Consider the following 141,683-nt stretch of genomic DNA (forward strand, 5'->3'; position numbering starts at 1 on the left):
CCATAGTATAAGAAGAAATAGTAGTAGGAACGGGTTAGAAACCCCGCAGGGCTCGTTTTGTTCCACCTTGACCCCAATGATAATACAGCAGCATACATTTTCTTAGTTAATAACACAGTGGGTTTGAAACGCTGTCAGAGTATGCTCTACTGCCATCTCACCTCATATCGCATCAATCTGCGAACACAAACAGTACACAATTCAACTTATTAATCACCCTACAGTAATGACCTTTCTAACACTTTTTAATCTCATTATCACATTTAGTCTGATTCTGTTAATTTCTTCTTAAATTTCGTATTTCGGGGCCGCCATTTGCGGCAGTTAGCCATCTCCTAAAGAAATCGTAGACTTGTTCCGAAGAACTTAAACTACGAAGGGATATAGAACGCGGGGACAGAAAACGTAGCCTGCGGGACTCTAAACCACCTTCACTCACTGACGCTCACTCGGCAAAACTGTCTGAATTAAATGTTATCAACCTAACCTAACCGAATGTGAATAGGATATCGGGAAAAAAGTCGAGTAAAAACCTGCCCCCCCCCCCCAAGCTAAACAGTATGGTAGCCGTTTCTAATCCTAGATACTCATTACATTACTCTGTTTTTATTTTTATTTTATTTTCAAACTCTAATATAATACTTTTAACAATCATATTTTGTAAGAGGGTTTCATTCCTTGATGGAAGTTTAATTTAGGAAGACAGTGATTCCATTTCAAATCATCCAGGGTGGTCCACACGACTGTCTCAGATTTAGTTTATTTTTTAAAATAAGAAACTACATACAAAATTATTACTTTTGTATTTTTGCTGAAAAAATAAAATTTCTTCGATATACAGCCTTCCAAAATGGCTGCCTTCCTCTCGGATTGATCGAAAAACTGAAAAACATGTCAAATTAAAAGTTCTGTTGTAGAGAAACGAGTGTACTTAGTAACATAATCGCACTAGCAGGAAGAGTATAAAGTTGTATGTTTCGGTGGAGTGCCAAAATTCGTCTATTGGTCCAATAGGAATCGCGCAATTCACTCGCAATGTTGCCAATTTTGGTGAAATTTTTGCTAACTTCAAACATTTTTTTTCTGTCCTCACGAGCAATATCAACCATCTGGTTGTAGCATCGAAATCTACTCCATAAGGTCCCTTGATAATATAAAGGACTTACGTTTCTGATTATTACATCCCACGTTATAGTATGATGAAAAGCTGAAATTTTCAGTAAGACGCCATGTTTGGACGCCATTTTCTCAAAAACCCCACCTTTTAAAAATCTTTTTTTTTTTTTTTTTTTTTTTTTTTTTTTTTTTTTTTTTTTTTTTACAACTATTGGAGAAGTACCTAAGTATTTAATATTTGTTAACCGTTCATGCGGCTACAGCCCCTAATATTCGCAATTAATTCTTGAAATTTCGATTTTTGTACTTGAAATGTAAATATTTCCTAAGAGCATTTGTGTCATATACACAAGGCGAATTGAAAGGGAATATGAAAATTTTGAGATATGAATCCTGACATCAAATCCAGTAGAAAAGTTCCTACAAACATGATTCGAATTCCGCTTACAGTTTTCGAGTTACAGGGTTTCCAACTCGGGACAAAATCGGCTCGCGACTAAGTTAGACATCTAAGGGACCCAGGAAAATATAAATTCGACACTGATAATGGCCATTTTCGATCATTTTTATATATCCCTTTCATCCCCTCCCCCAAGTAGCAGGGCTGATTTTGGATTTAAACCGGATCGGAAATGTCACTGTTCATCTGAATGATCCCGAAAACTATGAATTAGACACTAATATTGGTCATTTTCGATCATTATTATATATACACTTCCCCCTCCCTTTCCTCCGTGCTGCGGCATAAGGCATCAGAATTGTCACTGTTAATCTCTGCTGCCCCTAAAACTATGGATTCGACACTAATATTAGTCATTTTCGATCATTTTTAAAATTTTTATCCCCCTCCCCTTCGTTGTACCCTCCCCCTCCCCAACTATCAAGGCTGAACTTGGATTGAAACAACATCAGAAGTATCACTGTTTCTCTCATTGACCCCGAAAACTATGGATTCAACACTGATACCGATCATTTTTAAACTCTCCCTTACGTTGCATCGTCAAAGTAAATAGCCTAAAGTAATCCTTGCCCCTGAACTCATGTACGTTGAAATTTTGATTGAGATCGCTCGGGTGGTTCAAGAATGATGAAGTCACAAAAGCAGTCATTTTTATTTATTTATTTATTTATTTATTTTTTTACATATATCTCCCTCTTCCCCCTCCCAAAGGTTGACTTGTCAAAGTGAAACGATAAAAAACACCCAAGGCCCGACCCTCATATATGTTGAAAATTTAATCGAGATTGGTTGGATGGTTCAAAAGTTACTAGGTTTTGTTAGTTTTTATTTATACATCCCCCTCCCCTAGGATATACCGTTAAAGTGAAATTACAAAAATGTTTCCAGATCCGAACCTCATGTATCTTGAAAATTTGATTGAGATCGGGGGGCCGCGGTGGCTCAGTGGTAGAGCGTTCACCTCTGGTGCTAGGGGTCCCGGGTTCGATCCCAGCCTCCGCCAAGTGAACTTTGTGGTGAACAAACACCGTATGCGTGGGTTTTCTCGGGGTTCTCCCGTTTCCTCCCACTTTCTTCATTCCACCATTTCATTCTTCACTACACCAGATATATAGATTAGTAGGATGAATGGCATGTTGAAATTGCAACATTAAAATTATAATGTGCAAATGGACAAAACTAAGTTAGATATTTATTGCATGTGATATTTTACTATGCACTTACCAGCTGGAGCTGCAGCCCGGAGTGACTCTTAACCTTTTTTTTACAACTCGCCTCACGATTTTTTGAGGTATGTTTCCTTTCATTTCCTTGTTCTTCATAGGCTGTGTTCGTTTAGTGGTAAAGCGTTCACCTCTGGTACGATCCCAGCTCGTGCCAAGTGAGCTTTGTGGTGGACAAACACCGTATTCGTGGAATTTCACGTGGTTCTCCCGTTTTCTATCCTTTCTTCATTCCACCATTTCATACATTTCTCTCCTCATCGTCTCCTTTAGCGTAGCCGGGATAACCATTGGAGGTAAAACTGAAAGATTTCATTTCATTTTATTTTTTCCATGTACTTCAGATCTTCCATTATGTTATTTAACCATCTGTCTCAAGGCGTGCATCTCGTCCTGGTTCATCTTCCATATAAAATTATTTTCGGTATTTCATTGTCCTCCAATCTTTCCACGTACCCCAACCATCTGAGTCGCTTCATTTTGATGTATTTTACTGTGTTTTCCGTTTTATCATTTCATCTAATTCGTTGTTGTGCCTTTATTTTCCTTTCGAACTTCCTTTACTTCTTTTATTTTATGTAATAATGGGAAGAAATAAAATCATTCGACTTAAATCACTTTGATTTAAACCAAACAACCATGCTTGCTCGTAATATTCTTTTGGTGGTGAAAAGTTCTATTTGTATAATAATTATGCTGCTTTGCCTCTTTTTTTGGTCCTCCAATCTTTGCCTCTTTGTATGAGTTGAGTGTTTGTTAGGTTATGTATATATATATATATATCAGGGTTCCTACTAACTAACTAACTAACTCTATGGCCTATGGAACCCGGAGGTTCAGTGCCGCGTTCACAAAAGCTCTCCACTGACTTCTATCCTTAGCTAATTGGATCCAGTTTCTACTTTGTATTCCTATCTCTGCGAGATCCATCTTAATATTATCCTCCCATCTGCGCCTAGGTCTTCCTAATGGTCGTTTTCCAATGGGTCTACCAGTCAAGACTTTGAAAGCGTTTCTACTTTCTTCCATTCTAGCTACATGACCTGCCCACCTAAGCCTCCTAGACTTGACGACCCTAACAATGTTGGGTAAACCGTATAAACTATGTAGTTCCTCGTTATGAAGCTTTCGCCATTCCCCATTCTCGTTCCTCTTGGGTCCGAATATTCGTCTGAGGATTTTGTTCTCAAATACTTTCAGTCTATGTTCTTCCCTCAGAGTAAGCAGGGTTCCTACTGGTCAGGGAAATAAGTGAAACCAGGGAAAATGGTGCAGGTCAGAGTAATTCAGGAGAAAAGACTGGAAATCAGGGTAAGTCAGGGAAATTTTATAAAATATATTTTTCCTAACATCATAATTTCATGTTAGCCAACCATTAATATTCACAGTATGGAACATTGCTCTGATTTTTATTGGTGGTAAGTGGAATGTACGTATAAGCACTTGATTATTTGTCTCTATGGAATAAATGTTCTCATTTATAAATATTCACCGTTGTTAATTTCTATTTATGTGTTAGCGTCATCCGACACCTGTCATGAAAGTCAGGAAATTTCCTGCCAAAGGTCATGGAGAAGCCAGGGAAATAATTTCTCCAGATCAATAGGAACCCTATATATATATATATATATATATATTAGTACGCAAGTAATGATTAGTAACTATTATGAAAATGCATTTATTATAGTCCGTAATACTTTTTGGTTCAAAATACTTCGTTTTCTGTAAACAGGTTACTTTTCAGTGGAACCGATGATGGCCAAGATAGAAAAGTTACAGTATTTTAAAATTTTGTAGAAAGTATAAGATGCTTACACGTTCAGTCTTTTGTAAAGCGTTAAAAACGATAAATCGGGCTTAACATTCATTTTTCCTTCTGTTTTCTCATTTAAATGGTTAGGTTTTTTTTCTGTACCAGCAGACTTCGTTTTTTCGTTTTATATATTTGTTTAGTGAGTTTGCAGTTCTTGTGTATTTAAGTTTCATAATCCTTTCTTTTCAGTGTATTTCGACGACTGCGTAAGGTCACAGAGCCTAGGCCTAGTGGAACGACCACTAGGAATGGTACTAGTGCCGGCAGAAGGCCTGGAACTCGAAGCAGGACCCGTGCAGCCGCCGCCTCGTCATCTACTCGAGGCTCTGGTCACCCCAAAAGGAGGAGAGGTTCTTCGTCTCGTGGTGCCTCTACCAGTAGTACTCCTCGCAGATCTCGTAGGACAACTGCAGCCAATAGGGAAGAACCGGTTGTTGCTTCTGTGAATCAGTCGGACTCCATTATTGACCTTACTTGTGATTTGGACGATGAAGTGGTGGTTATAAACAGTCCAATCGCAGCTGAACCGGTGATGAACGTTGCTCCTGTGATGTTGGTCGAGCGTTCAGTACTGTTGGATGAGTTGAGTGATAGCAGTGACAACGAAATGCCCTCCACTAGCCGTGCGTATGGTCAAAATCGAGAACTTGAGAACATTCGCTCGCCACGGCGAAGTGTTGAGGATGATGTGATATTTGTGTCGTCTACACCAGGTAGTGCATCATCCGAAGATGAACGAGCTTCTGGTCAGGGACAGTGTGCAATCTGTTTAGATTCCCTTAAGACAATTTCTAAACAGAAAAAACTCATGGCAACTATTTGTGGTCACGTGTTTTGTGAGCCATGTATAACGAAATGTGTAAGCAAAGCGAGTCAATGTCCAATTTGTCGCAAGAAAGTGACTCGAAAACAAATTCATCCTTTGTTTCTGTCGTTGTAAAACATCAAATCGTTTGTCACTAAAATGTCGGTCAGATAGACCGCCAAGGGAGAAAAAACCGCTTCAGCGACATCTAAACTAAGTGGATTCGATAAAATTTAATGTATTAGTATGTATTATCGGGTCATGTAATATTAATGATTTTTAGCGTTGAAACTGCTTTATTTTGCAATTTCACAAAATTTATTTTATTAGAAACTGGCAAACCAGTAATTTCATTCGTAGTTACATTCTTATAAGTTTGTGATATATCTGTATGTAGTGCTCTTAAAAGTTATGTTAATATATTCATTATAATAAAAATTAATAATACATTTATATTTTATTAAAAAAAGACAAAGTTTACGGTTTGACTTACTGGAAATAAGTAATAGTATAACAGCGTGATTGATGATATATGCAATGTTACATATTGTTGCACCTCATGAAATATCCTGCACCAGCTGTGTAACAGTGGTAAAATTCATCATAATGCAAAGTCAGATAAACATATACTGATCTGATACGGAATTTAAAATATTTATTTTTAGTTCATTTGATGTAGGACATAAGAAATTTACAAAAATATAACAAATTTGTGTTAAGAAACAAAAGCAAAAGATGTACCATTGTCACAATGTATGAAATATCCAAAATTCTAGGATTTTAACTTTTTTGCTTTTTCACTTTAATTTAGATTGCATAGGAAGCATTTAGTAAGTTCGTATCGTAATCCGGACCATGGCGATAATAATGAACATGGTCTGGCATAATCTTTCTTCAATACATGTAATCTATCTTTTCTTTGATGTAGTTTCACTTCTAAAGTATTTTGCTTCTTAAGATTTTCTTGTTCTAGTTTTTCCGTAGTCAGATACAACTTAATTCCATGACTTAAAGACGGAAATTATAATTGGAAGTAGATCTGGCAACTAACTGTGATGTTTTAGGAAATTTAAAATCTTTTATTATGAAATGGTGAGGTTCTCTGTATTAAAGGAGAACCATGGTACAATATATCTCTTCAAGACATCTTTTGTTTGTTACATTTAGAAGAGTGCGAGTTAAAAATGGATCATAATATATCAAATATATTGTTCTATTTACTAGAAAATTCAACTTCATGCCCCATGTTAATTATACAGTTTAATACATTATTGCTTTACTGTTGATATGTTTGTATGTTTGTTATATATTATCTTAAAACTGATCAGCAAAAGTTCTGCTGCTACTAGGAAAAACTAGTGTGCTCCTTGGGTGCTATGTTTTCAAACGTTTCTGATAAATTGGTTAGATTATTTTTAGAAATTATAGTGATAAGAGAAGTCCTGTTTTTGCAGTTTGTTCTATAAATTGTATTTCTTAAATATATTGTCTTTTAAGTAGCAATCACTAATCTGGTGACAAAATTATTCATACCAAGATTAGTAAATCAGTGTTTATGTACGTGGGTCGTTCAATATGTTTCCCCTGAGCTGTAAAACAAAATATTTTTAAGATACATTTGTAGACTACACGTACATGTGTAGGTGGATGGATCCTCCTTCACCTCCCCCCATAATCCCCTTTGAGATTCAGGCACTTGTCTCACCGTTGCACCAATTTGTCCAAATCCTTTGGAGAAGCCTCTGACTATTTAGCACTCCTCTTACATTCCGCTTTACTTCTTCAGGGAAACGCAATTCGACATAAGTGACCTGGTCTCCTCTTCTTGACGATAACGCCCACCCGCACTCAGCACGCAAACAACACACAGAATTGAAGAATTAGGGTGTGGGAACAAGTACCCCACTCTCCATACAACCTTAAGTTAGCCCCGAGTTACTTCTTTTTCCGGTGTTAAAATCTGTATTGCAAGCTGAAACTTTCACAAGGTAAAGCGGAATGTGAGAAGAGTACTAAATAGCTAGAGCTTTTTTTTTTTTTTCAAAGGGTTTGAACAAATCGGTGCAACGGTGAGACAAATGCTTGAATCTCAATAGGGATTACATGGAGAGGTGAGGAAGGACCCAGCTAGACATATATGTGTAGTTTACAAATATATCCTTAAAATAATTTTGTGATATACAGCTTAACGACCCACGTAAATTTAGGATGATTGTATTCTTTAGTTGCTTTATGTTCTACGATTTTGCAGCTTATATTTTTTTGCGTTTAATGTCTCAGATAGCCATTAGCTGTTAGTGTACCTTCCTAGATTGGGAAATAACGAGATGAGGCGGTGTCGTGCTTCGGCTATCACAAATGAGGTGCATTTGAAATTCATATATATTCGTATGTCGTTAAGTATATTTCTTTGGTAGAAAGTATGGGCCGCGAAGTCAGATTTTAATGTATGTAACAACATATTAAAACTATTTCTATACTCATACTTTTCCCACAACTACTTACAAATTCTCCTAAATTCAGAGGAGAAAAAATATGAATTTTAGAATTATGGTAGAACTCGGATCATTTTGTAGAAGGTTCCCTTTGGTTATTATCTTCAAGTATTCTAAGAAACATTATTTCGTAGTAGCTTTTCGGTTACCTCAAAGCAAAGCTTATAATAATAAACTTCTATGGATGATATTTCTAGTTGATATAAACAACTTTCACTTTACATTTAGTTATATAAGTGATTCATTTATTGATAGTTTGTTCCATGTATTTTTGTGGAAGTGTTATACTTAATTAACAATGCCAGCTCGATTGTCACTGCTCATATACGCAAATTTAGTGATGTACTTAACTGATAATGACAAATAGGTGTGCGCAACTCCCCATACTGTACTCCATTTTCTCTGTACATATTGTCCAGTTTAACAGTTGAGGGCCCAGTGCTGATATCAACTGATTACTTTTGCAAATTTGGATTGCTTAATAATTGAATATCCAGGGTTTCGCGCACACATATTACTCCTGTAAAGTTTTGTTGCTGGCTTGAATATCGACTTTCACGCAGACAGTACCTTTGCAAAGTTTGGTTGCTTAATTGGGTATCTAGGATTTCGCTCACATATATTACTTTTATAAAGTTTGGTTGCTTAATTGAATACCTAGGATTCCATGCACACGTATTACTTTTACAAAGTTTGGTTGCTTAGTTGAATATCTAGAGATTCGCAGACATTACCTTTGCAAAGTTTGATTGCTTAATTGAGTAAGTTTCGCGCATACATTACCTTTGGAAAGTTTGGTTACTTAATTGAATATCTAGGGTTTTGCGCTCACATTACTTTTACAAAGTTGGTTGCTTAATTGAATATCTAGGGTTCCATGCACACGTATTTTACAAAGTTTGGTTGCTTAGTTCAATATCTAGAGATTCGCAGACCTTACCTTTGCAGAGTTTGGTTGTTTAATTGAATATCTAGGGTTTCGCGCACACCACATATTACTTTTACAAAGTTTGGTCGCTTAATTGAATTTCTAGGGACTGTTTCATGTAACCAACTCGTTGCGTAATGAAAATATCAGCACCGAGACACATATGAGTATCTTTTATTTGCAAATACACGTGTCCAATGTATTTTATCATGGTTCTAAAAATATTCAAAGAAGGGATCATGTCTATTTGAATACTTGAATGGAAGTGATTGCAAGAACAAAAATTTTAATTGAGGACATTTGCATTTTAACGACAAATAAAATTTTGGCATCCATCTTTCGGGAACTGCCTGTCTGTTGTCAAGATTTCTTCTTTTAAGTCTTTTGAGAAAAATTATCACCTAAAGCTTGGCGATTTTCAAATACGACTGAAATCTTACGAAGCTTATATATATAATGCTGTAAGATTAGTGTCTTTTTTTCTGTCATTAAAAAACTTTGTTTCCAGAGCAGGTAATTTTGGTGCTAAATAATAATAATAACCTAGCTTTGATCATGGATGGTATTATGCCAAATAGATTTTTCTGCTTACAAAGCTTGGGTATATAAATACTCTTATACATATAGAACATGAAATTCAATTTTATTCAAGTGAAGAAAATAGAAAAACGAATCGTTATATTGACGCATTGTTTTGTTGATGTCAAATTGATACAAAGGAATATTAGAAATTTAAACTTTATATTTTAAATGTATGCGCTCCATTCAATGGTAATAAAACGTTTTCAAGCAAAAAGTATTATATCTTCCTTTCTTTCCGCAGAATATTCACTATTGTACGTCAGTAAAGTTACCTCGAATTATTTTGTATTTTTTAGTAATTCTGTATTCACTTCATGTTTTTCAGAAGACAAACATTCTGTCACACTTGTACTTAGACAATTGCGTTAAGATGTGTAAGATTATTCTTTGAACTGTGCAACATTTTGAAAGAAGAAAAAAAAATGGAGAATGGTGAACAGTTCGGAACAGTGATAAACCTAATTTCCTAACAGTGAGGAAATTTGCTACGAAGTATAGAGAAGTGCTAAACTAACTTCCCAGAGCTAGGTTCCATGACGGACTGTGCCTAATTAATGGCGCAATACAATCATCAGCTACGCACTGAAAATATTCGAGATAGGAAGATCTCGGCTTTTAAACTGTTGATATTTCTTTACGCAGTGCTCGAAGTGGAAGATGTAAAGAAGTATATCATGCATACTCTCCCTCTTCTATTTAAAGCATTTCCTTTACGTCACTTATGGAGAAAACCTAATGCAAAGGCTTTGATCGGGAGTAGAGAAGTTTTGCTCTATTCGATAATATTTACATACTTCCTGACATAATTTGCATCAAAGTAATTTGTGTTTTAAGCTGAACAAAGTTGAATAAAATAGCTTTCATATATTGTCACATGACATGGGCTGATTGCAAAGCCTAGCTACCGAAATATACGTTCTTCAATCACGCTAATACTAGCCTATATTAGTGTAAAAACTACGGATGCCAGACGAAACAAACGCTGTACGTCGCTACTAAGATAACCGTAATGGGGTTAGTCATACTGTCAGCTGAAAACAGTTCTATTTGAGTTCGAGCGGCAACGCTGGATTCTAGTTACAAAGAAGGATTTATGTAGGGACAAGTGAACCCTTAGATCTTGGCCTTCGGGGGAAAAAGTTGATTATGTTCTGTCGCGTACTATATAATTTCTACAAGTTTATTTATTTTCCTTTCAAAACTAACCTACGGCAAAAACACTACAACTGATCATTAGTGCATGTGAAAATTCAGCTTTTACGAGTGTTTTTCTCTATGTGAACTTTGCATTCAAATGGTGTGAACGAAGATGTAAAATTGACATGGTCGTAATATTTATCAACAGCAATGTTTTTCAATTCTGTCTGCTGTTTCCCGTATGCATTCGCTGTACACTAGAATAGCAAAAATTTCTGCTCAACCAGGCAGTTTAGTACATGTATCTTGTAACTCAACATATTAATTTCTAATGGATATGAAGACTAGGGAACTATAGCAAATTATATACCACATATTGTAAATTTACTGAAGAATTGTACAAGATTTGACAAAGTGCCAGCACTGATGCTGGTACTCAGTAACTAATGTCAGAAAATCGTTTACCATATGAGATTAATAATGCTTGATGATATTGCAGGCCATGTGCAGAATTGGTAAAGAGATCTGTGCCCTTCTAAACATTGATAATCGAAGATACCCTGGTGCTCATTTTTATGGTTCTAACACAACAAAGAGCGAAAATTAAGTTTTGCTGCAAGTTAGGAAAATCAGTAACACTTTGATGATCATAACTTCACAGTATCTGAGAAGTCCCTAAGCATTTTTAGAAAGGAGCACTTGAATTAAAAATGAAGTGTTTATAATAGCAAAGAAGTTAATGAAATCACAGCAGTCCGACATGACCACCCTCCGTATCCAAGTCGAGTTGCTATCTCTCCGCGGCGCACTTGAGCACACACAGCAACATTGCTGGGGTAACTCTACTTCATCTGCGTCAACGCATTCCAGAATCGGTTACTTAATTTGAATTCAAGTATTCCTTTCCAGAAATGAGTAGGGACTTCTCGGGCATGGATATACCGTGAGAATGCTTTCTCATGTTCATGTGTTTGAGTAGTGGGCCTGATTTCGTGATGGGTGTGAAGATGTTTCTGATTACCCTAGCTAGGGGTAGACGTCCGTCAGCCAGTTATTCAGAGGATAATGTGAAGCATGTTCGCGACCTGCTGTAGTCAGACCGTCTCAGAACTTCGCATGACGCCGGATATGCTGTACATCAACTGCAATACGAGCCGACAGATTCTGAAAGGTCTAGAGAGAAAGAAAGATTTCTGCAACGTTTGTGGCTAACTCTTTGAACAGTAAAAAGGCTCGGAGAGTCGAATGCTGTACAGAGTTGATTAAGTCCGTGAAATCTCACCCTTCATTGGTTGATCACGTCGTCAGAGGCGACGAAGCTTGTGCTATCAATAGGATTAATCACGAAAAAGCATAGCATAGTGTGTATGTGGGAGGTAAAAAATTCACCTCCATAAATCAAGGATCAAGACGATGCTAATCATATTTTTGATAGCCCCAAGACAACATTCATAAAGGAATGGGTTCATTAGGGTGCAACAGTCCCTTCCATCACGACATTCTTGATTGATTGCTTAAGCTAGTTCATCATGTGGGGCCACACCTGCAAAAACAGCAACTGATTCCTCCTTTATAATAATGTTGTCGCACAGCAGCCATTATGACACGTTTAGCCTAGTGTGGGGTCCTCAGGATAATGTGGAGCATGTTTACCCACCCTCCTTATTCACCGGATTTGATCTCCACAGACTTATATTCCCCAAACTCTCACTGCCACTGAAGAGGTAGCATTCGGTATCCCGACATCCGTGATGGTACACTTCTGGTCATAGAAACCTAGACGCCGAAAACGAAGTTCGAAAAAAATACCCTAGATCTGTGCTTACAGGGAAATCTATTTTCCCTCCATTCTGCTACAGAGTGACAAAGACAAAAGAAATAAAAATCGCTTATTGAGTGTAGATCAGCAAGGTAATAATATACACAGATGGACAACTTCTAGGGTGCAGTCTTCTTGATGTAGTGGTTAGCATGACGGAGTTGCGTGGAGAACTTCATTTTAACATAGGTTCGAATCCTGTTTAAGGTTTTTAAAAAATTTTTTTAAAACAGAATCTCCGTTTTATTGCAAAGAGTATGGATGTAAGAAAATTATAAATATGTCACAGCTAAGTAATATAGTACATTACATCATATATATTAAACCAAATCATAAAGCATTTTCCTTTTGTCTCTAATGTATATTCTTGAGCCGAAAGTAACATAGAAAGTGTTCATCTAGTTCTTCAGTATTTCGCGCAAAGGGAATCATCTGGTTGGCCTGTAGAAAATACATGCTCTGGTTCTAACGCAAAAACACATTTATCTTGGAACAATATTTCAAATGGAATAGTTTCTAAAATTACAGGTTTGTCGTATCGAAATATTTGAATAATTCGTACCTCTATGATGAAATCTATAATTTTAGGTCAGTATCAAAAGAGGCTTTCTGTGACAGATAAATGTATTAAAAACAAACAGAGAAGCTTGAAATAGTGCACGGCTAAGCCTTAAAAGTCCAAAATTAATTCAGGTTTAATTACACCAATCTACATCTATTACTTTTTGAACTATAGCAAAATGGCGCGTAGTTTTGATACGCACCTCGTATACTTATTGAAATAATAAAAACATTACATGCGTGATATCGATTTACTTCCGGTTCTGCGAGTGTTGCGGTGGAACAAAAATTAGGGAATGCTTTACGTACTAATGAAATGATCTTGTGCTAAATGAATAATCATTGATTACTTAGGAATTGTTTTCCTAAGTTTTCTGCTGCATCATCCGGGCTCATTGAAGAGCACGTGATCAATTTGTTCCTTCTGGAAGTGTGCGAGTGAAACATTCACTAACAAATAAGGTTTTTGAGTAGCAGAAGATATGAGTAGCCTTGTATCGTGCTGCTTAGAAGTAAGAAGGAACAGATAATAAAGTTAAGCAACGTGCCACTGATCCTAATTAAAATTAATACAATTAGTGGAAACTTTATTATACAAACGATTGATCTAATTAGTATGGTAAATTTATCTAGAACAATTGGAAAGAAACTTTTTTGTGTATCTTGAATAAGCTGTTTTCTACTATAAAGGTAACCAAGAAAGTTCTGTCGCTTTTTCACCCACCACCTTCGAACACCCATACCTGGAACATCAAAAATAGTCCCTATCAGCATCGATAACCTTCTGCCAACTTTCTAGAAGGCCATGGATTCCACCGTGGTAGAACTTGGTGGGCCGTGAAGCGAAGAAGATATCAAGTGCATTTTGCACCTCTACTAAGGATTTGAATGGCGTCCTCTAAGGTGATTGTCCAAAGAATGGAACAGGTGATAATCGGACGGTGCAATGTGCGGGGAGTATGGCGGATGCAAGTGTTTCCCATCCAAGGAGTAGAATGGTGTCCCGGGTCATCCTATCCACGTGGGGCTTAGCGTTGTCCTGTAACTGCTATTCAGAAGTGTTTTGAGTTTTTCTTGAACACTGCTCAACTGCTGACAGTACACAGTTGCATTAATGCTCTGACCAGCTGGTAGCAGTTCCCGATGCACGATGTCGCGAGCAGTCCACCAAAAACACAGGACCTTCTTCTGGTGCAGTGCTGGTTTCGATTGTTTTGGAGCCGGTTCATGGGATGCTAACCAATGATGATAGCGCCGTGGAGCTTCGTACAAGACCCACTTCTCATCACATGTCAACATCCTATCCAGAATTGGCTCATTCCTCACAGGTGTCTGCTCTCGTTGCCTTCTCGCCCGGAGTCAAATCATGTGGAACCAATCGACTCAACTTGTAGTGCTTCCCAAATTGATGGAGGTGCTGCCGAATGGTTTCTCCACTCACACTGAATTGTAATCCCAGTTCCTCACATGTCTGGCCACTGTTCGCCTCAGTTGCTGCCTGAAGATGTTCATTTTGTACATGTGTTGGTCTTCCGGCACGTGGTGCGTCATCGAGTGTTTCGTCACCGTCCTTAAACTTGTTAAACCACCGCTGCACTGTCCACGTAGTCACACCACCTTCACCAAAGGCCTGGCATATTTTCCGTCCCACTGATACGGCGTTTGACCCCAGTTCGAACTCGTACAGCATACACGCCCTTGTGACGCTCTGTGGAGGTCCCATGTTCACTTCCTCCTTATACAAGTTCACGATGTAACTGAACTGCCACAACCAGGTAGTATGTTGGCTATACCCACACCAACAACTGACCTTCGCCTCATCTGCATTCGCATTCAACTCACGGTATGAGGGCCAATTGAACACAGACCTCCACAAAAAGCGACAGAACTTTCTTGGTTCCCACATAACTGCAGTTCCTGAAAAGTCAGGGAATTTTAGGTACGGATTTTACTTCTCAGAACTTTTTTTTTCTTTCTTTACCCGGCTATTGGGTAGGAGATAAAATAAATTAGTGTTTGGTAAAACTTCTCTACCTACGCACTACAAGTATATACATTTACATGCATAGTAGATCAGGAATTCCCTGGTCGGGAAGAGTGTAGTTTTATTTTCGCATTATGCATAGACCTTGAAATTTGTAAATCTTGACCTTGAAAAATCAGAGAATTCGTGTTCACCAAATAAGTGGGAACCTTGACGTCCTTCTTCGACGTAGTTTTATCATCATACGTATCTCACATCAGAGAAAGCAGCAATGGTTCGTCTACTCTTCCTGCAACGACAGCTGTATAGCCACAATTTTAAGGTATCTTTCCGTTCCATCCACATTCTGTTCATTGACTTAGTTGATACCCGAGAGGACGAAGCTTGACCATCGTATCCAGGCCCGTATTTAGGTAAGTGCTATTCTGTGCTCGAGAACTGGGCGGCAGAATTTAAGGAAGGAAAAATTTTGGAATTTTTTTGAAGATTCACAATAAAGTAATATTTAAAACTAGCAACCTGCAGAGTTCCGCACAAGCGCGAGAAAATATGTTAATGTGTTTAATTCGCTCTAATTACAGTAGTTATTAATTAGCTAGCTTTTCTGATTATTTTTAAAAAGTCATCCTCTCCCAACCTCACCCCAAGGTGTGAGGATGAACTTGAACATCATGAAAACTGATACTGTTGAACTCAGCGACCTCGAAAACTATGAATTCAACACTAATACCTGTAGTTTTCGATTACTTTTAAAATCTCGCCCCCCTCCCTGGGAAATGGAGTATGACCTTGAAGCTGAATTGGATTAAAACTGTCACTATTCATCTCAGCCACCCCAAAAACTATGAATTCAACTCTAATATTGGTAATTATTGTTTATTTTTAAAATGCCCCAGGTTACTCTTTAGCTGGTATGTTTGCAAAATCACGGCTTGTTTCCTTGTTTGAGACATGAATTTGTGTGTGTGTTGGAGGGGGAGGAGTGATTATTTACAGCACAGGGGTGCACAATATATAAATACGGGCCTGATCGTATCGTTAAGTTCTTTCACGTCTACGGCACGTACCAAGGTATTAGACAGACATTTATTCGCATTGTACTGTAGTATTGCTTCCAAATAAACAGAATCCACGAACATACATATCTAAAGTGAAGTTGGTATGATGTCTTCATACAATCTGTTACAGCCCTGCTCTGCGATTTTGGTGTGAATTTTGCATAAACAAAACAAAATATCGTATGTTTCAATTGTTTATACAACTACGGGATCGAGATATCGACATTGTTAGCACTACATAAACTATCACTGTATTCAATGCACAACAGTTAAGCCCTGTAACTTACACTATTAACAAAGACTGATATTAATAGTTGACAATACCTAGCACGCGTATGAAGTTTTCAACTCTCCAACACTGTTTTAATCGAATAGCAAAACCAAACGTAAAAAGAAGTAGAGAAGATAAGATTCCAACCCTCCTCTCCCGCTTGCCAACTCGGTATGCTAAGCAATTGATTATGCCGCAAAGTAGTAAACGTAATTCATATTAGTAAGTTTCCCGTTACTTTCTCTTCCTTGCCTGATTCTTTGATGAGCATTATTTTAATTCACTATGATAACCTTTGGTGTCTGTAATTCAAATACTTCAGTAAAGATTTTGTCTATACGTGAAAAAGATACCAGTATTCATCCCAATTTAAGGATGTTTGTAATGACTACAGCCCGGATTTATATGCAAAATGCATATTTATATTAACATGCAGGAATGTATGGAAAGTATTTTTTTTTTTTTTTCTTTCCGACGGAGTTGTAAGGATTGGTTAGAGATGCAAATGTTAACGCATGTAAGTGCATATTTTGAGTGAATTTCGATATTTCGTAAACTTTTCAGGATATTGCATATTTCCGAATTTTATTGCTGTATACTAGCATATTTCAGAGCATATAATAAGAAAGTAAGTTATATTTAAAGTGAACTGAATCAATTTGTATACGCAGATGTAGAATAAAATTTGGATTTTTGGAAAAAATAGCGTTGAGATTGTTGCTCACAATCCTTAGTAGTAAATTCACTTACGATTGCTTTCAAATTCAATTTTTCACATGCACCAGTACCTTCTGATGTAGAAAGGAACTTTTCGATCTACAAAACGTTTCTCACTTATAAACGCAGAGGATTTACAGAAGAAAACCTAAGGAAGACTTTCATAGTTCATTGCAACAAAAGTCATTAAGGCATTAAAAGAAATCGAAATTTTACTTTCTTAGTATATATTTCAGTGTATATGTTAAATTTTAAATGCATATTTTAGTGCATTTTTTTTTTTTTTAAATATTTTTCGTGCATATTTCGGGGTTGATTTGTGCATGGAAATCCGGGCTCTAGTAATGACAATGCCCTTGAACTGTACTGTGCAGAAGTAGATATGGTAATTTACAGGGGAGCGAGGGTTAACTGAAAATCTTCCAAGGCCTAAAAGAAAACCCAATTTGTAAAAAAAAAAAAAAAAAAAAAAAAAAAAAAAAAAAAAAAAAAAAAAAAAAACCTCCTATTGAGACCTTGCTCATGGAGGATAGAAGGCTAACCGTTGAGGATATCAGTTAACTTACTGAATTCTATCATTACATCACAGAAAGAATTTTGACAGACCTTCTAAAGCTGTCAAGGTCGGTTCACGTTAGGTCCTCGACAGCTGGATGAAGAGAAGTTGGTCCCCCGGATAAGAACATTGACATGGTCGTCCCTCATTCACTCTGTTTTCAAGAACTATGCCCCTGTGAACTATGTCCGTTTTCAAAACTGAAGAATTAATTGCAAGGCAGACGTTTTCAACCCAGAAGTGCCCTGGGAAGTGACAGTTTTCAGTGCCTAAAACGTATCAGACAACAAAAAACATCATCAGATGCTTTTGATAATGAGATACAAAGATTATAATGGTATGTGGAAGTGGACGGAAATTACGTAGAAAAATGATGTACAAATATTGAACATGACTGAGCTCTATGTAGTTTCGGTACACACCTCGTACTGGATTGCAGTAATAAGTAAATTTTCTCTTATTATTTTCCTCGTTATACTTAAGTTTTATATGCTTCTTTTAGTAAAATTAAACTTCTGGCAATAAATTATTTTACGCAAGAGTCACGACTTAGCGACAAATCTATATGCTTTAGTTACAAGTGGATTTGTTTATGGTTTGTTCGAAGACGAACAGATAATGGCATGAGGACTCGCTTCAGAGGTTGATTCACTTATATTGAGCCGAATTTGAATGTGTCACTTACCTAGGAAATGCCGTGTTTTCACCACCGGATGTGTTCAATATGCAGGCCACTTCTACTGAACGGCATTGGAGTTTCCAATGTAGGAGACTACGTTACAGTTGGACCATGGGTGTTGCATCCCGCTTCTCTTTACAGGTTTTCCTCACGACGGTGCGGACTGGAAGATGGGACAGACGCCGTTTGAGGAGTTCGAAAGTACGAAGTTCACTGAACTGGCATCTTGGCTCTTGACACAGGTGTCAGAGAACGGAACTGCCAAAATTCCAGTTTCCTGTTTCATACGGCGATAGAATTCCTACAGCTTCTTTTACGCTCAACTACATGATACGCTTTCAGACCGTGCACACTGCTCTTAAGAACGACCGTGAGACGTAAATCTCTGTGAATGGCGTAATTGATTGTCGTGTGCGATGTGCGGCATTTGCTAGCCATTGCACGCTGTATGGGGGATTTTCGGAGGTTGCCACACCGAATCACACGCAACAGCGGAGGGGTCCTCCTCACGAGAAGGTGGTTTCTAGCTGTTCGTATCGGTGTGGTGGGTGTTTCATACTTCCGCATAATAGGATTCACAGTGACACGACCTACACGAAAAATTAAGCACTTAACGCATTTCTATAATGCGCGACGCCGGCCATGAAGTTATCGTTGAACATTACCACAATGAACAACTCCCAGAATCTGTTCAGTTTCAGCGGCATCAGACTATACTCGACCACACTATTCTACTGCGTGGCTAGCGAGATACTGTTGCTTGCCTCGTGGCAATCCCATGGCAACGGGTTGCGCATGCACGGTACAGTTGCACATTGACTTTGGCTCAATATAAATGAGTGAATATCTGTATTTCAATTCCAGGCCATATGAGCTTATGAACAACACTGTCCACTACCATTAAGAGTAAGATCTGACACCTATAAACATCATCGGTTGAAAACCTATTAACTTGACAACGCTGATGGTAGCAAGAAAGTTCTGCCACATAATAAATGTATGTCTTCCAAGTACCCCCCCCCCCCCTCCTTCCAATGAAATTCTGAACTACTCTGATGGTATTTATTTATTTATTTTTCAAATTTCCCTAATAAGGATTCTTTTTTCCACCAATTTCTTCATTTTTAGACAAAGCACGCTCCAAACCTTTTGATAGACACGGCCTTCTTCGTGAAGTGGAGGAAAGAAAACTTCAAATGAAAACAACATATTTCACTCTAGTTTTTTATTGTGTATGTATAGAGTTTCTTAATTTAAATTCTATTTTCATGTTCTCTTTCTACCAAAGAAATTATGTACACATACATACATACATACATCTAAAACATTCATTCAATGAATAAGTTCATTTTTTCGCCGAGTATTTACATTTATATTAAAAGTTTATCACACTTTCGATAAAAATAAAGATATTCAATATATATATACTATGCCGTCTTTACAGTATTTTCTTTAAAAAAAAGTACACTTTCACAAGAGAACAAAACACAAGCTCGACGTAAAAAAATACACACACAAATGATCCGGCAAAATCTTCACTTCTGCTTAATAATTGATTGATGTCTCGAGAATCTTCAGTGTTTAATCATCATCATCATCGTCGTCGTCCTGCAAAATAATAATTATATTAAGAAAATGAAAATACGACTCTACTTAAAATCTTATTCAAAAAATCCTAATTACGTCTTATCTTTAAGAAGGTACCGTTCTTGTTCTTAAGCAGATGATCAAACAAATCGACAGCTTAGTGTCATAGGAACGTATCTACAAAAAGTTAGCTTTTCATGATCGCGAAAAGAATTTTTTTCGTATTTGATTTTAGTTTTGATAATCCAAAATACTTTTTTTATTTTATGAACTATTTTTTACAAGGAAGTTTGACATAATCATTTCACAGAAACATTCGACCTCTGATATATCAGAAATGTTCGTATCTCATAAAAACAATTTTTGTAGATACGTTTCTTTGACACTAAGTCGTCGAAATGTGAAATTCCCTCGGATGATAACGATTATCTCAAGTCAAAACACTAAATTGTCCTACTTGGTTGTGGGAATTGGAATTTTGAAGACAAATTGATAACGAGGTTTTTCTTTTTAGTGTGACTAGTACATTTCTAACACAATACACATAATGAAACATCGAACAGCAGAAAATTTTAAAGTATGTAATAAACTTAATTGTGCATTATTTTTGGTATGCTCAGCTCAGATAATTTAATCATTTCATTTTAAAATCTGCTATTTTAAACAAATAGTGTAACTAATCGTTGTACATTCTTGCAACGGATATATCAGCAACGAGGCAGACGAAGCAGCCGACGGCCTTGGCCATCGACAGTAGCCAATCACAATCCTACCTGTACTTACGTCACTTTGGTAGGTGGGACTCACGTGAGCAGCGGGACAAAGAGGAAGCTGCATGACATAGCCGGCATTCGGCGCCAACACTTTATGAGAAGAGAAGCATTTTCCACTCACTGCTGCAAACAATTCATATAAAAATGTAAAGTTTTGCATATCCATTTATATTTTTGTAATTAGGAGACATCCACATTTTCTATTGATATAATTTGTCCAAGTCACTTGTGGAGATGTAAGTATAACACTCAAGATAAAATATAACCTCTATTTTATGCGTATCATTGGCGTTATTCTAACCCGAAAATTGCCACCTCGTGCTCGTCCATTGTGTTATGCATGATGCAGAATATATTAATCCCAGCGAATTTTTGTTTTATGTTCTTTTTCAGTTCAAACGATGCTGAAGTTCATTCTGTTCACAAGTTTAAGGTTGTTGTTTGAATTTTTGCCTATGTGTAGTTAGCGGTGAGAGGAGCTATTACTTTAGCTTGTTTCGTCGTTAATGTTCGGGCGAAATATTCGATCAATGACTGCCTAATGTAATGCTTACTCTATTTGGATTACCATCCTATGGGGTAAACATCACAAGTACAGTCAGTCACACACACACACACACACAAAAATAGTACCACTGAGAACAATTTTAGGTGTTTCCTGATATACATTGCTTTGAATTTGTGGATTGCAAAGCTAGTGCTAATATTAAAAATGTAACAGTTTTCTAACGGTGGTGCTATTTTTCGTGACGGACTGCATGTACAGTCATATGTTAAGTTACCAAAAGAAACTTTAAACATGCTATAACTACTTTTTCAAGTGTTCTCAGGGTTGATCTCAATAAGCTTTCAGCAAATAAGTAGACTGACTGAAATTTCGCAGAGGAGGCGAAGTTCGTAAGCAAAAATTTAGGTTATAAAGACACTTCAAAAAAATAAATACAAATAACTTATTGTCTAACTGGAAAATCAATCAAAATATCTAAAATTTGCTTAGTTCAAAACACACTCAAGATTTCTTGTAATAGCTCTTTATCAGTGCGGTTCAATCTTTTTTTTTTTCTTTCTCATAAGAGACCTTCTTTTCTTATATTTTATTTGATCTACACATAGTAGTAGTAGTAGCATAAAAAGAGAGAACATATGAAAAAGATTTAATTATACGTAAACAACCTTTTCTGAAAACTTCCTTTAACACACACAAAACAAACTACCGATGTTTCAAGTACTCTGCTCATGCACAAATGTTAAACGGAACTGAATAAATGAGATGAATTTTTCACCTACTTCTTATGCCTACGATCGAACATGATCATGGTTCATTGGAGCACATAGTTCTGTGCATAAGTGGGCACTTTCTCCAAACCACACTCAACCTCAAATCATAGACTTACATTCAACCTCAGGGACTCCTACATCACAACTTCACTTGCTCTCAACCTCACGCTATCTCAAAGTCCCAACTTCCCTCAACTTTACGCATTGACTTTGACTCTGAACATTCTGTATGTCCTCCAAGAGAGATCACCGCATACAGGAATGTATGTACCTCTAATCTAGGTCTTTCTCCGATACTGGATGGTAACGTGTCTTTAGGACATTCAGTGAATACTGTTACCTGTAATTGCTCACAAGTATTCTCCTTTTTGTGATGTTACGTACACACACCGTCACTGTTCTGTTGAAAAACAGCCAATCATCATATAGTGATATGCGAAACATACTTGTTAATACAAATCGTTCGGCGGTAGCGACAATCTCTACAAGCAATTCAGTTGACGTAAAGAGACCAGAACCATACAAGCTGGTATTTCTTCGTAATCAACATCAATGTTATATGTGGTCACTTCCATTGTAGCTGCACAGACACTGTGTGTTGTTTCGAACTTATTCCACAGTTGGATCACCACTTGAAAGGTGAATATTAATCCAGCCCAGCTACGCTTGCCTGCTTTCACTCTGATTCTAAACTTGCGGTTGAGCGCTACTTCAACTCGTAGGATAAGTATTATAATTAAACAAACTTGCCGCTAGATATGTCCTCTTAACACACGGTCTACACCGGTAATTATTTAACATGTGTCAATGCATTTCGTTAGAGTATAGGATAAGTGTTTTTTGTTGCCAAATTCGATCACGACCATTCGTCATTTATACATTTTAATGCAGCACTGGCGCAATTATTGCCTGCGGAATTAATTTGTTACTCATGTTCTTGTAAGGAAAACTGAATAACGTACATAATTCTTGAAAACAAGTTTTAGTAAATTTTAATATACTAACATTTTAATTTGCTGTATCTCAAATAAGTTCGTTTTGCTCCGAAAGTATGTCGTCGTATTTTATAAATGGAATAATTTTAAATTTAAGGGGCTGAAATTATAATGTGGGAACATTGGTCAAAAATCCAATTTCAATCAAGATCACCAGTATCAGTGTTTAGCGTCAGTTTTGTGCGTTTTACTTCCACAGTTTCAAATATCAATCCTTCTTTTTAGACGAGAAGATTTTGTTTAGAAAAATTTAGTAGAACACAGGCATTTCTTTCATGTTCTTTGGTGACACCGTCCCAACATAAGACTGTAAATAACCGTAAGAGACCTGGCAGATTCCCACTGAATTTAACTGATTCCATTCCTATACAACATGATGAGACATCCTTTCAAAACTTGAGGAATTTTAGAAAACAATGCACAAGAAATGAACTCATATACGGTATACCTATCATACAAAAAGATCTTGTTTGTGATCGCATCACGGGAACACAGCTGGATCGTTTTAAATGTATTTTTAGATGTAGTTAGTATCTACCTCAAACAGTGTTTCTATATACTTTAATTAAACTGTGTATTCTAAAGGGGGGGAGGGGTCAAAATTTATGCAAAAAAATCGAGTTTCCCACAATCTTGTCAAGTTATAAAAATGGAATTTGGTATATAAACTTCTCATTAAAAATAAATGGAACCTGTTCCAAAGCTATGTTACTTGTTGTTTGTGATGCATCACACGGAAACGGTTCAAAGGTCTGGAATGAATTTTGAAACGTAATTAGTAACTATCTTTAACTAGGTTTTTATCACGTTACAAGGATGAGTTACAAATCTTGCAATATTTCCTCAACCCGAAAAGCAGGTGCGTAGATACGCCGTGATTGACCGTAAGTACAAGGTCAAACTGGCTCAAGAGATAATGTGGCAAGCGAACTATTTAACACCGAGGCTGCCACTCCATTAGTATCTTCAGTCAATTTTTAGAGGCAGTGACGGTGAATGCTCAACAACGTCTGATACGTGAACTGTTTTATATCAGTTCTAATTCGGGAATTACGTTACAGAAGAAAGCCAAAATATTTGTCATGCGAAAGAGAACAGCGCAGAGAGCCACAGCACAGCAATTCATTGGTTCCAGAAATTTCTTGTAGGCTGTAAAAATGTGGAAGATCAGCTATGGTACGGCCACCACAGGGTTACAGATTCCAAGATCATACGACACGTCATTGAGGAAAATCCACTCACCAGTACATGACAACTGGGACAGGGACACATGTTTCAGTATACGGAGACACATGTTTCACCGTTTATGAAATTTTCAGTTTTAAGCGTGGAAGGGAAGCATTTTCTATCACTTCTTTCTCCACCCTGAAACCAACGCTCTTACGAAAATAGAATATCTAGTACGTTTTTATCATTTCACATTTTATTAAAACGCGTATCCTAAAGGGGCTTTAAGTGTTTTCCACAAACCTATTCCCCCGTGCGAAGAACAGGCATTTAAGCTAGTATTGCATAATATAAACAGGAAACTGATTCGTTTTCCTACTTTTCCTCATCCAGAATATATTGTTGATGATTAAGCTTCTCTCTGTGTGTATCTGATCTGTTTAAACAATTTATATTATTAAGCTTTAAGAAACTTACGAAAAACGCTACGGAATTATGCACCAACCCAATACACATATGTAACATTTAATGCTTGAACTTTATATTCATACAATATATTGGTTTCTATCAATATTATTTTACTCTTTATTACTATGAGAGGCACAAAGAGTACAATCTTTACCCACCCCCTTTATTATTACTTAAATTAAGAGTAAGAGAACGAGATTGTGTCTTGATGCGTTAGACTGCAAAAGTCTTTTTGCACACGCCAATGTCAAAAAATCAATAACAAATCTGCCATGAATGAAAAATGTAAGACAGAAAACAGGCAAATACAGTGTTAGAAAGTACTTCGATAAAATTAGTAACACAGTAAGGTATTCATCTCTTCTGCCGAGGTTACGCTAAAGAAAGGTCCAAGTTACTATAAAAAATAAAAGAAGTCAAATACTTGTCGGCATTGCCAATTGAACTGGAAACGAGAATTGCGTTTAGTGACAATGGACAGGAAACAAGAAATGAGTTAAGTACAAACATTAGGAAAATCACAATACGGGTAGGATATGAAGATGATGAAGCACAAAAGCTTGACAGATCGTTCGGTAGTTATTTCCGAGCAGTGTTGGTAAGTCTGATGGCAAGGCAAAGTCAGCTCGAAGCTAACCATGATAAGGACAATCCACAAACAGGTATTGGATATTCTGTCTAGCTCCGCAGGTCGCATACAATAATGAGTATTCGGCACGAAGTAGAAAATTATGTGTTAAGTGTAAATATCCAATACGAAGTCGAGTTCAGAATTCGTTCCTTCTATCGCGAAGATCTTAAGCTAGTGATTCGACCACCAAAAGCAGGTTTGAGTACATGTAATTTATTGCCGATAGCCAAGTTTCATTAAAACTGCCGCCGCTGATGCAACTGTGCAGTGAACAGCGAATGGGGATCCGTGCTGGGTATGAGGAGATGAGGCTCTCTTCCTTCATGGTAAGCAAACTTTCTCTGCACGGTTTGCTTCTTCACTAGCAGCGGTGCCAATATGGCTCTGAACCCAGCAGAGTTGTACGTCATATCCCTATGCTAATAATCTATGACATGATAGGAGGATTTGCTGCACGAAAGAATGTTTGCACTGCACATCAAGAAGGCTATTCAAAGCACTTTGAGAGTCACAACAGGTTAAGATTCTGCGTATATAACATGCCGAGACATAACGTATAGTTTGTAAAATTTCAACCTGTTTAGAAGTGAATATATATATGTACCAGGGCAGTCCAGAATGTTGCAGTTTTGGCATTTATGATACAATCACAATGAATCTTGTACAGTGCAGTCCTAAGTTGTCTAATTATGAATTTGACAAGTGTGAACAGGTCACAACAGGCAATGTACGAGAAGTGAAGTTGGACGGAGGAGCATGTGGTGATTAGTTGGCGCAATGTCGCAGTTCAAGCAACGCTAAAACATCAAGTACATATGTAAATTGGAGAAAAATAATTCAAAGAATTCGATAGCCTTAAAACAGTTTAAGGTATCAAATATTTTAGGGAAAAACTGGTCTCAAAGATACCCTTTAAGTTAAGTCACCGTAGAGGAGATCAAAACCAAACATGACGGCTGAACTTCGGAAAACACCAAAAGAGGATTTTGTCAGTGTTTCCAGCAATGGCAGGAGCAGATACCTATTTTGAAGGCGATTAAGAAAATGCGTACTTATATTGTGGCAATAAAGAGCTCCATCAACATTTCGGTAAAAATGAATAACTAAGCCAATGGAGAATATCTACTAAAATGTATAGAAAGTGAGCCACGTAATTTCAACAAAACGCGACCAAATAAACTAATAACAGTTTAGAAACCATTTCGTATCAATCAGAAGTTCGAGTGCGCAGGTTATGACATCATAATGGCTGGTTCACAAATGTATACATTGTATGAAAGAACTTGAAAACAATGCAAGTTCTTGTAACAGCATTTTACAGATACTATCCGGCTCACTTTTTGAAATATTTGACCTTGTCTTTAAGTTATTCTATAAAATACAGAGAAAGTGAGAAAGAGCTTAGCGAACTGCCTTAACGTTATCATCTCAGCCAGAGGTAGGCAAGAAGAGCTCCAACATGGCTATATAATTAGCAATGCGCCTTCGGCATGGGAGATCCGGGTTCGATTTCCGGTAGGGGCCAATGTGATTCGGATCTCACGTTAAACTGTAGTCTACGTCTCATATAGCCTCGCCGCTGAAAGGAGGTTGATCTACAATTCAACCAGAATTGGAAAATACTCTGCAACGATATTCCATTTGATCGGAATATCAATGTTTCTGTTTAATGTTTTCAATCGGCATATTTAACAACCATGTTAAGTATCTATTTTGATTTTCTTTTCCCAAAAAGAATGATGTTACTATAGGTTTGCATTAACTTACATCTTCCTCCTCATCATCATCGTCATCATCATCATCATCATCCTCTTCCTCATCGTCATCATCATCGTCGTCGTCATCGTCTTCCCCATCTTCCTCATCGTCGTCGTCATCGTCATCATCATCTTCGTCGTCATCATCATCATCATCGTCATCGTCTTCTTCTTCTTCAGCGTCCTCCTGTTCCTCTTCTAACTTTTCAGTCTCTTTCTTCACATCTTCCACCTGAAATACGTAACACAAAGTTCTGTTTAGTTTCTTTTACAACAAATAATTATACGTTTTATTGGCTGCTCTAAGATTACTCTGATACTCAGCTCTTTTTTTCTCCAAGACTTACAAACCTTCAAATTCATGGGCAGTTCTTCCAACTGGTCTAGTGGTAAGCGCGTGCGCCTTTGGTACAAGTATTCCCGGGTGCGATTCCCGGTGGGAGAATACAAAAATTTTAATGTCACAATCATGTGTCCCTTTTAGCATAAATGGCTTAACCTTGAGGTATTAAACTAAAATTTCATTTCATTTTTAAAATTCTTGGACTAACAAAAGACCATTACTACTACTAATAAAATAATGGAAATGAAAATTAATTTTAATTTAAACAAACTCATGAAAGTCGCTCGAGAAAAATCTGTAAAAAAATCGTAAGCTTTGATTCTGATACTTTTTCTTTTTTTTTTAAAAAAAAAAAAGAAAAGAAAACTGACTTAAGAGCTTTCAATTTTTTTCCATTTACATCTTTCTCTCTGAATTTTTTTTTTAAATCTTTGTGCACCAAAAATGTAAATAATAATAAGGACGAAAACTGTTTGTTAAACTGACGACAAATCGAACTCTGGTTTCCTAGTTGCTGGGTGAACACTACTCACTGTGCTGCTCATGTACAACAGAAAAACTGCCATTTAAAATATCTACAGAATATTGGATTATCGACACAAATTGTTTGAGCCCACCTAGTTTGTTGAAGCTTGACAAGTAAGTGCCAAATGCTCAGTAATAAAACACTCCCCAATCCTTTCCAGAAAAGTAACGTCTAACTTTATTCCCAACTAGTCTAGTGATCAGTTGACTCTCTCTACTTTTACCAGTATTGTTCCAGTTACAATAGTATCGTGTGAAAACAAAGATGATTATTCCTAAACGACTTAAACAGGGTTCCTACTGATCTGAAGAAATCTATTTCCCTGCCTTCTCCCTGACCTTTGGCAGGAAATTTCCTGACTTTCATGACAGGTGTCGATTGACATTGACATATAAATAGGAATAAATAACGATGAACATTTATATATACGAATATTTATTCCACAGAGACAAATAATAATCAATTGCTCATACGTACATTTCACTTAACACCGGGCCGCGGTGGCTCAGTGGTAGAGCGTTCACCTCTGGTGTTTGGGGTCCGGGGTTCGATCCCAGCCCCCGCCAAATGAACTTTGTGGTGGACAAACACCGTGTGCGTGGGTTTCCTCGGGGTACTCCCGTCTCCTCCCACTTTCTTCATTCCACCATTTCATTCATTACTCATCATCACCGTCTCCTTTAGCCTAACCGGCATAACGTTGGACGTAAAACTCAAAGATTTCATTTCATTTCATTTCATTTCACTTACCACCCATAAAAATCTGAGCAACGTTTCATACTGTGATCATTAATGGTTGGCTAAGCTGAAATTGGTGTACAATTAATGTTGGAAAAAATATATTTTATAAAATTTCCTTGACTTTCCCTGATTTCCAGTTATTTTCCCTGAGTTTCCCTGACCTGCACCCTTTTCCCTGAGTTTTCATTGATTTCCCTGACCAGTAGGAACCCTGTTAATGTTATACTTCAATAGCAGATGGAAATTATATTTAATTTATATTAAAAATATATCTAACATTATTTGATAATCAAGTAATAAATTTAATGAAGTAAATGCATTAAAAAGAGAAAAATATTCATACTTAATTCAAATGCTACGTTACTGTCACTTACATTGGCCACATTTTAACAGCAGTGACAGTTACATAACTACTTTTACATGCCAATCTGTTCAGCAATCTATTGACACACACACACTAATATTTTGACAAAAAAGAAAAAAGTTCAATGTATAGACCCAAAGGAGACGGATGATTAATCAAAAATAATTGGTGGAATAAGAATATGGCTCCAGACAACAGAAACCCGGGAAAACTCACGCACATGAAGTTGTCTCACGAACTTACATGGCTTGGGATCGAACCAGGAACTCACTGCACCAGAGATAAACGCTCTACCAATGAGCCACGTGCCCTCCACGAGTTATTTTGAGTTCAAAGGAAAACAGTTTTATCGAATTTTGATGCTAACAAGATTTATTCTTTCTGTACAACAGCGTTAGCTTTTAAGTATTAAATACAGACATGCCTTCGAATTTTATATAATTTCTCGAACTTTTCGTTGATAAAATTTACACGTCGTTAACAATGAAGATAGCTAAATTCTTTTACTAGATTTCACAACATTTCAGTATTACCTTCACAACGGTTTCTTGTTTTATTTGTGGTTGTTCTTTTTCTTTCTTGTTTTTCGCAGGCTTCTCCTTTTTCACCTTCTTCACTTTCTCCTCCTTCACAGGACTCTTTACATTGGGCTGCAAATATACAAACAAGAAGTTAGTACAAATATTCATAATTACTAAGTTCTAAGATCATAAAGATTTCACATAGTAGTAGTAGTAGTAATAATATCAGGTAGTCTAAAAAGAAGTGAAACTTTTGCACACGAAATGACATAGTGTCTCAAATCTCAGGGTATGTAGGTGTCGCAGTGGGTCAGGCCCAACGTCACTTGACAGCTGACAGTTGAAGCAGTAAGATTTGCAAAAAAGTCTTGGAATTCTTGTAATCAGAGATAATGCATTGCTCCAAGAGGATAAGTGACCTTTCCGCAGAAGAAGCTTGACGTTTGGGTACCACGTGATTTGACTCAAAACATTTACTCGGTCCAATTTCTATCTGCGAATCCCTACTGAAACGTAACGATCTTCAGCCATTTCTGAAGTAGTTGATCACAAGTGATGACAAGTGGATAACCTACAACATGCGAAAAACATTGAGGTCGAAATGAGATGAGAAGCAGCTCCACAATCTATGGCTAAGTTCACACTGACACCCAGGAAGGTTATGTTGTGCATTTGGTGGGATTCTAAGGGCATAATGCATCACGAGCTGCTGCCGCCAGGACGAACGATACACTTGGATCTGTACTGTTGCCAATTAGCGCGAGTGCGCCTCGTAATTCAAAAGAAACAGCCAGAATTGGTCAACAGAAAGGATGTCGTATACCATGCTGACAACGCCAGACATCTTTCCGTCTAAAAACTGACAGAACTTGGCTGTGAGTTTTAATACATCCACCATATAGACTGGATCTGGCATTGTTAGATTATTATTTGTTTCGGTCTTTAAAGTAGTGTTAAAAGTTAGTTTTCAAAAGAGGCTTATGAAAACCATGTACAGTAAAACCTGTGAACTTGGCCACCTGCTTATCTTGGCCTGGTTCGTGTTGAACCTGCATTTTCCCGTAAGACATTCGTTACTTATTACTCTGTAAATTGGCCACCTGTCTATCTTGGAAGTTGGCCACATTGAAGCAATGTTTACCCTATGATTATAATGATAAATTTACCTGCGTATCTTGGCCACGCAAAATACCGTTTTGTTATTTTTCTTATCTCTTTCTTATTTCCATATGAGAAGCAGATGTTCTGTATTTGTGACTGGACACAACGAAGCATAGATTCGCACGATTTGTTCTTGGAGGTCAATGGCTCATAAAGGGGTGGTGAAGGAAAATGTGAATATGAAAAAGGAATTGAGGAAATGGTTATGCGTATTTGTTTACCCTGTCTGTTTTGGAAAAACCATTAGCTATATCAGCTCCTTTCACCAGTAAGGAGCTTTAGTAATTCCGGAAAATTCTCAAGGTTAAAGCTAACCATGTCAATTGTCAAGTATTGACACCTGACGGCTTGTCAAAAGGTAGCGGTGGTTTGGAGATATGATTTCCCATAAGATTTTCTTAAATCATATTTTGCTCCGAGGAAACACATGTAGCTCATTAACAAGAAGTAGTTAACTACAAAATTAGAACATGTATATGTGCTAAAAGGAATAAAAGAAGTATGTTTAGAATGAACCACGATGAATAAATTTGTATAATAACTGATTTGCTATTTTTTCGAAAGATATCTACAGAAAATATTTGTCACTGTCGAAAAAAAGACATATAAACTGCACATAAATGTTCAATTTATAACTTTGCTTTTCTTGTTTTCAATCTGAAATGAAATCTTTATGTCCCACGTTTATGGCGGGTATTCTAAAGGAGACGGTGATAAAGAGAAATGAGTAAAATGGTGGAATGAAGAAAGTGGGAGGAAACGGAACAGCCCCGAGGAAACCCATGCACACGGTATTTGTCCACAAGATAGTTCACTTGACGCGAGCTGGGATCGAACCAGAGACCCCGTGTACTAGAAGTGAACGTTCTACCACTGAACCACTGCGTCCCCTGTTTTCAATCTAAACAACTTAGTATGCTACAATATCAATTTCAATGAACTGCGTGAATATGTTTCAATTATATGATTGTTTGTATTATTGCGCTTTCAATCTGAATAACTAAGTGTACCACACTAGTTTTCAAGGTGATAAAGGTACACTTATTTTCACACTTATTTTCTGTAAGTTGGCCACCTGTCTAAGATGGCCACTTTGCAAGGAACCCTTAGTGGTCAACATAGACAGGTTTCACTGTACATCACTTTTTTCACCAGGAACCACGGAAATTCTACAGCGACGGAGTTTGATGTTATCGGAAAAATGACAAAGACATCAAACAAAATGATGGATGTACAGATGGTGATCAGAAAAATGGAAACACCTGAACGAAAGGAAACTTACCAGATTAATATGGTGTCGGGCCACCTTTCTCCTTCAGAACAGCCTTGATGCGACGTGGGATGGAGGCATAGAGGTCGTGAATGGTAGCAAGTGGAATTTTACACCATTTCTCGTGCAGGGCATCGGCCAGTTCTGTGAGAGAGGATGGAGGTGGAAATCGTCGCCGGAGTCAGTTCGAAGATGAACATAAGGGAAATTATGTTCGAGTAAATTAAGTCCAGGGCCCCCAACTGCTAAAACCTCACCTAACGATATGCTCTAGTTTTTATGCTATCATTGTATTTGCCTGTATTGAATGATTTATCAGCAATTAATTTAACTATTATGTAATTTACTAGAACGTGAGTATGATGACGTCGAGATTATATTGTATTATACTAAATACCATATATGAGCTAAGTACAGGAATTGTTTATAAATTAGCATCTGGAACTAACCAGGTGGAAGTATAGTTTACATCGTCACGGTGATTTTATGGAAGGAAGCCGCCTTGTTGATTAATAGTTCGAGCGAGATATATGCCGAACCTTTTATATGTGAATCTGGCGTTTGGAATCCTTTTCATTAATCATGTCTGTGGCCCAAAGTATAAATGTCCCCTGTGTTGTCAGTGTTGCCTTTCAGATGCCTTCATACACGTGTGTACTTCTCATATGATTGGAGCTATATTACTGTATATCCGTCATCCACAGTTTTGTGTATGCTCACTAATGTGTTGAAGCTATGTTATATTGAATTTACGCAATCTACAGTCTGCTTATCCAGGCAATAGAATATTATTTTACAGGATACCTTCTACATTCAGGAAACCACATCAGAAGGATCTGGAAAGCGACATCCTGAACTCCAAAATAAAATAGTCTACAGTTTCCATCATCGTTTGAAGAAGAGGAAGATGGCGATGTGTGTGAGGCTATGACAACTTTAATGTATATTACATGAATTTTTGAATTTATGCATTAGCCTCCCTTTGTAAAATGACACTCTTTCACAAAAATTCTTCCCTCAGATACGTCTTGTTCTGACCTCTATATGTGATTGGTTAATATTGCTTTACGTGTTTACGCAACTAATGTAACGAAGGACACTATTTCCTACTTAAGTAAGGTGCGAACCACACAACCACTTGAATCCTGTGCAATAGTGGATTTACAGACCAATGTGCAAGATCATGTCGTACACAACAGACCAAGAACTGACAAAATATATATAAGCTATAGGTCTGAATTTCTGATTGTTGAATTCTTCAAACTGCAATTTATAGCCATCTATTGCATATGATATTCTTACAAAGAAAAATTAAACTTTTTGTTAGGCAGATTACCTGACGTGAATTTTCAAATTATCACTGGTACTCATACATTAAGCCCAAACCAGCAAGCGACTGAAAAGTAGCAGGGATTTGTATAAATCACGTGACCGACAAACCTATTATTATTACTGCTTTATAGATCCCTCCTCTTCACAATTTCAAATTATTTGAAGGTATAAAAAAATAATATTATATAATTTATTTTACATTTTAACATAAAATGTCAGTAAAGGGTTAATTATGTAATTTTAAACAATTTTACTTTATGTGAAAAATATGCTAATAATCGTGAAAAATATTTGAGAAAGAAAACCGATCTAGGGAAAGAGCATGTGACGCATCCATCTGAAATTGCTCTCTTAACAAATATTGAAAGATGGACTTACCACGTTCTTTTCCTGGGCTCATCATTTACCAAAACTTTAAAAGTGCAAGAACAGCGTTGAAGGATTTTGAAAATTGTGATAAATTCAAATGAATGAGCAAACATGAGCCCTTCCCTTCCTTTAAATTTCTCTTGAAAGTTTTACATCATTAGAAAGAGGAACTGGATTAAGAACCTCAGTGGTCCTAAGCACTTTCGAAGTTTTCCATATTTTTATTTAGGCTATTAGGGGATTTCTCCTCCTTGGCGGAGGTCTACACTCTTTGAGTACTTTTGTTACGCCCAAGAGGAACGGGAATGGGGAATGGCAGAAACTTCATAACGAGGAACTGCATAACTTATATCGTTTATCAAACATTGCTAGGAACATGAAGTCTGAGCCTCAGATGGGCAGGTCATGTAGCCAGAATGGAAGAAAGTAGGAATGCGTTCAAAGTTTAAACTGGAAATCCAATCGGAAAACGTCTATTAGGAAAATCTAGGCACAGATGGGAGGACAATATTAAGATGGATCTCGCAAAAATAAGAGTACAAAGTAGAAACTTGTTCCAGATGGCTAAGGACAGAAGTCAATGGAGAACTTTTGTAAACGTGGCATTGAACCTCTGGGTTCTATAGGCCATGGAGTTAGTTAATTGATTAGTTAATCCACGCCTGTTGAAAACGTATGTGGTGGAAACAATGTCGCAAAATACATAAGAGAACAAACAGTAACATCATTTTTCCTTTGAACCTAGTATCTTTATTTAAATTAGTGATTCAACTATCGTACCAAATTTTCAGAGAACTGAAAGAGTGGAGACGATATGTTTCATATGCTAGCAAATCATGATCTTAATTTGAATTAGCCAACACTTTCAAATTCTTAAGTTATACAGATTGAGACCCGAAAAAATAAAACCAGCCTCTGAATGCAGTATTATTTGTACACGCATTCATTTCACTACTATAGTCTCGAAGCAAGGAATACTTATTTAATTGTATAGTGCCAAATACAGTACACGTTAACTATTTTACACTGAAACATTTAATAGGAATGCCAATTACTCACAAAGCCAATGTTTTTCATTTTACTATCATGTGATCATTCTTATTGGATCGACGACATTCACACAATAGTCAAATAGAACTGAGCAGAGTACAATCAGTTAAGTTGCCCACCTGCTTAATCTAGCCACATATCTGTAGAATCATTTTAATACAAAAATAATAAACTAGAAAACAAAAAAGTATTAAACGTACCTTCATCTTTTGGTCTTGCTTCTTGTCTATATTTTTATCATTTCGTCTGACGAACCTAACAATTATGCTCCTCGAGTCCAACTCTAAATTTTGTGTATTTATAAATGCTTCGATTGCATCATCAACAGAAGAAAAACGAATAAACGCATACCTAAAACGACAATGAACAACAGAGATATAACTAGGTTATATATGAATCATAAACTCATTTTCGCGACTACCTTATCTGTCCTTATGACACTGGATTGTCGAATTTTCGCTTTCTGTCTGCATTCCAAGATGTAAAAGATCCAAAATTAAAACTTTTATTCAGTATCCCTAAATACTTCTAACGTTTTGCTTTTTTGAAAGTGCTGACAAAAAGCGAAAATTCGACAATTCCACATGTCTCATGTCGCAATTGACATCTATAATAACCTAAACAACTACAAAAGCAATGCAAGAATATTATTTCATCATGGTTTTTATACAACTTACTGAAAGTTCTCTAAAGCTAGGTTACCATGCACCAAGAATCTTGTAACTGTCATTAAAAAATCTTGCAACCCCATCTTTCTATTTACTGTTTACACAGTACAACCTTCTGAAAGCAAGAGAGATATCCACCGATGCAACACCGCACTCTAATGGAAAAATAGTGAACCTCCTCATTAAAAACGTGTATTTTGGCGCGCTTCCCCTCCCCGTCCAAAAGAATCCATCGTTTCGGAAGCGGCGCAACTGTTTGTTTCTTTATGTCAGTGGGAGGGCGATAGCAGGTAGCAAACAAGACTACCCAGAAAGTTGCACATGGTTTGGCTCCTTGCAAGATGAAAAAATGGTTGCATGTTCCTTTCAAGACTATGTTATATGGAGAAATACAGGGTGGCCCAAAAGTAGGTATACACCTCCTCACAGATCAAGTATTACATTCTAGTTTATGGGTTTATTTGGTTCGGCTCTTCCGAGCTTAATGTATAAGTAAAAAACATTAAGAACAATTAATAAAGAAACTAATGGATAACAGTAAGAAATGATATAAAATGAGCCGGTTTCTGATGGTTTTTCCCCAGAAATTATTTTATCATTATGATATATATTTTCCTCCAATAAAACTAGCCCCACGGAACACTTGACCCGATTTCGCTCTGGCAGTCAACGTCTTAAAGATAATAAATGATCTCACTTTTCTTAATGCAAATGAAAAACGACCACTTTATACAACATAATAAAATATTTTATTTATATCTGACGATAAATACGTAGCGTTCTTACCTCGTGTACCTCATTTTTTGTGCATAACCTATATCTATCCTGTCAGCAGTTGGATACTTCTCTTTGACAGTCTGTATGCTGACATTCTGGGGCAAGTTTCCAATATATAACCTACAAAAACACAAAACAACAGTTACTTAATAATTTTGTAAAAATATTTCTACACAACATTTAACTACAATTATACAACAGTCCTTTTGGTAGTTTATAGCGCAACATTATATATATATACTAAAATTGTGACTAACATATATATATGTAAAAAGTCGTATATATATGTAAGAAAAATAAAAAAAAAAAATTATATCAGCTTATCCCATGAGTAGTGTAGTTTTTCTCGATGACCGCTGCAATGACGCCATCTGATGAGCAAATAGTGAACGAGACGGCATGTGCCATAGCTGTGTTATATAGGGCACATCATTATGTAGTAGTGTGTAGAACGGGCTACTTCATGTTTTGGAATCGTGACTTGTGTCTGATCATGGCAGTGTCAGAGGAGCACATACAGTATATCATGCTGTATGAATTTCCCCTGAGACATTCAGCCAGCGCAGCGGCATGAAATATCAATGCCGTAAATGATTAGGGTGCAGTGGATTTGAGTTTTGGTTTAGCATCCCTTTCAGCAGCGAGGCTATATCAGACGTGAACCTACAATTTAACGTAGAATCCTAACCACATGAGCTCCCGGCGGGAATCGAACTTGGGTCTCCCACGCTAAAGACGTGTACGCTAACCGCTTAGCCACGAGGGGGCTCCCATGGTGCTGTGGATATGCAGAAGTGTCAGTGGTAGTTCCAGAGGTTTCAGCCTGGAGACACCAAACACATCGATAGGGCACGAGAAGAGAGATCTTTGTGTTGGACAAGGATGCTCTGTGAACAGCGGTGGAGCCTAATCCAATGCAAACTCTTGAAGAATAATCAGCGAACTCCATGTCAATCATTCGTTCTTTCATCATCATCTACAGAACCCTGCTCACAAGACTCAAAGGTGAGCCATTTTTGGACAGAATGGTGACAGGAGATGAAAAGTAGGTTCTTTACCATAACATTACACGTAAATGTCTGTTGGTACCTAAAAGGAGGCCGCATGATATGTGCCCAAATAGGACCCCAACCTCCTTTTACAGGAAGAGAAATTTCGAGATTTAATTCTAGGATTCAACTGGGAGAGTGGAAATGCTTTCATGGTATTTCTTAAAGAAAGAAACGCAGAACTCGCAAAAATTTCGTGGTCCGAAAAGGAACTGTTTCACATGAACAGAAGGTGACAGGCTAGACCTCTGTTAATGATCACAGATTCACTTCCACTGAAATTATCCTACTAGATAACAGGGATCAACATTAATTACTGCCTGATGACGATATGTGAAAGAATTTATACAACTAGAAGCGTTTCCGCCTGCTAATGGCAAGCTACATGTGTAATTGACTGCATTGGCATAGTTGAACTATGAGTAACTACATACTTATTCATTAAGTTAATGTTATAAGACATTGAGTGTACATAAAAGTTCGTTGATAAATCAGTAGACGAAGCTCAGTGGATTGAGCTCCACGCTCCCTTCGTCTTGATCCCTTAGAACTCGTGATCTCGGTGGGTTATCTGCGTATTACTTGATGCAAAAACTAGGCATAACATTTTTTGTCGAATCACCACTTGTTCGCATTCGAACGCTATTCTTTACGAACATCTTTATATAGCTCCAAACACACTTACGTGTAGGGGTCTATCGTTTCTGCTGATGGTGTATCTTCTTCTTTTGAAACCTTCTTCTCCACTGATAATTTGCCGGTCCCGAATTTAATTTCTTCTAGATCTTTTATTACTTTCTCCGGAACAGCATCTTCAGACAGCTGTACAAAACAAAACCTATAAAACAAAATTGAATTATATTAGGAAACCAGACGCTTTAGATTTACATTAAACAATCAGTGTCCACTCATTAGTTCTCACATGGACTTCGTATCACGCTACTATTGGCAACATTGTATATTAGCTCAGAGATAGCTGTTGTGCTATTTTTTTACATTTTGGTTTGTTAACAGTAAGAAAATCATGACCATCTGCTACATATAGAATACAGATCATAAATTAATTCTGATAAATTCACTCATGTCTTTATTTCTGGCTTTTTTATTAAATGAATAACTAATCACGACTAATGCACCTAGCCAGCAGAAATAGGCTAGAATAACTGATAAATGAAATAATTAGTGGAATAATAAATACAAGGACGCAAAAGAACATCGATGGAACACGCATGTAGTATGATATCTTCATACTATGAAGTGCAGATTAGACCATCTACAATGAAGATAGTGGTTTGGATTCCAGGACTGAGTGCTCTACTTCCACGCTATTATGCGTTTTCTGATGCACATTACGAGGGTATCAAATTCAGTTAGAGATATAATGCAACGAAAGTCTAACCCAGATTTCTTAAAAACTAACAAAGTATATTTTACAAGTTACAGAGAACCTTTCTTATTTGTTAACGAAAAATGTTATCGTGTTTATTTATGCACTCTAACAGTTCATAGTAAAGATGTTTACGTATGAAAATTAGTTAGCCAACTACTTTACTCACGTTTCCAACTATATATGGTGTAAAGGACGAATTTCGAAACAATTTTATATCAAATGCAACAAAATTATAACGTTTAAATCGAGAAATACCGAGAGTCGTTGAAACTTAAAAGAGTGGGTATTCTAAATACGTGCAATTTTGAAAGCAAAGAATATATGCCATATGCAGTTTAATAACAGTCCTACACATTTCATCACTCACGGAATATACATATAGCACTTCTAAAGAAAACCAACAAACTTTGTTCACATTCTAGTTGCAACAAAAACGCAAGAAAATGTATCTCTCATTTCGCAGAGGCACTCTCAGTTATTCTATGGGCGTGCAAAAGTTGTCGAAAACATCTTTGGCTTTCTCCCAGTCCTCTTCACTGAAAATCTGTTAACTAGTTTCTTCTGTAACTTCGAACTGTTTTTGCACAACTTCCGACTCCCCGTTAAGGTATGTATTATTATATTCCTTTAAATTAACCACCTTGCCTATCCTAAGCTGCATCCTATGCTCCTAATTTTAATTCACCTACGTATTTTGGTCACATTAAATCATATCGGGTGTTTTAAAAAAAGGTGCCCACAGACCATATACAATTATTCTAAGGTCAAAGTAAAGTGAAAATGCTATATAATGGTATAACCTCCAGGGCCTTCCTTCAGACCAAATATTTGCGAATGTGGCAACGTTGTACAGAAATGTTGGGTCATAGCATTGACTTGCAAATCCATCAAACAGTTATTAACTATTCTCTCTAAATGTCAGTTAAAGCAGGTAGACGTTGAGACTAACCTAATTTATTAGCATCAGTACAAATTGTATAAATGAATAGAAAAAAACAAAAAAAAAAAAACAAAAAAAAACAGTGTGATTGGTTAACAGAGAACAAAACACATATACAAAAAATTGCTAAAGATGAGACTTTTCTTGAAGTACTGTATAACTTGTACCGTGTTAATAGATGGAGTTAGCAGTAATATCTACCCGATTTAACTGCCATCTACCGAGAATTGATGAACTAGTACAACTATGCGGCTAATTGTTCAAAGTTTATCTACGATGATGTCATATCATCAAATTTGATTGGCTCTACCGCCTATTGGATGTCCCGGAGTGTGCCTAGGTATACTATTACATATTTTCTTTTTACCTTGACCTGTAGAATAGTAGTATGTAGTCCATAGGCGCCACTCTTAGAACACCCCTTACATTGAAAATAGTCCATACTACATTCTGAAAAATTTCCGTACAAAAAAACTGGAGTGTGTTTTTGTCTTCTAAAATAATTCTATTTTCTTCAAGCAGGTACGCATCTTGTCAATCGAAAGGTGAAGCAACTTATCCAAAAGTACGAAAGACAGAGTACTTTATTCTGGTCATGAAAAGCAATAACAACGAAAATGGACATGTAATGTGTTAACTACACATATTTTCAAATTCTTGCAAAGATTCGCACCCGAAACTACTAAATTCTTTTACCTCTATCGACGGTGAATGTACAAGTAGAATGATTCTCAATTGATTTTGTGCAATTCTCGAGATAGGTGCCCAGAATAGGTTTAAAGGCTTTACTAGACTAATTAATTTCCTTCTTTCCCACATGCTGACTTCAAAAACGTTTTGTGTCTCGGAAACTGTTACTACCAACTGACAAATTTGAAGTTAGAAATATGCATCGATTTGTCTCGGCAGAAAGAACAAATAATCTAGCTTAGTGTTTTCTAGGTACGAGAGTTCCGAATTTATGAATAGCTTGAGCTAGATAAACTAAGTTAAATGCTAAACTTATATGCTCTATATTTTACCAACTAATTTTACTATTAAGTATTCGTTATAAATTTTCTAGTTAATACGGTCACTATAAACACTACCAGTTAATAGTTTTCAGTTTCAAAATACGCTTATTATGCTGCATTTTAATGCCAGCGAGCCATCAAAGTTGGCCAGTTTCACGAAGATCCAATGGTAGCCAATACAGACAGGTTCCATTATCGACACACATTTGTAGGCTGCGAAAAACCAGCACCACTAATCTTCTGAGGGTTTGTTTTCCATAAACAAACAAACAAATAAATAAATAAACAAATAAATAAAAAGTCTAATATACAGGGTAAGAACAAAATAATTTTAAAAATCCTCCAGAATAACAAGTTAATTAAAATACAAAATACAGTTTTTGAAGTGCCGCAGTCCGAAAACTACCACGCAATTTAATCTGTTCCACACATTATAGATTATATGGAAAGCAGAACATGTTCTATCAAGATATCCGCGTTCACGAACCCTTATCGTACTTACACAATACATTTTAAAGATAGGACAGGATATCAGAATATTTTTAGCACATAGATCGTATGTTTGCATAATAGCTGAAGATGTTAAATCAAACAAAGTATGAGACACTATATATTTTAAACATCAGTTGGAGGGCCGCAATGAGGCATATTAAGAGCTCATGCCATGTGAGTTTGACAATCCCTAGGATATTTTGTTTAGCGAAGTTTTTATCCATAATAATTTTGTCATTTCTCAAATTATAATTCCACAGGTATGTTCTATTTTTTTTTTTTTTCCCTTTGATGAGTAACAATTAAATATCATCTTCACAATTTTTATTTTATTTATGACAACTTTAGTCTATTTTCAATCTTATGCAAAGAAAAGCTTTCCGATGTTATATAAAGACACTCTTGCCTAACATTCTAGAACCATCTTCTGCCTTACACTTCACAAATCACAAAACATATTCCAAGAAACACGTAAGTTTGTCTTACCTGTGGAACCTCACAAGCTCAGGTAACAAGCCTATGTACAAAGTATGGTAAATTAGAATGATCACTGATAAAGATAAGTTACATCTTAAACTGATAATTACTGTACTACATGATTGATTCATTACAAATTTAACACTTCAAACGCTTTAACATATCGGTTTCTTTAGTCATTAATTTAGTCACATCTTTCTGTAAAATTCTGAGTTTTCAAAAATACCTGCTCTACTCAATTATATAATTAAATTGATCATTAACAGAGTCAAAAGCTATGATCAACTCAAGAATATTGGAAAAATGAAATGAAATCTTTAAGTTTTACGTCCCACGGTTATGCCGATTAGGCTAAAGGAGACGGTGATGATGAGAGATGAGTGCAATGGTTGAATGAAGAAAGTGGGAGGAAACGAAAGAACCCCGAGAAAACCCACAAGCACGGTGTTTGTCCACCACAAAGTCCACACGGTGCGAGCTGGGATCGAACCAGGGACCCCAAGCACCGGAGGTGAACGCTCTACCACTGAGCCACCGCGCCCCCTCAAGAATACTGGAGTGAACGCCATAAATTTTAAAGCCGTACCCTAAGGGGGGATTACTGCTTCAATATTTTCATATTTCATTGCTTTAAACTGTAAGTTGCCATTTACTGCAATTAGAATTTATTGTTCTTCTCAAAGTTCTGTTGAAAAGCTATTAGCACTAGAAGACAAAATTTCGGGAATTTCTGGTGGTCTTAGGTGTACTACTACTAAGATTATTTTTCATTCTCTAGGTCTTGCGCTACCTGAATTTGAAACCAGAATTTGTCTTCAGCGGTTTAGTTATTTGTGAATTTCTGACAATGCTGAATAATAATAAAAAATAAAGATATATACTCTGGACCTCGGACTACTCAATCTGACACCAGAATTTGCCCATTTCTAACCGTTCTGAAGTTTATATAAGGTTACAATTATGACAGACACCAAAAACTAATGACATCGTAATCACACAAACTTAAAAACTGTAAATGTGCGTTTTCGTAAAAACACTTCATCGAACAGGGGAAGGGGAAGGAAAAGTGAAAAAAAAAAAAAAAAAAAAAACAACTAATCAACATTAAAAAAATTGAAGCACTGTGATATGTGCTATGTTAAAAATTCCGAGATTTCTAGCTCGATTTCAAGAACTATCATCTATTCAATGTTCGGAAAGTTTCTTAAAAAATATTTCCTGTAATTTTTTATTTAAAGCTATACTCTTACTCGGGGACCTAGTATTACCAGGCATGAGTATAAAAAATACCCTATTTCCCTACTTTATATATCAAAAGGTATGAATTGTGTATTACAACTTTCAAACCTTCAAAATACTAGATACAAATTTACACAGAGTATTCATATTTGAGTTATTCTGTAAACGAATAAAACTACAGTTTACAATTTTGCATTGTATAAACTATGCTACATTATGGAGGACAGATTGAGATATGTTACTTCTATCCCTGAAAGTATGCAACTTCGGTCAAGCGGCACACATCTACACGGTGATCGATCTTCTTCCATATTTAACAAAACATATCTACAGTTGTTGTTTACAATGCATGCTATCCGCTCATGAAGATCATGCCGTGGTGCGGGTAACAGAGTGCATAAACTGGATTTTCAATAACCCCTAAAAAGAAAGAAATCGCATGGCCTTATCCAATGAACGGAATATAGCCCTGGGGAAGAAAACTATTGAATAGATTGATGCATTCCTACGAAAACGAGGGGTGGGAATGCTCCGAATTATCGGTAACTCTTAATCGTATCAGTAACCGGAACTATTTTAATAATATAGAAAGTACTTAAAACATATTATCGCATCACCATGGACCGATTATGTTTAATTTCTTATTTCAATTCTCCACGATTAATACCGATAATCAAAATAATTACATTTCAAAAAATAGTATTGATGTCAGTCCGCTGTATGAAGTAAATCTGGAAAATTCATTACGACGAAAGGGAATACTAGTCATTGTGGCACACCACGTGCCGCCCCACACGGACATGAGGAATTAGATACTTAACAATCTTATAAATCTGCTGGTGAAAGCGGGCAACAGATCATTCCATCTCATCTCACTGTTTCGTCAACTAGTTTGAACTAAAGAATTGCAGTATTTTCAAATCTTTCTACGTAAGTTTTGTGCCTGATAATATATAGCTAATTGAAAAGGGTCATCACCTTATCAAAACATTTAAGTTAATCATGGGACGAAAATCTGGAATATTTAGTTTCATTTTTGATAAGTAATGATTAGTACGAGAATCAAGAGATTATACGGAACGAGCTTCGATAACGGATTTAAGGGAACATAAATATACATGCGTAACTTCTACAACCTTGACAGTAACTATCTCAGGGTTCTCCCTTATTTGGCGAGCACAAATTTCCTCTTTTCTAGATTATTCAGATCATGATTTACAAATTTCCAGTCAATATATATATATATTTGGTAGGCGTTTGTGAAGTTAGAGGGGAAAGTAATGGAGTGTTGAACAGCGAAGGATATAGAATGTTTTACTCAGGTAATGAAAGGGCGGTCGTAATGGCGTAGGAATAATTCTTGGAAAGACGCTTAAAGGAGAAGGAAGTGAAAGTAGAATTTATTGATGATAGAGTTATGATGTTAAGACAGAAAGGGAAAATGAAGGATCTAGTGGTGATACAGACATATGCACCGACGACTTCGCATGCAACTGAAGAAGTAGAGGAAAATTATGAGAAAATAGAAGAAATTATAGATGGGGAGAAGAGGGGTGCAAGCGTAATTCTAATGAGAGATTTCAATGCAGTTGTGGGAGAAAAACAGGAAGGTAGTTTCGTAGGCAAATATGGTTTAGGCAAAAGAAATAAAAGGGGAGAGGGACTGGTGAATTTCTGTAGACAGAATTCACTAGTAATTGAGAACACTTGGTTCAATCAGCACAAGAGAAGAAGATATACATGGAAATCACCAATACACGGCGGAAGATATCAGATAGACTATGTTATGATTCAGAACAGGTATCGGAATAGCTTAAAGAACGCGAAGACCCTTCCCGGGGTTGATATTTTCTCTGATCATAATCTTGTGCTGACCGAAGTAGATATTCAACTGAAAAATGTAGGCAGAAGCAAAGTAGGCAAAAAAGTGCTGAATATTGAAAAGTTGAAAAACGAGGAAATAAGAAATCTTTTCGTTGAAAAATTCGAAGAAATATGTTCAAACGAGGAAACGATAGGCGCAGGTAGTAACGCACGGTGGGAACATATTAAACGTTGCTTACAGCAGGCTGCAGAAGAAGCAGTAGGTTACCGCGAACACTAAACGGCTAAGAAACCATGGGTTACAGAGCAGATGTTGCAGAAAATGAGGGAAAGGAAGACGTTTAAACAAGTTGATACAGAAGAGGGTAGGAAGATGTACAGAAAGTTAAATAATGAATTACGAAGAGAAACAGACAGAGCGAGGGAAGAGTTTTACAAAAGAAAATGCGAGGACATAGAAGAATTAGAAAGAGTTGGGAAATACGAGGAAAAGTACAAGGAGGTGAAATCTATGGAATTTAGGAGGAAACAAGGGGGTATTACGATGGCAGTAGAAAATAAGAATGAGAAGATAATCAGCGAGAGAAATGAGGTCATAGGAAGGTGGAAAGAATACGTTGAAGACTTATATGAGAGTAGGGATAGACCGTGTAGCCTAAATGTTGAAGTAGGAAATGAAGTAGGCGAGGATGATAAAGGGTTTAGTATTCTTTGGGATGAGTTTGAAAAAAGCTATATCCGAGATTAGGAATGGAAAGGCAACCGGAATAGATAACATACCAATCGAATTCATTAAAAATATAGGAGACAAGGAAAAGAAAGAATTGTTCCGACTATGCAATAAAATATATGAAACAGGAGGTGGCCAAAAGACTTTCTGAAGACGATCATGATACCGATGGCTAAGAAATCGAACCCAGAAAGATGTGAGGATTATAGAACTATTAATCTCATATCTCATGTAGCTAAAATTCTGCTCTGAATACTGAACAGAAGGTTATATGGAAGAACAAATGAAGAAGATGAGGAGGAGCAGTTCGTGTTCAGAAGAGGTAAGGGCACAAGAGATGCAATTGGATTATTAAGGGCGATCAGTGAAAGATTTATAGAAAGAGGGAAAAAGGTGTATGTTGTATTTATTAATTTAGAAAAGACTTTTGACCGCGTGATCTGGGAACTGTTGTTGGGAGTTCTAACGAAAATAGGGTTGGAATGGAAAAATAGAAGACTCATAAGAAACTTATACATGAACCAACAGGTAAGTGTTAGGATAGGGAAAGAACTGACGGAAGAGAATGCAACTGGAAGGGGAGTACGACAAGAATGCTGCCTCTCGCTAACACTAATGTCTATCTAGAAGAGATAGTGAAAAAGAACCTATATGATGATGACGGCATTTCGGTAGGGGGTAGAATGATTAGATGCATAAGATTTGCAGACGATATGGCGCTTGTTGCAGAATCTGAAAAGAAAATCAATAAAATGTTAGAAAAAATGAGGAAGAGCTTTGAAGAATATGGGATGAAAATAAATGTTAGAAAGACAAAAGCCATGGTGATTAGAACGAAGGGTTCTGTGTCAAATACAAAAGTGGGAGGGAAGCAAATAGAACAAGTGAATAGTTTTCGATATCTGGGTAATACTCTTAGTAATAACATGAAGTGCGAACGTGAAATAAAAGCAAGGATAGGAATGGCGAAAGAAGCCTTTAGGAGGAAGAAAAGTCTGTTTTGTGGGACCTTGAATAAAGAGTTGAGAAAAAGACTCATAAAATGCTTCGTGTGGAGTGTTGTACTGTATGGGGCGGAAACGTGGACATTAGGTAAAAGTGATGAAAAACGACTGGAAGCATTCGAAATGTGGGTGTGGAGAAGGATGGAAAGAATTAGTTGGGTCGAGCGGAAAACAAACGAGTGGGTGTTAGAAATGGTGGGGGAGAAAAGAACACTTTTAGATATTATTAAGAGGAAGAGAAACTGGTTGGGACATTGCCTAAGAAGAAATTGTATTATGAGGGACGTCCTAGAGGGTATGGTGGCGGGAAAGAGTGGGAGGGGGCCAAGAAGAGTACAATTAATGGATGATATTAAAACAGAAAGATCATATGCGAAGACGAAGAAGATAGCGGAGGACCGTGGAGCATGGAAGCTTCTCAGCTGCGGTAAGTGACCTGCCAATATATATATATATATATAACTCTAACTAACTCTATGGCCTATGGAACCCGGAGGTTCAGTGCCGCGTTCACAAAAGCTCTCCACTGACTTCTATCCTTAGCTAATTGCACCCAGTTTCTACTTTGTATTCCTATCTCTGCGAGATCCATATATATGAAGCAACTATATTTTCCCGACAAGGAGGTTTGTCATCTACTATGCATGTACATGTATATAGTGTGTGTGTAAGTAGAGAAGTTTTGCAAAATATACTAATTTATTTTATAAATTATGCCCTACCAAATAAACGGTAAGGCAAAAAGAGAGATGGGTTCTGAGAAGTAAGGATATGTACTTTATATTTCGTGGCTTTTCCAGTCGTGAGAACTCTGTATCTGGACGCTTCATAGCTACGTACCACTCCTTTCCTTTTTAAAACTTTTTCCCGCCTTACTTCTTTCCTTCTCTATTTTATGAAATGTTTGGCGAGAAACTTTTCGCATGAGTGACTATGTTTTCACTATTTTCTGGTAAATAAAATTCATATTATAAAAGAAAATAATGTATTTTATGAGCTCTTTCGCTAAATGCTTTATCTGGAAGGGAAGTGAGATCATTTGATTTCGAGGTTAACGTCCCGTTTCAGCATAGCTACATGAAACACGGACCTATAGTTTAACGTTGTATATGAACCATATGAGGTGCACCAAGCACCAAACCTAGCTATAAAATGCCGAAAGCACGTATAAAAAAGAAAGAAAGATTCAATGACAGAAAAGTAGCTGCGAAACATGAAAGTGGGCAACGCAATGTTGAATTGCAGGGTCACGTGACATTGTACCCAAGCTGAAAGGAGAGAGAAGTTTGGTAGCGAAAGATAAAAGTAACGGGACGGGTAGGTCGATAAGAGCATAGAAGGGGAAGGGAATAGATTATGAGAAATATATAAATGAATGAAGAACTTAATAATACTTTATTATTATTAAGTTATTTAATAATACGAAGTTATAATATTATTAAGAAGAAGTTATTTAATAATACTTTGTATATATCATCTGCCTCTCTTTGTACTTTTTTTAATATTCTTCGTTGTTTTAAAATTTACTAAAATTCAAAAAAATTGGGATGCGCTTAGCGAAGAGACTTAACCGTGAGAAGAAAAATTGGTTGAGATTTAAATGTACTAGCTATCAATGTTCAATACTGTAACACCCTACATGGTTTTGTTTACAAACATCAACCACGTGCGTCTTACTACGGATTACTATAGCTGCAGACGGCGGGTACAATAGCGATATCACTGGTCATATGACAACGAAGGAACACTAGCGCCACCGGTTCACATGAAGCACCTATATAACCGAGAGGATTTCAGTAACAAGCATCAGTCTCCGACTGGTCAAATCCCCTACCTTAGCTTGCAGTGGAGCTTCGAAAGTACCCTACCTAAACCCAAGCCTCTAGCTTGCAGTGGAGCATTAAGTGTCCTACCCGTCCTCACGCAGCTCGCTTTCCGAGACCGTCAGGTCGAAGGGACACAAACATTAGAGAATCTGTTCTTATTTGTAACATACTGTTTTATATTGGAATTTTGTAACAAAATATGGTACTGGGAGAAAATGATTCCGGACTATAATTTGCTCTCTATCTATACCTATACACAAGCAGAACTTTACATGGTAGATGCTTCTGTCTCGGTTTTGAACTGATTACTCCCGTACCGGATGCTATTTTTATTAGCCGGACAGTGAACTTATGAAGATTTTTTTTAAGCACGTGGCTTTATTATGACAGTCTTTTATTATTTTTTTAAAACTATGTATATCTCAAACCACATTCGGCAAAAATGCCTTTCCAGACAATATAACTGCTATGATTGAACAGGGTGATCTTCCTTTAACATCTCACATTTAACCAAATATTCGGGACACACTACTGACGACCGCAATCATTTTTTCTTGTTTTTCGATCGTTTAGCAATACTTTAATCTTGTTCGGCGGAGGAAAAAAAAAAAAAAAAAAACGAGATTACTCCCCATGTATAGTAAAATTGCTCAAACCGTCCCCAGACGGCTACTACAAAGGAAGCGGAACGCCATTGAAGGAAACTGCGTGTTTCTTTGATACATGGGAGGGATAATTCAACATGTCCTTCCAGTTGAGGGTGGCCTGCCAGTTGACCTGCTGAAAAAGAAAGCGATGTTGCAATTTTCACCCTCTTGCTTACTGATTCTTCAGTAGTCTTCACAGAAAGACAGATTTATCTAGTTTTTTCGTTACTTTTGTTTTCATTGAGTCCTCCTCCTTCCGTCTCCTTTAGCTTGAAGGACATAATTGTGGGACGTTAAACTGAAATATTTCATTTAATTTGAATTCAATTGGATATGTTGTAATGAAGAAAAAAAAATCAATCATTAGTTTAATGATATGTGCTTATATTACTCTTAAATATAGCATATTGTTACTATTATGTAACTTCCATAACGATAACACTTGTACGAACCAAACATGTTAAGTAGTTCGCCCCTGTCCCCCCCCTTCCGCAAGGCAGTGCCGCAAAAGCCCGATGAGAAAAAAAAATATAATCTTCCTTTGACACTCCCAGAAATCCGTCCTTGACCGCACCTGTCCATACTATTATACTGAATTCCTTTTCTGATTGTTGTGTTTTATTATTATTATTATTATTATATAATGTATCCATCGATAATAAAAGTTTAGCGATGGCAACAACGTATTACGTTGACACCGAACACGTACCGTTTATGGCTTATTTGGAGTGTTATTTATGAGGGTGGTTAGGGTAGCCGGTTGGGGACCAATTAAACGTCTCGACTATACCTGTAGTATGTCACTTTGGGTTTAGTGCTTCAATTAGAAGTCCAGAATCAGTTAGACTCTCATAATTATAAACAGCTGAAATCTAAATTAGTAGACCTTAGTCGTCTTACATTACCTACCTACAGGGCAGAATTTTAGATATTTCAAATTCAGCAAGGTAAAAATGAATCTATAGATGCATATTTTTAGCATTATTAGCAGCGGTACTAGTTTAGAAGTTTCAGTGGTCATCTTATTCTTATGCTATGTATGAATAACGCACTTATGTTACAGATGTAAGTTATCCCGACGGTTCACTAATTTTGTGGCCACTAACACTGTTAAGCGTTATTTAAGTACCATTAGGATGAATTTCCACACTTCTTCTGGCCCGCCCAATGCCTCTACTTGCACAATATTGCAATTCCATGATCAGTTTTAGAGCAGCGAATCCGGTACATATATTTCCTCCTTCATCATCGCTCACACCATTGAGTGTTCCATTGCAAGAAGAATGGTTTATGACATCTGGGGACGATTAATGGGTTACGAGCCTTATTTCCACAACGAGTAGAAATCGCACCATAAGCTAAAGGTGTATAATAAGATAATCTGAATTTTATTAAGGTGTTTCCATTATTTTGGGATAAAGATGTGGGCCAAACTTGATTCTACAAAGAGCCTGGACAACACCAATTATGCTGAGAACAACGCACTTAATAATTGTATAAATTGCGCTTGGACGCTCATTTAACTCGATAACAAAATTTCCTTGCGTAAAATCCTTCGAACATCCCTTACAACATACATATATATACAGGGGATGGACAAAAATATGGCAACACCTGAAAAATTGCAGATTACCTTTAATGTTAGCGAGTAGGACCACCTTTGGCATGCAAAACGGTCTGCAGTCGACTGGAAATGGAGTAATACAGATTGCGTATGGTTGTTAAACGGATGTTGTACCATTCTTCCGCCAAAACAGTTGCAAGTTGTTGTAGAGACGACGGTGGTGGGTAGCGGGCTCGCACCTTGGTCTCCAAAACTGACCTCAAGGACTCAATGATATTGAGATTTGGAGATAGTAGAGGCCATGGCAAATGTGACACTTCATCTTCGTGCTCATCAAACTAGTCCTGGACGATGTGAGCTGTATGAACAGGGCTCTGTCATCTTGAAATACGGCATTGCCATTTGGGAACAAAGTTTGCACCATGGGATGCAGCTGGTCACTGAAAACGGTTACGTAATCCTTGGCAGTGACATATCCATGCAGGGTGACGATGGATCCGGAAGAATACCAGGATATGGCTGATCAAACCATCACTGAACCACCGCCATGCTTCACTCTTGGTAACAGACAGTCTGTACCGTACGTTTGTGATGGCGTTTTCCACACATAAACTCGGTCAGCAGTAGGAAACAATGCAAAAGAAGACTCATCCGACCAGATAACAGTCTTCCACTGTCCAGTTTTTATGGGCATTGCACCATTGTCTCCGTATAGCAGCATGATCAACAGCCACGAGTGGTTTAGGAATTGCAGATCTGCCATAAATATCCTGCTTGTGGAGTTCCTTTCTGATTATTTTGACACTAACAGGGTTTGTAAGCACTATATTCAGTCCAGCTGTAACTTTTGACGCCGTGGTGATCTTCTGTTTGGTCACAATCCTACCCAATGTGTGTCTGTCTCTGTCACGCAGCACACACTTGCGTCCACACTGGTGCTTCATTAATGCGGGTTTTCTGGAACACTCGTAGGCAGTCACGATCTTCGAGACTGTGCCTCTTGATACAACAAACATTTCGGCTACTTTCGTCACGGAAGCTCCCACCATACGCGCACTCGCAATTTCCCCTTTTTGAAACCGTCGACTCAGACATGATTCACGATAATCTCCACGTACTGGTCGCTGAATTTTAACTGGCCCATCTGTTCGATTGGCCAGTTTGTATATCTTACAGAATGTGCCGGTGACCACACCAGCTCCTACCATTTAGACGTAAATAGTGTTGAAATGGCTACCTCTTTTATACTACATGTTTCCATATTTCTGTCCATCTCTTGTATATACACAAAATACGAAAATCGATTATATGCAAATCTGCTAGTTTTCTTAGTAGACAGCTGTTCGCATAGAATACAGAGTTTTATGAAGCTTTTCGATAAACCAAAAAGGATGGACGAAAAATTACGCATAACCTAATTGTACTTTACCTCTGACTACCGAACACGGAAGGGAATTGCTTTTGCAGATACCGTTAAGTCCACAGATCGCCAAACAGCAAAATGATCAAGGGAGAATATTGAATTCGTACAAAATACGAGTTTCAAGTCATTTTGTTCAGAATATAATATTTAAAATGATTAAATTTTAAGATAATTGATTAAAACTGTTTGAAGCTTTATATTTTACAAAAAAGAATAAGCAATAATAACTGTCGTAAAAAGTTATTTACTGCTCCTAAGAGACTACCACTATAGTAGGAGTTTTATTTGCCAGACCCTTCGCCCCTTGTAGTACTGCATATGTTAAACAAATAAGTGAAAATTTTGAGTTCCTCTTTCAAGTTAATTGCTAACCTTAACTATCTAATGCACGATTTCTCAGGAATTACTGCACAAATTTTCAAGAAATTAACAGTTTCTAGAAGATGAGAATCATATGTTCTAAACGGTTTCCATATTATAACTTTTATTTATTTATTTATTTATTTATTGAAGTCAAATATTACCAGAATTAGAAAGGTGAATATACAGGGTGATTCTTTATAGGGTTTACAAATTCAATCAGTTATAATTCTTTATTGTAACCACATACAGACTTGGTTTATACGTCATTATACTGCAATCCATTAAGGCTCAATGTGTGCACCTGCGGTCATCCTGGACACATCCCAACGAAAGTCATTTCCTGCCAAACAGTAGTCAGCATTTCGGGGGTAACGTCTGCGATGGCAGTTGTGATGCGATGTTTCAGTTCATTAACATTATCAGGTAGGAGGGGTGTACACCTTATCTTTCACAAACCCCACACAAAGCAGTCATGTGGTGTGTAATCTGGAGACCGTAGCGGCCAGACAATTGTTCCACTACGGCCTATCTACTTATCTGGGAAACGCTGATCAAGAAATTCCCTTACGTCTATCAGGTAGTGCGGCGGGGTGCCATCTTGTTGCCACCATAAGCGGCCATCGTAGTCATCTTCATCTAACTGTGGAACAAGGCAGTTTTGGAGCATATCAAGATAGGCGATGCCAGTGATGGTGCTCTCACCAAAAAAGAATGGTCCATACACCTTTGCTCTGGAAACAACGCAAAACATGTTCAATTTGGGGCTGTCACGAACAGCTCCCCGTGTGCATGTGGATTTTCCGTGCTCCAAATACGACAACTGTATATGTTGACTCGGCCAGAAAGGTGAAAAGTTGATTCGCCACTGAATACTACATTGTTCAAGAATGACTCATCACCACTAATGCGATCCAACATGTCGGGTATGTTTATCCGCTTCACTCAGTGCTTGAACCAAGGACAGTCTGTATGGCTTCATGTACAAACGTCTACGGAATACACGCCAAACAATGGTCTGAGGGATACCAGTTTCTTGTTATGCACGTCGTGTAGATTTTCGAGGACTGGGTACAAAACTCTCCCTAACTGCTTCCACCACATCGTCAGTCACGGGTGAGCGCCCTGGAGCCTTTGTGTCGCACAGAACAACCTGTTTCAACAAATGTCTGGTGCCATTTGTATACTGTTGGTCCCCTGGGTGGTTCCTTGCCATATTGTGTGCGAAACTTACGCTTTACACTCCTTGCTAACTTTGTTTCTTCAAACCGAACACGCACTTAGCTCTTTTCGCACCAGTGAAAGTCTCCATTTTCAACGACTGATCGGTAGCGGCGCGTGTGGTCAACTCCGCAACTACTCACTACGTGAGTCAAACTTGAAGTGTTTTGCAATATAATGACATACAAACCAAGTCTGTATGTGGTTCTAATAAAAAATTATAACTAACTGAAGTTGTAAACCCTATAAAGAATCACCCTGTATAGAGTTGAGTTTAATTGGCTGATGAGTAAATCAGAGGGCATTTGTCACCGTCATATAATTATTGAATTTAATACATTTTTACGTCTTCTCCAATTTGAAGTCTCGGAATTACCCACCAATATTATCATCATCTGAATTTAATTTTTAGTTTTATGTTCCACGTTTAGACTACAGGAGACGGATGACTAATGAATGATAATGAATTAGTGGAATGAGAATAAAGGAAAGAACGGTGGCCACTACAAACTCTAGTTGCCAGGGATTGAACCAGGGACTTCTCGCACCAGAGGAGAGCGCTCTACCAGTGAGCCTCCACCCATATGAGTATCAGTTAGTTCAGAAATAAATTAGAATGGAAGTTTTTATGAGAAACTTATTTTATTTATGCGTGCATTAATGTCACATGAAGAAGAAGGAAAAAAAAAACTCCTAAGAGAGGGTTCATTTAAAATTCAATATCCAGATAAAGTTTTGAAGTGCTGAATAATCCTCCGATGTTTATTTTGTTGGAAAATGAGTGAAAGACGGAAATAGACAATGTCAAAACGTCAAAGTGCAAGTGAAAATTTTTATACGAAAAATTTGCATTTCACCATATTTTCAGCATCGGGAATACTAACATTTAAGACAATGATTTGTAGATCGTTAAAATTACGTAGTAACAGTAAAAAGAATCTGGTCTCTGGACTGAAGAGGCTTTGGACTTCTTTCTTGTGCGGTTGCTCTACAAATTGAGCTACCAACGATATGACCAGTTTTTCTGTTTTGGTGCCTTACTTTTTCAAATCTCTAACAACCAGTTATTGGGCAATTTAGCTGAGGAAGTTTCAGCGTAGCATATTATTAGTACCTCAAATAGTAAAATGTCCCTTAGCAAGCGGGAAATTGTTGCTGGACTCCCCCGCCACTCAAAGGACGTATTTTTCCATTGTCTCATTGTTGCCCTGTGCCTTACAGGATGTACGAGATTTAAATATTTTACAACTATTTTGGATGAAGTTTCAAGTACCTTCATCTACATATTTGGAACACACAATACACATACAATAGTTTGGACCTTGTTCAATGACTGAAATTTCAACTCACATCCAGTAAAAATTGACTCACAAATACTTACTACTGAATACTGCATATTGAACGATATGATTACCACTATATTAAAAAAATCACTTTTTTTTTTTTTTTTTTTTTACCACAGCAAAATAATAACTTGCATGAAAGATATTCTGATTATTTTATCACTGAATTTCAACGTCTTCTGAATTTCACTTTCTTTTTCGTATTCATCCTCTTACACACATTTTACTAGGTGTTGCTTATTAGAAAACAAGCCAGCATTATTTAACGCACTCATATTAACGGAGAAAAACAATCACCTTGACGTCGTAGGTATTTGAAAATGAACATTCTTTATCGCTGGGTGGAGATTTTTCACAATATCCCTATTCAATTCAGTGTCTGGAAACCTAATAATTAAGCTCTGGTTCTCAAATATTTTGTAATACTGATTTTGCACTTCTAACGCCTTTTCTGCTGCCTGTCTATTCCAGGGTCGTGATGTATATGATTGCGACATAGGTTTCTTTCGACCCCGCTTCGCTACAGTCTCTTGAGTAGATTCACTATACATTTGATTTTGAACGTCCACATGATTTGTACAGCTACTGTTATTCCACGGCTGCGGACACGGATAGTTTTGCTGCATCTGCATATTATTTTGATGAGGCATGCTCTGGAAAAACACCAAAAAGTAAGTTAAAACAAGTCGCTTTTGTAAATGGTTGCATCATGTAAAAAAAAATAAATAAATAAAATAAAATTTAAAAAAATACATAAATACATTTTATAACGAATTATTCTTACTTAAGAAAAGCATTTCTGACAATGTCATTTAAGGGAAAGTAAAATGTCAAAAATGTTTAAATCACAACACATTTTGCTTAATAAAACATTTACACACACACATTTCACAATTATGTAATACTCACGAAACAGTTGCATAGTTCATTTTGCATTTCAATATGGAGTCAACTTCTAATCACAATTTATGTTCTACTTATATAAAATTTCTTCACACATGTTTCATTCAGAATATTACTCTTTTCATCTTCTTTATTTCGAATATGTATTCCGTCCTCTTGTATAAAGACTCCCAAATAATGAAAATAAAATTTCCTTATAGTGAAAATTTCTCTTGTGCATGTTTCATTACGACAGAATATACTTTTACCTTTTAATTTTGAACCAATTAACAGCTGAACACTACATTGGTAAATAGAGAACATTTTATTTTTCCTGTATTTATCATTATGTGCCGTATTTATACATTATACGAGTATACACCTTGTATTATGTGCGTGTATTTTATATACTTATCTATATATTATAGTATTGGCGGAAATTAGTACAGCCACGTTTCATTATATATTGTAATACTGGAATTTTCTTATAGTCCTAAAAAAATTTTCATATTATTTCACCAAGAATCCAATCTTGCTGATCATGTCTCTTCAAATATAGTGAAAAGATTATTTTACACATTAATACTTGTATTACAGTTTACAAGTGCATAACATACACATGCTGTTCGCAATTACATTATTTTCTTTTCCTAATATTTCCGCATCATTTTGTAATTGTGTGCATCTAATGAAACAGTAATGAACACTGTTATGTATGGAAGGAACATAGATTTTTGTTTAGAGCTCATCTTCTCATGATTTCATTCTACTGACATAAATGATATCTATCCATGAATAATAATAATAATAATAATAATAATAATAATAAATAATCCAATATGTTCAATCGTATTTGACCAGTGAAGATATTTTGCTTTTTCTACTTACTGTATTGTTAATAGCTCACAACTTGTAAAGAAATATATACACTTATGCAATGTAATTAGCATGCAGAGATTTCTTTTTATTTATTATTTTTCTGTTATTTGTTTGAATCCGCGGAAAGCTTTCGAAACTCATGGGTATTTTCCTCCGCTGGATTTGAAGATGCGGGAGAAATCATTAGTTACTGATGGTACTTTTAAAAATAAGTAGCTGAATGCACCTAATAATATACACCTTGGATAAGTTTTACGTGCGGAAGAAACTCTTCCTATCGCGTCTTTGTTTGTTCTTGCCAAGTAAGCCAATGCTGTCAGAATATGTTTTGCTTTCTGTGATCAATTTCACCCTTAATTAGTGATTTTTCTTTTTTTTTTCCGAAATATGAATAACTGGTTCTAAATATTAGAGAAGAATTCTCTATGATATCCGATTATACCAGACCAATTCTTGTTTAGATTCTCCTGGTCGAACTTTAGAGCAGATTTCTTTGTAAGAACGTGATATGCTTCAAAAACAATTATATCATTTTTATTTCAACAGTATGCAAAACTGCACTTTTCAGTATCATGTTCGTATCCCATAAAGGTTTCGCCAATCCTGATAATTTTTCCCGTGAAAACTACATGTTAAAAATCCTCAGTTTAGGCCTTCATGCATATTATCCACTTCGTTTCTATTCACTCCAGCGTACACCAAAATCCCATTAATCCCATTTTTAATTGTATGTCTTCTGTTAACTCCAAAAATAATGAATATACAGGGTTTCAAAACAACACCGACAACGTTTGGGAGGTGATTCCTGACACCAACATAAGACGGAAAGTATAGACCAACCTGGGTGCACAAATGCTTCCTTTCGGAGATATAGGCTGCCGAAAACATGAAAAAAATGAACTTCAAAGCTCCATAGCTCTAAAACTATGGGACCTATCGCAGTTGGGTCAAGACTTCACTTAGGAACTAGTATGTGCCCTAACCAAATATCCAAGTTTCAGAATCCTGTGGTACTTAAATAATTTTTCCAGGGGTAGTTGGGGAGTACTTCAGATTATATGCCGCAGCGCAACTGCCTCTATAAAAATTGTTACAGAAGTACGGCAGGATTCGGAAACATGTATTTTTGGATAGCGCACATATTAGTTCCTAAGTGAAGTCTTGACCCGACTACGATAGATCTCATAGTTTTGGAGTTATGGAGCTTTGAAGCTCATTTTTTCATGTTTCCGGCAGCCTATAACTCCGAAAGGAAGCATTTGTGCACCCAAATTGGTCTATACTTTTCGTCTCATCTTGGTGTCAGGAATCACCTACCAAACGTTGTCGGTGTTGTTTTGAAACACCCTGTATATGTATACACACTTTCTGGCTTCAAATATTCAGCTATTATTATTATTATTAGCCACACTATGAGCAAAAAGAAGATAGTTTAACATTGTATTCCAACGCAAAACTAAATTTCTATTACATTTCAAGGCCTGACGAAACATCTATCTTATAACCATAGTTCGATACAACAGTATTGTTACTTGTACTATGAAACATGAACTAATGAGAACTTGAAATATCAGGCAAGCATTTACTTTATCAACTGATTCTGACTATCTATTGCCTCAACATTTTAAATAATTACTTTTCTTGTACAAATGAAGTTAAATTATTCGAGTTATTGAATCTCTCACTTGGTATATTGCTTTTATATAAATTTTATTTATTTATTTATTTATTTTTAAATCTTCTAATTAAGATAATAAATGCAATCCTTCTCTAATTTTAGAAAATTTATTTATTTATTTAGATTCAGGTAATATTGATGTACATTATACATTGGTTCGAAAGGAAGAAAGAAAAACAAAACTTTGGTTTCTTCTTTATCAGCTTTCGTTCTATGGAAAAGTTTCACTGTTTTATCAACTGTTGAAGCAATTCTGAAGATTGATGATTACTTCGAGTTTATCTTGTTAGTCTTTTCAATACTAGGAATAAGTAAATATTCTCTGGAGAGTAGCTTTTTTTAAAAAAAATGTTCTATGGATAACGCTTATATGGATTATACTGTAAATACTTAATTCTCTTTTGCAATCATGGCTGAATATTTTCATCGAAATCACAAAGAATTACATTTATTCACATACATATATAGCGAAGACTGTTTTATTGCTTTTGCATTCTCCATGCGTATTAAGATGATATTATACATGCTGATGCTTTGATTGGTGTATTTTTCAACTTACTGTGTAAACGTAATGCTAACTTCGTCGTTCCAAATGTACTACTTTCATATAATTTCGGATTATTCTCTATATACGTATCTATTCACTGAGATTCTGATCTGTACCATTTCTATTACTTTCCGATTATTCTCTGTATACGTATCTATTCACTGAGATTCTGATCTGTACCATTTCTATTAATTTCCGATTATTCTCTGTATACATATCTATTCACTGAGATTCTGATCTGTACCATTTCTATTACTTTCCGATTATTCTCTGTATACATATCTATTCACTGAGATTCTGATCTGTACCATTTCTATTAATTTCCGTTTATTCTCTGTATAAGTATCTATTCACTGAGATTCTGATCTATACCATTTCTATTAATTTCCGATTATTCTCTGTATACATATCTACTTACTGAGATTCTGATCTGTACCATTTCTATTAATTTCCGATTATTCTCTGTATACATATCTATTCACTGAGATTCTGATCTGTACCATTTCTATTAATTTCCGTTTATACTCTGTATACATATCTATTCACTGAGATTCTGATCTGCACCATTTCTATTAATTTCCGATTATTCTCTGTATACGTATTTATTTACTGAGATTCTGATCTGTACCATTTCTATTAATTTCCGATTATTCTCTGTATACGTATCTATTCACTGAGATTCTGATTTATAAGATTTTTATTAATTTCGGATTATTCTCTGTATACGTATCTATTCACTGAGATTCTGATCTGTACCATTTCTATTAATTTCCGATTATTCTCTGCATACGTATCTATTCACTGAGATTCTGATCTGTACCATTTCTATTAATTTCTGATTATTCTCTATATACGTATCTATTCACTGAGATTCTGATCTGTACCATTTCTATTAATTTCGGATTATTCTCTATATACATATCTATTCACTGAGATTCTGATCTGCACTATTTCTATCAACTGGATTTCGATTATCTATTTCAACATTATTATTCTTGCATTATATATAAATACAATATAACGATTGTAATATATCAACTGTTTGTTTTTGAAACTTTTAATGATCTGAATTCAGTTATATACTTTAAACACATAAATTCCAATGTAAGCAAGGTTTAAAAAAATCTAGTTACCCATCTATGTTAATACTTTACTCTTCTATCAACTCAATTTCTTTACCCATATCATTAGAATACGAATTTTCTTTCTTTTTTTTTTTTTAACTATATTTCAATTATCACTAAAATACACATTCAATCTGTTAATAGAGCATATAAATTTCTTGTACTATGAACTATTATTTCCAACATTTGAGCTAATTTTATGCTGAATGTATTTTTAACCAGCAATGATTATTTTTATATTGAAGTTTTCTAAGATAATTTTTATTAAACAGTTTTCATATACTTACTAAATAAATAATAATATTTACCATTTATCGTGAACTCCACTTTACTACGACACGCCTTAATATGTTATTTTTGTAAAGTTTGTTCTTTTCCAACCATATTAGGTCACATTTCGTTCCATCAAATTATCATTCTCTTGAACATTTAAAAAAAGCTTAATTCTTTGTTTTCTCTTTTACATCTTTAGCAATTTCCATAATTTTCTCTTTTCTTATTACTTTCAGTTCCTCATGTCCTTCCCGATTTCTATATAAATGATTATGGGCTCAATATACAACAGAATGTATTACATTATTATCTGTTTTATAATTCTGTACTCCTTTTATTTTGCATTCCGTTTCTGTAAAGGAAATTAGATTTTTTTCCCTCTGTTTTAAGACTTCGGATTTTTCTATTAATTTGAACAGTTTACATCATACATGTATATACGGATAAGGAAGACGATTTGCTACAGAATATTTTCAATTTTTAGCTGAGCTGACAATTATTTTCGAGGTAGATGACTATTGTTCACACGTACCATATATACAAAACATCATTTTTTCTTTAAAGTTTTTTTTCTACGTACATGAAGTATTAGTCCAGTTGATATCCACTGTCGGTAGAAAAAAATTTTTTTTTTTTACTTGTTTATTCTTTTGGTAGTCATTCCAAGCGCAGAATGAAGAGGTAAATATCGCTTATCACACTCGGAAGTAAGCCATAGATTTTCTAAATACATTCAGTTTATTTTTGGTCTGGAGAAAAATAGCCTTGTACACAACAAAAGTAGTCTTCATTGTAATAATTCTTCTGTCTGTAACCTGAGCATGGGTTCACCAATGAAAAAAAATGAAGTTTCTGTTTCCGTTTGTATTCATTCAGAAAATATCAAAAGACCTAATCTCCTTCCGAAATTTTCTACCTTCATTTTGTGTAGCAAAGTAGTAGTTCCACTTACTCCCTTATAACAATTTATGTTAAGAGCATAAACCAAAACAGCTTCCACCGTATAAGATGTGGTAGTTGGCAAGAATTATTTTCTATAGATCAAAGATGACATACTAAAAAAGGACTCTTCAGTTTAATTATTTATTTTTCAAATTACGAATTCTATTACACTTAAGAAAGGAGGACGATTTCAAATTAGAACATACTATTTCAATGCGAAAAAACTGTTGCATGGAAGCAAAACGGTTCTATATCACAGTTTCGACATAATAATAGTAAGAGCTTGAGCACATACCAATTTGTATTAGAAATTATTATTTTTAAATACTTTTTTCATTAGTTACAAGCTAATATTGTAATGTAAGTGCCAAATTAGTCACTCGCTTTCCGATGAGTCAAACAAACCTGAAGTGGTATTGCGGGCAGAGGCGGTTGTGTCCAAATAGGAGGAGGCGGAACATTTGGAACAGAAACCGATACTCCATTTACTCCGACAGCAGTACAGGCCTTAGAAAAATAAAAATAAACAACTGTTTACAAATAATTTGGCTCGTCAAAGAAAAAAAGCACAGAAAAAGAATCAATCGCTCAGAGCAAGGAGATGAAGAATGAATGATGATAGGTAACCTACCAATAAAGTATGACTATTTCATTACCTCGTCGCTAATGATGTTTGGAAAATTGGTTTTCGTTCATTTTTCCTTCCTTAAAATAAACATCTATAGTTCAATTTTTATTTGGATTTTTTAAAATGTCTTCTTAAAATGAAATGAATTCATTCCACGTTTGTTCGTTGTTACTTGCTAATTAATATATTTACGAAGTTGATTTACATCATACGTGTATTCATATCAATGCGTGTTTCATGCTTCGTTCCTTTAAGATAAACAAATTTCAAGAAACGCACATTTTTTCATCATTAATCGGTACAAATGATCTTCACCTCCTACAATCAGCGACTGTTTTTCCTGTACATTTTTACGCTTTATTTGTTTTATTTTTCACTCACAGAAACTTATCCTATAAGCCCTTCTCCTAAAGTTTTATGTATACGAACGAATTACACAAACTTCCTAACATATCCCTACATATGAATAGTGGCACCTTCTTCGATGATAAAGAATATAAAAAGAAGCACGCCTGGTTATTGTTATAACACAAACATCCATTTGATGGGGCTACATGGCACATTTAGGAGTAACGTAAAGAAGAATTACTAACAAGACACACAACTTTCTTACAAGGACAACTTTTGAAAACTGTTCGTTATGCAACAGTACACAGACGATCAGGAAGCTTTTAGTCACTTACAAGACATGCAAGGCAAAGTTAGTTTACTGGGCAAAGGTACAGTAACAAAAGCATCAGGTACTTCATAACTACAGGATGACACCAAACTGGCATTTGAATAAGAATGATTTATTATAAAATGAATTAAAATCATATTGGCTCATTACAATCATACACTCAACATTTTGAATGAAATTTTATAAAAGGTAGTCCATCGTGAAATCTAAAATTAAAACGATCGATATCAACAAAATACCTAAGGCAGAAATTGTACCCACTTATTTTCTTTACCGTCACTAACGATTACTACGAGGAGTTTAAAGACGGCACATGAAAGAAAATTCTCCATTACATTACGTAATTTTTTCGTGATCTATATGTAAACGAAATGCAACAACGAAAATACAAAATTACATTTCAGTAATCCCATGCATAACCCACAATTCGTGAACTTTCTAGTCCAAGTATGGTTAACAAATAAAGCGTATTCTAAAATATAACGTTGCGAAACCAGTCCCACCTGCAATTTTCCAGTTCAAACAGAAAATTCCCAATCCTCGTTTGTGATTCGATGCTGTGAATCTGAATCAAATCACAAGAAACGAGAACTGACACTTTCTGCTGGAGTTCCGAAATGAAGTGATAACAGGTCCTGAGGTATTCTACATACTTAAAAAGTTAGTTTGAGATACGCAATATGAGAAGTAGTCATAATCCGATTTATTTCAATACATTTCAAACACCTTGTGAGCTTTTTCAACAAGTAGTAACTCATTGGCAGATGCCAGTTTTTTTTTTTTTTTTTTTTTTTTTTTTTTTTTTTTTTTTTTTTTTTTTTTGAGTTTATCATATTATTGGCGCATCTAACATTAAAATGCTTGGAAGTTTATTAAAGAGGCTACGGAGATATACAGAGTTCGCCAGAAAAATGTACACACTGGTTAAGGAAAAAATCATATTTCTTAATTACATTTAATTATTGATCAAACTTGTGTTACAAACCTTCAAGTAAGCATATGATTACATTAGATGTTCAAAATGTTGGCCGTTGGCGCCCAACACCTAATAGAACGACGAACAGTCGCTGCAGCTACAATGGTCAATGTATGAATGGAGACCATTGCACATGCCTCTGTAATCTTCTGGCGAAGGTTCTCGTGTGTAAACTTGTCAACAATGCGTTTGATTGTTAGCGGGTTGGTGGTTCAGTACCAAACTCTCCTCTCTACTGACGCTGTACTTCGATGGCATTCCCAAACCTGATAAAACACTTCAAAACGTACTTAACGCTGCTCGAACATCAAGCATACTCCTGCCATTTTCTTATCTCACTAACTCTGCTGACAGTACCGACATCTGTTGACCGAAAAACCGTACTACACATACTTAAATTTCAGAACAATTCTCAATACTAGTATTCTGATACAGGATGACAAAGAGTGTATACGTTTTTCTGGCGGACTCTGTATAGGAACCTAGACAGTAAACCACAAAAGACACGACATGACACGGATACAATTCTACAAAGAAAATGTGGACGCAGAAGAAGTGAAATCTTTCAGTTTAACATCCCACGATTATGCTCTTAAGGCTAAGGGGGACGATGATTAATGCAAACGAATAATGATGGAAGAATGAGAAAGTGGGAGGAAAGGGAAGTACCCCCAAAAAACCCACGGACACGAATTGTCCATCACATATTTGGCCGGAGATCGAACCAGGGACTCCTCGAATCAGAGGTAAGCGCTCTACCACTGAGCCACCGTGCCCCTATGGAAAAAGAAGAATTAGACATAATATTATAACAGAGGAAATCATATAGGAAAGTGAAATCATTGGAAATTCATAGATGGCACAGCAATGATTAAAAAAATAACAGCGGAAAAATTTCGAAGATAACATATAAATTGTACTGAGAGCTTGAAAGCACAATCGAGATGTCGAAATAATTAAAACGAAATAGAAGATTTCGGATTTATTGATACGAGTTTGAGAAAAAATCCATACGAAATACAAGAAATGGAAAGGCAGCTTTAATATGAATATACATCTTTGTGAGTTAGTAACACTGAAGATTCGCCCACTGCGACTGTCTTTTATTACCAATGTGTTACGTGTGTAGTATGTGGTTCTCATTTTCAAAAAAGGCAAACTGTGTGTCCTCTTCTCGACCACAACTGGAGTACCATATCTAAAAATATCATTATTTAACAGAAGCAACAGTTCAAGGTGATGACAACATACAGAACTCTGATATCGGCAGAAAAAAGGAAATAGCTGACAGAAATGAAACATAGTAAAAGGGACTTAGCACAACTGACTACAGCACTTCACCAGAATTTGGAACCACCTGTTTCCACAATCTCAGTCCGACAGGAGCTGGATAACCTCAATAAACTCGGGCAGAGATAGTAAACAGGATCACGCCTAGAAGTTTCAATTTCGTCCGCTAGATGTTGTATGCTGCTATCTAACGGCTAGATGTACAATTTCTACCATCTTTGTTTCAGTAGTACAAAATGAGATATGGATAGCCACATTACTCGTCAAGATGTTAACAGATTGATTCCATTAACGAAAATTGCCGAGATATTCGCTCTAGCTATCGGTTGCGAAAGACAGAATTCAAGAATTTGCTTTCGTTCAAGGGTTATCGTGTGGAGTAACGGATGGACGTACTAACATTACCATCCTGTAAGGCCCATTAGCGTGATTCTAATAACAATGGTCAATTTGTGACTTCGAAGATTCTTATTACTGACAACGGGTAGCGCGAAGATGACGGTGCTAAAAATATACGTGGATAGTCGGTAACCGGACAATACCGACGGTTCATGTATGTTTCGTCCACAAAGTCATCTTCCTCCTAGTTTCCATTAACAGGCAGAGTTTATGTATCGTGGATGTCCAAAGAAGCGTATCCTCCGAACTGTCTACTTCCTATTGCTAAATATGGCGACGGCTCTCTAGTAGTGTGACCTGCAATTTCATTGTATTTTATTGGTCATATCACTATTCTCAAAGGATGAGTTACTATAGAAATTTCAGGCCACAAGATGCATGCTACAATACAAATGTCATTACCGACGACGACGCAATCTTCCAGCACGATAGTGCACCAACACACGCAAGCAGACCTATTTAATTGTTTTTCGAGGGACATTAGGATGAACTTCAACACTTCCCCTTGCCCTGCTCAATCCCCAACGTAAACATTACTAAACATCTGCAGTTAGTTTAGTGCAGTGAGCCCAGCGCTGATTTTCTCCTCCGAAGACAGGTCCATTTTGCGTACGTCACTGATCATGAGTTGCTCTGTGAGCTTAAACGAGGTTTTAGTTCCGGTAATTGTAACATGCACAATTCTCTTGCTTCTCTATTCCATTCTGTGCTGTTCTTTTTTCTCTTTTCTGATTCTCTCTTTATGAATTGTATTTACTTGATTCTGTCTACATCAGTTGTATCTCCTATCACATTAAAGGTTTCTTTCAAAGTTTGTAGTGGCAGAATAAAGAACGATTTCTCTCTCTCTTGAAACTGCCCAAACAGATTTCCATAAGTGACAATACTTTGTTAAAGAAAGATTCGTAATTAGGAAAGCATATTATTAGTTCATGTAACAGGGTGCAGTCTGATTTAAATCAAGATTAAAATCATTTGATTATTTAAATAAAAATCGTTGATTTACATCAAATTTCGAAATAAATTAATTTAAAGTGAAACTAAGTAAAATTCCATTTCTGTTCTGTTATTGCAATTATTGTAGATACAATCAATACAATGAGACTCAAATACAGGGTGATTCTTTATAGAGTTTACAACTTCAATCAGTTATAATTCTTTATTGGAACCACATACATATTTGGTTTATATGTCATTATACTGCAAAACGCTTCACGTTTGACTCACGTAGTGAGTAGATACGGAGTTGACCACAGGCGGCGCCACCGGTCAGTCGTTGAAAATGAAGACTTTTACTGGTGCGGAAAGAGCTAAATGCATGTTTTGGTTTGAAGAAACGAAGTCAGCAAGGAGTGTAAAGCGTAAGTTTCGCACACAATACGGCAAGAAACCACTCAGCAGACCAACAATGAACAATTTGTTGAAACAGGTTGTTCTGTGAAAATGAAATGAAAATGAAATTTTTGAGTTTTACGTCCCACGGTTATGCCGGTTAGGCTAAAGGAGACGGTGATGATGAGTAATGAATGGAATGGTGGAATGAAGAAAGTGGGAGGAAACGGGAGAAAACCCACGCACATGGTGTTTGTCCACCACAAAGTTCACTTGGCGGGAGCACGGTTTGAACCCAAGACCCAAGCACCAGAGGTGAACGCTCTACCATTGAGCCACCGCGGCACAGGTTGTTCTGTGCAACGCACAAAGGCTCCAGGGCGCTCACCCGTGAATGATGATGTGGTGGAAGCAGTTAGGGAGAGTTTTGTCCCCAGTCCTCGAAAATCTACACGACGTGCATCGTACGAAACTGGTATCCCTCAGACCACTGTTCTGCGTAGACGTTTGTGCATGAAGCCATACAAACTGTCCTTGGTTCAGGCACTGAGTGAAGCGGATAAACATACCCGACATGAATTCTGTTACCATGTTGGATCGCATTAGTGGTAATGAGTCATTCTTGAACAATACGGTATTAAGTGACGACTCAACCTTTCACATTTCCAGCCGAGTCAACACACACAATTGTCGTATTTGGAGCACGGAAAATCCACATGCGCACGTAGAGCTGGTTTGTGACAGCCCGAAAGTAAACGTGTTTTGCACTGTTTGCAGAGCAAAGGTGTATCGACCAATCTTCTTTGCTGAGAGCACCATCACTGGCATCGTCTATCTCGATGTGCTCCAGAACTTCCTTGTTCCACAGTTAGATGAAGATGACCACGATAGCTGCTTATGGTGGCAACAAGATGGCGCCCCGCCGCACTACCTGAAAGACGTAAGGGAATTTCTTGATCATCGTTTCCCAGATAAGTGGATAGGTTGTGGTGGACCAATTGCCTGGCTGCCACAGTCTCTAGATCGCACGCCACTTGCCTTCTTTTTGTGGGGCTTTGTGAAAGATAAGGTGTGCATCCCTCCCCTACCTGATAATGTTAATGAGCTAAAACATCGCATCACAACACCCACCGAGGATGACCGCAGGTGCACATATTGAGCCATAATGGATTTGTCACAAAATACTTGAAGTGTTTTGCAGTATAATGACATATAAACCAAGTTTGTATGTGGTTCCAATAAAGAATTATAACTAATTGCAGTTGTAAACCCTATAAAGAATCACCTTGTATATGTACAGCACAGTATGAAAGCGAGTGTTTTGTGCAGACGATTAGGGAAAATTCCGTTTTGAACGGTTAACCGGGCAATTCTGCTTTCTTCTCTTCGTAAAACAGGGTTTGTATATCTATGTTACCGGGGAAACCACCATCGACATTTAAGACGAAAATTCTTTTGTGTCCGCGTCTGTTTGTTAGTTCCTAGATAATAGGGGCGTATTTTAGAGGAATCCGACCCCCTGTCCGAATTTTTTTTTTTTTCTTTTTCGGTTTTATAACTAGGCAAATACGTATTTTATATGTATTTCGAGCCGCAAGCTAGTTCTGGATGATCGATTTTTTAAATATTTTTTTTAATTTTTTTTAATATGTCCCTGCCAAATATCAATAACTTTCATGAACAAAACAATACTATGTTGATAAACGTTGCTGTACTTTTTCCTTAATGCTTAAGAAACATTGTTTGGGATTGAAACAGATTACGACTGGGGATTAATTCAAAATTGAACCCCAATACTTCCACTTAAATTGCATATTTAACATTTAATTCTAATTCCTAATGTTGCTCTTTAATTAGCGACTTCTATTATACTAGGAGAAAGATTTAAATAAAAAAAATCAACAAAAATTATTTTTAAAAAATCACGATTTTTTCTATCCTGCCTGTAATATATTTATAAATACTGGCTTCTTAATACTCGGCTTTCCAATGACTATAGAAGAAGCTTATACTATCTATATAATGAGCTTATTTTTATTTGTTTTCTAGACTACTATGTATTTTTCTTCTTGTTTTGACAACTGTGATTTGATTTTTAAAAATTGTCATCATCATAATGGTTAGGCTTCAGCACAGACATATGATTATCATTGTTCTCTTGTAAAAACATGAATACAATAAGCGAATTTCATTTGCTGACTTCTAGTACTATACATTTCAAAAAAAAAAAAAAAAAAAAAAAAAAAAAATGTAGTGTGAAAGATTCTTGTTCACTGTAACCCCTGCCGCATTGCTCGAATATTGTAATGACCAAAGTTTCAAGCTTCTAGGATAGGAGAAAGCAGACTTAAGATTCGCCCCGTTACTTCGTGCTGCAGAATCTAATCGTTGTAAGCTCGTTGGAACGTAACAGAAATTACTCTGTAATGGATTCTTTTCTCGTTTTTGAACAGTTTAATGAATTTTATAAATGAGGGCTCGGATTAAATTGAGTTATTGATGGAATGTGTTGTGATCGAACGACAGAAAAGTATGTAGGTAGTTTAATTTCAGAAATGTGCTCGCAGATAGCAAGGGAAGCTTGTTTGGTGTGTGCATTCCATTGAATTGCATGGGTATAATAAACCTTCGTTTCAGTTTACTCGAAAGTTAGAAAATGTGACATACCATAATGTTCGTCCGAGCCGCTTAAATATAAAATACAAAAGTATGTTACTTAAACTATATATGAGAACAACAGAAAGCAACATTCTTCACTTTGCTACTACTACTGCTAATAATTTTATTTCACAAATTTCGGTCGCTGCGCATCACTGTAACACTAACATAAATGGCCATTGTGTTTATCACGTTAGTAGAACTGCCTCTCACACTGTTTAACCCTAGCAGATATATGGAGCCATGACTACTACGATGACGTCATTCAGCAGTTGGTACCAAAGACAACAAGTGGTCTAGAGACACTGACAATATGTCGGACGATATGTTTAAAGTATAGAAGTTACTGTAATAATATAATTATGGTGAGTACCAGCAAATTCCCTTTTTTTATCATTGCGAGTACTAGCAAATTTCCCTTTAAAAAATGATTACACACAATAAAAGGGCACACTCCAAATGCTTCATCACAAGAGAGGGAAAAAAGTATAGAGAAAAAATTAAAGAACAAGAAAATAGTTGTGAAGTCAATAGGTAGGCGCAATGTATGAATGGAAGGTCCACTACTATATTCAGCATATATATTGCAATATCCCCTATTTGTAAACATCAACATGTGCTTCCGTACGGGAATCGTAAAGCAGCCGAAAGAAGTCACCTACAAAGAAGTACAAAGAAAGACACGGAGAGCCACAAAAGACACCTACAACCTTTTTACTGCTCCGCTTTTAAAAGACGGCTATAAAAGAGCATGTCAAGACCAAGAAAACATCAGTTTCAGATAATCATTTTTACCCCTCTCTTTGCGCTGCTCTGGGTAGGAAAGATTCCTTAACCTTACCTCCGTGCTGCTCTGGACAAAAGGTTCTTATTCTATCTCTGCGCTGCACTGAGCAGGAGCTTCCTTTTGTTTCCGCGCTGCACTGGGCAGGAAACACCAATTCACCTCTGCGCTGCACTGAGCAAGAGGTTCTTTTTGTCTCCGCTCTGCACTACACTGAGCAACAGGTTCTTTTTGTCTCCGAGCTGCACTGGGCAGGAGACACCAATCCACCTCTGCGCTGAACTGAGCAACAGGTTCTTTTTGTCTCCGCGCTGCACTGGGCAGGAGACACCAATCCAACTCTGCGCTGCACTGAGCAAGAGGTTCTTTTTGTCTCTGTGCTGCACTGGGCAGGAGATCATCAACCAACCTCCGCGCTCCTACGGGCAAGAGGTTCTTTTCATCTTAGCGCTGCACTGGGCAGGAGACACCATCCTACCTCCGCGCTGCTACGGACAGGAGGTTCCTAACCGTCAACCTCAAAGACCTCTGTATAAAACAACTTGTATAAAACTTGTGTCATAAAAAATGAGTTAAAAAATAACCCGTGTACAGTATCTACTATAGATTACAATATGTACAAAATTGAGTTAATTAACAATAGGAAGGGAAAGGAAGAAAGAAATGTTGCGACGTCGATTGAATTTTGTAGAGACAATCGTGGGGATAAGAAATCGATCCAGAAAAATACAGACCCGTTAGCCTACTATCATATAGCAGGAAACTGTATCTCGAATGTAAAACAGACGGATGTCGGAAGAACGAATGTGAAAGTTTGAGTGAAAAAGTCGGGGTAAGGGCTCAGGAGATATTGGCTTAATAAGAGTAATACATGAAAGTTTTATGGAAAAAACGAAAAAAGTGCGTAACGTGTTTACTGATCAAGAAAAGCTCTTAACCGGGTGAACTACGTAATTTAGACGGGATTCCTAAAGAAGTTTGATATAACAGAAGGATTGGAGAATAATCAAAAATGTTTATATGAATGAATAAGCAAGTTTCCAAGGGGCAAAATGACAACGAGATAGTGTAACCGAACGGAGACGTCCAACCGAGATACTGCGTCTTCATTCAATATATTTAAAATAAATAGTGACGAAGTTGTTTACACAAAGAAGACTAAATTTTGGCACAGAAGCATGGTGGATCAGTTGTAGAGTGCTCACCTCTGGTGCGAGGGGCCCCTGATTCGATTTCAGGCCATGTGACTTTCTGATGAGAGACATTTTGTCTGTGGGCTTTCTTCGAGTACTCCCGTTTCCTCCCAACTTTTCATTCCACCAATTATTTTATTAACACTTACTTTCATCAATCATTCGTCTCCTTGGCCTAAAGGGCACAACCGTGGGGTGTTGAATTAGAAATTTAATTTTATTTGTGTTTCAGTGGAAGGTAAAAAGGTTACGTATCTATCAGTACGGTTTGTAGATGATGCGGTTCTCGCTGTAAAACCTGAACTGTCAGAATAACATCAGATATCATTTTATGCGCATGATATAGGAGACATGTCCCCTGAGACATACACTATCGCTCAAAAGTTTTCAAACACTCCGGATTTTTATAAATATCTACTGTGATCCTATTTTGGCACGAGAACTTTACCACCTTGCATCAGATTTACTCCTGCCTAAAGCATAGAGTTTGATGACAGTTGAATCGAGGTCTGAGAGGTACTGCAGATGATATGTCAACTTCTTAATTCTTAAAATTGAAACCAAAAAAGACAATTTGATATAGATATTGCATAGTATAAACAAAAGTGTGGAAAGATTATCTGTTTTGATCGGAAAGTATAGACACAGAGGGTCAATGTAGTGACAAAAATCTGAAAGGGAAAGTAACTTTCCAAATTTTGCAGTTCTTTATAGCTTGTTGATACGCTAACATTTAAAACACCAAAAATACCATAATTTGAAAAATGTTTACGATGGTTTCGTACTCTCCATTGTTCCTCGTTAAAATACTAACGACGAGCATTACACATACGCTTCCACTGAGCGACAATTGAGCAGAGAACGATATATATTGACCGTCCTAAACATTTTTCAAAGCATGGTGTTTTCAGGTTTTTTAAAGCCAGCATATCTATAAGGTAACTGCAAAATTTGGAAAACTACTTTCTCTTTCTGATTTCTGTCACTGCATTGACCTTCTATGTCTATACTTTCCAATAAAACTAATATCATGCCTCACCTTCCACACTCTTGTTTTATACTGTGCAATATCTATATCAAATTGTCTTTTTTGGTTTCAATTTTAATAATAATACTTTGACATATCATCTGTAGTACCTCTCAGATCTCGATTCAACTGTCGTCAAATTTGATGCTATCGGCAGGAGTACCTGTGATGCAGAGCGGTAAAGTTCTCGTGCCAAAATAATAGAATTACAGTAGTTGCTTACAGAAACCCGGGGTGTTCGAAAACTTTTGAGCGATAGTGTACAAGTACGTATTTTTCATCCATGAATATCGAGCTTACAAGGCCTTCAGCGCCACACATATAATACAAGAGAAATAACTTGAAAAACTATTAATGGATAAATTTACAATTTAAATTTCAACAATCCATTAAGTGAACCATTTTTAATGATGTCCCTTCATCAACCATATGAATCAAGAAGAGATGAACAACACCACAAAAGAAATAGAAGTTAAGCAAGTATTTCCAGAATCTACATACTGAACAACGGAAAAACCTCGCAAAAGAGCAGATGGGACTAATACAGAAGCGATTCAAAATTGGTAGAGCCTAACTCAGAACGGTTCACTTCACCAACCTGTTGAGTCGACGTTACAGATCCTGACTGACTCCACTGTTGTGCTACCGCATTCCCTGATGAAACCGTAACATTTGAAACTGCTGCTCCTGATGTCACCTATGAAAATTTACGTATCATTGGGATAGTACAAAATATAAGAAAAACAAACTTTACAAACTGGAATGAGAGATTTTTAGTCAAATCATATAATATCACAAATTACCGAAGTTATAGACATGCTCTGTTACAACTGGTATTTTAATAGTACTATGTTGCTCCGTTTCACTTAAGTGTCTTTGTGCTATGATGGATTACTATTATTATTATTTTGATTCAATCCATAAAATTCTCTTTTTCACTATTCCCAGGTAACCTTCTTCTCTTTCTGGAATTCTGATATTTAACTCTGGTTTCAATTACATTTTTTAAATGCTTAAGTTGGCTTTTTAAACAAAATCTGGCTTTACTATTGCTCCCAGCACTGGAGCATCTAATCATTAACAACTTCCAATTTTCTTGCATCTGCGATAATATGGTATCAATTAGGTGCTTAAATTTTGTTTTAGCTCCCAACACTCAAGCCATTACTCTGTGAATTGCCACTTTCTTGAACACATGTTTCGTCTTTATTTGTCTGCGTATATCAAACGACAAACTACACAGTCTCAGTAATAGGTATCCATTATCCAACCGTGTTCCATATTTTAAATTGAAGTGTATGAACTGCTGCAGCAATTTTGTCACTAAAAATATATTAGAGGACTGGGTTATAATTGTAGACATTGCTCACTGTTCTTGCCCACCTTTGGAACATTAACAAAATTAGCAAGTTACGATTCTTTCTGCATCGTTTTTTCTTCTTTTTCTTTTCAATCATTATGCTTCTTTGGTTAGTTTAGCGTTCTATACCCTTTAAAGCTGATGGATACTGCATCACCATCGAGAATCGAAATCCGAACTAACCACAGGAGTAATTAAGCATTTTGGTATTATTATTTTATTTATTTAAGACAGCACTGCTTACTTTCATTCATTTACTAAATATTTATGAAATACGAACATTTGCTTATATTTATCAAAAAAAGGAAGTGAAGGCTATTTTGAACTGTTGTTACTGCATGTAACCGCCTCCACAAGCTCCTGAGTATAATCCACAAATCAATCTTACATCCACAATTCAATTCTGTATTTGCATTTGAATCACAGAATAAGAAGATATACATTATATAATGAAAAATGATACGTATGTTTTTTCTTGATGCTAACTGTCAGTTCTATTTCTTCCCTCTCTTATAACTGCAGCGATTATGATTTCTCTCTTTTTCTTTTTCTTTTTTTAATAGCGTGTAGTATCTTTCAGTGTCCGCAAATTAATGCTGGAGAAAAATGCTCAATGTAGGAAACAAAATATTTTACAGGTATTATTATAATTAATTTGTTATTATTATTATTAAGTATTCTGTCTATTGGTAAGTCCTGGGTCTAATAATATTTCTTTAAAATTTAATTTAATTTAAGGTTTGAGCCTCGAAATATTTCTTCTACATTTTTCAATCTTAGCTTCCCAACATTTTTCTCTACATTTCAAATTTACTTGAAAGAAAAATTGACGAGATATTACACATAGTTCACCTGGAAAACGATTTTGATACATTAAACCACTTGTTCGTCATATACAAATTTTCGATTTGATAGATAAATTAGTAACGCAAAAGAATCAAGTACATATTTTGCTATGTTTTCTGCTTCTGTACTCACGGACTCTTTACTTACAGGCATTTCTTGGCCTGTTACACGTTTTAGTTCCTTGTATACCATATGTACACTGAAACGAACAGCACACTCAAGTTATATATATATATATATATATATATATATATATATATATATATATAAAGTTTTCAGAAAAATAATGTTGAATAATGATATGTAGCTTACCTTTTCATTCCAAATTAATATATTTGCTGCTGTAGGTAAAAATAATTTTAAATATTTAATCATGAATGTCACGATACCTGGACATTTGGAAATTCTGATTTTAGAATCATTCTTTTTAAGTCTCCTTATTTGTACACACACATGTGCCTTGCTAGAGAATTATGAACTAAAAAAAATGACATAACATCCCAATACCACGAAAACACAACTATGCGAAAGGAGTTAACCAACATTAACAGAAAATTTAAAAAGAAATGTAACAAATATCAATCAACATCCAAACAAAAATTAAACGATTACCACTTAAAAAATATATATATATCAATACAAAGCTTACATTTATGGGTTAGTCATTAAAACTATTACTGAACAATGTCGTATTGTAAGATTTAAAAAGCTTTTTGGACTGCAACGTGATAAAATTCATGCCAAGAAATCAACACAATTGTTTCCATATTTCGATAATCGTTTTGTGTGCGTTATATGTTATTCATAAAAACAGATTCCACCACTAAATAAGAAATATTTAGGAATATTTCAGGAATATATTGTTTACATATTCGCCTTAATATTCTTGGAGCAAAGGCATTCAGAGTCAACACAATCTGTCGAACAAATGACTGTCAATAAGTAAAGCCAATTATGGTTATAGTTCTTATTCTTTTGTTTATTAACAAGATTGCTCGAGTAACAAATGTTTGTCAGTAGAATCCAAGAAGTATAATATAAGTGTTGTTGACACGGAAGTAGCACCAGAAGCTGTTCTTCGATAAACTCTTGCTAAAAGATTTAGTTTTCTACTTCAAGAACAATATCCAGGCTTTAACACAAAATGTGGTTTATTTCTTCAGAATATTACATTCGGCGTTAAGTGATATATTCCATATGCAATACATTCAATGTCCGTCCATATTTTATTAAGGCGTTAAGTTGCAGGAACACAGCAAGATTATTCATGTTAAAACATTGCTATATTTAATGAAGAAATTTAGTAAATCATAACGAATTCTTAGTGGATATGAACTGAATTTATATATATAATATTTCAAAGAAATACTTCGACTAGATTGTCAATTATCTATTTATATTCAAATATAGTTCTTTTCAAATACTAATTCTTTCCATATATTGTACGGTGGCCCATATTTCGTGCAGCGTTTGGATGTGGTTTCACTCTCAAATATTTTACATTGAAAATACCTTCAAGTTAGAATATTACAGATGTTTACACCATGGAGAACTTTGTAAACATGAGCTTTCAAAAAAAATCTTGATTATGCATACAGAATAATTGACTGGTTACTATAAAATTACGACCAACTGTCTAAAACAGAAAATAAAATATCAAGTATACAATTCCACATTTCTTCCCTTGTATATGATTTTCAAACGTATATCTATCCTTTTTCTCCACTACAATCAATAACAAGCAAACGTATATCTGAAAACCAATTCATCAAATGTAAACAGTTGAACATATTTTTAACTGAGTTTTTTTCATATCCTTAATGAACTATAATACATAAAAAAAGCTACATAACTAAATAAAGAAATAAAAAAGACGTCAAACGAAGATGAGAGTGGGAAAAATATGAGTAAATTCATCTCATTTTTTGCAGAGTTAAAGGTCAGCCAAGAAATTCCCACCCACCTGCCTTGATACAGCTGTCGATGAATTCCAGGAAGTCTGACTATTATTTTCCGACGAAACTGTAACATTTTTACTTTCCTCAGATGATATCTGCGAAAATTTAAATGTTCATGTTTGTCAATCGATGTATCGGATGGTGTGCAAAAGGTTTGGTGCAAATATTTCATATGACATCATCTTTCCATAGAAGCAATACAGCAATACAAATAAACTAAAAATTCTAAACTAACATCGGTGAGATATCAAAAAATGTTCATGTTACAAATAATTGTAGAAGTAACAGCAGTATGACATATGTTATGTATTTGTTCGGAATATTAAATAGGACATTGTACATGTTTCACATACATTGTATAAAACTGTCATTATTTTATTAACTCAGATGCACTTCAGAATTTGTTACCGAACATGAGGAATTCATACTTATATTCATTTCTTTGATTTTCAGACAGTATTTTTATTTTACTTAAGCTAAAAATAAAAATATCTTCATGAAATTAATGTAACAAGTGAATAATTAACCCCACACAATATATCTGGGATCTATTAAGACTCCAGCAAAGAGTTCTACAGATGGCGCATGCGTTCCCGTGGAAAAGCGTTATGCAGACGAGAGAAATGAAAAGTCACGAGTGCATAAGATCTTATTTTCATGGAAGTGGATGCGCTGTCCGTGTAAATCTTTGCTGGGGTCTTATAGACCCCGAATAAACTACCTCGGATTAAGTTATGAACTCAAAAGTTACTTATTTTTGCTCCTTCCGACTTTTATGGTTGTTTGACAAGTAACAGTGTCACGTGCACATTACGTGAAGGAGTGTGGTTAGTATAGCGTAATATTTTCTCAATATTGAAACTGGAAGTGGCAATATATATCTACCATTTCCGGTTTTAGTAGAGAGATTTGAGTGGAAATGAAATATGTTCTTCACACGCTTAACTGATTGCACAAAACCGCTTTCGATATCTGTTACTATTTTTACTCTTCGACAACAACACATAAAACCGGAAGTAGATTATTTACATCACTTCCGGTTTTAGTAGAGAGACTGAATAGAAGAATTAAACAACAAACGGTATTTGGTTGGGATATGGTATATGGAAACTAAAAATTTACACTTTTAAATAAAACATCTAGCTACTCCACAGAGTACACCTTAAATCTTCTTTCTTCAATAGTTGATGACAATGGTGAAAGTGTCAATGATTAAGTTATTCCAACATTTGCTCGAAGTGCCCATGTTCAAATTTAATTTTCGAATGAAAAAAGTCTGTGTACCTGTCTTTCTATGAATGATTTTTTTTTTTTAAATCAATTTCCTTCATCAATGTTGTTTATGCTTTGTATCTTTCAGGTATTTTGAAAGGGGCATCGTTGTATCTGGCATCCCTAATATGTTCTTTCTGAAATGTGTATTCTGTGAAGCAATTTATGAGTGTAAACATGCAATTTCCATATACAGTGTCTTTACCAAATACAGTTTCTTACCTAAGTCTTGACGCTGCTGAAAGTCAGCAAAAAGTCGATGTTACATATTTTTTGAACAACACGAGAAATTGGGTGAGAAATATATATAGTTTATAGCTATGATTGCTACTGATGTGTGTATATTACAATGTAACTAATTTACATTTGTCGAGCATAGAAATGCTAAGTTACAGTTGTCAGAGCTAGGTCAATAAGAAAAGTCCATTGTATAGCTACAGTGCAGTAAATTTTAGCAATAAAATTAACTGATATTCGGATGAAGTACGAATTCTACGCACGCACTGGTTTCAGCATCCAAAAACCACAATGTAGATGCTGTCTTTTTGGATTTACTTAAAGAAGCTAAGCTTACTGATTACCTTGTCGAAAACGATCAGACGTATCTACGTTAAATATTTTTACAAATACTTATTACTGATCATATCAGATCAGATAAACTTTCGTGTGGTAACTCACTTTTCAGGCCAAAACAATATTTTTTTCTTACTATTTTACGAGGAAAAGTTTGCTGACGTAATCTTGCACCCAGTTAATTTGTGTAACAAGCACTCTCTCAAAGAAAACATATTTGTGGACGACCATACTTTGATGAGGGTAACTACTTAATATTCAGTGTTGATAACTATGTGATCTTTTTATTATTATTTGTATGTATATGCGCACACTCATGTAAATTGTAATTATCCAACAAAGGTATCCGCGTTTTACCTGAATTTCCACGTAAACGATTAATTTTGGACTATAGATTTAAAAACTTCCTTTTCATTGTTATTTGTTCGAAGGAAAACGCCGAGCAGTCTGATCCGTTCAAGGTAATGTTGCTGTTACAGAGATTTGATATACTTTTTTTTCAGCGTCCCTGATATGTTCATTAACCCTTTCGGACCCAGGTGACCAAAGTGGCACACACGGGTGTCACTTTTTTAATCCGCTGCTGTGTGGACAGTAATTAAGATATCGGGATAATTCTTTTTAGCCCAAATATGGTTGGACCATAGTTTATCATATTAGTTTCTTTTTCTTTTGGGTGTCGAATTTCCTTCTCAAATTTCAACCCAAAGTCAACAATTCGAGAATTTTCGAATTTTTTTTTTCTTTTTTTCCTGTAGCTTCCTTCGTTGTAGAGAGATCTCCGTAAGACTTGTCAGGTAGATACCTCGGATGGACACCTAATTGTTGACATCAATTGGACCAGCCCGTGTGCAGCGTTGCCAACTAGGGAAATTAAAATTTCCCTAAATTTGGGGGAAAATCGAAATTTTCGTTTGTAAATCCGAACTTATACGTCCGAGCGCAAGTCAACTTATTCCAGTCGAACATTGGTCCTTATTGAACAAAAGCGGGTACAGATCGTTACAATGGAGTAATTAGGGGACGCACAAAAAATTCGTTTTTAGGTTCTAACCCTTGATTTTTCTAGTTTTTCCCTACTATTCTGCTTACCATAATCTACCTTTTGTAATTAGAAGCTTTGCTTCTTAAATATCGCCATGATACTTGTAGGACATATTAGTGGTGTACCAATGCTTATTTTAGGACAGTTTGTGTCTATGTGGTAGTAGTGTTGCCAGCTACAGAAAATTCCCGATTTTAGGGGGAAATTTTGGAAAATTCCCTTTTTGTCTATTATTTCCCTCTTGTTGCTTACATTCGAACAAACGTACCACTGTCTGAGAGCCTCGTCCTTACCCTACACAACGCACCATAAAAATTTCAGTAGGATAATTAGGGGAAATACAGATGAGGTTTATTAAATACCGCCATGTTCTGTAAATGGTAAGAAAATGGTGAATTTCTGAGGCACAATGAGATATTTTTTTTCATTTTATGCTTACTTTGTTAGATATCGCCATGATACTTGTACGATATATTAGTGGGGTACCAAGGTTTATTTTCAGATAGTTTGCGTGTGTTTGTTGGCGGTGTTTCCAGCCCAAAAAATAATTCCCGATTTTAGGTAAAAAATTCGGAAATTTTTTTCCCTCTTGCAGGCTACATTGGAACAAACGCACCACTATCTGAAGGTCTGCCTTTTGGCCTACAGAACTCACCGTAAAAAGTTTCAATAGGATAATTAGGGAAGCTGTAGCCCCGGAATACCTGCTGATTTTTGCTTCTGAGGCACAAAAAGTGTCAAAACTTCATGTGTATGATGACAGAGAATTTTTTCTTTCCCTCTTAGTATGGCAGCCAGCGACTTCAGGTTTTCACTGTATCTTGTCAACACACCATTTTTTTTAAGTAACTTGGACCCATGTGGCAACAGTGGTGCCAGCTACAAAAAAAAATCTTGAAATTCGGTTAGGGATTTTTTTGTAAATTTTCACACCTACATTTCCCTCTCGTTGGCAACACTGCAGTGTAACTTACACTAAAAAATAGCCACATCCCTCTTCTTAAAAACAAGGCCTTAACAATATCAATCGGGTAAATAGTTTTTGAGCAATAAGTCACTAACTGAAAATGTAGGGAAACGCCAAAAATGACCTGAAAAAAAAAATGAAATCTTTCAGTTTTACGTCCCACGGTTATGCCGGTTAGGCTAAAGGAGACGGTGATTATGAGAGATGAGTGAAATGGTGGAATGAAGAAAGTGGGAGGAAACGGGAGAACCCCGAGAAAACCCACGAGCACGGTGTTTGTCCACCACAAAGTTCACTTGGCGGGGGCTGGGATCGAACCCGGGACCCCAAGCACCAGAGGTGAACGCTCTACCACTGAGCCACCGCGCCCCCAAAAAAATGACCTGAGTCCGAAAAGGTTAATTATGTTTTAATGTTACATTTCCATGCCCCTTTACGGATTTTACATTCGTGGAGTGCTTTATATTATATATACATATATATTAAAAGGAAATATCGGTGTAATAGCTTTTGTAACAAGTGAAGAGAATTTTTTTATGTTGTTTGAGAGGGATTATACCATCTTGATGTTGTACCTGAGGAATGCAGATTCTAAATTCGTACTTCCCTTTCGGTACACTACATCACCAATCCAAATTTCTGTTTATTTCTAATGGTAATGATTGTAATTACACGTTGGTTGTTAGTAGTTTGAGCGTGAACTTATTACTATTATTATTATATTAAACATCTTTTTCGTAGCATTCTTTTAGGCCAAATAACGCAAATATTCAATTTCTGATTTCGAATCGTCTTGACTAGAGAGACCTACGAAAAAAGAAACGAAATAACACTACACAACACTGGGCGTAGTTATCGTAGAATGTGCCGAGGTACTGTGGATGTATCTAACTAAGAATTATACTCAATCGTATAGAGCAGAAAATAATAATAATAATAATAATAATAATAATAATAATGATGATGATGATGATGATGATTCACAATAAACTTACATATACTACGTATCTTTATGCCGAAGATATTTTGTTCCTACTCACTGACAAAGAATTACGTATTTCGTTTAACAAACTCGACACAGTTAAATCTACATTCAAATTTCTCGTTGCGGATGAAAATAATTATTTTGTTACAATTTTGGAATTTAAACATCTACAGGATAAATAACAAATTCGTTACAAGAACCTGCAGCAAATCCACTGAAAGAAAGAAATACATCTATGTTACCCAGCATATTCTCTGATAACTAAGTGGCTATAATTTAGCGTACGTATGTTTACCGCAGAAGACTATGGTTCGATTCCCGGTGAGAGCTCAAGTAATTCGGATCCCACGTCAAGGTGTAGGTCGTCTCATGTAACCTCGCTGCTAAAAGGAACGTTAAACTCAAATCAAACAGGCTGATGCGCGATTTTTTTTTCCTGGATGACTATCAAACGTCAATCGATCAGAATGATTCGGAATCAGAAACTGAATATAAAAGGTTGGTTGATTTATATCCGACCAATTTGGAAATGCCACTGTCACCAGTGTGTCAGTATTTATCTCTGCTTGAACGCGACAGGATCGTGTTGGTGCTAGTGAAATGGTGCCAAAAGTGGAAAGTTATTGGGAATGGTAAATTATGATGGCTCTTTCCCACACACATCTTCCGTACAATCGAACTGTGACACGGGAAAATGGTTTCACCAACGGAGTGGTCCCAGCTAAAGACATCGTGACCAAGTAAGCATAAATGGAGCCAATCCAGATACATATCTCAATAAACGGGCCCCATTCGAGGTTACCGAGAGAAGTGTCACCTGAGATGTCTTCGTGGAATTTGTTGACTAGCAGGCCAAACAAATCCACTATTCTAACGTGACATGGCACAGAGATTTCAAATCTGGCGCACTCCGCTATCAGCCACGTCATTCATCGCAGTCTTGGTCTATGGTGCTTACCTAACCGTCAGGTTTACAAGTTTCTTCCGGGCCAAATGGCTGAACATAAGACAAACTGCTACAAACTGTAAGAAAGACACTTGGGGGAGTCAAAACAGAAGACTGTTATTACATTGGATGAGGTCTATATTTATTTCATGCGTAATGGTAAAATTCGGGAAGTTATATACCGTGACACCTCTGGAAAGAGACGTAACAAGTTTCACCGTCAGTAGCGAGAAAGTTTTCCGCAGGAAATCATAACTGTCGCCGGATACGGTTGCGAGGGGAAGCTGGATGTACGTAAGGTGGACAAAACCGTGAAAGTAAATGTTGCCTACTTCCAGAACCCATCATGATGCCAATCTGCCGGAAAGACATCCTTCATTTGTTCGCAGCGAACGAAAGCCAAGTGCGAATCCACAAATACACGCGTACAGCCATACACTCAGATTATCTGTCCAGTTTTATCGTAACATGGAGCAGAAACGGAATACGTGCTATTCTTTTTGATGACATTCCTACCCTGATACAAGTTCAATGAGTTTCTGCAACGTGGACTGTTAGAAGAACGTCTACTATTAACGCCATCCCTATACGCTCACTGACATCCAAAACCTGCAGGAACGAATGGGATGAAATTCCTAAGCTTGTGTTTCAACGTAGTTTGTTGCAATGGAAAGAAATTGATTCGGGGATAGTTCATGATATTGGTCCGATACAACACAATCGGTGGCGGGTACACAGCTTTTCATAGAGTAAATATACTTTGAATATCGGTTGGATAAAACCCATCAGCCTTCTGTATTTGTACAAATTAGCTTAATGGGTGCTGCTAAGACTAAATATCGGGCAATTAAACTAACAGATCTAGATGACTGCTTATAGAAATATAATCTAATCATCCGGTTATGCCACTACGCTGACTTTTCTCTCCACTCCACTGTTTAACGTAATGTATTTTAGAACTTAGGTGGACATTTTTTCAAATACGATAAACATACTGTGGGATTAACACACTACGTAAAAATATACTGCATGTCAAATTTTCCCGACCACATGATCATCTGCAATTTCCTGTACATGACAGTAAATAGTAGCTGTAGCCAGTTGATGGTATCAGTAATGAGCCTTCATATCACGCGTAACATGCTGTTCAACTAGATGTAAAGGCATTTCCACATATAATTAGCACCTTATTTATATATATAAATTAAATTTGATTCTATAGAATGTAAACTGAACTACGTAGCAAGAGCATTATTAAAAAGACATTAATGCTAAATGGAATTACACAAACGCGGTGATACTCCAAAAGCTTGTAACAAGAATTCAATACTCAATTTCCCATTATTACCACAAACTTACTCTGCACAAAAATTTAAAAAAGACCAGAAAAAATACAACAGAAAGCGTCATTATATGCTGAATGTAACTACAGAAATCAAGGTAATTTTTCCCATAACCATATAATTTATATACATACAGTACGAGGCATGTTCAATTAAAACTCGTTCATGAAATATAAAGCAACTATGCGTAAAGCAATTCTGTAATCATAAACTCAAAATATACTCACTTTTGTTCTGAGCAAAATTTTTAAGTAGAAGTGAATACGTTTTGAGTTTATTGATAAAATTTCTCTTCAAGTAGTTGATATTATATTGGCAATCTATGGAATGTTCTAGTACTATGTTGTATAAAGACTAGAATGATAACGAATAGCAATCGTTTGCATACGATTTGATTCTGTTCACGGATAAGCACTGAATCACGAATGTACCCATCAAAAATACTAATACAATAAGCGTTACTTTAATCTTGAGTGCGGAAGGCTGAAACTCGCGGTGTTCAGAAAATGAAGAGAGTATATAGTGAAATATGTCAGTCTTAGATAAGTGTCCTGAATTAGGTTCAATTTTTTTACTTAAGGGTGTCATGAAACAACAGCCACACTCCGTCCAGGATAAAGCCCATATGGTTTAAAGAGTGTATGCCCATTTGACAGTGAAGGAAAAAGTATTATGGTGGAATTGAATACAAGCATTAGCAATGTTACATAATAGTGAAGAAACCTAGATATCTATCACAAGGCGTGAGTTCTTCTGTGGGTTCTTCACATGTTTACAAACAAGAACAAATTGCAATCCAGTGGATTTTCCCTTGATAATTTGACTAGTTACCAGTTCATGAAGAATGACCCTCTGATGCGGATCGTTGCTGCAGATGAAATCTTGAGTAATTACTTTGACCCAAGTGTGATATAGTCCATCCTGCAGTCGAAATACTCTTCATCATTACGTCCGAAGAATTTCAAGCACCAAACATTTTCCGGAGAAATCATGCTTATCGCGCTCTTAGGTAGTCGTGAATTAAAGTTCAAAGACCAAGACAAAAATCATCGAAGTAGACGATTATTGTAACATACAGTGCATTAGAAGTAAATACCATGGCATGCTCACGTCAAAGATCATTCTATTGTATGATAATGCTCGTTCAAAATTATGCCCATAAGATTAGAAACTTGTTGGCAGAATCAAGTGGGACCCACCCTGTCCCTTGCAACTGTCACGCCTTAGAGAGAGAAAACAAAGTTCAAGAATCAGGTGCTTCACAATCATAACGTCAAGACCACTGTGCTAGAGTGGTTTAAAAAAGTTCTTCATGGAGGGAATTTAACTTCCTATCTCATAATGGAACAAGGATCTCAAGTGCTTTCAACATATCCCATACAATTAGTCAATCTAAGTGGTTATATATACTGTAAGAACCTCATGTACAGTAAATACACATAGTTTTTCAGAAAATGCTACGAAACGAGTTTCATTTGAACACCCTCATAAATATTTTCAATACATTTATAAGCATTCAAATTAACCAACAGAATATTTACAAACTCCTAATAAAGCTATACAATCAATATTTCATAAACTATTACACTAACAAAGAAAATTACGTACTTTTCACGTACCTGTGTGACAAGTAAACAAATATTTTAACCGAATAGAGTACAGGTACATCATAACGTGAAATACAAAATAAAAAAGATATCAAAACTTTTTGGCACAACCCACCTGCGAGGGAACGGATGAAGGTGGCGCAGACTGGTTCCACGATTGTTGTCCAGTTTCCGCCGATGAAACCGCTGGGACACTTTTAACTCCTACAGCAGGGGACACCTGGCGGCGGCGATAAATTGCATGATAAATACTACGTATCCTGTGTAAATTATGTGACCATTTGCTGCACAGCAACTGATATATACTTTTGTTTTACCATCTAAAATAATACGTTTCTATTTCCTGAACAGGCTGATGTGTGCGAGAATATAATTAATGTGACACGTCGAACTGGTCATCACATATTCATTGTTATATTGATTGGAAGTATTTTAAAGTCGTAATTACCGTTTACGTCATATGCTCTCCAACTTCCAATAGAATACCTAACATCGAGATTCCACATTTTCGCGGGAAAGGTTCAGATTTATAAGCAGACTAAAAAGTAAACTAAAAGATCCAAAATAATAAGCTAGATGAGATCGTTAAAAAAGAAGAAGATTCTCATACATAGTGTAGTACTCTATTCTTTTAAGCCTTTTCGTCCTTTATAATGCTGGTTTTTTACACGAAAATTTGGAACATTGATATCAAGTATACTAACAGGAGTTGGAAAATATGCCAACCAAATATGCAGTTATAAAAATTCAATTGCTCTCTTGAGCGACCTCAATTACGATTATTATTTAAGTCAAATTTGGCAATGATGTTTTATACATAATCTTGTAGTAAGATGCAATTGTCCCTGCGATTTCTTATTCTCGACAACAGAAACATCTGAAAATGTCTCTTCTACTGAATGTATTTTATTATTTCCAAAATAAAGAAAAATAAAGGCTGCTTGTACACAAAATGAGTAACAGTCAACCTTTGTATCAGTACATATTTTTTTTATCTTCGTTTATTATTTGGTTACCTAGACTTGAAACTATTATGAATGTTTGCATATACAGCCTTGTGAAATAATTATTCACAGATTTCTTTTCTGACATATATCTATATCAATCCAATCATGAACAAGAAATATAGCCATTCTTGATCCTATATATTTTCCAAATAAAAGTTTATATAACTTCGCTGCTAGAAAGTTGAATATATAGGCTACGTCATCTACAAGAATATTAACAATACAATGCGAGAATCTTAAGCAGCCAAAGTGTTCGTAGAATTCTTTGTTCTTTGGTAAATTGATACATTTATGAATTATGCAATTTATATTCTGCAACTGTTTACTTCATATGTTATGTTTTTATTCGTAATTTCTGTTTTCGTCTCTCTTTAATGATTTGCATTCACTATTTCATTTTTAAGATGAAAATTCACCTAGCGGTTATTGTTGCAATTCCATTTTTAAGATGTCTATTCACCTAACGGTTATTGTTGCATTTCCATTTTTAAGATGTCAATTCACCTAATGGTTATTGTTGCATTTCCATTTTTAAGATGTCAATTCACCTAACGGTTATTGTTGCAATTCCATTTTTAAGATGTCAATTCACCTAACGGTTATTATTGCATTTCCATTTTTAAGATGTAAATTCACCTAGCGGTTATTGTTGCAATTCCATTTTTAAGATGTCTATTCACCTAACGGTTATTGTTGCATTTCCATTTTTAAGATGTCAATTCACCTAATGGTTATTGTTGCATTTCCATTTTTAAGATGTCAATTCACCTAACGGTTATTGTTGCAATTCCATTTTTAAGATGTCAATTCACCTAACGGTTATTGTTGCATTTCCATTTTTAAGATGTCTATTCACCTAACGGTTATTGTTGCATTTCCATTTTTAAGATGTCAATTCACCTAACGGTTATTGTTGCAATTCCATTTTTAAGATGTCAATTCACCTAACGGTTATTGTTGCATTTCCATTTTTAAGATGTCTATTCACCTAACGGTTATTGTTGCATTTCCATTTTTAAGATGTCAATTCACCTAACGGTTATTGTTGCAATTCCATTTTTAAGATGTCAATTCACCTAACGGTTATTATTGCATTTCCATTTTTAAGATGTAAATTCACCTAGCGGTTATTGTTGCAATTCCATTTTTAAGATGTCTATTCACCTAACGGTTATTGTTGTATTTCCATTTTTAAGATGCCAATTCACCTAACGGTTATTGTTGCATTAAATGTTAAGATATGGCATCAAACTGTTTACGCTACACAAAAATAACGACTTCAATTTACTATAAAGAATACCTATTATTTACGTTCTTAATAATATTATGAACTTGCACTTAGGATCATCAACAATTAACACTATCATTTAAAAATGCTTTTCTAATTGTGATAATGTAATACTCCTTCTTAAAATAACAATGCAATACAACATGTGAAATGTTATTTACTATGCACACAAGTTGTAAGTAAGCTATTAGAAGTAATTAATAAAAACAACGAACCAGAGTGTAGTCACAGCGGCACACACAAACACACAATCACATAAAAACTACAAGACAATGTTAAGAAAGTATCTAAATTAGTAAGGTAGAATTACACCCCACATACAGTTTGAAAGACAGAATAAGTATGATACAATAAGACAAAACACTGACTGATACGAGATGGCAGAAAGGTATTCTACATTACTTGTAAACTGTGTTTATTTGAAGATAACGCCCGAAATCTCGAAGATTTGGGTCATGATTATAATCGGAGCATTTCAAACTATAAGTAGTCTAAATTTAACTTTCATTTATCCAATAATTTAGTTTACTTCCTACGTTTTTGGTCTCAGGTTAAGATTATGAACAAAAATGTAAACGATGGCACTGACGTCATTGATAGAATAATATAATGGAGAAAAAAAGGGGAAAAAAAATGGCAAAACTCTCTTGAAAGTATCCAGTACCATCTACATTCAAGAGAAGAATACATTCAGCCAACCCTAGTTCACTTTTTATACAATGCACACGTTTTCCTGATATATAACACTAACATTTATGATTACTTAAAAAATGAAACCGAAATTCTCACATACATTCTATTAAGTTAGAACATGTAAGGTTACACTGCACTAAAGTGCAAAATACGTACAGGCTCCGATTACCCGAATCTGAGATATAGACTAAAGATTGCGTATATATAAATGCATCCATCTATATCTATATATACAGGGTATTTCAAAACAAAACCGACAACGTTTGAGAGGTGATTTCTGACACAAAGATAACACAAAAAGTATACACCAATCTGGGTGCACAAATGCTTCCGTTCGGAGTTATAAGCTGCCGAAAATATGAACTTTAAAGGTATACAGCTCCAAAACTATGGGACCTACCGTAATCGGGTCAAGATTTCACTTAGGAACTAATATGTACGCTATCCGAAAATCCATGTATCAGAATCCTAAGGTACTCACGCAACAAGTTTTATAGAGGGAGTTTGGTTATAGGCATATCATTTGAAGTACTCACAAATTACCTCTATAAAAATTGTTGAGGAGTACCGTAGGATTCTGAAACATGGATATTTGAATAGGACACGTACTAGTTCCTAAGTAAAGTTTTGATTCGACTCCGGTAGGTCCCATAGTTTTGGAGCTATATACCTTTAAAGTTCATATTTTCGGCAGCTTATAACTCCGAACGGAAGCATTTGTGCACCCAGGTTGGTGTATACTTTTTGTGTTATCTTTGTGTCAGGAATCACCTCTCAAACGTTGTCGGTGTTGTTTTGAAATACCCTGTATATATAGATATAGATGGATGCATTTATATTTACGCAATCTCTAGTCTATATCTCAGATTCGGGTAATCGGAGCCTGTACGTATTTTGCACTTTAGTGCAGAGTAACCTTACATGTTCTAACTTAATAGAATGTATGTGAGAATTTCGGTTTCGTTTTTTAAGTAATCATAAATGTTAGGTTATATACCAGGAAAACGTGTGCATTGTATAAAAAGTGAACTAGGGTTGGCTGAATGTATTCTTCTCTTGAATGTAGATGGTACTGGATACTTTCAAGAGAGTTTTGAATTTTTTTCCCTTTTTTCTCCATTATATTATTCTATCAATGACATCAGTGCCATCGTTTACATTTTTGTTCATAATCTTAACCTGAGACCAAAAACGTGGGAAGTAAACTAAATTATTGGATAAATGAAAGTTAAATTTAGACTACTTATAGTTTGAAATGCTCCGATTATAATCATGACCCAAATCTACAACAGCAACATAATTTATAAGATATAAACTTATAGAATAATGGAAAGAAATATTATTGACTTAAAAAAAATTAAAGCATTTGATGGATATCTATAACTATTACAAATTATGACACTATTTTACTCTCTAAAATTTCAAGAAGTATTAGTAGCTATTTCAGCTAACTAGGCGTACGAAACATAAAAATAAATAAAGTTCATGCTTCAGAAAGTCAAATGAATCCTCTACATTAGATTTTTTTTTCTTCTTTCAATGGATATCTGACTTCCAATTTTCATAGAGTAATTTATTTGTAGTCCGCGGCTCTCCGCTGGAACTTTAGTCATGTTGAATAAGAATCAGAGGAAAAAGTAAATAAAAAGATGTAGGAAATAAAAAGGAACGAACTCAACGACTAAAAATAGAGTAGAAACATCTCTCACAATCACTTAACAAGTGGAACTTTAGCAACTACAAAGGACAAGATGCTTCTGTATTTTTTATCCCCGGTGAGTCAGTTTCTTTTTACTTTCTGTTTCTACTGTTTCTTATTGTTGTTTTTCCCATTTGTAACTGCGATGATTAAGCTCCACACAAGAGCATATAATTATGCAGTAAAAGTGAGTGAAATTGCTAGCACAATTTCTAAACGTGTCGCTATACACTGACCGAATATAATGTGCGTACTGAATTATCGATTTTTTAAAATGATTTTCGTGTTTAAGGGAAAAAAAAGTGGCATGAATTAACTTTAATCCTAGTGCTTATATCATATGAATATTTCTTTTCTCTTTACATAGATTGTTATATTTACTCCTGTCATGATAATATATTTATTTGTTTTCCCATCAACAAATCAAGTTACCACTATATACATATTGAGATCTTATCAAATAATAATAGGATATATTGAAAATGAAAGGACGATTTTGAGTAGTGATTCCTTCACTCAGTTAAAAAATAAAATAAAATAAAAAAGTTTTATGTTCAACGAATATGCTTCACAGGCTGAAGGCGGCGGATGATTAATGAAGTGAATTATTATGAAAAAACTGGTGGAATGAGATTGTGGGAGGAAAAGGAGAACACCGAGAAAACCCACGGAAACGATGTTACCCACCATAATTACATGGCCTGGGATCGAACCAAGGACTCCTCACTTGAGGTGAACGCTCTACCACTTTGCCACTGTCCCTTTTCTTGGTTGAAATGAGTTCAGTTGATTTTGAGTTTAACGTCCCTTTCAGCAGTGAGACTATATGAGACGAGGCCTACGATTAACGTGGAATCCGAACCACATGAGCTCCCGCAGGGAATCGAACCCGGGTCTCCCACGCCAAAGGCGCGTAAGCTAACCGCTTAATCATGAAAGAGCTCTCTCCCTTTCTCAGTTGAATATGGGTTATTGAAGATAGGACACAACATCAATAAGATTAACTTAAACCCACATATTAAGATGTATACACGACAATTAAACGTCAAAGGAAGGAAATTCTTACCTATTCTCGTAGCAGTCTATCCGCACAACCTATTATAGCAAATGAGCACTGACAAGAACAACGAGCTCTTCTCGCCATCTGTGCATCGTAACGTGATAAAATTCTACAGTTACTACTTTTTCCAATAGAGTGGAAACGCAGTTAGCATATTCATTTTTCTCCAACCTATAACTTTCAGAAGCCTTCAACGATGTTTTCCACGATTTTTCTTCTAAACAAAATCCTTTTCGATCCTAGCTTTTGGTCTCTCTTGGTATAATAAATCACCACATGGAGGAAGCTCACTTTCATTTTCATTATATCCAGTACATATACACCTTTATTTACGTTCTACGAAATTTTAACCTCAAACAGAAATTGCCAAGTTATAATTTCTAATTCTACTTTGTGAAGATTATAATACATATTTAAATAACAACACATTCCAATTACCTGCGTGGACGCCTGGCTTGACCATGGCATATTTCCTGAACCTGCAGTACTTCCAGGGCAAGGAGGTGGTATCTAAGAAGATTCAAAAGATAACAGAAGATAGTGTTTAGAGTTATTGTAACATACACAACATGTGTATATTACATATATACACAATAGCAGCATCATATAGAGAAAAAAAGCATTAAAAAGCACGAAAAATTACCATACAAGCTACAAATACAGAATATAAGGACAGAAACAGAAGAAGCCCCAATTAACTACAATTATATTAATAGAAAGTATCAGTTAGTTTTAGTACCATTTTGGTGGGGTGAATCATGAATTGCCAGCAATATGATGGTAATATTGATTTCATCAAATCAGATATTGAGATCTGTATGGGATGTTTTTGGTTTATACAGGGTAGTACAAGAATACACAGGGAAACTAAACGAGGTGATAATGGACATGAAATTAAGCACAAAAAAGAAAAAGTCTAGAACATGGGTCGAAAGTGGCACCATTTACAAGGATCGATTTTTGTGTAATTTTTTGACCCGAGAGCGATATCTTTTCGAGTTCACGAGATATTCAGCATTACATCAGCGCTTTCGCCAGTTTTTGAACGGCTTTCAGGATAGGCAAAACGGTGCCGCTTACGACCAAAGTTCATTAGGCTTCCTACCCCCCCCCCCTTTTTTTTTTTTTTTTGTCTAATCTCATGTCTATTATCACCTCTTTTAGTTTACCACTGTATTATTGTACCACCTGTATTAACCAAAAACATCCCATATAGATGTCAGCATCTGATTTGATGAAAGCAGTGTTACCATCATATTGCTGGAATTTGTGATTCAGCCCAGCAAAATGGTCTATATCACGTACTACATTTATCTTGATTCGCATCTGCAACTTTTAAACTCGTAGACAAAACACTGAAGTCTTTTGTACAATACAAATATTAGTATGGGAACATTGTTGACCAGGTTAATAGTGTGCCAACGCAACATGTTTTTTTCTTCTTCTTCTTAAATGGCACAACAAGTGATCACGTATTTCGAATCTACATATAAAACAAAAACTTACAATTTCAGATTTGTAATTCAGTGTTGCAAACTGAGGACGCTACATAGCCCCGTCATGGTAGACAAAATTTGGGCCGAATCTTGCACAAGATAGTTTTGAGCTGAAAATTGGTACTTTTGTTCTATTTGATGCTTTGAATAACATATCAAAATCCCGAACTCGCCCGTGTCCGCGTCATTGATTTCCAGGCGATTCACTGCCTGGAGCGCTGAAGAAATGCAAGTTATCACTGGAATGATACTTCTTTTACATTAAAAAAAAAAAAAAAAAACAAATAAAAACCGGAGTACGATGTTATGATCGACCTAGAGTGCACAAAACACTATAAACTAAAGTGATCCTGCTTACAAAGTCAGTTTACATCTGAGAAATTTGTACCCAAACATTGAACAATCAGACATGATATTTTATGAATTTTCCTGCTATTAAGTTATTATTATTTATATTTATTTCGAATATGGAAACGGAACGGAAAAATATCTTCTCTTGGGAAAGAGGGTGGAGAGGAGGAAGTCACTAATTATTTTCTAAATAACTGGGGAATTCTTAAGCCTGGCACCATTCGTACTCGAATTCTTTTGTGAAAATGAATAATCACATGGAAACATGCCTCAATTCTGCGAGGGAAAACAATAATTAGATCTAGAGCCTAATTTATTTAGGAACGCAAAGTAAATAATTAAATAAAACCTTACGTATCATCAACAATATATTTTAATTATTCCTTCCACCATTATCAACGCAACGTACCTTGCACCGCCCCCTCCTCTTCTCCCAAATCAAATATATAAATATCCTCTCCAAGCTTCTTTTCACAACTCTCAGTTTCTATGAGTATTTCTTTATTGGAACAAACTGCTTCTATTTCTCGCTCCACTTCAAAAAAAAACATCTGTCCCGACTTCGAATTCTGCTCAAGGAATGTATGTTATGTACTAGTTAAACTCTATACCTAGTTAAACTCTATACCTTATCTTATTCTCGAACTACTTTCTCTTCCTTTGACCTGCACTAGATTAATGCAGTTTTTTTCTTTTCCTCTGAATGAAATTTTGTCTCGGCTATTTCAACTTCTCTCGCTTGTTTCAATCACAGATAAAATAAATAAGTTTTCTGCTGGAGTGTTTCTTCTACTGCCGTATTTTCCCTTATTGTTTCAAGTATGTTTAGTAAAGACAATTTATCAACAATACTGACCATGCCGATAAGACAGATACAAGTACTGCAATATTCAATGTCGTCTATGGTCTACAACTTAATTAATGATAAGGAAGGATAAGAAATTAGATTTCTGGGCTTTCGGCATCTATGGCCATGTTAGCCCTTCACATATGAGGGATGACGTCCCTCGGCGATCACACTATCAGAGGAAAGGGAAGAAAGGAAGCGGCCTGGGACCTATATGTTAGGTACCATCACGACATTTGCTTGGTGTGAATAAGGAAAACCTCACTCAGCATGGCTGGCCTGTCAAAGTCGTTTATATATTTTTTGACCGAGTGTCTCCACCGGGAATCTACAACTTAGTTGCTAACACATACAGTAGACATCATCACTTAGTATTTATCATCTTCGCATATTACACAATGCCTGCAAATACTTAATTAATGACGCTGCAACAAAATTCCAACATAACAAAACAAGTAAACATGCGTTCAATATCAATCATACATGAATTTATCACTAAATCAACACAGTAGCGAAATGATCGTATACTGAACTGTCATATAACATGATTATCTTTTATGTTTTGGCATCATTACTGCTTGGACACTTCTGTTTTCCAATCGACATACCTCCTATACCCCTTTTTATCTTTTTGAACGCAAGCAGCTTTAAATTTTTGTTTTAGTATTACGATATGGGTAGCAGCATTACTTTTTTTTATGGTAATGTCTTGTGGCCACAAGTTTCCGAGTACTGACCGTTTCTTCTAATACTAGCCAGGGTGCAAAATTTCAAAGTCAGGCGCACTCGCCAATCCAAAAATGTTGGTCGCCAGTACCTCTCATGTACAAATTATGAGAGGTCCCCCCCCTCCACGGCCTTTGGTTTGACAAAGAAAGAGATTACATCAAGGCATGAAATTTCAAAATCAGACATTAGATTCAGGATAATCAATTTTGAATCGGACAATTCATATACATGTTGAGTTCTGCGAATTACAAAGTTGTGGAAACTTCACCTTCCATGTCCGGTGTGAAGACTTCACATTTCGTGTTTTCTCTCACTCAGTGACAATTATTTTCGTGTGAAACAGAAACTGCGCAGCCCTGTCAGTTTAGGCAGAAACCATTCCTACTGAGCACGGGTTCCAATTCTAAATTTCTAGTCGCCAATGGCGACCGCAAATTTTGTGTCCTGCTAGCTGAAAAAAAAAAATCTTTTCGTTATCTACATGAGCAACATCACATTCTAATTTATTCATGGTAGTTTTAATCTAGTGCAAAATGTCCTGGTGAAAGCAGTTGTTGCATTTGTCGAACCAAACCACTTGCATCCGTTCACATCCTAACAATATAATTGTACACTTATTCCTCTTCATGCACTTGTAAACCTCTTTTCTGAGTAACAGGATTTTATCTTCAAACTTGCGAATTCTACGTCACTAAAGCTTGCATTTGTACAGCCTATGTTCTCGTAAGATTGCGAATAAACAGAAATGTGACAGTTGGACTGTATATAGTGAAGATGAACATAGGCTAAATCACTCATGTAAAGGCAAGGGCGTTTGAACGAAATATAATAATAGTTAGTGCCAGACAAATGGGACGTATCATTTCAGACGTCGTGGAGACACTAAACTGTCCGTGGTCTACGGCAGCACGAGTACATCGAAATACTACGTGGAACGCATAAAGCATTACTGTCCACTGCGAACATCTACAGCTCAGTGGGCATCATGACTTCTTACTAATAGTGACCAAGCACCGACGAAGCATACGCTCAAATGACATTGGAAATCAGTACTGATCTACCAGACGTGTATCCAACAGGATAGAAGCGTTCATTAGGCTTCATGAGATATTGGAGTTGACTGTCCTCAATGTCTGCTACTGCCATGTCACAAGAGACGGAGCCTTGCTTGAGATCTTAACGTCATTACTTGCATCATAGGGAAATGTAAATATCTGGTATTGTTTCGTGAGTCATGGTGATAGTTATAGATCCCAGCTAGCAACAGATTATCGTAGAATTTGGTGGTGCTTCTGTGGATGTGTGGGTTATGTTCTGGATGTGTGGCCTGGACTGGATCCACTGATCTACTTAAAACGGTCAGCGATCAGTAACCGTTATGTTCAGTTTTGGATCACTGCATCGGCTTTACGCACTTTCAACAAAATGGAATACTCCAATACGATAATGCATCTGCTAATTGAGTAAATGATCTACAATTGGTGCAGGATCATTCCGAAGATTTCCAGATACAGGCGTAGTCCCATGTTAGCTCAACATAAATCCTATCAAGTATTTATGGATGTCATGGTGGGGTCTGTTCTCGCCAAAGATCCTTCATTACAAATAGGAGGGAGCCCTGTTGCATCGATGCCACGCTGAGATGAGGCATTTCACAGAAACTGGAGGTTGTCTTTTGACATATTAGGTAACCATTTGTTGATTTGGTCAGAATATTTACCCTATACAACCAAACTATAGAAATTGTATATACAGTCTGTTCAAAAAATCTTGGCTACCCATCTTGCTTTAAGAGACCACATTATAGCAATCGCAAGTAAGGAACTCAAATACTTTGGCTCTAAATAAATATCTCAATTGACTAAAGAAAATCCACACTTGTTTGATATAATTCCTTGTACATTAGGGTATGGAAATTTTCAAAGCGATGTGAGTGGTCAGATTTTTTTGAACAAGACTGTACATAATCTTATTACATCCAGTTAAGCAGTTTGAAAGTTAGATCATATGTAATAATGACGCTTATCGTTGTTATTCTAGTTTAGTTCACTAGGAGCACCAAAATTACTTCAAACAGGATGCTACATAAACGCACCAAGGAAATAGGTTCCTCCCACAGAAAATCTAATTCATGCCTACAAGCACCCAATTAATTAATGTTCGGCCTAAATTTGATGAGGATTGAAAATAATAATAATATTGCATTTTACACATTTCTTGCGATACCCGAATGACCAAATTTTGCTGCAAATAGAAGTGTTGTAATTGTGAATATTGTAATATAGGAAGGCTCCAAATGTTGGTGAAACTCTCCAGGAGGTAACTAGTATCCCTAAATGGCATAAAGATAAGTTTTTATAAAGCAGATTGATGAATTAACGTTATATAGCGACATACAGGAGAGAAAAAAATATCTATCACTTCATCCTTGATGAAAGAAATGCTTGGGAATTGTTTTCACTGTGCAAATTGAATTTCGACTGCGGTTCACTTTCACCATTTCACCGCCACTAGCATACGTAGTCTGTCCAATTATTATGCGAACTGATGCCATGAACACCATTTTACAAAATTAGGTTACATCAATCTTATCCTCTTCAAAATACTCCCCATTTGCAGCAATACACTTATCCCACCGTGTCCAATACTGAAAACATCTCAGGTCTTAAGAAGTCAGGATCTTCAGGTGCCTTGTCGTTTCATCGTCTCCATGTCGTCCCAGTGTCGCTCCCGCATGACCATTTTACATTCCGAAAAAAAAAGCAGAGCCTAAGTCTGGTGAGCGTTATGATCGAATTACGGGTCAGAAACTCGCGGACAATCGCTGATCCTGGCCTTGCCTCAACCTTGCAGTTTTCATGGCCCTCACGGAAACATCTGATCCACTTGAGAATAGTTGTTTTATTAGTGCGTTATTTCCATAATCAGCCCTCAATATTTCATGAGTTTTCTGAGAGCTTCTTCCCAGTTTCACCAAAAATTTGATGTTGATTCGTTGTTCCATCTGTTCATTAATACCCGTCGTCGACACGAACAAAAACAGGATACCACAAAACCAATGCCACCTCCAGCTGTACGCTCGCCTCGACGGCCTGGCGGTTACTGCCGCTCCAGTGGGTCCTATGCCAACAGAGCACCAAGTGCGCGTGGCCAAACTTCCACTCAAGGTCACCGTACTAGCTCAGCTCGCATATTTATTGGACAGACCACGTACCTATTCGTCACGAATTTAACTACTTTGAAAAAAAAAACTGATATCTTATTGTAACGTTTCATAGTTACGTCTTGAAGATCTAACGATATAGGCAAAAATGAAAGGAATGATAATGGAAAACTTTCTAGAAACAAAAACATCTGAGGAAACGGGTGAGCCTCCTCCTACAAAAAAGAAAGAAAACTACCATGATATATCCATCATAAGTTCATTAGAATTGGATCAAACGGAGAGCCTTACACCACGGGTGAGCAATCTAGAACCAAATCAATGTGTTCCCATTTTTTAGAAATAGCTGTATATATTTCTAGGAAAAAGGAAGTGTTTTCGATTTATGAAGATTACATGTTTGGGGGGAAGGTATCACAGCAAAGTGACGAAACCTAGTTTCTGGAGCGAAGGGTTCATGGTAATTTTCTCGGAGTTATCCCGTTTCCTCCCACATTATCTTTCAACCAATCATTCACTTTCATTATTCACTCGTCTTCTTTAGTCTTCAGAACATAATCATGGGACGTAAAACTACATATTTCATTTTATTTATTATTATTTATGGTTCCGTTTATTGGAATCCCATTTTGAAGTTTTTCACCTCCATTTTGAATAGTTCTATATCATCCCAAAGTGACAGAAGAACAAGAACTGTTAAAGTGTTTAGGTTTACGAGACATAAAAAATTGTGCACACGAAAGAGAATTCTGCTAAATAGGATTGCCTCCCAATAGGATTGTTGGTGTTATTATGGTAAAGCGTGAATACCCGAAATATATTAGTTAATGGAAATGGTACTGGTAACAACAGATACTGATTCCAGAGAAGGCTCCAAACCACCATATACCTTCGAGAAATAGGGGCATGGCCCACAGTGGAAAACCGGAAACGGATATGGCACGAACTGTGAAAATAAAAAGTAAAATAAATACAAGAAAATAACTAGCAACTATGAATTAGTAACTATCACAAAAGCGAACCATGACAAGGAGACAAACACCGTAAATTTTCTTTCCATTTACTCTTAAATATAATATTTTTATACAGCGATACATACTCAAGTATTACGTTGGGAACACAAAAGCAACACTGATAAATAATTTTGATGCTCTACTATATCGTAAAATATTGTAAAAAATTACTTCCCTCACCACTCTAAAAAAAGGTTAAAAAAACTACTATGAGGCATAATAAGCATATAATACAGACAAAAAAGCACATATCTATTACTTGGATAATGTAAAAAGCTCTAAAACGTTAAGTTCGGGATCAAATCAAATGTTCTACTTGCTTGTCTTTTAGGTAAAATAATAATTACTTTGAGGAATAGTTAAGCTTCATATAACAAGTATAAAATACTTTGATACCTTCCGGGTTAGCGGTTATGCTAAAGGTAAAAAAGAGGACGAAAACGTAATATAACCTTTAACCTCAGGAACCTTGTTTCGGCGGTAAGGTTCGCTACACCGCACATGATTAAATCTAACAGAAAAATGTTATTGTTTGGCGTGAAGTAGGGGTAACGTATGTGACTGGCAACCAAGCGATCTGTATTCAAATCCCATCATTTGGGTTACAATGAAACAAGGTAAGAATAGTGTGCAGAAACAGAAATAAGCACACTCACGTACCACTAAAAGTCTGAATGTGTTTAATTATGCTACAAAATGGACATACAGTTCTACATGTTCTCACAAATACACATAAGTTACACACATATGTATGATATGCGCATTCCTTGAAAGTCAATCGGTTAGAAGGTTCACCTGCAGTGAACCTGAGCTTGGTTCGAGTCCATTGTTGAAAAATCTTTGAAATTTTTGAGTTTAACGTCCCATGATTGTGTCCTTTAAGTTAAGGGAAACGATGATTAAAGTGAATGATGATGGAAGAATAGGTGGAATAAGAAAGTGGGAGGAAACGGAAGTACCACGATAAATCCCATGGGCACGATGTTGTCCACCACAAACTGACTTGATCGAGGTTCGAAACAGGGACCCCATGCACCAGAGGTAAACGCTGTACCTCTGAGTCACCGTGCCCCTTCCCAATGTTGAAGTTCAGGCACTTAAAGGTATGTGAATGTGCTTACTTCTGTTTCTGCACACTACTCCTAGTTTGTTTCAGTTATAATAATAATAATATAGAATTGGTGGTGGGATTTAAATATGGATCACATAGTTCCTTGTTCCACATGTTACGCCTACTCCACGCCAAATAATAATGTTTTTCTGTTAGACACTTTTGCCACGAGCTGTGCGGTATGGTCACACCAAGAAAACCGTGGATAACTGGAGCGATGCTTGAGAAGGTGGAACAACGCAGAAGGGCGAAGGGCACGGACATGAAAGAATACAGAAGGCTGAATAATGAATTGAGAAGAGAGACGGACAAAGCCAAAGAAAAGTACATGGAACAGATATGTGAAGAAATAATGGAACTTTGATGTATCAAAAAGCACAAGAATTAGAAGGAAAAGCTAACAAATGCATATGCACATTTGGAATCGAAGATCAACAAGGCCATGTAGTCACTGACCATCAAAGAATTCTTAAAGTTTAGGAAGAGTACACACAGGATCTGTATGACCAGAAGAACCGCCCCAAAGATATTGCGATCGAAGCAGAGGAAGTGGTAGATGATGATGAAAAAGGACCTAGTATATTGAAAAGTGAAGTAGTACAAGCTATCAAGGATATGCGAAGAAGGAAGGCCACTGGGGACGACGACATACCAGTAGATTTACTCAAGGGATTAGGAGACAATGCATTGAAAGTACTGACTTCCCTTATTAACAAGATATACCTGAGTGGAGAATGGCTAAAGGATTTTCTTGATGTTACAATGATAGCATTACGCAAGAAAAAGGAAGCAAAGAGGTGCAACAATCACAGAACCATTCGCCTTATTTCCCACACTGGAAAGATAATTGCGCGCATACTGAACAGACAGCTGGAAAACAAGATAGAAGAGTTGAGTTGACTTTGAGTTTTACGTCCCGTTCAGCAGCGAGGCTATATGAGACGTGGACCTACTGATTAACGTGGAATCCGAACCACATGAGCTCCCGCCGGGAATCGAACCCGGGTCTCCCACACCAAAGGCGCGTACGCTAACCACTTAGCCACGAAGGAGCTCACAAGATAGAAGAGATGTTGGACGAAGATCAATTCGGATTCCGGAAAGGAAAAGGCACCAGAGATGCCATTGGGTTGATGAGAAAGAATTATCTCAGAACGAGTTCTGGACGTAAAGGAAGAATTGTGTTTGTGCTTCATAGACTAGCAAAAAGCTTTCGACAAGATGAATTGGACGAAAATTTTGCAAATACTTAAAGAAATTGGGTTCAACTGGAGAGACCGACGGCTATTCGCAACCTGTATAATAGAACAACGAGTCAAGATGTGCTCGAATGAAGGATAAACCAATAGTGTGGAGACTGGAAGAGGAGTCAGACAAGGATGTAGTATGTCGCCCCAATTATTCAACATTTACAGTGGTTAATAAAGGAAGCATTAATGGGAATTGAAAATTTCAAGATTGGAGGGCAGATCATTAACAAGATCAGGTATGCAGATGATACGGTTATTATAACTAGAACCGTAGAGGGACTACAGGAGATGATTAACAAAATGGCTAACACTAGGAAACTATATGGAATGGGAATCAACATCGAAAAATCGAAAGTCATGAGAATATCACGTAGAAATTCGCCCTTACAGGTCAGAGTAGAACAAAGAATACTTGAAGAGGTCGGCCATTTCAAATATCTGGGAAGTATTTTGACAAAAGACCAGAGAGATCAGGTCGAGAACTGTCATCGCCAAAGAAGCATTCAACAAAAAAGGTCACTCTTAACTAGCAGCCTTAATATTGAACTAAGGAAGAAATTGGTCAAAAGTGCTATATATGGAGCATTGGACTTTATGATTCAGAGACTTGGGCATTATGAAAAATGGATAAGAAATATTTAGAGAGCTTCGAAATGTAGTGTTGGAGGAAGATGGAGAAGATAAAATGGACAGAAAGAGTAACAAACGAGGATGTTTTAAAATAGATAGGAGAGAGGAGGACGCTTCTAGCCACCATCCTTCGTTGAAAAGCCAATTGGATTGGACACATCTTAGGAAGAAGTTGTCTTCTTTATACAGCCATAGAAGGAAAGATAGAAAGAAAGTGAGGAGTAGGAAGAAGAACACAGGTGATCAATGATTTGATAAATAGAAGAAAATATTTGGAGTTAAATGAGGAAGCTGAAAAACGAAAAACATGGAAGAAACATTTCCAGGTCCAAACTAAAAATTGAAAAGAAAAGAAATAAGAAAAAAAGAAGAAAAAACCTCGCTAGTCCCAGGACCTGCCAAAAGACAGAATACTTACGCCAAAACAAGACCAAAAGTTAAGGTCATATTATGTTTCCGTCTTCTTTTCAGCTCTAGTAGTTTCACCTCACGCTGAACCCAGGCGCGAGTTTTAGAACGCCCGATATAAACACAGAGTAGCTTATAATTTATTCTTAACATTCCCACATGAAGTCACGAATACTGAAACTTGTCTCTAGCCTAACATTTATATTATTCTACGGCAAGAATAACGATTATGCTTTCTAACAATTAACTACTTATATATGCCGGACATGTAGAATAGTACTCTACTGGAGGCGAGATATTACGGTTCGAAAGAGTAGGTGCAAGATGATTTTTACACAATTGCCTGTGCATTTACAACTGCATCGAGTTCAACTTCTGTTCATCCATAAATACGAGGGTCAATTCAAAAGTCTTGCAAACAGCGCATGCGCGATCATTTGAGTGGTATGATCAATTTTATGTCAGCTGTGAGTCAGAGTTTAGGCTTGACGGTTGTGTCTGTGTTGTAAGAAATTCTGTGTTAAAATGGAAGGTGAATCTGACTCAGGTCGGATTACACATAGTGACCAGCGTTCCTACATCAAAATCGAGACTCTACCTGGAAAGAATCCAACTGAAATTTACAATGCTTTGCGAGAGGGTTGTGGAAATAGTGTAGTGGATCGTAGCACTGTATCACGGTGGTCAGCTCGTTTCCATGAAGATCTTGTAAGCACTGCGGACAACTCATGAAGTGGAAGAGCATCAACTGCAATAGACCACACATCTGAGATTATTGTCAATGACATTTTGAGAGAGGATCGACGAAAAACATGTGAGGAAATTGCATATGAGGCCAGAATGTGTCACTTCAGTTTACAGAAATGTTTTGCGTCTGAAAATTCGTCACAGAAGGCCTGACATTCTTGCAGCTGGTGTCCTCATTTTGCACGATAATGCAAGACCGCATACTGCCCTACAAGTGAGGGAAATACTCGACAAATATGGATGGGAAATACTTCTCCACCCACCATATAGTCCTGATTTGAGCCCACTAGACTTTGATTTGTTTCCCAAATTGAAGGAACCAAGTCGTCGAAAACGTCTCGATATAATTAACGAAGCTTCCAGTGAGGTGACCCGAGTGATCAGACAGCTCAACAATGTAAGTGCCCTATCCGGAACATAGAATTTACCAAAACGTTGGAAAGCTGTCATATGCAAGAATGGAGATTATATTGAAGGCCTGTAAAGAAATGTTTTGTACAATAAATTATTTTCTTTCATAATATTTTTCAGTATGCAGGAGTTTTGAAATGACCCTCGTAGTAAGACTTGTAATTAAACACAAATCAATTTGAAGAAATAACACTGTACATTCTTGAAAACACCATTACGCAAATTCATTGATATCAAGCGGTAATTAAAAAAGAAGTTTTAAAACCTGCCAATTTTCTGTGGTTAGCGAAATAGCATTCGGTTATATGATTTTCCTTTGTTTAAGTTAAAAGGTACAACACAAGCATTTGTCTCAGACGACGGATAATTATATATATATATATATATATATATATATATATATATATATATATATATATATATATATATATATATATATATATATATATATATATATATAGATGGTGATCAGAAAAATGGAAACACCTGTAGTTTGCAACACGTCAGATGTATGGGTTGGCAGTGGTGTCGTGGCGCCCGCAGCGCCGGACCGCTGGTAGTGGTATGTTAGGTCGGTCTCCATACTACGTCAGGCGCAGTGGAACAGCAGTGTCCAGTGGCTGCAGCAGACGGAGGTAGTGTAAAATGGGAGACCTCTCAGATTTTCAAAGAGGGCAAATTGTTGGTGCGCGGTTATGTGGAGTGAGTGTGACGGCAGTGGCTACTGTGTTAGGTGTGTCGCGCGGGACAGTGTCGAAGGTGATGACGGCCTACACAACACACGGGAAAACCACATCGGGGAAACGGAACAGTGGGCGGAAGAAAATCATGAGTGACAGGTCACGCCGGGTATTAAAGCGCATTGTCACGCAGAACCGCCGTGCCACTGCGGAGCAAGTGACGGAGGAACTCAATCAGCACCTCCCCCACCCTGTTTCGACAATCATAGTCCGCCGTGAATTACATGACAAACTTACGGGGTCGTGTTACACGGGCCAAACCGCTCATCAGGGACCATAACGCTTTCGCACGCCGCAAATGGTGCCGCGACCATGCAACTTGGACCGTTGAGGACTGGAAACTTGTGATATGGTCGGATGAGTCATCCTTCACCCTATTCCCAACCACGGGCCGTGTTTATGTGTGGAGAACGCCCAAAGAAGCTTACGATCTGCAGTGTCTTCACCCAACTGTGAAACATGGCGGCGGCTCGGTGATGTTGTGGGCCGCCATATCATGGTTTTCATTGGGTCCTGTGGTCACACTTAACGGACGAATCACTGCCAACGATTATGTCGCAATTTTAGGAGACCACTTGCATCCTATGGTCCGGATGTTGTTCCCGGACAATGACGCCATCTTCCAGGATGATAATGCACCCATTCACACAGCTGGCGTTGTTGCAGCGTGGTTTGAGGAACATCGGGATGAAGTTCAACACCTCCCCTGGCCCACCCAATCCCCAGATCTCAACATAATTGAACATCTGTGGTCCGTCTTGGAAACACGACTCCGGCGACGATTTCCACCTCCATCCTCTCTCACAGAACTGGCCGATGCCCTGCACGAGGAATGGTGTAAAATTCCACTTGCTACCACTCACGACCTCTATGCCTCCATCCCACGTCACATCAAGGCTGTTTTGAAGGCGAAAGGTGGCCCGATACCATATTAATCTGGCAAGTTGCAATTTCGTTCAGGTGTTTCCATTTTTCTGGTCACCATCTATCTATCTATCTATCTATCTATCTATGTATATATATATATATATATATATATATATATATATATATATATATATATATATATATATATATATATATATATATATATATATATATATATATATATATATAGTGTGTAAAATAGGATAAGAGTCCTGGAATCAAAGTTGATATCTCCGCCACTTCCTTGAAATTACGTAGGTTGCGTTCTCCGGGATTCATGTTAAACTGTAGGTCAGTGTTGCCAATTTGAGAAAAAATTGCTAAATCTAGGGCAGTGGTTCTCAAAGTGGGGTGAGGGGGTCCGCGACGCCTAAAATTTGAAATGTGGTGTAATAAAATGGAACTCACAGTTGTTATGCAAGACGTATTTTTCAGATTAAGAAACTGCAGCTGTGATCAGTACGAGTACAAAACAATAACTATTCATCATTTCCAGTGCTCGAGGATTTCAGTGATTCTTCAGATGAAAAACTCTCACCTGAAATGCACAAAACACTTGTAGGACACTTGGAAGCATTAGCTGCAAGTTTTCGAGAATATTTCCCTGTCCCACAACCTGGTAATGGTTGGATTGAAATCGTTTCATTAATGTAGAAATCCATGATATACAAGATATGAATCTCTCTAACACAGAACAAGAACAGCTGTTGGAACTATCCTGCGATAATTCATGGAAAATCGTTTTGAAAGAAAATGAACTTTGTAGCTTTTGGTTGCGTGTGAAATGTGAGTATGAAGAATCGTCCAAAAAGGCATTGCAACATTTGATGCCTTTCCCTAGCACTTATTTATGAGAGAAGACCTTTTCTGCTCTTTGCAGTATTCAAACCTTAAAGCAAAATCGTCTTAATAAGGAATCGGACCTAAAATTGATGGTAACAAAATTTCTTTCAACGCAATTATGAAGAAAGAAAAAAAATCATTCCTTACATTAGTGATCCCACATTTGAGAACATTGTTTATCATGTGAATTTCCTTTTTGTTAAAAATGATTTTCAGTCTTAAAGGTTACTGTATTTTCAATTGAAATTTCGTTCACTAGAAAACGATCATGTATCTTTAGAATACATTACTTATTTCATTATTTCAGTGGTAATTCTAATTAGTATATATTTTTTTAATACCATGTGAAGTTCAGATAACATTGCAAAGAGCACTTTCCGAATGAACAGGGGGTCCGCATTGTCGGAAAGTTTGAGAACCATTGATCTAGGGAATTCCACCTCCACGATAGCGACAAAAAATAATGTTTCCGATTGGCGATTTTTTAGTGAATTTTAAATGACGATTTAGCGACTTACACATCTAGGGACTTTTGTGCAGCGTACAACCAGTCCATCTGTAGAGAAGCATTTTTAGTTCAAAGCAGTTGTTTTTATGTTCTTTTCTTTCTTTGTTTTAATCAGCGCAAGTGATGACGAGTTTGGAAATATAGTGTAACCATTCCTCTACAATCCTACACTGTTATCTGTTACCCTTGCCCTCTAACGGAGTACGATTCCAACCTTTATGTCCTTTAATTTGCAGAGCTTCCGTTGAGAGGCACAAGTAATACAGCATTACCGATAGCAACAAGATTAGCTATAGATGCATGAATAAAAGTGAAGTAGGTGTTTGTTATATTTGTCCTTTGGGATCTTTTAATTATTCTACATTTTTTCTCTTTTAAAAAAAGAAAAAAATCGTATAACGTAAGTACTGTAGTGTTAATTATTTTAAAACTATTATGACACAAAAGCATGAACAAAACTACCGGAAACAATGTGAAATGATCCCTGAATTCAAGGACTGTTTACGTAGTAGAACAGTTTGTTTATTTTACATCTACAACTTTTAAACACTGTTTATAGCAAGTTTCACCTTTTTTTTTTTTTTTTTTTTTTTTAAGCGCCTTTTCACGCAAAATTGGGAGTCATTTCACCTCTCGTTTAGCGATTTTTTTGTGCCAACATTTTGGCAACACTGCTATAGGTTCAAGTCTGATTTAGCCTTAGTAATAAAAAGCCGTTAAACGTAAAATAAACAAACAGATTTAAATTGAAATCTCTGATCTCTTACTATCACTTGATTCCCTTCGGTTAACAATATATTTTACTCATACAAACAAAAGGGGTTCTTTCTTCCTTGCTACATATTAACATTATTTTCCTAGATCACACTTAAAAAGAATTTACAACGTTTAAACATTTTTAAAATTCTAATTGGATATCAAGTTCTTAATTTCTAGATATTAAGAAAGAAAGAAAACAAAATGCTATACAGAAATATTCTTTTCAATTACCTGCGTAGGCGGCTGAGTTGACCATGGCATATTTCCTGTACTTGCAGTGTTTCCGGGACAAGGAGGCGGTATCTGAGTACGCAACAAAAGAAACGAAAACATAAATTAACATTTATTATACAAGACACATAGTAGATTAATGACAAGTCATCCAGCTGACACAAAATGACAAAAACGACACGTAAATAGTCTATTAGTAAATATTTATTTATTAAAGCGGTTCCCAACAAAAGCTTATTGTAAGTATTTCTCCAGTATTAACAAGTTTCAGAAACACAAGACTTTATAATGAACAGCAAGAGTAAATTGAAACAATTAAAATTGAAAGATCACAAAAGTCTTATTTGGAAGTAAGTTGGTCAGTATATTGTTGTAGCGCTTACAAGTATTTTATTATTATAATATTTTTTTAAGATCAAGGTTTGAACTTGCTCCGAATTTTGCTATGGAACTTAATAATCGGACTCTCATTATTTCCTATTAATGACCTGCAATCATCCTTCTCTCACCAGCTAGAACCTCTGTAGTTAGATTTAATCGAAAAGGGTCAGAAGTAGTAAGAAGCAGGGCAGTTGGATTTGGAAGGCAGTTGGCCAGGGCATGCATAGTAGCGCTTATTAGTATTTGATAGAAAAGCCTAAGGTCTGACGTTTCTGAACATATCGCTCCGAATTTCGCTTTCAAAATTAGTCATCGCACTCAGATACTTCTACAGGAACCGCATTTAATCCAAAGAGTACTACACTAGTCGATTACTTAGTTGAACCTCCCTCTTCAGCATCCAGGCTCTACGAGACGGCACTTATTGCTGAAAGTGGTCCCTGAATGAAAACTGTTTTTTTATCTTAGGCCATACTTCATCAGAAATTAAATCCGAGACTATAGCCATGAAGAAGTCAGGAATAGTAAGCAAAAATCAATATATTATAAAACTGTCTTGATTACATTTACGTCATGGTGAATATGTCTTTTGATTTCGACATGAGAAGAGAAAAGGAACTACAAGGTGATATTAAAAAATTTTGAGGTTAGTTCTGTAACACGCCAACAGATGACAGTGCAACGCTGCACGCAAAGGCACCGTCCCACTATTATATCCCTTTGGGTAAAGGAGACGGATGATGATTGTGAAATTAATTTCTTGTGTTCTTCTACCGGAAATCGAACCCAGGATCCGTAGAACAGAAGCGCACGTACAAGCCACTAGACCCGCGAGGAGAACTAACGGAAAGGGAAGTAAGTTCTTAAACCATAAGTTCTCGATCGTAGACTATTTGCAACTAGCAGTGTGTGACAGAGAGATTGTTATAGAGATAAAGCACACCATTGGATAACAGACCACGTCGTCTCTGTAGAAAACCTGTTTCTCGCGCCGAATGTTGAAGTAAGTCATCCTGTTAACATTATAATCTCTGGGCATGTGATGTTCAAAAACTGACCCCTACGGTCCCAAAATAAATTAACGTGGGTTTCTCAGAACTCCGTTGGGCACGTATCTTCTTTAGAAGACGAAGGGTATAATCATTCCATTGCTGTCCACCTTTGTTCTGGTTCATAGAAATGAGCCCAACTTTCATCTCCAGTGAGGATACAATGACAAAATGTTAACCGTCAGCTCCATACCGGCTGAAAAACTGACTGTATACATTAACACGACTCTCTTTCATTTTCGGTGTCAAACATTCCGGAACTCACCTGGCACACACTTTGCTGAACCTCTATATTTAATGAATGATATGGTGAGTGGATCCTGCACTTATCTCCAAACAATTTCACATACAGTAATATACACGTTTTCTCGTATCAGGTATTCCAGTTAAACCTCCGTAACTCCAGTGAACGAACGACCTGGATACGGAAAATCTTCAATACTGGTTAGGCCTTACTTGGACTTCTCAGCGCACTCGTAAACTTGTGTTTGAATTGCTAATCCGTAGAGACACGATTTTTTGGTGACACGCGAAAACGCGAAACGTATCAGTTTAGTATGAAAATGTTGTGTACCTAAAATATATAATCAGTGTTCATACAAAAATATTGAACTCAATTTCCCTGAATTTTCAAGGTATTAATTTTGCAATTTCCAGGTCTAGTGGAAGAAACTAACAGTAAGAGAACACATAAATTTTAGGAATAATATGTTTATATATTTAAGAATGGCCACCCTTCTCCCCAATGAACGATTGCAATATTGTCACAAAAAATAAAAAATAAATAAATAAACTATTCAAAATAAATAAAATTTAAAATATCCAAAATTTTACATATATAATCATCACGGTATACATTTGCCACTCCCCTCTCCACGCAGTTCAATTTTAACAAAATTCACAATTCTACTGTTTTATTGTCAATAACAATTTTTAGTTTTAGAATAAACAGCGTAATATATAATGTTCTTACACTAAAATAGTTTTATTCTACAAGTTCTGCATAACCTTACTGATTTCTTTATCTATTTCTTCACCTTTCAAGCGTTTCTTTTTTTCCCTCGTCATTTAATTCTTTTACCTTCCGCTTTTCCATTTGAATTTTCTGATCGTTTTCCTTTACCACACGGCGTTTTCTTTCCAATGCCATTTCATATTTTGTCTGAGATCCTTTAACTGCTTTAACTAACTCCTGTGAGATCTGAATATTGCTAATGCCACCCGCATATTGAATGCCATCATGTACTTAGTGCTACAATTGAATCCACCTACAAATTTTCAACCAAGAGGCTCTTGTTGATTGAAAAACCGGATTCAACTGTTGCGTTTCCATATGATAATATAATAACAATTTTGAATACAGCCTACAAGTCAGCAAATTTCTTGTCTTTCTTAAGCAGACGTGCCCAGAATTTGTCCAGGTCATCTTTAGTTTCACAAAAGTTTTCAGAGTCCCCGGTATTCCTCTTTTGTCAACCTACACAAAGTCATATACTGAGCAACTGCTCTCACTGCAACACTTTCTGACAACCGATCGCTGGAATGAAGGATCTGAATACATGTTTTCAATTCGCTCCTGAGCCAAAGATGGCGTCTTCAAAATAACTTCTGGATCAAGAGATGACACGGCACGAACAAGGGGATACTTTAAAGGGCTGCACTCCAAGATCTTTTTGATTGTTGCCACTAGAAACCGTTGACATTGCAAAGAAAATTTTGCTTTCTGCCGACCAGAATCTCCATATTTAGCAAACGCTTCTCTTGCCCCAAATCCCACATCAACATCTTTGTATCTCAACAAAATGTCTTTTATTTTCCAAATCCAATGAGATCAAATTCTTGACTGATTCACACTTTTCAATAACATATGCTTTAACACATCGCCTCATCAAGCTTTTAACAAGGTTGGTGTGTTGTACAAGAACCGTACCATAGGTCTGGAGGACTGAAATGTTTTTAAAAATTCCTTTAGTTCTGTTGCCAAGGTCTTGAAGAACGCCAATTTTGCTCTCATTAACAAATCGACAACTCCTTCCTTGACATGTTTCACTGATACACTGCTGGGAATGTTAGCTAAATTCAAATACTTCATTACGTGAGGAAATGCTTCCAATGCCCTTTCTGCACACTGCACATTTTTTATCCAGCGTACCTGATACAAATTTTGGGGAAATGTGGAAGTCCGAGAGGATACAACGCAGTCTCCTCGTCGTGCTGGACTATCTTTAAACAAATAGTAAAGTCCCTTTAAAAAAACTATTAACATTCCATTTTGCAGCTCCATGACCTGTTTGGAATGCCCCATGAAGATGAACCGCACGAGGACTACATGATTCTAAAAATAATAACTGCGAATCTGTAGAATCAGTCTGAATTTCTTCTTTTAGATTTGACAGAAATTTCATCAACAAAGGTTCATTTATGAATATTGTACCGGATCGGTTAAAGGGAAAAATATGAAGTTGATATGCCTATTAAAAGAATTAATAAGTAAATACTTTTGTCCCATACTTGAATACATTCAAAATATACAAAAATATTGAACTCAATTTCCCTGATTTTTCCAGATTTTTACTAGATATGATCGATTTCCCTGAATTATCCAGGATTTTTTCTTCCAAAATCAATTTCTCTGAGATTTCCAGGTTTTCTAGGTAGTGTATGAACCCTGATAATTTTTCACTATTTGTTAGGCCATATAACGCTCGCGATTAAACGCGAAATTGTCGAATTAGCGAAATTTGCAACAAGTCTCGATATTCCACGAAATTTACGCAAAAGTGACAATTTTTCGATGCTTTTACGATGTATTCATTAGTCATTACCATTATTTCTCCCATCTATATACTTGACTGAGTAAACGCTACTAGTTCGTCATTTGTCTACCACAATGAAATATGGGACAGCCGGATGTCTGCCTGTTTTCTTGGCTGCAACGAGTGTGGTCCCAGATTTTCCTCGTGTACTTCTGAATGGCAACGCAACCGGTACAATGCCGGAAATTACAGCATGTTTCGATAGAACACAAAAATTTAAAGATCATGGTTACTGCGTTTTTGATGTACGTCAAAAAATAGTTGTGTAAATTTTGCAATGTTAGACTAGCCTGGAAGCGACGCGATTCGCGTGTGAAGCAGAATGAAAGCGAAAATCACTAAAAGAAGTTTTTGTTTTGTGTTGCTAAGAAAAGAACAAATGTAACATCAGAAAACAGTGAACACTAAAGTTATCTTATTCTATTAATGGTCTCTGTGTGTATTTTGTTTCTTTCTTGAAATGATATTTTAATAGGAATCTAACGAGAATTTGCTGCACCGTTTTGGAGCAATCCGTTGCCGCCATTTTGTGTAACTGTTTCGCCACGTCCCATGAACAACCCATGCATATCAGTTCCAGCTATGAATAACTCTGGGATACCACCACAAAATAACAAACATACAACGATAGCATTGCTAAGTGGTCATCTATAATGGGATCAGATCCCCCTGACCTTGATAAGAGAGGACTACAATCCTCTTATAAATTATCACTTTTCAGCTCTGCTTCAGTCATCCGATAACCCAGAAGATAAGGCCAGACTTCTAGCTACATCATCTCCAGAAGCAGGCGCTTGGCTCCATGCTATCCCGTCACCTTCTTTAGGATTACATCTTCCCAATGACAATTTTCGAATTGCCAGTGCACTGCGTTTGGGAGCAAATGTTTGCGAGCAACACAGATGTCCTGCCTGTAGAAGTGTCGTAGACAAGAAGGGCCTTCATGGACTTTCCTGTGCCAATAGTGCGGGCAGACATTCACGCCACTCCAGCGTCAACGACATTATCATGAGGGCACTAATTTCAGCAGGAGTTCCTTCTATATGTGAACCGTTGGGATGCAGTCGTGCAGACGGCAAGAGGCCAGATGGTATGACTCTAATACCGTGGAAGAAAGGAAAAGCACTTCTATGGGATTTTACTTGTTCCGACACCTTCGCCCCTTCAAATATACATTCTTCCTCAGCACAAGCTGGCAACGTGGCTGCTCGCCGGGAAATAGAAAAGCGCAGGAAATATAGCAATTTACTCGACAAATATCATTTTGTCGCTATAGCTGTCGAATCGGGTGGTTCATGGGGTCCCGAAGGCCTTAACTTTATAAAAGAAGTTGGTCATCGCATTCGTTTATCGTCAGGAGATGCTAGAGCAACCTCGTTTCTACTGCAACGCATCAGCATGGCAGTACAAAGAGGGAACGTTGCATCAGTTTTGGGAACGCTACCCTCTGGTAAGGAACTGGAGGAGATCTTTTGTTTGTAATCTCGGCGAAGGTTTGAGGATGCTGTTATGAGGCTTATCACAATAACGTGTATTAGTGAATAATTATATTTTAATAATCTGTAAAATGTAAATTGTGCACTGTTCAAGGAATGTAATATTTTGTAGTTTTGCCAGCGGACTTAATGCAAAGTGGGATCTTATTGTTGTCTAATTTCTAATTTTAATTAACTTTGAATGTTACAAATTTGAATGAGGCCGTCGGTTTTAACAATATTTCATTGTTAAATTTTAATGTAAATAATTACGCAAAAATTGCTTTGTTGTTACAATACATATATATAATTACCGTCGTATTTTAGATGTTTTAAACAACTTTTTGGACTATTTATTGAATAAGCTTTGTAGCTTACGAATTTCAAAAGCTGATCTACATAAGGAAACGCTGTGTAATGATATTTAGTTCTTGGGTGTTTAACTGTAAAACTATCTTTCAATTCCAAATAGGAGTTAATAGTTTTGTGTTTTAAGATAATTCTCTATCACACATTGGAAAATACATTACAAGCAGCACTAAATGTTTCATATATGTAACAAAAATTACCTGAAATGGTCCATTGGTATACATATTACTAGGCACAAAATTTTGTCCATGAGGTCTGAATCGGTTATTATTATTAAATTTGCGCCATCCACCTCTGTCCCCTCTAAAATTTCTGAAATTTCTACGATTTGCTTGAGGTCCGGACCAACATCCAGGATAACCGCCTCTCGGAGCAGGCCATCTTGCATGATTTGGTGGTGGTATTGTCATGAAGAATGGAGGAGGAACTTGCAGATTTGGTTGAACAGTTTGTTGTAACATCCCTGGCTTCGGACAGTTGCTATCTCCTCCATCATCTTCAGACTAAAAAGGATTAAGAAGTTATATATTACATAAATTTAAAAAAAAAGTTCTTATTAGTATGAATACTTATATATATATATATATATGCAAATATGTAAAAACAAATAAACCAACACACTTTAAAAAAAAAAAAAAAAAAAAAAAAGCTTAATAGAATGTAAAGATGCGAAACTCACCATACTTATGTACAGCAAAGGTTGGAAATCTACAATGAAATGTATCTAGCCCCACTTTAAAACAGGAAGGAAGTATACGAGCGAGTCAACGTGAATTGAAGTGTATTCAGAGCTATGAATCGCTTGTACAATCAGCGACAAAAGTTTTTTCCGTTTCATGAAATTAGTTTCGTAAATAACTTCAGAATGGAAGGACAATTTGAGAACAGTTTTTAGTAAATTATAAAGAATGTTATTTTCTGTAAATTCCAGCCATACAACCGTTGTACGTTCCAGCTATCTTACCGTTGTTCCCAAAATAAATTTTACCAAACGGAAAGAACCTTTGTCACTTACTGTACGAGATAACCCAAAAAAAAGTTCTTGCTGTCTCTGACGTCACACTTGACGGAGCGTTCGAAGTGACTTACTTGCTGGAAAAGAGATGGGCGTTAGTGTGACTACCTGTGTCAACAAAGGCGCGTTGCGCATGCATAGTAACCACAACTTGTCCAGTATGAAAGAGAAATTGAGATATAGAAGCAGCTCGTTCGCGGTTGCCTGCTGTATAAGTGCCGTAAGGTTGCAGTCTTTGGAACACATCATGCATTTGGAGAGGATACCAGGAACGAAAGTACCGTTAGACACTGGCTCCAGAAGTTCTGGTCTGGAAATGTAAGCTTTATATGATGAATTCCGCAGTTGGAGACTTCAGGTGTTGGATGACGAAACCCTGAAGTCAACCAGACAGGACAACAGTCAAACATGTGATGAACTTGCCGAACGCTTTCAGGTTTCCCATGAAATAGTCAGACTTTACTTGCACCGCGTAGGGAAGGTGTACAAGTTCAGCAAATGGATACCCCACACATTGTCGGTAACCAACAAGAAACAACGTGTGACGTGTCATTGCTGTCTGGGCACCGCAACGCACCTATTTTTGGTCAAGTGTTCACGAGTGAAGAAACGTAGGTCCAGTTTGACACTTCCAAGCGTACCAGATGTTGATTGTCACTATATGATCTTGTGCCTCATATCTCAAGACCACCTCTGAATCCACGCAGGATAATGGTCTGGTTGACTAGTCGCCATGTAGTGCGTAAGTTCCTACCAGGGTTTGAATCCTAGATCACACGCATAAAATACGGCGGGATACAGGGCTCATGCTGCGTATTCCTGGAAAAGTTCGTTAAGTTTCGATCAAATAAAGAAATTAATATCTCGATTTTTAGGGATATGGTACTGTATACTGAATATATTCCTTGTACATTAAACATAAAAATATGAAGCTTGTAATCAGAGTTTTTTCGTGGCTAAGCGGGTAACGTACACGCCTTTGGCGTGGGAGACCCGGGTTCAATTCCCGGCGGGAACTCAGGTAATTCGGATCCCACGTTAAGTTGTGCGTAACGATAACATTGGACATTATGTTAAATAGTTAAGAGAACCTTACCTTAAGCGTTTTACTATAAATTAATATTGCACGTGGAATGAATCTTGTTTATATCGGACTGATGATGATGGAAGAGGATTACTCGAAAGAGACTAGAATATTTATTTAGGTAAAGGTTACTTAAGATGCAATTGTTAAATGGACACTTCTTCATGTGAAAACTTAAGTTATATAATCTAACTTCTAATTTGCATTGTCTCGGACGTTTAACTTCATTTAAAATTGTATGTACGGAAAAATTTCAACTATAGTATTAATACTGATCTCCTACCTAGCTGGACTACAAACTATGCTATGGATAACTATGGTATGTCATATAGAACGGTTCCATTCGTTTGTCTGTCAAGAAGTATAAGAGAAAACCGGAAAGAGATCTTTTGGAATCGATTCAATCTCAGGAATAGGTTCCATCTCTCCCATTATTCATATATTGAGACCGAAAGTGATGAAAACATCAACGATAGCCATTACAGTAATAGATAGCGAAAAGCTTATTTTTTAAAATAGATCCAGCCTCCGAAAAATAGAGTTCATCTGCACTCTTATCTCCTACTAAAATCACAACTTGTAAAAAACTACAAGAGATGGCAAAAATTATTTTTGATTCAAGGAGGTTTCTTCTTTCCCCTATCGGCCTATTCAAACCGGAAGTGATAAGAGTTTACGGTTTCCAGTTTCAACATCGATGCCGTAAAGAAAAATGATAATAGATATCGTTGAGTTGTTTTTAAAATGAATTCAATGTCGAAATCTTTCAGTTTTAATGTCCTACAATTATACGATTATGCCTGTTGTACTAAGGGAGAGGTAGAATTAAGGCAAGTGAATGATGACGGAATTAGTGGAATGAGAACGCGGGGGAAACGGGAGTACTTCGAGAAAACCCACGGACACGATGTTGTCCACTATAAACTTACTTGGTTGGTGATCGAACCAGGGACCCTACGCATCAAAGGTAAGCGCTCTACCACTGAGTCACCGTGGCCCCCGATACGGATTCCGTGTCGGAAGAAAAGCTTTTATCTTCACCTTTGTCTTTCTAATACAACCGAAAGCTGTAGAAATCTGTTATAACTTCTGATTTCAATTTAAGCCCTTTCAGAGCAAAAACAATAATAGGAAGCGGGGAATTATTTTTTCATATTGATTTAGGGTCTCAATAATAGGTTTCACCTTCGATTTTATACGTCTATTGCAACTTGAAGAAGATCCACCACATACTATGCGGTTTCAATAAGATATTTATTTAAGCAATAATACTTTCATTTAAAATAATGTTCACCCCAAAACCTGACTAATTTTACTAGGTAGTCCTAACGTTCTCTAAGGTGTGACTTCTGAACATTTTATGAGCATATGCCAAATATTGAGAAGGCCAGAACCGCCACCCATTGAACAGGAAAGTTATGAGATGAGAGTGTTTGATTCATAGGAGCGCCACGATCACTTTCTCTCGACGATTAGTATGCAACGTCTTGCAATTGCCCAAAATGGGTTTAATAAAATGAAGCTTAGTTTCATTGGATACTTCTAACCCGCTGGCCAGTGAGAGCGCATACGTTGGACGAAATGGCCACAAAGATCAGAACATAAGAGGGTGTTCCAGTGTAACATCTTTCAATGTGCCGTTCTTGGCTGTGTCGACACATTCGTTTTACTGAATAGAGACATGTCCTGGCACCTAGCAACGACGACATAGTCCTGTTCCTGCAGCTGATGGCATCTCAGCTGAATATCTTGCACTACGGTGTGTTTACTAAAGACATTCTGCACTTTTATATAATGATGCTTTGCGAATCTGTGCAGATACGCTAACTACGAAGCAAAAGCTGATATGCATGATAAAGAGAAGCTTAACTGCACTTAGCTCAACAACGAATACTGAACATAGGCGATGCAGAGTAGATTCTGAGCTGTCCTCGTTCATGACGAAGGCACAGCCAACTGAATTCTAACTTTTGGAATTATCCCTGTGCAAGTCATTAAAATTTGAGTACTATTCTAGGAACGCTCCGAAATTCTAATGGTACTCCCGGATATTTGTAGTCTGGTGTGTGTGACGACAGAAAAAAGTCAAGTCTTGGCAGAGTCAACAGCCATAATGGAAGGATACAAATGTATATCAAAGAATGAGACGGTCATACAAATTCGTTCACGATGAACTCTTGTCGCCACCAACGTACAATACGCGTGTAATCCGAGGGCGTAATGCATAGTGGTCATATATCTGACCCAGGCGCAAACAAAAGTTGCAGGGTGGTCAATAAAACAACGTACATGGACTGCATCGACAAGCTAACGATTGTTCATTTGCTTCTGCATAAAAGATAGTAAGAGTGCTAGTGCGGAAAGCACCAGTAGTTAGTCGAGATGAACCAGAAAGTCAACTGTAGTTTTACATCAACTGAATTTAGCATATGATAAAATATTCAACTCTATGAATAAAAAAGTAAGAAGACGTACAAAATCAACGGGAGGTGGATAATCATGACACGAGAGCAACCTGATGAGCGGAAGACCAGCGCACAAGAGCAGTCGGAAATACACGTACGCTTGAATGGTCATAATTCTTATTATATACAGGTAACAATGAAAGTTTTGTCGCTTTCTCACCTTCTACCTTCGAACATCGATATGTCACCTAAGGCGTACCTGGAAGATCAAAAATAGGCCCCATCAGCATCAACGACCTTCTGCCAATGTTCTGGTCGGCCATGGATTCAATCACGGTAGAACTTGGTGGACCGTGAAGCGAAGAAGGTATCAAGTGCATTTTGCACATCTACTAGGGATTTGAACTGGGTCCTCTAAGGTGATTGTGCAAGTAACGGAATAGGTGAGCAGTCCACCAAACATACAGAAAGATCTTCTTCTGGTGTAGTGCTGCTTTCGGTTGTTTTGGAACCGGTTCATGGAATGCTAATCAACGATGACGGCGCCGTCGAGCTTCGTACAGGACCCACTTCTTACCACATGTCAACACCCTCTCCAGAAATAACTCCTGCCTCAGATGAGACAGCGAAGAAACACAGGTGTCTACTTGCGTTGCCTTTTGGCCCGGAGTCAAATCATGTGAGACCCATCTACCCAACTTGTAGTGCCTCCCAAGTTAATGGAGGTGTTGCCGAATGGTTTCTCCATTCACACTGAATTGTAGTTCTCACATATCTGGCCACTGTTCGCTTCAATTGCTACCTGAAGATCATTTTGTACATGTGTTGGTCTTCCGGCACGTGGTTCGTCTTCGAGTGTTTCACACCGTCCTTAAACTTGTTAAACCACCGCTCCAGTGTTCGCGTACTCACGAGATCCTCAACAAATGCCTGGCATATCTTCCACCCAGCTACAGTGGCGTTTGACCAAAGTTTGACCCTTTGTGGAGGTCTTATGTTCACTCTGTTCTTACGTAAGTTCACGGTGTAACTGAACTGCCACAACCAGGTAGTATGTTGGATATACCCACACCAACAACTGACCTTCGCCTTATCTTCATTCGCATTCAACTCCCGGAGTGAGGACCAATTGTACATAGACCTTCACAAAAAGCAACAGAGCTTTCTTGGTTACCTTTATATTTAAAAACATTTTACAGCCTTATTAACTACAGTAATAAGTATTTAATATAAATACAAATCAACACTATAGAGTCAGTGAGGGTAATTGAGACCCCCTCAGTGATCTTCAACCACTGTTAAGATAAATACAAATCAAGAGCACAGGCATTTAGTAACATCCTTTTCAATGCTCTGTCTACATTAAGTTTCAGTATACAAAAGTTTGGACATGTCAATTTCTTTTTTTTTTTTAACAAACTCATTCAAAAAATCTGTTTTGAAATTTGAAACCCTATCATTAACTTTTATATCTACTTGTGCAGTAATATCACTATTGTTAGACCAGTGTGTATTGATGGAAGACTGGTAGTTCACCAGTTAAAGGTTCAGTTGAATTTGTCCCTTGGGCTTTTGTTTCTGAGTTACAAATTTTGTTGTTGTACTATCTCATTTTGCTTATATGGAGGGTAATTATGAGACGCATGCTAGATTAATGTATTTGAGAAATAATTGGAATATGTCTCTGTATCCTAATATGTTAAGTTTCAAAAAAGCTGTATTCTGTAGTTTAGGCAGTCCTATAATCTTGTTCCTTAGAAATTTTCAAAGTTGTAGAACTACATTATCTTGCTGAAAATAGTCTACGCTGCATATTAATATATTAAAACATTAGGAAATAAAAGTACTTTTTTTTTTTAGTGAACAGCCTACAACTTGGTCTAAATTTGTTTCATAAGCCTCTTTTGTAACCTGAAACTATCTAATATAGGCTATTAGCCTATAGGCCTGTTATAGTTGACTCACAAAAATGTTAGAATAATATCAGCAGCTATTTCCACTTTAATTCTTACTCATTTTGTTGTACCTCAGAAAAACATTTGTACATATTTATGTAATAAACACAAAATAACGAAGATTTGTTTGTCACACAATCGGACTCCTTCATACCTCATTATCACATACAGAAAGCTGGGGACAACAGGTGTCTCATATTTATCTTTTTGGAGACAGCACAAATTTGACCTTTATTCATCAACTTATGAGGTGACAGAAAATTTCTAGGTACCATAAACTGCTGCCTAGGTTAACTGCTTTCAAAACTAATGTACGCTGAGTAACGTGGAATTCGTGTGAAATCTGTCTCATAATTACCCCACTGACTCTAAGCCATGCATTTTATAGTATATAAGTGCTCCTCCACTATTCTCGTTTCTGCGTATACCGGCACCCACCACTGCTGACGCGCCTGCTCCCTTCAGACACTCCCCTCGTTAACACTCAAGCCACCTGCTGCGCTCCTCCTCTGACTCGGTCAGATACCGGTAGCATTCGTGCTTTTTAGTAGCCATCTAGTACAAGTTGGTTCGTGCTCGATGCACTAGTTTTTATGCCATACGTCCTCATTGTATTTCGAACAATAAACAGTACCAAGTGTGCCACGATTACAACCTTATATTTTGGGAGAGACACGAAATAATATTCCCCAATTTATTTCTTCGATTTTCGTGTGGTCAAGCGATACAACATTAATGCCAATAACGAGTGCACTTTGAGCGGAACTAGTGATTTTGGGTATCTTTTAGTTTCTCTCTCCAATCTTACAAATGTAAGATCTCCAGTGTTATTTACTTCACAAAACACAGCTGAGCGAGTGAACGGGGTTAGAAGTCCAATAGGGCTCGTTTAGGTATTGTTCTTAATAATGTTCTGCTCGAACTGCACTTTTGGGATAAATACACGTTTCACTTGCACATCGATGAGGAGGAGCGCTTTAAGAGGGATAGTAGAGTACAATTGTGTTGGGGAAGTTTGAAACCAGATTGTTAAAATTAAAAGAATGTAATTTCTCATGTCTGAGTAAGGATACCAACTAGAACGGGCATTGTAAAGTTCGCCCCAAAGGAAGTTGTTAATTCATTTCGCTATACTCAAAATCCTTCAGAGACCTCCGTTCACCTATAGCGGGAGGGGTCCTTGGTTCGATCTCGTACTATTCTGTAGGATAAAGTTCTAGAACGCCTTCCTTCCCACTTTGCTGTAATAAAGACAGAAAACAGTCGTGCGGCACTCTAACCCGTCTTCACTCGCTGAAGCTCGCTCGGCAATACTACGTGAATTAAATGTTAAACTTCGGTACAGAAAGAAACCAGCATAGCTACTAACCCTTATAGGGGGGGACCTGTGTTCTAGAACCTTTTCGTCTGTAGTATACACGTTCTTGGATCCCCCTTCCCCTGTTCTTATGCATCCAATTATTTCATAATCACTTGTCTCGTTTAGCTTACAGAGCATAATCGTAGGACACCAAACTAAAAACTTCATTTCTTTCTGTTCATAGATACCTCATTTTTTAAATTTATTTTTCAGGAAATTCCTTCGATGCAAAGTAAACAATTTCACCTGGATAATTTACAAATGTCTATGTCTTTAAACGTCTGAACTGATTAACGCACAGCATAAGGTCTTAGACTACAATTTTTGAAATTATGGTTATTGAACGATATTCTTTTGGAACGTGACTCAAGGAACGGCATTTTACAAACGCAATACAATACGTACTTATCTGCACTATATCTAATAATTTAAAAAGTAACTTTCAGTACAGTATTATTTAACAAAATCGCAAACAAAATTATCTCGCAAGTCCAAAGTGACATCCCTACCTTTCGTTTGTTGTTCATCATGGTTTACAACTCCTGATATGAAACGTTAAAACAAATTATATAAACCATAATAACAATTTACGATAATAAAAATGAGATTAATAACAAAAATGCTTAAATCACTGGAAAGAACTTATAATAAAAACAATAACATCCAACTCTTCTCCATGATGCCTTCTCACACTGTTGCCAGTTTGAAAAAATTCGAATAATACCAGAAGTCTTTTATAAATTCACACATTATCGATCAGTTACATCCTCAAAATAAACTATTTTCAAAAACTAATTAAGAGCCTAGAGACCTCCACGGGCCGAATTTTTCGGCCCGAGCCCAATCCAGCCCGAATGTACCTAGGCCCGGCCCAGCCCGGGCCCGAAAAGTTTTGGAGATTTTCGGCCCGTGCCCGGCCCGATAAGTTTTTTAAAATTCTTGGCCCAAGCCCGGCCCGATAAATTTTAAAAGTTTTTGGCCCGACTCCGGCCCGATATATATTTTTTTTAAATTAGCTCGAGCCCTAATCTTTCTCAAAATTTACTACTAAATTTGACCTAACCTCAGAAACATTTTCTAAACTTTGATTCACAACCTGACGCTTGCCTGCCGAATGGTACCATTGCCTCCTAGAACTTTGCCTGTCATCAAGGAAACAAAAACTCCATTCCCTGTAACAAAATCTAACTTAATTGTTTTTTAGCATAAAGTGAAGATGGCAATATTGTTTAGCGACAGGCAAAACTTTCCCACCCCTTGTCATATTTTGAGTTCAGTGAAGGTCAAGGTCAGAGCTCAATTTACCGCGCAATGCCTGCAATCCTCTATAGTAGTGGTGTCCAATTATAATGAGCCTGAGGGCCATAACCGTCTTTGCTGGCAAGGAGAAGGGCCGCAGCTAATAATAATAATAATAATAATAATAATAATAATAATAATAATAATAATAATAATATTGGTCTAGGAATTAATTCGTGCGGTTGGTACGCGCACATTGAAGCTGTAGTACAAACACAAAATACATAAATACCTTAAGAAAAATATTGTCCATCGCTAGCCACCACTTTCGCCCATCTGTCAGGCAATGTACGGATTCCGTGGCGAAAGAAGTCCTCATCCTTGGAAGCGATCCAGTCAGAGACCCATGTTTCGATATCTTCTGAAGAAGTAAACCGCTGTCCAATCAAATCGTTGTTCATGCAATCGAACAAGTAGTAGTCCGAAGGAGCAACGTCTGGTGAATACGACGGGTGGGGTAAAACTTCCCATCCGACATTTTCTAAATAGGTTTTGACCGGTTTTGAGACATGTGGGCGAGCGTTATCATGTTGAACAATAAGTTTATCATGTCTGTTCTCCCATTCTGGTCGTGTTCTGGCCAGAGCTTGCTTCAAACGCATTAATTGTCGTCGATAACGTTCTCCATTCATAGTTTCACCCGGTTGCAGCAGCTCATAGTACACCACACCTTTCATATCCCACCATATGCACAGCATAACCTTTGCACAGTGAATATCTCGTTTTGGTTGTGATGGACCTGGTTCACCTGGTTTCACCCAGGCCTTTTTTCGTTTAGGGTTCTCGTAATGGATCCACTTCTCATCACCCGTAATAATTCGATGCAGAAACCCCTTTCTGCTCTGTCGTTGAAGCAGCAATTCGCAAATGGTTTTTCGTCTTTCAACGTCTCTGTCTTTCAATTCATGTGGAACCCAATGTGACATCTTTTGAATCATTCCCATGGCTTTCAAGCGTTTGGAGACTGTTGTTTGATCAACGCCTAATGCTGCTGCAAGTTGTTCCTGCGTTTGACACGAATCCTGCTCGAGCAATGCTGTCAATTCTTCGTCTTGAAATTTTTTTGGCTGTCCAGCTCGCTCTTGGTCTGCCAAGCCGAAATCACCACTTCTAAACCGTGCAAACCACTTCTGACACGTTCGCTCAGCTAGAGCATGGTCACCATACACTTCCACCAAAATACGATGACTTTCAGTCGCACTTTTCTGCATGTTAAAGTAATGCAGCAGGACACCCCGCAAAAACACTTTATCAGGCACAAATTGCGCCATGTTCACTTAACTACAAACTGGTGTTGTTGACGCTTTAATCCACTGCCCTATACTACGAACGATACGCGATGACAGGGGTTTGCAACACATGTGTGGATACACGGAACTGTGGGACGCTCCGTTCGTTGCGCCATCTCTTGTCCACCCGCACGAATTAATTCCTAGACCAAATAATAATAATAATAATAATAATAATAATAATAATAATAATAATAATAATAATAATATTATTTTTATTATTATTATTATTATTATTATTATACAAGAAAAGAAAATATATAAAAATGTATTTGAAATATTACATTCAATGTGATAAATGAGGATGACTAGGAGAGTTTACAAGGGCTGGGATATCTATATCCAATCATGTTGTTGCGAGCCGCAGAAGATGTAAAAGAGAAGAACCTCCAAGACCGATTCGGAAGCGATTCTTCACAGTTTTCATGGTGAATTGGTATGGTTGGTTTGGTTTGGTTAATTGAAGTAACCGTTCCTTTCAGCAACGATGCCTTGCCTATAGCTACATTACCGACTCCAGTGTTGCCTTGAATGTCCGGGCCTTTTTGTTGTACAGAAGCACTAAATGGATGCCTTATTTCGAAAGAAGAGTGGAAACATTAAAAGAATGAACATAAATGAAAATATTATCAGTAATAACAATCGTATGTCGTGAGAGCTTTGTGGGCCGCAGAAAATGGTTTGGCGGGCCGCTATTTGGACAGCTCTGCTCTATAGTGAAAGTGGAGCCGCAGATCAACAAAAACTATAAATAGCTATTGCATTCTTTGTAACATTTTTCACGGACACACTTCTTTAACGTTTGGCTTTATTCCAATTACCGTTTAACGAAAGTCAATAATTATTAAAGAATCACAATTGATCGGCCCCAGCCCAGCCCGACCTGAAGAGAAATAAGTGTCGGCCAGCCCAAGCCCGGCCCGGCCCAAAGAAATAACACGGTCGACCCGCGGGCCGGGCCGGGCCCGGCCCGTGCAGGTCTCTATAAGAGCCTATGGCTAATTCCGTGTCAGCCTTTGTAAAAATTGCAGAGCGCAACGTAACGTAAAGTGATGCAAAAACCAATTATAGCTGCAGCTAGTAATGTGAGGTGGAAAATTTTCCAGTTCGGAAAATTTTCCGCTATATTTTTCCGGAAAATTTTCCGTTCTAAAAAAATATCAGAAATCAAATAACAATTCCTCAGTAATCATAAAATTGGTTGAATTAATGTACAGAAATGTAAAAAAGTGAAAGATCGTTTAAAGAATCTGAAAATTTTTATGACAGACAATTTTCAGTACTATGTAGAAACAAGTTAAACAATTTTTCATGAATCGAAATATTTTCTGTTTTAAATGGAAAAATTGAAGAACTTTTTATGAGTCGGAAAATCTTCATTATTTTGAAGCAAAAAGTAAAAACTTTTTACGAATCGGGAAGTTTTATTGCTCTGTAGAAACAAGTGAAAGGAATTTTCATAGATCGGAAAATTTTCATCAGGATGTAGAAACAAGTGGAAAAAACTTTTCATAAGCCAGACAATTTTGGATATTATGTACAGTGATGTTAGGTGGAAAATTTTCCACTATATTTAACTGCACATTCAGCTACAAAATTGAATTTCTGTGAAGGAAAGTTAGTCAGCAACAAATTATAATTTTCCAATTAGCTTTCGGGAACCGGAAAATCTTCTAATATTTCAAGTTGTGAAGTAAAATTTTAAACAGTGTTTCTCTCTCTCTCTTCATCTGCGAGCTCCTTTGTTGCTAAGCGGTTAGCATACGCGCCTTTGGCATGGAAGACTTGGCTTCGATTTCCAGCGGGAGCTCATGTAATTCGGATTTCACTTTAATCAATTTGTCCCGTCTTATATAGCCTCGCTGCTGAAAGGGACGTTAAAATCAATCTGTGTGTGTGTGTGTGTGTGTGTGTGTGTGTGTGTGTGTGTGTGTGTGTGTGTGTGTGTGTGTGTGTGTGTGTGTGTGTGTGTGTGTGTGTGTGTATGTAAAGTGCAGAGAACATCGGTTCGTAGAGTACAAATATCCCATTCTATTATTTAAAATTTCAATTTATTAAAAGTCATGAATGTTTTCCTATTCATAAAAACGTACTCCACTTATTCCTACATCGTTGTTTAGCCGTAAAATTTATTGTCTTAAAGGTAATAAATATTGTCTTAAAAAGTTTCATGAAGTGAAAATCTAACGATTCTTCATTTCAAGAATGTTTCAAAAACTTCAATGCGTTCTTCCCTCAGAATCCACCTTTGATCTTACAATATTAGATTTCGTCGGTTTAATACGCATAAGACGGTTTTCTCATAGCTTTACTACTTTTATAGATTTACATTCCGCAACATTTATAAATAAGTAGATATAATAGAGAGAGAGGGAGAGAGAGAGAAACACTATGTAAATTTTTACTCCCCAACTTGAAATATTAGAAAATTTTCTGGTTCCCGAAATCTAATTGGAAAATTATAATTTGTTGCTGTCTAATTTTCCTTTACAGGAATTGTATATCTCAATCCACAGTTAAATATAGTGGGAAAATTTCCACCTAACATCACTATACATAATATCCAAAACTGTCCGGATTATGAAAAGTGTTTTCAGTTGTTTCTACATCGTGATGAAAATTTTCCGATTCATGAAAATTCCTTACATTTGTTTCTACAGAGCAATAAAACTTTCCGATTCACAAAAAGTTGTTTTACTTTTTGCTTCAAAATGATGAAAATTTTCCGACTCATAAAAAGTTCTTCAATTTTTCCATACAAGACACAAAATATTTCGATTTATGAAACATTGTTTCACTTGTTCTCCATAGTACTGAAAATTCTCCATAGTCCTAAACAATAATGTAGGAAAACGTGGAGTATGTTTTTATGAATCGGAAAATTTTCCGTTTCAAAATTTTCCGAAAAATTTTCATTGCTGTACAGGACAGACTTTTCTTCGATTCATGAAAAATTGTTTCACTTGTTTCTACATAGTACTGTAAAAATTGTCTCAGCCATTTATTATCCGGAAAATTTTCCGATTCATAAAAAGATACTCCACTTATTCCTACATTGTTGTATAGCCCTGATGTGAGGTGGAAAATTTTCTTCTATACTTTTCCGGAAAATTTTCCGTTCTTAAATATCAGTGATCAAGTAACAATTCCTCAGTATTCATAAATTGATTAAATTCATGTATAGAAATGTTAAAAATTGAAAGATTGTTAAAGAATCTGAAAATGTTCATGGCTCAGACAACTTTCAGTACTATGTAGGAACAAGTGAAACAATTTTTCATGAATCGAAGAATTGTCTTTCCTGTACAGTGATGAAAATTTGCCGGAAAATTTTCCGATTCATAAAAACATACTCCACTTATTCCTACATCGTTATTTAGCCGTGATGTAAGGTGGAAAATTTTCTTCTATATTTTTCCGGAAAATTTTCCAGTTTTAACAAACATCAGTGATCAAGTAACAGTTCCTCAGTATTCATAAAATTGATTGAAATCATGTAGAGAAATTTTAAAAAGTGAAAGGTCGTTTAAAGAATCTGAAAATTTTCATGGCTCAGACAATTTTCAGTACTATGTAGGAACAAGTGAAACAATTTTTCATGAATCGAAGAATTGTCTTTCCTGTACAGTGATGAAAATTTTCCAGAAAATTTTCCGATTCATATAAATACTCCACTTATTCCTACATCGTTGTTTAGCCGTGATGTGAGCCGGAAAATTTTCTTCTATATTTTTCGGAAAATTTTCCGTTCATAACAAATAGCAGTGATCAAGTAACAATTCCTCAGTATTCATAAAATTGATTGAATTTATGTATAGAAATGTTAATGAACATTTTCAGATTCTTTAACAGTCTTTCAATTTTTAACATTTCTATACATGAATTTAATCAATTTATGAATACTGAGGAATTGTTACTTGATCACTGATATTTAAGAACGGAAAATTTTCCGGAAAAGTATAGAAGAAAATTTTCCACCTCACATCACGATTCTACAATGATGTAGGAATAAGTGGAGTATGTTTTTATGAATCGGAAAATTTTCCGGAAAATTTTCATCATTGGCTGCAACATCACAACAAACTAAAACGCAGCTTTTGCGCTGTTTTTACACAAATCATTAAGCCCGTCTCACACGAAACTGAGCTTTGGAAGTGGTTCAACACACCCGCTACAGAATAGAAAAATGTTTAATTACGATGCATCTTATGCTTTTCTCTCCTTCGTTTTGAAGTTCCGTGAAATAGTGCAAGTATCTAATATTATTATAGAGGAAAATATGTAGAAAAGGAAGCCAATTAGGCAGTACGACAAACTCACTTTTGTGTTCTGTGAGAAAAGATCACTATTACAAGACTGCACTGATTGTCTCTGCAGGATATACATATGTTGGGGAGTTTCATCTTGCTGTTCACCTTCACAGAATATGCAAGTGTCTGTCACACTTCTTTTCACTTTGACAAGGAATTTATCAACATTCTCACCGTACAATAGACTGAAATAGTATGAGTCACATTCTTCTCGTTACCATGGTGATCGCAATTTTATTTTCTAAACAACATGGCCTAAGAACCTAAGTACAAAGCGAAAACAGTAGCATGTTTATTTCCAGATTGCAAGCATTCGACTAAAACAAACACTTACACATGTACAAAAGATTTCCAATGAATGAAACTACGAAAAAATAGGGGAAAAAAGAAATTAGGTAAATATTATATTAAAATGTGTTAAGCATTTAAAGTGAAACGTTTTTCCGGATATCGCAGATTTTACATATTTTATGTATGTGTAGGTTACATTAAGTATCAAAATATACTTAACTTGTTCATTATCGGATATCAAATTAAAATAATTCCGGATTTTTAAAATTTATTATCATCGATATTACACAGTACGTTGCTGATGTATAGGCCAACAGAATTAGTGTCTAAATGTTATATTGAACCACTCATAATTGGATGTTTTCTTGTACTGTCAGTGTATATTTTTAAAATAAATAGGAAATATAAGGAAAGATTTTATACATATTAATCGATCAGAAGCTGGTCCAGATTGAAAATTCTCAACACGCATGTAGCTACAAGCTTAGTGTTCTTTTTTTTTTTTTTGATTGTTTATTTTGTGGCCACTGTAACTATGCACTGACATAATATGGGTGGGTTTAAGAAGTCTGAATGCGCCAATATAACGAACATTATTCTCAAAGTAGACAGTGATTTTTCCTTGAAGACAAATCATATATTTGTTCTATTTTCATTGTGCTGACAGCTCGTCAGTCTGTACCTTACAGTTTTTACATTGCGTATAATTGATTTTGTTCATTATGCATTACGTGGTTGGTAACGGCGCTGGTATTTCTTATCTATCTTTATCAATTTATGTAGAGATGCGGTCCTTGTAGAAAAAGGTTCCTTACATGTTACTTCGTGAATTACTAATTTCCCTCGTAAATTTTCTAAATAGTTGCTCTATATTCTTAATCTGTACCTTTTCCCACTAACTTTACTTTGTATTCAAAATATTCTACAATTGTCTTATTAACAATTGGTTCTTATGAGCACCAGACTTAACAGTATTCCTTTCGCTTCATGCATTTGTTTAGGAAAAAAACATGGCGATTACCATGGCATTGTGAAGTTCACGCCATGGTAATTTCTTAAAGTGGGTCTACTATTTTTTTTGTTAACAGAAAACAAAAGAGAAAAGCGCAAATACAGCGCTCATCCAATTAATAAAAACCGACAGCTCCTTGGAGTATCACATGTATTTCAACAGTTGAGGAATTATCTTGCTTGATAAATTAAAAAAATACATGAGAACGTTACGTCACCATACACTTCTAATTATATTTTACAGAAAATAGAGCCAAAAATTACTATATTTTATACTAAGTTACACACATAGCATATAGGACCAGTGTTTCTTCGAGATAAATTTTTGGGGGGCACTGTCCCCCCGGAGGAGACCAAAATAATACGTCTATAATATAATAAATAGAATAGTACCAGCAGTGCCTCCGGAATACTAAGTGTGCCCCGAAACATTTTTTTTTTTTCTGAAAGGGCGACTGTATAGAACGAGAAGAAACACCGGTAATTGACGCACTCAGAATCAAAAGATGCTAAGTCATTATTTCTAGATTTTACAGAAGCGCGCTTTGAAGTTTATAAAACTGTGTTGAAATACTAAGATATGAATACAATGAACTGAAATTTCGTATACTGATTCGTTTCGATATGTGTGATGTTATGTTACAATACCAGGTGCGTATAAGGTACACAGAATGCTTTGGAACAAAATTTGAAACCTTGACTTAACAACTTTTCCTATAAAATGAGTTCAAAGTTGTTAAGTCTGTGTACTTAACAACTTCTGACTCTCACTGTTAACACAGATGCCACAATAAAGAACATATAAGTAATACGAGACATAGTTACGAACTGTATTTCTAACAACCATTTGTACATTCATTCTATATTATCACCGACGTCAGTAACAGACACAATTGTGCTCTAAAATGTAGTTTCTTCTGACAGAGATACATATTCCCACAGCAAACGTACATAATCACATTTCTGTTTCTTAACCAGTCACAACTGACCTCAGGTCTGTGGAGAACTGTTATTTGCGTTTTACAAGGCTTTCAATCGCACCCCACGTTTCAAAATACGATTGCGAGCGGAAAAAAGTTGAAGACATTCTGTGACGAACTTCAGGTACACCCTCTTTTCAAACATACACCACAAATTCCAATAAAGTCAGGAACACTTCGGGTAAGAATGTCATTAAAGACTGCTTTGAAATCACAGGTGTCAGTTCCCCATTATCAGTGAGTGATTTTCTCACATACGCAACTTCAATAGGATTTTTGCCTAGAGTTTGTCTGATCAGTTGAACTCATGTAGAATGGACGAGGACTTGATCTTTTGATCGCTTCTTGTTTTCAATATCCCCGAAAATTCTGTCAATAGACATGAAAGGATGTCCTGGAATTTGGAAGTATAAATAAACACATTGAAAACCGACCTGCACAAGATGCAGCCAAAACGCAGACATATACATATTCTTCCCTTGTGCTACACAATTATTCATAAAAACATAAATGCCTGACCGACTCACACACATTATTATCAATATGTCATTTCATACAGTTCAAACTTCATTTGGTATTTCGCCACTAAATATTTCCGAGTATATGAATATTGTCGCATCATTTGAAGCCCCATCCCATACACCAAACCTGCGCAGCCACAGTTGTCTTTTATAATATGCTTTCCCAATATTAGTTACTGGAAGAGGAATATTAGTTACTTTTTCTGATAATCAAAACAAATACCCTGTCTGGAGGGGTCCTTCTGGGATGCTTCCTTCATCTCCCGTAAGTAGGTATAAAAGTGTTCGGCTTTATGACAATACACTGTCTTCTTTTTTTTTTAAAAAAAAAAAAGAGCCTTCCTTTGTTTCTCTGTACGAGCAGCCTTACATTGTGCATCCATTTTCATGCAGTCATCACAAATATCTTTTCTTGATTGACCAAATTTTAAATACAAATGTTGTTGAAATACATCATTAAACAACGAATATTTGACATCGTGACGCAAATCTGGGTTTTGCTCTATAAAATCTTTATGCAACTGAGCGACAATAAGTTCGGGAGGTAGATACCGGGCAGTCTGCGATTTAGCGCGGCAGTATAGACTTTTCTTTGTGGAAATGTTTGCAATCAAATCGCGTACATTTTGGCGCACAAACTCAGCTTTTTATGTCTCGGCGGATGCTTCTCTCTTTTGTCAGTTGGTGAATAAAACAAACTTCGTACTTTCCGATACAATCTTCCTCGCCTCAATTCATGCAACGCATGAAATGCCTTCATACACACTTTAACCTGCACAGCATCACATGTGATGTAGTATTCATACGTACTTTCTCGCTTCTTGGCGTCCGGTTTGCGAGCACGATGTGTCTTCATTGACTTTGGAAGGGAACCCTGAAGATAAAGATTTTGCTGCTCGTGACTGCCCAGTTTATTGAAGTAGGTAAATATTCTGTCTTTCTTATCCTCAGAGAATTTATTTGTACCTTATGTAAGCTTTGCCAACTGCTTTCAACTTCTTGCGCACATTAAGTTTCCATTTTTCGGAGCTCTTCGTGTCTTCCTACCACAGGCGGGAGTATACATTTCATCAGATATTGCTTTTGACACTTCAGCAGACCCAGGTGTCGGAATAGACATGGTATAAGTTTATTCCGCTGGATCTACAATTGCAGCTGACGCGAAAGTTGCACCCTCAGAATGACTGTCGATGCTACTTGTTGAACCTAACTCTCTTACATATTTGGAGTCACCAGAAGGGGTATATTCAGAGTCACTCTCTTCAGACAAACATTGACTTGACATCGTTACTCGAATGTTTCTCAGCGTCAGCCATTTTTTCAATATACAGCAAGCCCTCTGGCACCAAAGCTGCAATGCCACTCGTACAGCAAACGCGGAACGAATTTAACTTAACATCTGCTCCCAAATATGGACTTAACAACTTCTCTTCCGAAACTCAAGCTCAATTCCCAAGGACAGATATGTCATTTGAACGACTTGATGTCGTCTGATCCGTTTAACATTTAATACTGGTGTAGACCTGTATTGTAGGATATTTGTCGTGCACTTAACGATATTTCCTTTAAAAAACTTGAGTTAACAATTTCTGATTCTGAGTGCGTCAATTACTTTAAAGCAATAAGCACAGATCTATTGAATTCCACTGTAAATTTTGTGTTATTCTACATACTTAATTTGCACGCTTAACTTCACTATCACTATATAGATGTGTGAGTTGCACCGAAGGGTAAACTTTGCAAAGCCCGATCCAGTTGGAATCCTTACGAGAACACGATAAATTACACACGATTATTTTAACAAAATGAATCATAACTTCCTTATCTCTAAGCTAATTCGATTTTATTTTAAACTCCTCGTAAAATAGTACTACTTGTCAACAAGCAGCTAGACATGCATTAAAAAAAGCATTAGGAAGTGTTTCAATACACTTATATAATCACCTGAGTTCTCTGCTTTACCTTTATTTAATGTACTTCCTTTTTAGAGTGAGGGTGATATGTGCAAGATAGTACTATATGTAAAGCGCGATCTCCTTGTACAGAAAGATCTTTAACCAACTATAATATAATTTTCACCATTATGTTTTAAGATTAATTACTATTCTGCAAAAGGTATGAGTGGGTTACGTTAGCTTCGTCATAAAAAAATATAAATAAAACAAGATACTAAAATCCAACTCCATAGATCAGATACTAAAATTTGCTGTAGTGTATTAATAAACACTATATACAGTAAGGAGTAGAATTAAAGAATAGCAGGAGTGCAACTGTGAATTCGTAGATAGAACCTGTTTTTCGCAAGCCTTAATCAGTGATATCGAATTCAATTTTCCAAAACTACCTTCCTGATCGGAGTTAATGTGGTTTTTATCCCATGTTAAGCTGCAGTGCTTCGTTTCATATAACTTCATTGTAGAACGGAACGCAAAAACCAAAATTATATCAAATGAAACCCAAACCAACCAATATATTTAGTATGGACCAAGGATGTTATAAAATAGAGGATCTGCCCATATATATCTTCATACTATTGAATCAATAAAGCCAAAAAAAAAAACAACACAGCATCAGTACGTCTGATTGGCTACTCTCGTTTCCGCCATCATATAATTGGCTAGTTTCGTTTCCGCCGATTTTTGGCTGCAATCTTATTGGGCGGAGTGGGAAGAGTAGGTGAAACCGTGACGTATGGCTTCAAGATTTTGTTGTAAGGGAAAATCCTCTATTTTATAACATCCTTGGTATGGACAAAAACAAAGAAAACAGTGACTTTTGTATTTATATGTTATGCTTAAGGTTTATTCTAATTGGGGTATACTGCGAGAGGTTTTGTATCTTAAACATAACCAATTCCCTCCTATGCTTCTGATAGAAGAGTTATACATAATCAAACTTAGTAATTCTTGGCATAAATAAAAAGATACAACCCTCAAATGTGTGATTACTTTAATGTGTTCTGATTAGTTATGTGGTGTTTGTGAATTGGTTTATGTGTTAAGACATTTTTGGCACTTGACAGAGTTCTTAAGCACATACCTGCATTTCTTATTAAAGATATCGTCCCACAAGAGTCACTTGATTTCCAATCTCTACGCAAGCACTTAATTTGGTGGGAATCCAGAGAGAAGCATGTTATTTGACGAAACAGTCACTCCGAACTTTAACTGGTGTAGACTATAATGTTCGGAATCTGAAGATAAAATGTGTTTCCAAGTTACTTTGAGACAGTTAATTATATAAAGTCTGGTAACACACCATCCAATCCAGGACATATCGTGAGGTTATTACCCGGAGTAAAATAGAACGTAGACGTAGAACCACGCCATCAGAAAAGTGACCCATGTTCATGTACAAGTCGGAAATTGGTTCAGACGAAGAAATCTGTCAACGCATGATTTACATGAGGAAGTTAATTATGTAAGTCAAACTGTCGTCAGCACATAAAACGAATTCGCATACAAAATTACTAATAATTCTTAACATTTTATAATAGATTTTTGACCTGAAATTATGTAAAGGAATCTTTTACTTGTTTGGTTTATCTTCCAAAAAAATAAAGTTAAATTTGAAACCAAAGTATACCAGAAATAAAAAGTTTATAACTGACCGGTTACAATATTTTGCTCATTGGTGCCTACATGTCTTTTAATCAGTTCCGCCTAGCCTTCCGACCAATGGGGGAAATTTAGATTGCACCCAGTTTCATTCTACAGTTCTCTGATCAGTTGCTGTTGTTTCCGAAATTCGTTATACTATATCTGCACTATGTATAATTGCGTCTAGATCAAATCAAATTAAAGGTAGTTTAAAATTAAGCAGATTAACTTATTAAACTGCAAGTTAGAACAGCATAATGGGTTGCCCGATCAGAACACACAACAGGGAAACTAAGATATAAGCATATTTCCATACCAATACCACACCAAAATCTTAATATTTCACGTAGATTACTGAATGATAAATGTGTTACACAGTTAATGAGCCACATATCATGGTAAAATTATACGCTATACGTAATACTTCATCTTCGTCAAATAAACAAGCTGCTGTATCATTCGTGTTAACCAGTCTTTGACGCTAGAATTTTTCTTGCAAATTAAGAATATGGAGATAGTTTTATTACTATTTAGAGGTAAATTTTCTTGTATCAAAAGGGAAGGACAATGATTAAAGTAGGAACTTCTTTATTATAACAGATGGATATATCTATTTTTAACAATATCTGACGAGTCCTCGTATTAAAAATCCCTGGAAATTAGCTCTTTTCATTGTACGTTTCACAATAACAACTGTTGGCTTCGCCTAACGTTCTGCTGGACTGTTTCAGTTTTCCTTGTTTGGTAATAAAGAAAAAAAGAATCTCAACAATGCCTGTATGACACTAGTGGAACAATTAGAATCTATCTTTAGCAAATATTGTCCAAATGTTTTGACCAAACTGTATAATCCAGTGGCTATATCGCTCGCTCACTTTAGTATTTCCAAACCAACTCCAAGACTCATATATTCTTAAATATTGATCCCCGAGCGAACAGACATATAAGATTGAACTCACAACCTCAAATTATTATAAGGATCGTTATTTTATATGCAACTGTAATTTGTAAGCAAAGCTTGTGTTGACAACTTAGCACTTAAACATGCATGATTATAGCAAGTCTTGCGTTATTTGCATACTCACCGTCATTTCACGCATGCACTTTATGAGCAATTGTCCACGAGGGACTCACAAGCTTGGCCAGATTCTCAAGGGAGCAAATAGAGATCTTGCTTATAGTGCTACTTAACATAGGTTGGTGTCTTAATAGCAATTATCTCACTTTATATGCATACTTACCTTCGCTTTGTGCTTAGTCTTTATGGATATACCCCCGCGTGGACCCTTCAGTTTCATCCTGTTCTGAATGGGATATATAAATTCTGCTTGTAGTGATAACTTAGCGCTGCTCCGTAGTCTAGTGCTCAGATCGTTACTTACGTCCGCGTAGTCCTGGGTTTGATTCCAGGCAGGTCCACTCAGCGTCATGAGGCAAACTGGGGAATCACGTAAATAAAAGACGTGACAACCACTAATTCCAGAAAACTCCTGATATACCTATTAGGTTGACGTAACGCACTGATCACATGTTCATCGGTAGACTGTACACAGTTCAGCCAATTGCTAACAGATGGCACTGGAGAGGCTCAGGCCCACTAAGTGCTGTCATACCAGTTGTTAATTTAAGTGACCACTTAGCGAAGTTTGTTGCATTCGTCTTGCTTTATGTGCATACTCATCGTAGCTTCGCCTCTTTTCTCTACTGATATCTCCCCGTGCGGACTCACCAGCATTGCTTTCTCTGAACGGAATAGATAGAATTAATCACTTGTGGTGGAAACTTAGCACAGTTGATAAATGTTTTTATCACGAGTAATCGTTTTAGTAACATATACGTTTCCAGTTCTTGCATTTGAGGCATATATACTAAATGTTTCAATATATTGTTTATAGCATGCAATTTTGCAGCCATGCCATAAATATGTATGTATTTGTATCATCAACTTTATTTGTTCTAACAAGGAACACCCGCGAACTTGAACAGGAGAAACCGAATGAAATGTTCTCCAGTAACTAATTTCAGGACGCAGAATCCAGTGGTGATAGTCGTTACCTTGCAAAATCTAGCAGTCAAGCAGTGGCAGCACCATCTCATGGAGTACGGGCCAATTTTCTAGACAAGGTATGAGAAGAAACGGGAAAACTGAAATGCTCAATGTAGTAAATATGATTAACGATAGACTCTACAATATGTAGAAGCTCATGTGAATACCTTACGTTAATCACAGTATTGGCAGCTCATTAAAAATCGTGTGTGAAAGTGGTAATCAAAGAAATATTCAAAATAATGCGATGTATTGTAATACACATAGAACTCGACATATTCTTGAATGAGGCCTTCTCATGTTATAAAACAGTGTTGCTAACTTCATAAAGTATAAAAGTAATGTATAAGCTAAAAAAAAGAAAACTTTCAATCAGACAAAATAAGCGGAAGTGAATCAGCACGCTTAGAAAGTGGTGTTACTGATGTCCATGTGATACGCTGCGTCCGATGACAGGCACCATCTTTGTGTATGGACATTAAGAGTAACGGAGAAATATCGCGACAAGATATCATTATTATAAGGACCAAAATAAGCATAGAGCCGTCGAGGCGACTGTGATACCAGTAAAATGATACAATGATGAAGAACTTAAAAATACATTAAGCGTCTTCATTGACCTGCAAGAATGCAAGAACCAGTTAATTCTCAAAATGCAGATGTGGGTTTCAAGGAAGTGGTCAAATCTCAGAGACAGTGTACAGTATGCACATTTGATCATCGCTACTGATTTACAGTCAGCATCACCTTTGCATGGTAACAATTCTATGTCAAGTGCTACACTAATGACATTAACAAATAACAATATAACTGATCCTATGTCGTACCTTACCGTTTGCCAGGTATACTGCAACATAGGCTTGTAGATCGGGGCTCAAAGTCAGTGGCGAATCTAGAAGGTAAAAACTAGGGGGCCTTGCCAGAACCCAGACCATGATAGGCGTATCATGAGTTCACTATAAACTTTCAAAAATATAAATAATACATTACATTATTTTAAACACACTGAAGATTGGGAGCCTAGGCCGCCTAGGGGACCACATCCGCCACTGCTCAAAGTTGATTGTAGATCACAGAGTGCATCTTGATAATGAAATTACGATCCTGTAAATTCACCTGAGGCTTGTCATATTGGAGCCGTACGAAATCAACGATCCGCTGAAAATAGAGCCTGTATTGCCGGAAGAACCAGACATCAAGGAGTTGACAATATTTCGTTGTCTTGGGTGGTATTATCTTCAACGTAACATCTTTTGTTTGAGAAACATTCTTATAACAGTGAATGATCTTTGTTTCCGGACTAAGAATCACACAGCATCAAGCACATTTCATATGTACTTTCGACATTTTGCCACTTTTGCTTGCCTCCACGTAAATGTTACGAGGGCATGTTTCTTCAAGTTTCTTGATGGGTAGTTACGCTCGTCGCCACGTAATCAAGGTGTCCCGGGTTCGATTCCCACTGGGAGAACAAGTGATTCGGGTCCCACTTTAAACTGCAGGTCCCGTCCTGGAACATCATCATCCCATGAAGGCAATGGCAAATCACCATGGGTTCACCTTGCCCAGGGACCTTCGGGTCAAAGACCTGCCTTCGGGCAGAACACTATACTTCATTATCATTATACTTTATGAAGTTAGCAACACTGTTTTATAACATGAGAAGGCCTCATTCAAGAATAATATGTCGAGTTCTTTGTGTATTACAATACATCGCATTATTTTGAATATTTCTTTGATTACCACCTTCGCACACGATTTCTAATGAGCTGCCAATACTATGATTAACGTATTGTATTCACATGAGCTTCTACATATTGTCGAGTCTATCGTTAATCATATTTACTACATTGAGCAATTCAATTTTCCCGTTTCTCCTCATACCTTGTTTAAAAAATTGGCCCATACTCCATGAGATGGTGCTGCCACTGCTTTACTGCTAGATTTTGCAGGGAAACGACAATCACCACTGGATTCTGCGTCCTGAAATTAGTTACTGGAGAACATTTCATCCCGTTTCTCCTGTTCAAGTTCTCGGGTGTTCCTTGTAAGTATAATATTCGTGTGGGCGAAAAAAAGAGTGTAATAGGCTTAAGGATACTATTTCCAATAAGAAATGAAAGGTTCACCTTTCCCCAAATTTTCCCCTATATTCCTCATCTTTATAAAGCTACTGGCAGGTATATGCTTGACCGTTTTAAAAATAAGGGTATAGCCTACCCACTACTCTCAATTACATCCTTGTTTTGAAGAAAGTATACGACAAAATATAAAATATAGGTATATCATATATTATATCCCTGATGTTGACCATCTTTGTCAATTGCATTAATATAAAGGTCCAAATAAGCTATACAATTCTGAAGTATTTTACATGATCCTACAACTAATCATTATTTTTTCTAATTGATCAGTCATCTTGAGGTGCGTTCCATATTGATTTATAATTTCTTTTTCGTTTCTTCTTTCAGCCTCCACCATAGAGCTCGTCATTACAGTTGGAAGGAAGTAGTACTTAGGTCTGCCTTCAGAAGGAAGAAAAACAGAGAAGTGTAATCCCTGGAAACTACAGCACATTTCCCCAACAGCTATAAGTACGGGAGCGGGCAACATGGAAGGTAATCAGCAAGGACAGCGCTGGGCAATGTGGTTTCTGTGGAAAGAGGGTGCATAGATTGCGAAAATTCACAGGCGATTGGTGGCAGTGTGTAGAGTGCAAAACCGTATACAACAGGGTGGACGGCAGGAAAAGTAGCCACACAAGGGAACCAGTTCTGGAAGAAAGTGACTGTGACAACACCAGTGAACATTTCGAGAGTCTAGCGGCTTATTCAGGACAAGTGCATCACGTTCACGGAACTGGAGGCAGCCAGAGAAGGAGGAGCTTTGCGAATTAACACCAGTCAATCAAAAAGCAACTCTCGGAGATTGAAAAACTACAGGGACTACCACACTTGTGAAATCTGTTTACACTAATCATAGCTATTTTCCTTCACATGGGTTAGATCGGAAGATTACGAATTAATTCATGAAGCTACTTACGAAAATATCCTTTAGAAAACGTCAAAAATCAAAAGTACACCAATAATTCTGCCTAAGTTTGAAGACATAGTAAGGAAGCCATAAAAAATCTGATCAGCACTTAAAGAACTATAGCACGAACGATAATAATTAATCAAATAAAACTGTAACAATAATAACAGCAAAATATAAAACAACAGAAAACTTAGTGGCGATCCGAGAACACTGTATCCTCAAGAGATGACCTCTGGAAAAAGGAAGAAACGAGATGGAAAATTGCGTGAATGGATGGGTTTGACAACCGGAATAGAGCATCATGTTTTATTAGGTGGTAAAATCGGCAAACCTAGGTCAAGCTTCATGACTTCTTGCGATCACTATAGAGTGCAATTTAAGATCTAGCGGTCAATTGTACACTACGTGTTAAAATCGTGCCTCATTAAGTTCTAATTCTGCTCATTTAACTTTCTATTATTACAATTACTATTATTAATTGAATTCCCCCCCCCCCAAACTTCATATATTTACGTTTTCATTTTTTTGTGCCTTTAGTTGTAACACCAAATCGAGAACCACTTCCTGAAGATACATGGCAAAAAGTTCCTTCATCTTTTCGACATTCCACGAATGCAATCGGGCGAGGTGGTCGAACAAATAAAAACCTATCGGGATCTTTGGTGACATGGCCAGAGTAGAGATGTGGGTCGGGATAGCTAGGCAAATAAAAATGGGTATTTACCCCTTTTGTATTTACCTACCCCCAAAAAATGAGTATTTTACGAAAGTACAACTATTATGAAGTTTTAATTGTTAACCATATCGATGAAGGTTTTCTAGATTTTGGGGTCTCGAGCGTGATTTCTCGTTCGTTCACTATAAATATGCAAAATAATAACGAATTGACCCCGTTAAGGTGCGGTGCGGTTTTGCAGGCAATTTTGACATGCCGCACCCACGGTACAGTGTTGGATATTATATGTTATTTTAGGTTAAAGCGACATCTAACTCTATTTTTTAAAATATTGTTTCTCGAAGATAATCATCATAGGTAAAGATGAGATAAAAAATATTGAAACGAATTTTTTGAAAGGGGGAAATAGTGGGGGTGAGCTGTTACAATTTTCAGACGAAGCCCTCGTGTACACCTATACACACATCTAAGTTTGAACAAAATCGATAGAGCCAATCGGGAGAAATAATTCACTCAACTTTTCCGATTTTACGTCATTGCTCACGAACAAACCAGAGTTGAAACTTGAGGGATTAATGTCTCCTCGGGGTACCTACATTACCACCCACTTGTCGTTTCAAGATAGATCTGCGGCTATTTGAATACTCCACCTATGCCCTTTCTTCACCAAAGTGTGAACGGTTTTAAAACTTGAATTAGTTTCACCAAGACTTTAAAAATTAAGAAATTGTAGTATGATTTCAAGCCTGAGATTGTCCAAACATAGAAATCATACATAAACCCTCTTTTCTGAAACTTTAGGAGACAGCCCCAGTTTTGAATGTAAAGTCTCGATACGCCACCGATTTTCAAGAACACTATCAAGTTATTGTGTACTTTCATTTCAGAACAGATGTTTCAAGACTCCTTCAATTCAACATTTTTTCCGAAATGTGAGATTTTGAACTTTTAAAATTCTCATAAAACAACTCACACGTCCGACACACAAAAAAGATAAACGAAAGCTGGATCATGTATCCAAAGCATTACATATCAGAGGCTACAACTAGTTGAATAAAAGCGACCAAAATTATCAAAATCTTTCCGAGTCGAACATTGTGGAGTTCAAATTAATCATGAAAAAGATTGTGCCTTATGTCTACTAGTTTCGAACTGAAAAGGACATTTTAGAGTAGTTTTATCATGAAAGGAGAAAGTGAGTTCGATATATTTAGTGTAGTCGCATTTATTATATGAAAAAAATGCTGAAGAAAAAACATTACATCAATTTCCATCAAATACAGACTTTTTTTATGGCTTATTAGGATCAATGTTACTATTTAGGACTTTTGATAAAATCTTGATGTTTATGTTTCATAAAACAAATACCGACGTATTGAACGATAACGAAGTCTTACAGGAAGTGTTCAACGAAAGCCTTGCCAAAGCGATCTTCGTTAGTGAGTGTCCCCTGTCACTTGTTGATCCCCCTTTGTGGATTTAATTTTTAAAGAAAATTCGTTCTTCGTATGCTCTCCCATCAAGGCATCGCCTGGCTACGAGTTACTTGGATGCTCAATATAGTGTAATGCAAGGGGAAGTTAAAATGAATTTAGAGGAATCAAGAAACCTATATTTACAATGTGACGGTTGGAGTAACTTGAGAAATGAATCTATCATTTATTTCGTCATTTCAAAGCCTGAACCTGTTTTTGTTGATTTTGTGTTGTCAAAAGTAAATAAACACGATACACATTACTTGTCTGAAGAGATTAAAGTTCTGTAAAAATATAACCGTGAAAAATTTTTAGTAGGCCCTAATCATAGACGACGCGTCCAACATGAGAGCAGCTTTTAAATTAGTAAAACAGAAGTATACTATTATAGTATCTTTGAGTTATCTTGCTCATCTTCTCCATTTGCTTTTTTCTGACATCATCGGATGTCAATTGGTAAAGACGTTACTGAGAAGTGTAATTGATGTTAAAACAATTCAACTTAGCCATCACTTGCAAGCACTATTTACACAAATCTCAATGGAGAAAAGGGTTACAATTTCGTGAAAGTTGCCTAGATAAACTAGATGGGGAAGACATTTACACTGCCTC

At 36.6% G+C, this 141,683-nt stretch overlaps 2 protein-coding genes across 14 annotated transcripts in view; one reads left to right on the forward strand and one right to left on the reverse strand.

Annotated features, from left to right (window-relative positions):
* LOC145686702 (uncharacterized) overlaps positions 1-9,639 on the forward strand; it is an 11,335-nt gene extending 1,696 nt beyond the window's left edge. Inside the window, exon 2 of the mRNA XM_081760256.1 lies at positions 4,802-9,639. Within this exon, the coding sequence (XP_081616382.1) occupies positions 4,802-5,552 (751 nt within the window). The 3' untranslated portion in view covers positions 5,553-9,639. The remainder of the gene's footprint in view (positions 1-4,801) is intronic.
* Positions 9,640-19,414: 9,775 nt separating this feature from the next.
* Positions 19,415-121,241, reverse strand: LOC145686704 (uncharacterized). Of its 13 annotated transcripts, XM_081760257.1 has the most exons (15): positions 121,047-121,241; positions 112,919-113,221; positions 106,629-106,700; positions 90,903-90,974; positions 84,833-84,937; positions 75,985-76,074; positions 72,414-72,512; positions 61,255-61,356; positions 54,822-55,177; positions 37,717-37,869; positions 35,992-36,102; positions 34,738-34,888; positions 29,368-29,484; positions 26,871-27,092; positions 19,415-19,812 (listed from the first exon to the last, which is right to left on the reverse strand). In XM_081760257.1, the coding sequence occupies exons 1-15, from the start codon at positions 121,065-121,067 to the stop codon at positions 19,786-19,788; spliced, it is 2,001 nt and encodes a 666-aa protein (XP_081616383.1). In that variant the 5' UTR covers positions 121,068-121,241; the 3' UTR covers positions 19,415-19,785. The 13 variants fall into 13 exon arrangements, with proteins under 13 accessions (XP_081616383.1, XP_081616386.1, XP_081616385.1 ...); XM_081760260.1 differs by lacking the exon at positions 84,833-84,937; XM_081760259.1 differs by lacking the exon at positions 61,255-61,356.
* Between the last annotated feature and the right edge of the window lie 20,442 nt (positions 121,242-141,683).

The sequence above is a fragment of the Thermobia domestica genome, chromosome 5 (genome assembly GCF_964235325.1).
Source record: "Thermobia domestica chromosome 5, izTheDome1.hap1.1, whole genome shotgun sequence".
NCBI lineage: Eukaryota > Metazoa > Arthropoda > Insecta > Zygentoma > Lepismatidae > Thermobia > Thermobia domestica.

Coding starts and splice junctions, on each gene's coding strand:
- LOC145686704 (XM_081760257.1), bottom strand. CDS start 121,067: ATGATGAACAACAAACGAAAG. Junction 90,975..106,628: donor CAACTCAGCCGCCTACGCAG/GTAATTGAAAAG, acceptor GAATCTTCTTAG/ATACCACCTCCTTGCCCTGG. Junction 29,485..34,737: donor AGCAAGACCAAAAGATGAAG/GTACGTTTAATA, acceptor GTATATTTGCAG/CCCAATGTAAAGAGTCCTGT.